The 123,223-nt window shown below is 43.8% G+C and overlaps 1 protein-coding gene across 3 annotated transcripts; it reads left to right on the top strand.

Annotated features, from left to right (window-relative positions):
* The first annotated feature begins 5,440 nt into the window (after positions 1-5,440).
* SLAIN1 (SLAIN motif family member 1) lies at positions 5,441-85,493 on the top strand. Of its 3 annotated transcripts, XM_065422545.1 has the most exons (8): positions 5,441-5,934; positions 9,843-9,982; positions 52,988-53,137; positions 54,950-55,099; positions 56,839-57,177; positions 76,842-76,997; positions 79,206-79,488; positions 85,418-85,493. In XM_065422545.1, the coding sequence occupies exons 1-8, from the start codon at positions 5,441-5,443 to the stop codon at positions 85,491-85,493; spliced, it is 1,788 nt and encodes a 595-aa protein (XP_065278617.1). The 3 variants fall into 3 exon arrangements, with proteins under 3 accessions (XP_065278617.1, XP_065278625.1, XP_065278634.1); XM_065422553.1 differs by lacking the exon at positions 52,988-53,137; XM_065422562.1 differs by lacking the exons at positions 5,441-5,934; positions 9,843-9,982; positions 52,988-53,137; positions 56,839-57,177 and having other exon boundaries at positions 55,039-55,099.
* Positions 85,494-123,223: the final 37,730 nt, after the last annotated feature.

Here is a 123,223-nt window from a genome sequence, read left to right as displayed (position 1 = left end):
CCTGACCCTGAGTTGTATGTAGTGATATTTTACATCATGATGAAGCAGGGAGCATGTCTTTTCGTTAAGCAGAGGCTGTGGTGTAGGGTTAAGTCAGGCTGAAATCTGGTTTAAAGGCAAAATGCATGGGCTTTAAATATCTCTCTTTAAGTCTGTCTCTCCAGAGGTAGGCTGTATGGGTTGGTTCATTGTCATGACAGATCATGCATGATCTTAAATATGGATACTCTAACAGTATCAACTCATTAATGATAAGCTGTAACCCCATCTAGCCCCAAAAGGCACACCCAGAGGAGTATGCATTCTTTACTTTTCATGCATCTGTGATACAGGCTATGTCGGTCAAATAATGCCCTCAGTTACAGGTGTACATTAAGAAAATGCAGCTGCACAAGTGCCTCTGAGAGCATAATTTGGTTTTATTATTAATATTATTGGTGATGATGATGCATAAGAAGGAAACAACCCTCTGTGAATGTTAGAACTGAGGTTGGGTTTTCAGTTGTAGCATTTAGGGGCAGGTGGGAGGTTAAAGAAATTATTTTAAAATTTGATATGGAATTGATGAGACAAACTAGAAACCCTCCCCTCCCCCCATAATCCATTATTGCAATCACTTTTCACAGTGGAACTGTACTTTAAGAATATCAGCAGACCTTGGCCTTACCTTCTATGTTCTGACTTTAATGCAACACATCCCTTTGTGTAATTAAGACTGGATTACTGCAGGGCATTCTATCTTGGGTTGCCTAAGAAGCAGCTTCAGGCTGCAGCTATTACAGAAGAGAGCAACATGCTTATTATCAGGGATGGGCAGATGGGATTCAGTCTCCTTGCTGCTTTGTTCTCTGCGGTGGGTGTCTATTGGCATGTGTTTTAATGTAAAGATTTGTACTATACTACATGAAGACCGAAGTAGTTTAACTCTACCAATGTTTTGACATCCTTTGGGCTATCTTACTCTTTCAGGACTGGGAGTAGCAGGTGGTAGGCACACGTTACAATATTATAAGTTTGAATCAGACAAATTGATCAATAAATAAAAAGGGAGGAAATATGAAATGACAAGGACTTCATTGTGGTATGGAACTAGCTGGTAAAGTTTTTTCTGTTGTCCAACCTTGTTGGCAAATATTGGGTCCCTGACCAAAGCTGTTGATCCCTTTTGAGACATTAGTCGCGTGAATGCTGGAAAAATGTGCCAGGGTAGAAAATGTGTTAACTGCACTATTTAAAAAATATGATGGTAAATATGATTTTTGTCATGAGTGTAGACAAGGACATGTGTAGACAAGCACTGAAGCCCCCATAACCGCTGCTCTAGCACAGGTATTTATTTCTGTTTATAAAAATGTGCCCATCCACAGCTCTGAGTGCATGCACAATATTATTAAAAATAAACACACATTAAAGAGAATGGTCAGAAAAGAGCAGAACCTCTTCCTTTCTCAATGCATCCCTTTAAGGAATGCCTGGGAAAATAAATAGGCTGGCTCTGTAATATTCCTTAATGGTCAACAAATTCAAGCTCTGCCCAAGAAAGGGGAAAAGGTAGGACAATGAATTCCAAACTTGAGGACCCTTCCTGGAAAAGAACCTGCCACAACACTCCTTCTGTTTAAACTTGGGGGCTTTTAGCTCCATTGCCTCTCGCTGTGGTGTCACATGAGATGGCATCTCCAAGGCTGTTTCTGCAATGGTGACAGCATTAGTCCAGTCTAAGGGGGACCATTCGTGTCATGTCCAGACTAGTACCTCTCCTTGTTGCTACCCTGATGGTGCTGAACTAGTGGTAACAATGGTTGGAAAATTTAGAAAATGTCTAGTGCAGAAAAGAGCTAAGGTAGTCAGATATTCAATAATCTATTCTCACTAGTTGACTAAATTGCTTTGGTTGTCTGGTTCAAGGAGAAAAGTTCATTTTCTATTTCAGCATGTCTATCCACACACACACACCTTCCTGTTTCAGAGCGGTAGCCGTGTTAGTCTGTATCAGCAAAAACAACGAGGAGTCCTTGTGGCACTTTAGAGACTAACAAATGTATTTGGGTATAAGCTTTTGTGGGCTAAAACCCACTTCATCAGATGCATGCAGTGGAAAATACAGTAGAGAGATATAAATACACAACATATGAAAAGATGGGAGTTGCCTTACCGACCCCCCACTTGGTAAGGCAACTCCCATCTTTTCATATGCTGTGTATTTATATCTCTCTACTGTATTTTCCACTGCATGCATCTGATGAAGTGGGTTTTAGCCCACAAAAGCTTATACCCAAATACATTTGTTAGTAACTAAGGTGCCACAAGGACTCCTCATTGTTTTTACTCCTTCCCGTGTGTGCACTGCTGATGTTAACACTGATGTTTAGTCTTTGCCATTGACTCACATACACTTCTGGTTGTCTTGTGATAATTTTAAAATTCTACTGGGTTAATACATGCATACTTCTGAATGTTGGTGCTTACTGTTTTTGTTAGTGGTTAAATACCTAATGGCAATTGATGCATTCCTTTGTCCTTGAATATATTTCCATTTCTGCTTCTCATAGAAGTGCATGCGTAACTGAACAATTTTAATGTTACTTTTTGAGTTAGTGTAGAACAAAGAATAATAGCAAGTATTATAAACAAAGAGGTGCTCACTTTTGTTCTCATACTAAAAATGGCTAGTTAACACTTTTAGCAAATTTTGATAATTTCTTAGTAATTCAGTAAATTACTTTGACATTCTTCAAGTCATTTGACCTTAGTAATATTAACACCTGCGTTTCCAGATAGGATTGTGTTTTCACTGATGTTGATTTTATGATTTGGACCCTAAAATGCTGCTGAGATTTTATTAAAGCAATTCAGTCTTTGAAGAATTGTTTTAATCTCCCTATCTCCCCAACCTCAAGCTTTAAGATGATGAAATTTGTTAACTGTCAGACCAGTTCAAAAGTATCTAAAAGTGAGGAGCAAATTTCATGACAGTATAAAGTGGATGAGAAAGAAAGACCGTCATATGAGAGATTTAGAAACAGTATACAATTTGCCTTTTTAAATTAGATAGCAACTGCTGGATAGATTACTTGAAGATAAATGAGAAAATTCTATTAATATTTTGAAATGTCCTTTACGTAAGGGGCAGAGAGTACAAAAAACAAACAAACCACTTTTAAGTTGCTTGTTTTAAAGGGTATCTTGGTACTGTCCCCTACATTGGGCATTATATTCATCCTACAATGATAAAACTTACAGTATCTGGAAGTCAAAAACGTTCAGAACCTGTCATATCTTCCCTTCCAACCAATTACAGTTACTGTTGTTGTTATTGTTATTTGCATCACAATAGTGCCTAGGAGCCCAAAGCAAGATCTGGGGCCAATTGTGCTAGGCGCTGTACAGGCATAAATTAAGACAGGCTGGCTCCAAAGAATCTAAATAGACAAGACAAAATGGTGCTGGACTGAATGAGTCCAATGTCTACTTGGGTTCTGGACAGGGAAATTAGGGTCAATCCTCTCTTCAGATCAAATCCCAGGTAGGAAGTTGGCACTGTTAACATGCAGATTAAAATAAAAATATCATTGTGATTGCAGGGTACCCATCAGTGATAATCTGGCCAAAAAAGAGGTGATGAATGAATGGGTAGCTGCCACTTAATTATTTTTAATAATGTGCTAGCACTTGGATGTATGCTGCCTTCAGCAAATCTTGGGTTTGTACTCCGTGTTCATACCTTAGGAAACATCTAGCTGTTCATATAGTAATATATCTGGTGTAAACTGGTATACATACAGCATGGTTTGGACATATTTGGCTCTATAAGTAACTCCTTAAGTGGCCTTGGGCGTATAACATCACTACTGTTGCTTTCTCATTGTATAAAATGGGGATAGTCGTCCTAATTTACCTAAGAGGGATGTTATGCTGATTAATTAGTTTAATGTTTGTTCAGTGATTTGAATAGGTCAAGTGCCATTTAAGTGCAAAGTATTATTCATTTAACTATTGCTTAACAGTACTGGTGCATAGCCAATTATCTTCACTGTTAAGAGAGAATGAGTTGGAGTTAGTTTGTATCTGTGTGGTTTAAAGCAACAATAGTGTGGTTTAAACACTGAACAAATTCCGCTCTATGAAAATTATCATTAATCATCCCATTATTAAAACAAGACTCAAAATGTTGTATAAGATAATCGAAATGTTTTGAGCAAAGAAAGGAAATCTATCTCACGGGGAGGGGAGGAAAGTTAAAATCAGTGACTCTGAAATGTATAAATAGTTGTTTGATTATTTAATATTTCACTCAGACCCAATTAAATTTCTTTCCAGCTTCATCTATGGCTACTATTTTTTCTCGACCACATACTTGCACATTCCTTATGACCAACTCAAAGACCCTAACTCACTACAGGCACACAAATACATGTACTCTCCCACTCACCCCCATACATATACGTGGCTATAGTGTGACAAATGAACATCTGGTTAACGCATTTATTTCAAAATAAAGGCTTCTATGTGTGATTTTTTTCATTCCTACCAAGCTAAATCTGCATAATTATAACCCCCACGCTACCAGACTCTAATTATATAGTTTGATAAAAAAGGAAATGCCAGCATAGGAGCCACCCAATTCAGAATCAGAGTCGGGGAGTAGCTATCACAGCTGGGTAGATAGGCTATTTTTTGAAAGACTTGGATTTTAATACTTCCCTATGGCCGCGGGGATGAACCGTTTAATTCTATTTTAAACTACCAGGTAGTTTGGCCCGAGTGAAGGCTGCAGGCTCAGCGTGTTTAAAAAAAAATAACAATAAAAAAAGCGGTGTCCTTCCTAGCAGGTCCATTGAGGGTGGAAGTTTCAGGGGCTAGATACAAGGGCGTGGCGGGGCACAGAGTGTAAATCGAGGCAGAAGCTGGGTCAGAGACAGATCTCCCCCACGATATTGTTTTGTGCCCATGATTCAACAGCTGATGTCAGTGTCTGGTGTGTGTGTGTGTCTGTCTAGGGAGGGGGTAGGGATAGAGGAGCCCCCACCTACCCCGGCAGTGGCTGCAACCACATCAAAGCCTAGGTGGGTGCCTTGGGGGCGAGGATGCTGCCGGGCGTGGCTCCCGCTCCCCTGCCTCTCTCTAGCCCCGCTCCTCCTCAGGCGCTCGCTTTTTATCCCCCCGCGGCTAATGGCTCTGGAGCCGGGCCGCTCTTTGTTCCCATTGTGCGGGTGCCTCTCCCGTGCCAGAGTGGGAGGGGAGCCCCCGGGCTGTGTTGTCGCTGCTGACAGGAGGCGCAAGAGAAGCTGAGGCGGCTGCCGCCGACCAGGCTGAACGCGAGCTGCAAAGGGGAGAAGCCAAAGCCGCCGCCAGTAGCGGGACCAGGGAAGGAGGCGAGCGGCCGAGGGAGCCCGGCAGCCTTGCGGCGAGCAGGTGCCCGCGGGGCGGGGCGGGGCGGATGGAGGCTGCCTGGCTGCAGCCGCCGGCGATGGCGGAGGTGCAGGCGGCCGGGCCCGGGGCGGGCTCGGTGGTGAGCGCCGAGCTGGAGGTGAAGAAGCTGCAGGAGCTGGTGCGGAAGCTGGAGAAGCAGAACGAGCAGCTGCGGAGCCGCGCGGCGGCCGCCACCCCCCCGGCCCCGGCCAGCCCGCACCTGCTGTTGCTCCCGCCGCCAGTCCCCGCCATAGGCTCCCCCGCAGCGGCCGGGCTGGCCTCGAGCGGCAGCCCCGGGGCCCTGTGCATGCCGAGCCCGGCGCCCACTCTCCTGTGTACCGCTAGCCTGGGCCCGCCGGAGCCCTTCGTCTATTTCAAGCCCGCCCTGGCTGGCCTGGCCGCGGCAGGAGGAGGCGGGCAGGAGGCCGGGAGCATCCCCGCGGCGAGGGAAGCCACGGTGCTGGACGAGGTGGAGGTGCTGGACCTGGAGGACGGTGACTGCAGCCAGGACGAGGACACATGGTACACGACCCCCCTCCCCCGATATTGTCTGAGCGCCCCAGTCCCGGGACTGGCCGTTCCTGTGCCCCAGGGCAAATCCCCCTCGCCGGGAGCACCAGGGGCCTTGGGAGGGACGGGACAGCAACGGGATCCCGCCCCCGTTAAGCATGGAGAGCCCGCCTGTAATAATGCAGCCTGGCTAAGTGCCCCCCTCCCCAGTCTTCCCTAATTCTTACACAGCTGGTGCTTTCAAGTCGCTGATTAGCATTAACCCTAAAATCCACTTGATCTTATTTTGCTGAATCTTAAATCTGCTTTTTTTAAACGTGTCATCTGGTTGGTGTGATTAATTCTCTCAATGAAAAGGGGCCGTTTCTGAGACCTCTGTTGTCTCCTGCTTCTCAAGTCGAGAGTTTATCTCCTAATAGCCCCTTTATGCTCCATCTCCTCTGCATGCCTAATTTCAAGCCTATCTATATCCCTTGGGAAGAGCAGGACTACAGGCTGTCTCTGCTACTGTAACCTACTCAGTAATGATCCAAAAACCAGGGAGCAATATTTTGCACTGAATTTTATTGTTCCTACTAAGCACATTTATCTTCTTTGCTCACCTCTCACATTTGACTGCGCTTCTAAGATTTGGTGATCTCCCTAGCCATTCATTCAGGACATTAAATTAACACTGTCATAAATGTGGCAATTATGAAGTGGTAGATGTCAGGAAGGAAGAATTAAGGTGAAAAATCTGGTTTAGGTTAAAACCTAACTGGGTAAAAAATAATGAAAAGATTTTACTGAAGAGCAACATGACTGGTAAGTATATTGGTTTTTAGTCTTGATACTAAGGCTTTTGTTGCTTCCTTTAAAATGGATTTACTACAGTCATTTTAGAAAGGACTAAGAAAGAGATTACAGCCTTCTTTAAAAAATAAGGAATGCTTTCAGTTTTCCTTATACTGGCTATTCTCTCCTTAAAATGCTACCCTCTCTCAAGTTGAATTTCAGTCCTCAGCAATATAGGAGGGCTTTGGACTTTTGGGCATTGTTGTTGTGCAGTTATATTGTTCAAATATGTACATAGTTCCAGAATAATGTATGAACATGTGTCAATAAACTGGAAGAAGCAGAAAATAAAATCGAACTAGGGGAATATTTGTGGCTGGTTCTTTATGCCCAGGAAGGGAAAAGGATAGACAAAGATATGCAGTGTTGTTGTAGCTCTGTTGGTCCCAGTATATTGGAGAGACAGAGTGTGGGTGAGACAATATCAAAGAAGAGCCCCGTGTAAGCTCCAAAGATGCTTCCTCTCTCTCTCTCACCAACATAAATTGGTCCGGAAAAAGATATTACCTCACCCACTTTGTCAGACCAAACATACTCAGAATTGTCTAGTGTCTTGTAACTTGTATATCTTAACAGCTTGTATAGTAATCCTCAAGAGTGCTAATAAATATTACGGAAAATGACCTGAAAGGCCGGATCTGCACTACAGAACTAACCACATTTAAACGTGGTTGTAGCTCAACTGTATTAAAATATGTCAGTGAGAAAAAGAATGTTATAATTATGCTAAAGAGCCATATAATAGCCTGGATGTCTATCCAGGTGATGATGTTTCCTTAACATGTTCTAATATAGTTTTTAAATCCATGCAGATAAGAGCATATCATGATATAATGCAGTTGAGCCAGAACCATGTTTAAACATAGTTATTGTGGTAGTATAGGTAGGGTCTTAAGACTCATCAAAATGTGATTATCTCTATAAAGATTTTTAGATAACAGGCCTAATTTCTGACGCTCTTCTCTTGGGAATCACCAACAATTGTAGATAGTTAGTTTATTAGTGATTATCGTACTTGACTTATCAATACCAGTTGATTCTGCAGATGATTAGATTGTGCTGGACAGTTTTGGGAACATGACTGGGATGAATCAGTTTTATAATTTCAAACTTCATTGCTCATGACAGATAATGTGGTAGGGTGTTGTTTCTCTGGTCTCATTTAGTTGATTTGGGGGTGACCACTTTGCTTGGTTAGTTGCATTTAATAATGTTTTGTACATGCTTACATTTTAAGGCTGTATTGGATCGGTATTATTGCAAGTCTTGCAGTGCAAATGTCAATTGTGATTATTTATCAGGTTTGGTTTGCTCTTTGGAAAGAATCTTGCTATTTGGGGGCAAATTCTACCTATCTATGGTATCACTGGGGACTGAATGTATGTATTGAGGTGCAGAATTTGGCCCTTGGTAACTCTGAAGGACAGTTACTTGTTTAAATTAATAAAACTAAGGCGCATTACATATTTCCTTCAGGGATGACTCTCTAATGACCTGCATTGCTGGTTAGTGGTAGTTTGTCAGTTAGCTGCTGTGGGGTTATTGTTAATCTTTTGATGATTTGTTAAATCTTTTTTTAAATAATGTGTCAAATCTAGAAAGCCAAAGGCCAGTGCAATCCTAATTGTTGACTTTTTAATATTGGGCCCTAACTGCTTTTGTAATATTGTTCTAAAAAATTGCAGTTCAAAAAAAAAAATACTGTTACAAAAAAGTAAAAACTTTTTTCCTTGGTTGTCATCTTTCTGCATAAACATCAAATTATTTAGAACTCGTCAGTCACATGTTTTACTTTAAAAATACTGCTGAAAGTTAACAATGGAGCTGAGATGTTATTTTCAGTACATATGCGGCTCATCGTGGTTTTTAATTCTGAGGATTAATTGTGTAGACAACCATTGTATTAAGTGAGAGGAAGTCAGCCCTATTGTCCGACCAATTCAGGCCTGGAACTCTGCTGGGATTGCAAACAAGGGTACCAGTTGTGATGAGGACACTTGTCCATTAGGAGCCGGATCGCAATTTATCTCCCAAACAGTAGGCTACTAAGCAGGCATTACATAGCAATAGCTCACTACTGAGCTGAGCAGGTTTTGCACCAATAACCTAAATGTGAAGGGCTCTGTCGCTTATTAGTAATCATCTGAGACTTAGTCCCTTTGTCTTGACTTTAGCCTTTTTATATTTGCTATTCACATTCCACTTCCTGGCCGGTTGTGCCTTTTTGCCCTACTTCTGATATTCTATTTAAGAGTTTGTATAACCACACTGTGCTTTAGAAACAAACAGGGTATGATGTCCAGTGAGGAAGCTGAGAGCTGTCTTCAGTAGCTAATGATAGTTCATCCAGGAAGATGTGTGCTTTCCCAGGTGAACCTATGTCTACATGCATGTCAAAATCCGTGAGGACTCCAGTAACAGTGGACACCAGCTTAGAGAATTTAGCTGTGAAAACCATCAAGCCCCCTACCGTGAGGTGGTTTAAACACCAGTAGAAACGTAAACTCTACCCCAGGGGCCCAGGAGATGACCAGATACTCAAATATTCTTGTCTCTGTGGTTAGCTGCCTATTGTATTCCAAGCCCAGACAAAATTAGAACAGCTTCTCCTACACTTCTTTTTCTGCACATTGGTTCATCTGGCTGGAACCAGGAGTGTAAAAATCATCATCATCATCATCCAGCAAACTTTTTTAATTTCCCAAATCTGTATGTAATGTACAGTATAATATATAAAGTCTTTGTATCATGTGGGAGAGATACTGCCTGTGAAAACTGTAATATTATATCAATTCTGACAAGATTGGGTAAATCACTGAAGGAAAGAATGTAAAAGATGTTACTATGAAGTTCTTAAATACAAAATTAAGCACTGCAATGATTTAATCTACAGTGAGTATTAAATATTCACAGAAAATATTATAAAATCTGTCTCTTTGGGGTATGTGTACTGTTTATGAAAACTGTATTATTACATCACTTTAGTGTTAGAAACATAAATTCTTAATACACAGTCAATCAAGTATACAAAAATATAAAGCTTATGTACTGTGTACATGCTAATATTTCTGCATATTTTAATTGAGGTTGTATGTCTCGCCTACTAAGACCCTCACACCACAAGACAAATCATTGAGTCCTCTGCAATGGTGTAGACATATTCTGGATCATCCAACTCCTGAGATAGAAGCTGCAAAACGTTCCCTATGCTTTAGACTGGAACAAGGTAATCCTATGATCTTTTTACTTGTTATATTTCTTTGAATTTCATAACTAATCAGTTAGCATTTGTGCTTGGCATGCAAGTTTGAAGTTCTATACGCTGATCGGTTTCAGCAGCTTTCTGTGTTTAGCAAATGGTAGATGCATAGTTTTGTAATATAAGTACACCATTACCTCGATATACCGCGACCCGATATAACATGAATTCGGATATAACACGGTAAAGCAGTGCTCCGGGGGGGCGGGGCTGCGCACTCCGGTGGATCAAAGCAAGTTCAATATAACGCGGTTTCACCTATAACGCGGTAAGATTTTTTTGGCTCCCGAGGACAGCGTTATATCGAGGTAGAGGTGTATATACAACTCCCTCTGTTACATGAGTGGCAGCTATATTTTTAGTTTTTGCTTAGTGTGCATTTTTAAGCAGTCTCCTTTTTCTTCTCTTCTTTTTCCTCCACTCTCCAAACCCTAATTTTTAACTATCTTATTAATTTTCAGATGTCCCCATTTCCTCTAAATAAGGGCCCATAGACTTTAATGGGAGAAATCTTGGGCTCTAACTTAAAGTATCAATCCTGCAATGAGATGTGCACAAAGCACCTCTGTACTTGCACAGAGCCTCATACATTGCAGTGGGACTCTACACAGGGAATGGGGTCTAACTGCACACATCTCATTGTAGGTTCAGGGATTTATTATTTATAGGAAATGCAACAAGAAATCTAACTTGATCACGGATAATACTGTGTAGGACTTTCTATTGCTCGAATATTGGGGGGCCATGTTCATTGCTGGCATAAGGTTGCTCAGTTCCAATTAACTTTGTATGGAGTTATGTCTACCAGTGGTGAGTCTAGCTCCCTGGATATATTACAGTTCTAAATAGAAATCAGCTACATTATTATTTTATTCATTTGTTGTATCACCCCCAGACCCCAGTTAGGATTTCAGTGTGTTAGATGCTGTACAGTTGTTTGGTTCCTGCCCCAAAGAGTTGATGATCCAGTTTCAAGCAAAACTTTACATTGGAGTTCAGAAAACAATTTGGGGGAAGCAGGGAGGAGAGGAGAAGTAAGACAAGGTTAATGTTAATATAGCCATATAGTTATATAAACTAGCTATGGCCATGCACCTGAAAAGCACTTAAGCACATGCTTAAGATTATGCATGTACTTGTGTGCTCTGCTGAACTGGAGCCTGTGAGTCCGATCCTGTACCACTGACGTCCATGGAGTTTTATTATTCACTTCAGTGGGAACAGGATAGGGACCCATATTTACAACTTTGTGTTTTCCGATTTGTTTGAAAATATATACGTTTTAAAATTAAATATTGGATATTCCTGACTATCCTTCAACCTAGCCATACTTAGTTGCTGACTGAATGTGTGTGTGCACACGTGTGTACCAAAGCAGTAATAAGTCTTGGGGAAGTATTTGAAATAGGAGATGGTAGTGTTCTAATAGATTAGTTTAGGAAGTTTGTACCCTGTCCAACAGTTTACTTAACAATTCTACTGATGATGCACGAGCTGGAAAGGAATCCTATTTAGACTCCAGTTTTGGAAAAAAGCATCACAGAGCAGATTTTAGTTAGTAGTAGTTTTACATTTTTAAAAAAAATTAAAAATACAGATGCAATACAAACTGTCTTCTGCTGCCATTCTCAATTTTAAATAATAATGCGCAACAGAGGCAGCACTCAAAGGTAAGACTGCAAATTCATAAAAAAGTCATTCACTAAATTGTGTGTTAAAATCTGTCAGAGATGGGTAATGTATTTTTTTTTCTCCAAGGCATTGTTTACATTTACTAGGAAAGCAATTTGCTTTCACATTTTCCTGTATATTTAAAATTTAAGTGAATTGCTATCTCTCTGATTTTAGTTTGTACATTTTTCAACATCTGAGAGATCATAGCAAATTTTAATGTATAATGTAATATTTTATTCAAAGCTACCTGTGACAGAGTAATTTTACTACATATTCTAATTATGGTTATTGCTCCATGAAGTTCCATTATTTTAAAAATAATTTGAGGATTTATATTCTCTTCAAAGGCCATGTGTAAATCTCATCTTGGGAGCTATGTGTTCAAGGAGAGAATTGTCTCATAAATGTTTTTATTGCAACGGTTTTATAATAAAATTGTTTTGTTGTTACTAATTAACTACCTTTGCCCAGATATGAATTTTTTTAATTGGGTCATTTCCCTATAAGTAATAGTTAATCAACGAATGTCAGGTATTAAATATTAACATTCATTTCTAATTGTAATAAGGTAGGATTCGGTTTTATAGGAGTCTTTCCCCCTGTTTTGGAGCAGGATGAGACAATTGGAACAATTTAATAAATCTGTTTTATAAAGTAAAACTAACTTTCTGTAATGTCTTTTCTCATTTTATTCCTCATTTTGTATCCCTGTCTATTGATGATCCCTTTTATTTATATATTACAATTTGATTCTTCCTTAAAAAGTGACTGTGAAAATGGCATTATGGATTTCCACAATAGTTGTATTTCAAGTGATAACATATACAGTTTACTCAGTTTAAAGGTAAAAAGTCTTTCCCCCTTAGCTACCAGCCCTTCAAATTCACTGTGGTATCAGAAAATCAGGTTGTGCTCTTTCTAGCTTGCACGTCACCACCAGTAACCCTGATTCAGCTGATGAATATTATTGTGTAGTCAATGTGCAGTAACAATGTACAAATCTGTACTCTGAGATAAAGTTTGCTGCTGGAGTTTACTTAATAATTTTGTTGTTGATCCATGAGCTAGAAAGGAATCCAGTGTAGCCACTCATAGCTATCTTAGCATTATAGTGGTAATAGGAATGAAAAGCAGCAAAAACTTATTTTTGCCTTGGCTCAGTTGTTCCTTCTTCTCTTCATACAGGCCCTAGTACAGCAAGTTACTTAAGGACATGCCCAATTTTAAGTGCATGAGTAGTTCCCTTGAAGCAAAAACTACTCAGACTTGGTGAATACAGTGATCAAGATCCAACTGCAGCTCCTGGCTTCTCTTCCTGAGTTTGCACATCACTCAGGCTTGGTAGCAGTCTCTCTTCTATTCTGGGTGTAATGGTTGCAGCTCCTCCTTATAACTTTATACTGGGGGGGAAATAGTGCTCATGACTTTTTAGAGGCACTTGAGCCTGAATGCACAAAAGGAGTTAAGACTGGTGATGCTGAGTGTCCTAATGCCTAACTTTTAGGCACCTAGAAAATCACTGTGATTCACAAAGCCTGAGTTAGGTGTCTAGGCTCCTATACAATGAATGAGGAGATTGTGATTCACAAAAACCAGCATGCTAGGAAGGGAGCTGCCTACACTAGCCAATGGGAGATGCCAATGAGATGGATGCATGCTAAACCCTCTTGCCCGCAACAGGTGCCTAAGTCTGGGCTGCAGGAAGACGCTTATCTCTTCCTGGGATTCTCAGCTGCAAACCCTCTCTTGGCGGTAAGCACCTATGCTGTTAGCAAGAAGCTAGGGGAGAGGAAAGGCGAGGAGGAAGACTCCTAAGAAGTCATTTGGGTGTGAGAGTGAGAGAGACTGACTGACTCTAAAATCTGGTGGTTAGAGTGCTCACGTGGGAGATGGAAGACCAGGTCCATTTTCCCTTTGTCAGTGACTCTCTAATTTTTTATCCAGAATGCATCAGCTTCAACAGGGGAGATTGAGGGAGCAGCATATCAGAATAGCATATAGTCCAGTGGTTAGAGCACTCTCTGGAGAGGTGGCAGATCCCTGTTCAAATCCATTCTTCCCCTGAGGGTGACTTGAACCCATATTCCATGTGAATAACGTATAGCACAGTGGTTAGGGTAAAAGGAAAGTCCTCTTCCCCACTCCAGCTATTTTGTGTGAAGTTACCTTCGGGGCCTAATCTGTTTGATGCCCTCTGAGCATGCCTAGCGGATTGGATCCTAAATGTGATTTAGATGGAAGAATGTCTATATTCCCCTGGTTTGTGAATCGCTCTGGGGCTTCCGAGAGGGTAGGTGGTTGGGCGCCTACAGTGAGACAGCAGTTTGCATGCCCAGAGACGAAAGTTAGGCAGCTAGGGAACTTTTACTGCAGAGATTTAGGCTCTGAGTGAGTTTAGACAGCTCCAGGGATCAGTGGGAGTTTTGTGCATCACAGTGGTCCCAAAACTGAGACTTGGGTGCCTAAAACAGAGACTTGGGCACCCCTAACTCCTTTTGTGCTTTCAGGCCTTGCTACCTTTTTACACTTCATAAATTTCTCCATGTCTTAAGTTAACTTGTTCCACATGTTGATTTGTCAGTCAGAAAATTGTACCACGTGGGTGGAGTGGGTCGAACAGTACCTTTCCAGGCGAGATTTGCCACTGCAATGCTGTAGCCAAAGTACAACTAAAAAACAAATGCCCCAATTCTGTAGTGTATAAGACTGAGGGAGATGTATGGTTCTGAAGACACTAAGGCCAGTAGTGCAGTCATGACATAGGACATATTCTAGAGTATTTGCTAATGTTTCATATCTTCCCTGATTGTGCAGTTTGATGGCTAAAAAAATCAATCATTTGGAGGCCTAAACTTAAGAATTGGCAGAAGATCAAAGATCATTTTCAGGCTATGCAGATAAGACTGCTGAGCCTCACTCATGTCATCAAACGTTTATGCTCTATTTGTCTGAGATATGCTTAGCAATGGAAGACTTCCAACTGAAGACTGTTAGAGTTTGGGGCCAGATTTCTAGTGGAAGTTTACATGTGGGAGTGGAGCAGAATTATAAGAATCCTGTATTTTCTCATTCACCTTGCTTTTTCTATTTTGTGTGTGTTTGTTTCCCAATTGGGAGATTCCTGCAGAATCCTTTCTAACCTAGATAGTGGCATACAACACATACAGTGCAATGCACAGAAAGAGCAATAGCACGAAACAAATTAGGATTGAACAATTCTAGTGAATTCCATGGTGCTGTGGAAGCACTGTATGACTGTCCTTTTGCTGCAGTGGGTGGAAAGGTCAGATGAGCAAGGAAGAGACATTCAGAAAAAATAAGAAAAGGTAGGGTGAGTGTCATATTTTCTCAAGAAAACTATTTCTCTTTGATCCTTTGCTTGTCTGATGGTTTCCTTTGTTTGGTCTGCAGCAATTTGTTACCCACTTCTAAATCTGTACCCCCATTTTTAACACTGCTCTCCACCTTTTTGATTCTGTCAAGTCACCAGGACCACATATTAGCCTTAATAGTGTGATGGAGTCTGTTTTACATGCTGTTAGTAATGATGGGAGGTTTGGGAAACTGCTGTTTAGTACCAAATCCTCTGAGGAGGGAGATGTGATGGGCAAGTTTCCCATTCCCTATGCTGATTTACACCAGCTGAGGATTTGGCATGTAGCTATACTGCAGGAGCATGCCATTGAAGAGCCAAGTAGATAAATTGAGGAACTTAGAGCCATAGCAAGGAGTCACTCTACAGGAGTTCAGTTAGTTTTTTGTGGAGGGCTTGAAACTCAGCCTTCCAGACAGCAGAGCCCATAGGATCTGTGTCATGCCCCAGCTTTTAACAGTCCTTTGGTACAGTGATATGTTTGTGGAAGATTATATTTTGGAGATGCTCCCTCATAAGGGACAGTATTATGAATATAGGAATTTAGAGACGTGCCCTGGAAGCTGAGGTTGAGAAAACAGAGTAGCTGTGCACAGCAATTCACCACAGAAGTGCTCTTAGTTTGTTTTTATTAAAAGTGTTATTCCTTTCTCCTTCACTGGTTTATTGATTAACCCCAGGATCTTTACACTTGCAGGAACCCCTGCAGTGTGCCAGACCTCCAAGGGGGTCTCGCTCTTCCTTAAGGGTAGGCCAGACAGCCTCAGTGCCTCCGAGACTCAGCCTCTGGACTGCAGCACTCCTGTTTCACAACGTAAGCTCTGCCCAGTGAGTCCAACTGAGATAAAGTCTCTGACCAGGAGTCTTATATACTTCAGGGACCAACGCACCTCTGCCGTTATTTGTAGTGACACCAGGAGGCTTTTCAAAATAGAGTAGGTTTTATTAGTGAACTGGATAGGGTTACCATATTTCCACAAGCAAAAAAGAGGACACTGGGGGGGGAGCCCCGCTCTAGCACCGCCCCCGCCCCGCCCCCATCCACTCCCTCCCACTTCCCACCCCCTGATTGCCCCCCTCAGAACCCCCAACCCCCCCCGCTCCTTGTCCCCTGACTGCCCCCTCCTGGGACCCCTGCCACTAACTGCCCCCTAGGATCCCACCCCCTATCTAAGCCGCCCTGCTTCTTGTCCCCTGACTGCCCCCTCCCGAGAACCCCCTACGACCCTACCTGTCCCCTGACTGCCCCGACCCTTATCCACACCCCACCCCATATTCACACCCCCGCCCCCAGACAGACCCCCGGGGACTCCCATGCCCTATCCAACTGCTCCCCGCCCCCTGACAGGACCCCCAGAACTCCTGACCCATCCAACCCCCTCTGCTACCTGCGTGCCTCGACCCCTCTCCACACCCCTGTCCCCTGACAGCCCCCCCAGAACCCCAGACCCATCTAACCCCCCCTGCTCCCTGTCCCTGACTGTCCCAACCCCACTCCACACCCCTGCCCCCCTGACAGCCCCCCCCAAACTCCTGACCCATCCAACCCCCCCCCCCCCGTCCCCTGACCAGGGCCGGCTTTAAAGAGCCCAGGAATCGGGCTGCGCTCCGGCCGGAGCTCCGGCCGGGGTTGCGGGACTTGGGGCCGGGCCGGAGGTGCTGGGGCCCGGGCCGGGCTGGAGGTGCTCGACCGGGCCCGGGGCCACTGCCCTGGGGCCGGCGCTGCTGGGGCCCGGGCTGGGGGTGCTCGGCCGGAACCGGGGCCGCCGCCGCCGCCCTGGGGCCACCGGGCGCCGCTTGGCCCAGGCCGGAGGGAGCCACTCGGCCAGGGCCGCGCCTCCCCGGAGCTCTCCTCCTCGCGCCCCCCCCGCCCCAGCTTACCTGCTGCTGCCTCCCGCTTGCCCCTGCTTCTTTTCAGACTTCCCGCGAAGATCTGATTCGCGGGAAGCAGGGGAGGGGGAGGAGCAGGTGGGCAGAGTGTTCAGGAGAGGGGAGGAGGGGGAAGACAGCTGCGGGGCCGGACAGCGTGGTAAGGCTGCAGGGGATGGGGGGAGCCGGGAAGGGGCTTTGGGTGCCCAGCGGCGCTTGGCCGCTGCTTTTCTGTCTATAAATAGCCGACCGGGGGGAAATCCCGGACATTTTTAGATTTTTAAAAATCCCCCCCGGACGGCTATTTATAGACCGAAAAGCCGGACATGTCCGGGGAAATCCGGACATATGGTAGCCCTAGAACTGGAACACAGCATCAGGAAGTCCTTAGGTTAGCATAGAGAAATAAAGGTTTGGGGCACCTGGCATTGGCCACTGTCGGAAGACAGGATACTGGGTTAGATGGACCTTTGGTCTGATCCAGTATGTCCGTTCTTACATTCTAAAAGGTTAAGACATAGTCCACTGTGGCCAAGCCAGCATTCCACCCAGCCAAGCTGCTGTGGAATCCATTTTTGGCCCTCTTTGTCAGTCCCATGTGAGAGCTAATGTCTTTCCAAAAGCTAGCTGTGTTCCAGCCACTTGACACCTTTCAGTCCGTTGTCAACTCCTGTAGGCCCTGTAGGCTCCAGAGTTCACATTTTCCACCTGCTGAAGTTTCCTTGTTGTTAGGTGTTAATTGTTCAATCCTTGGGACTCCCATTGTCTTTGCCATTTGGATCCTCCATTGATATGGGTCAGTTTCAGCCTGTCCTTTAATGACCCATTCATTCCACCCCAGAGAGTTGTGGCATGACACCTCCTGTCTCCTTCTCTGCTCTAAGGGCAGCTTTTTAACCCACTGCACCCAAAGGAGAACAGTGCAAAGGACAGAGGGAAACTGAGGCACGCAGAGGAATAATAAAATTACAGAAAGCTCCCATTTTGTCACAATATATAATACCGTTTAAAGTACACAGTTCATCCTAGATATGTTCTCTCTTTAAGAAATGTTGCTTCAGCTGTTTAAAAACTATAGGGTCCAATCTTGGTTCTATTGAAGTCAGTTGTGGAAGTTTTGCTATTGCCCACAGTCTTCTTTTATGGTCTCTGTTTTTTGTTTTTGTAAATGATAGAAACAGTACTTGGTGTATTATAATGAATAATGTGCCTCCAAACTAAAAAATACTGCCTTTATGTGATCTTTTTAAGGGAAGGCGTATTATGACACTGAAACAACTATTCAGGAGCTTGTTTCCAATGGCTTATGATCCTGCCAGAACCTCTCAATTAAATTATAGACTTTACCTGCATAAATATAGTAAACACTATGTTGTGTATCAGTTGAGGTTGCCCTGGACATAACATACCTAGCACAAGACTTCAAAAACAAAGAAATGAAAAGCTAAGTCATCTAAGGATATGTATCGTTTACTCCTCCATCCAGCGACACATACACCTTACCACTAGCCCAACCACAATGTACCACAACCATAATTTAGTTGGGATGCTAACCTTTTAGCATCCCATTCATCAAACTTCCTGCCACCACAGAAACAGATTCTGCCCCTCCTCTCACCATTATCCCTTCTTTACAGTTCTGGGAAACCACACTCAGGTAATCACACTGCACTTCATATAATTTTGACTCTTTAAAATACAAGGCAATATTTGTGAGCTATTAAACAGTTTAATGATATGGTAGTTCTTTGACAGCAGAATAGAGCAGAACATATTGGAAGGGAGCGAGAGTTGTATTTTACGTGCTTGAACTGAAGCAATACTGTTTGAATTGCAAACCATTTTGATTTTCATATAGATTTAATTGATGTTCTTTCAGACATCGGAGTGTAAAATTTTATGGAACTCAGGAATTGATTGAGATTTAATGCCATTTTATCATACATATTTTTCATATGAGATGGGGATTGGAATCTTGAGTAAAATGTTTTCAGATTATGAAGAGTAGTGTGCTGAAGCATGCGGTTTTCAATATGGTTGTTTCCATCATAAAGAATACAGAGAATATAATTGTAAAGCTCTAGAAGCAATTGAAGACGCTGCAAGACTGATGCAATTACTTTATTTCTATGCATCTGATACTGAGAGATACTGAGTGCCCTCAACTCCTATCAGTATCAGAACTGGTGCTCAGCGTCTTGCAGAGGCACTCCACATCTTGCAGAATTGGGCCTGTAGTAGTCTCTTGCGTAAATGCAAGGTCTTGTTCTCCAGGCACACAGTATATTTTCAAACATCTGAGTCATCTCTGCTTAGACTTCATTAATTTGGGAGACCCATTTACTGCACATGCATAATTCCAGTCAGTTATTGGAGTTTTCACAAATGCTATATTACTGGATTTTTAAAAGCAACTATTGAAGCTGTTTTGCTTATTTTATTTATATGAAAAAACTCTATCCTTTGATTTCTACAGAGACATATTTTTTCAAGTGTTTAAAATAGAAAATTTCTCTCCAGCAGTAAAACATTTCTGCTTTGCAAACGTGCTGCAAGATAGAAACATTCTATTGCAAAACCTTACAGCAGTGAATGTATGTAAAATGAGAGATACTGACCTTAAATCTTTCTTCTAGGGCTGTGAAATGACTAAAAAAAAAAAGATTTTTTAAAAAAAGAAGTCATGATTAATCACACAGTTAAACAATAATAGAATATCAATTGAAATTTACTATAAATATTTTGGATGTTTTTCTCCCTTTTCAAATATATTGATTTTAATTACAACACAGAATACAAAGTGTACAGTGCTCACTTCATATTATTACAAATATTTGCACTATAAAAAAGATAAAAAGAAAAGAAATAATATTTCATTTCACCTCATACAGGTACTGTAGTACAATCTCTTTATTATGAAAGTGCAACTTACAAATGTAGAATTTTTTTTTCCATAACTGCACTCAAACAAAACAATATAAAACTTTAGAGCCTACAAGTTAAAGCATGAAGGGGCATACGAATTTTTTTTAGCATATCTGGCATGTAAATCCCTTGCAACACTGGCTACAACAATGCCATGCGGGTGCCTGTTCTTATTTACAATGTCACCTGAAAATGAGAAGCAGGCAGCATTATCTCACGTAAATGTAAACAAACTTGTTTGTCTTAGCAACGGGCTCAACAAGAAGTAGGACTTAGTGGATGTGTATGTGGTGAATTGAAAAATACTATTTCTTTTGTTTATCTTTCTTAACATGCAAATATTTGTAATCAAAAGTAATAATATAAAGTGAGCACTGTACACTTTGTATTCTGTGTTGTAACTGAAATCAATATATTTGAAAATGTAGAAAAACATCCACAAATATTTATAATAAATTTAAATTGGTATTCTATTATTGTTTAACAGTGAGATTAAAGCTGCAAGCAATCGCGACAGTTTTTTAATCTAGTTAATTTGTTTTGCATTAATCACATGCATTAACTGCAATTAATTGACAGCCCTACTTTATTCGCAGATACCTTTTCTTCTGATCTTACAATCGTTCTTGAATATCACACCTACTTTTTTCATGACATAACTAATACAATACACAATCAAATGATTTCTTGTTTTGGAGATTGATAGGTAATTTGTATAATTGATAGGTAGGTAATTTGTATGAAAATGTTTTCTTAACCCTCCATTTTCCCAGTTGAATTTGTGTTTAAAGAAGGTGCTGGATTCGCAGACTAAAGTCTTATATTTACTGGGTGGTATGCAAGCAGCATTATAAATTACTTCACACCATGCCCATCCAATCCTTGAGTGAAGGTGTTTATATAGTGTCCACTGCCAACTGAGCTGAGACTACCATCTTACCATGAATAGGTCATAGGACAGCCAGAAATTGAAAAGGTCTTTGGTATTACCATTGGATTATGCAGTCACTTTTTTGTTCACCTCATTTGTTTGAGGATTGTTGCATGCTTTCATGAAAATAAGAATGTATGCATGCAGTGTATTTTCAAAATCTACAGCAGACAATGGAAAGCAATAGTAATAGGATCAAGCCTATCAATTATCCTGTCTAGGAGTATAGGCAAGATATTATTATGCAATGTAGCACAAACTATGACTTTTGTTTCCAAAATCTACAAATAGCTTTTATAGAGAGAGAATACAAATAAAACAGATTTGTATTAGGAGACAGATGCATTTGGTGGCTCGGCCTTTGCAAGGGAAGTCATTCAGATGGTATGGTTTCTTCCAAAACTGAGCTTCATATAGTTTACGTGGGGAACACTACCTTTAATTTTCTTTACCTGTTGACAGTGTTCCTAGCATTTTACCAATCTTCAAATCATCCTTGTAGCTCTTCTCTGAAGTCTTTAATTTTTTTCAGTGTCCTTTTTTGAGATGCATACACCAGAACTGGACATCTCCTTACTCTGACTCTGTATATCCCAATATGTACATCCAAGGATTACATTAGTCATTTTGTTTATAGTATTGCACTGGGAGATCATGTTCAGTTAGTTGTCCACTGCGACCCCTAATTCTTTCTTTTTCAGAGTCACTGCTTTCCAGGATATGGTTCACCATCTTGTGTGACTTACATTTGTTGCTAGATGTATGACGTTGAATTTGGCCATATTAAATCAATGTTGTTTGCTTGCATCCAACTTACCAAGTGATCAAGATCCAGAACATCTGTCATTTTCCTGCTGCCAGAGGGCATGGAAACATTAGTTTCCATAAGGAATTTGGATTAACCTTGGCATCTGTATAGATGTTGTTAAATTGAGCCCTAAAAGCGATGAGATTCTTTCTTTCACAGTTCTAGCAACTTCTTTAAATGTTGTTTTGTGTGAAAGTTTACTGTGCCTGATATTCCAGATGAAACTACTTTTTTTAATACGCCACATGTTTCTCCAATCCTTGATAGAACCTAAGTATTTTGTAATGGGGTGCTAAATAGTGCCACCTTGGGGCTATGATTGAATTATTTGAGTACTATAGAACTTTTAGAGTGTTAACAATAATACTATAGTACTATAGCATAACTCTATGCAGAACAGAGATGCTATTGCAGTTTGGAAACAGTATTAATTGAAATAAAAATATATGATTTAAAGGCCTTGCTATAAAAAGCACAAAAGTATTTCTAGGCAGATTTAGAGGTTGATTGATGGCTGTTTTATCATCTTTTTCATTTAAAAAAAAGTCATGGGCATATAGTTGGCAAAAAGGACACGTGCTGTGATAAGTGAAGAGGCTTGAACATAGTAGTTCCCATACCGCAGTTAGCTTTTGTAAATGCAATCTAACTCAGGATGAATGAGAGATTTTACCATCTCTAGAAGACCCTAGTTTTCCTAGGGTTCATTTGACTAGTCCTTTGTGTAATGGCAGTGTTGATTTCCTGCTTTCTATTAGTCTTGCATGCAGCCTAGGATTTAACTTGTCAGTACACAAAGTTCTGATGTGATGTGTTTCGGCAGTGATCATCCATCCAATGATGTGAAAAAAATTCTAAAATATCAAGTGGTGGATTTAAAAAAAAAAAAATCAGAATCCATGATTCTCATGACAGACTGTGCAACCTCTAAGCCGAAGGGGAGAGACTTCATTTCAAGTTTATTTTGGATTTGATAAAAATAGAATCTCCACACAGGGGAATTTTGTCTTATGTCCTTTCGGACTATGTTGAGTTCTTAGGGACACAGGAGAAGAGAAACCAAAGCAAGGAGTGCCTGCAGCACCACACTAGGTCAGGAGAAGGTGCCAAAGGGCAGCACGCGCTACGACACTAAGCATTTTAAATGGGTTTGACCACTAGAAAATTCTCTTTTGAGATTTTTGTACTATTGATGTGACTTCTTCACCTTGGCACAAGATAGCCTGTGTCACATGGATGATCTAAATGATGCTAAATGACTTTTTTGTTTCAGTTTTCACCAAAAAGTTTAGTAGTAGTAGCAATTGGACATCTAACATAGTGAATGCCAGTGAAAATGAGGTAGGATCAGAGGCTAAAATAAGGGAAGAACAAGTTAAAAATTACTTAGACAAGTTAGATATCTTCAAGTCACCAGGACCTGATGAAATATATCCTAGAATACTCAAGGAGCTGACTGAGGAGATATCTGAGCCATTAGTGTTTATCTTTGAAAAGTCATGGAAGATGGGAGTTATTCCAGAGGACTGGAAAAGGGCAAATAAAGTGCCCACCTATAAAAAGAGAAATAAGGACAACCCAGGGAATTACAGATCAGTCAGCTTAACTTCAATACCCAGAAAGATAATGGAGCAAATAATTAAGCAATCAATTTGCAAACACCTAGAAGATAATATAAGGTGATAAGTAACAGTTAGCATGGGTTTCTCAAGAACAAATCATGTCAAACCAACCCAATAGTTTTCTTTGACAGGGTAACAAGCCTAGTGGATGGGCGGGGAGTGGAGATGTGGTATATCTTGATTTTAGTAAGGCTTTTGATGCTGTGTTGCATCATGCATGACCTTCTTGTAAACAAACTAGGGAAATATAACCTAGATGGAGCTACTGTAAGGTGTGTGTGTGTAACTGGTTGGAAAACTGTTTCCAGAGAGTAGTTATCAGTGGTTCACAGTCAAGCTGGAAGGACATATAACATGGGATCCCACAGGAATTGGTTCTGGGTCCAGTTCTGTTCAATATCTTCCTCAGTGATTTAGATAATGGCACAGAGAGTACACTTATAAAGTTTGTGGATGATGCCAAGCTGGGAGGGGTTGCAAGTCCTTTGGAGGATAGGATTAAAATTCAACATGATCTGGACAAACTGGAGAAATGGTCTAAAGTAAATAGGATGAAATTCAATAAGGACAAATGCAAAGTACTTCACTTAGGAAGGAACAATCAGTTGCACACATACAAAATGGGAAATGACTGGCTAAGAAGGAGTACTGCAGAAAGGGATCTCGGGGGCATAGTGGATCACGAGCTAAATGTGAGTCAACAGTGTAACACTGTTGCAAAGAACACTGTGACGGGGTGCGACTCACCACTCCAGCACCTCCTGCTGGCTGTCCTGGGGATTAGCGCTGTATGCCAGTGCGCCCTCCTCTGGTGGCATCTTGCTGCTGTCACTTCTGCTCCAGGGACCCACGTCACTCCCAGGACCGCGGCTTCCTCTTCGTGACACAGACCTCCGGCAGTGCCACACTCTGTGCTTCCCCCTTCCAGGGGACAGTATTGCAGTCCCTCAGTCCAGCCACTTCCTCAGTGACGAGTGGGGGTGGGGACCCAGACCTGCCCATGCTCCAGGTCCCGGCCCAGGGACCCTGTAGATTGCTGCCACTTGTTGCGTCCCTTCCGACTCCTCTGTAGACCTCCCTGGGCCAGTTCCCCGTGGCCCCCCAGCACCCTCTTTGCCCTTGCCTCAGGGCCTCAGCCTGCAGATTCCTGCAGCCTGCCAGGAGCAGCCTTTAGCTCCTTGGGTCTTTGCCTGCAGCACTGCTATTTCCAGGGTGCTTGCTACCCTCCACCTGCAAGGCAGCCAGTCCTCCTCCTCAAGTTCCAGGGGGTGACTGAAGGTGCTCTGCTCCCCAGCCCTTCTTATATGGGCAAGTCCGGCCCTGATTGGCTGCTCCTTGCAGCCCCTCTCTAATTGGCTGCCTCCTGCGCAATCTCCCTAGGGCTCTATTAACTCCTTATGGGCCAGTGTGGGGCAGACACCCCATCACAAACAGGAATAACATTCAGGGATATATTAGCAGCAGTGTTGTAAGCAAGACATGAGAAAGTAATTCTTCCACTCTACTTAGGGTGACCAGATGTCCCGATTTTATAGGGACAGTCCCAATATTTGGGACTTTCTCTTATATAGGCGCCTATTAGCCCCCACCCCCATCCCGATTTTTCACACTTGCTGTCTGGTCACCGTAGCTCTACTCCACTCTGATTAGGCCTCAGCTGCAGTATTGTGTCCAGTTCTGGATGCCACATTTCAGTAAAGATGTGGACAAATTGGAGCAAGTCCAGAAAAAAGCAACAAAAACGATTAACGGTCTAGAAAACATGACCTATGTTGGAAGATAGGAAAAAATTGGGTTTGTTTAGTTTGGAGAAGAGAAGACTGAGAGAGGATTTTTTTGGTTCTATACTGTAACCTCTCTTGATCAGTGTGTGTTATGGCTGTTGGCAATAAAAATGGTGAGACTGGGTGAGCTGCGGCACCTTCAGTGTGTGGATGGCACCCAGATCTAAATGTCCATTTATCAAAACCAAATAGTGCTGTTGAACAATTTACTCCATGTCTGGCTGGAAGCTCATTGTCCTTGGATGTCGTGTGTGTGTGTGTGTGTTATGCAAATTCACCGGAGTCAGTATGTTTCTCTCTGCTATTGCACGCTCTAGGGTGCCTTCACTTGAGGGAGTTAGAATATTGATGGAAAAACCTGCTGTAATTTCTCTTGTTCCTGTTTAATGCAAATGTGTGTATTATGTTTAATTTTTTAATAAGCATTTGAATTTACAATGAAATGTTGAATGTATATGTCTCTGGAATTTAATTGCACTTACCCTGCATGTAGCTGTTTAATACCTCTTCTATTTGTGAGAGTTTAAGGGAAAGCATTTTAAGAGTTTTTGAAGGGGAATTTGTAATTTGTTCTAATTATTCAGTCCTGGATTTAGTTAAAAGCTCTTAAATTATTAGTACATTGAGATGTGGTTGTCAAGATTTTGTGTACCAGCATTTGACATAAGGCAATGTATGTTAGTTTGTTTTGTTTTGTTTGTTTTTCAGTGTACATAAAGGAAAGATCTGGCTTGCTTACTTAAAACTTTAATATTATATTATTATTTGTCATAGTAGGACCTCAGTTTTGTTGGCCTGTAGGTGCTACCACAATATAAATGTTAAATGTGCCTGAAATAATATAAAATTCCTAAATAAATCTTTGGTGCATGATTGCAACATGAGCTATTATTTAATTTTTAGAAGTATTTGGAATTTGTGTATATATGTGCATATTTGTGAATTTGACGTAAGATAAATCCTACTATTTCCATCAGCCAACTCAGCTTTTTGTGGAAATACTAGTAAATCCTCTCTGCACACACCTATTCTTCACCCCATTACATCCACTTCCCAGCAAAATGATAAAGCTTTCCCTAGTTGGAAATGGACTTACCCTTTTTTTTATCATAGTGGAAAATTAAAAGCACAGCTATTTTCTGTGAAGCAAAAATGTATTCCTATAAAGCACTAAGGGTCAGATCCTGAATCCTCCCAAAAGGTGCTAAGCACCTCGATTCCCAAGACAAGGCAGAATAAAGTGAGGAAAGTACAACAAACATATTTTTTTCATTTCAGAATGCTTTAAACTCTTTTATACAGTATTGCAAATCTTCATGATTTTTATCATGAGTCTCGTGATATTTGGTTTTTATCCTAAAGTGTTCTGCAGACAGTTGATTACCTGAGAATCTAACTTTTTTTTTGGTAATGAAAGCTAAGTTTCTAGCCCTCATGGTTGGAGAGAGAAGCTTGAAATTGTGCCTGACAGCACATGAAAGGCAAATAAAACGAATCCCCAATAAATTATTTTAGAAACTTTGGCTTAAAAAAAATCTAGTGACTCTTGTGTTTTGGAGGGGGGGGGGCTAACATGTGACTCTTGGATGCTTTGGATTGGCAGCACTCCTTTGTATAGTCTCCCAAAAGAACTGCAATTACTTTGAATTAAGCTTGCTGGACTCTGTTTCCCACCAACAGATTCAAAAGCAAGGAAATAAAGAGTTGTGTTACTGAGGATCCTCTCATCTCCACTCATTGGTTCCCCTTCTTAGCCTCAACTAGCTCCTTTCCACAACCCTCGGCCCATATCTCCAACCTCCTTCTCAATAGCTAACACTCATCCCTGTTTTCAATCTTATTTTAGTTATATGTTCATGTATTTTGGTAATTAATACAGGGTTAGCGTGGCTTTCAGAAATTACAGTGCACATAATTCTGTACATGGATTTATACTGAGGTGTGTAAGTGAGGTGTAATGTTGAAAATGGCAGTGGTAAGATGGTTTTCTGTACTATTTAGGAAGTTATGTGAATCGATGATCTGTGGTGTTAATGATCTAAATTGGGTATTCATTTTTATGCAGCAATTGTAGATATGTGTGTTTTGTGATAGCCAGCATTGCTATACATGTGTGTTTTTGTTATAGCCAGCCAGCTATCTATTGGTTGCCCAGGGATGAGGGTTAAGGTATGTGGGTGCTGGATGTCATAAAGGAGGTAGCAGCAGGCTCTAAGTGTAAACTCTAGGGGGGAAAGAACCTCTCCTGCTTCACTAGAAAAGAGGATTTGGAACTATAAGTATTAGTTATAATTAAGCACATAAGATAAAAGGACATGAAAAAAGTAAGGAAGAGAATCTTTTTGAGAGTTTGCTTTGACCTGTTCCTGGATGGCTTGTGTTGTCTCATTTGTCACTTCAGCCCTAGGCTGTTCTAGAGTTTAGCACATCCAACATTAAATCTGGTTCCATAGTTATTTTTATTTCTTTTTCAGCAATGGGCATGATATACTTTATTGTACTTGAAAGTCAGTCTTTAATTTAAATATATATTTTGAAGACCTGCTTTTCTGTTTATAATTGGATAAACATGTCTCCACTGTGTTGGATTTAGTTAAGAAGAGTTTTTTTTTATTTAAGACTTGTGTATGTGAGGAAGTTAGATGGTTGTGTGATAAATCTAAATATCACTTGATACTTCTGAGATTTTTTGTAGAGATGAATTTGAACAAACATCCCATAATGATATAAAATGAACATGGCACACATTAAATGGATTAAAAGATGGCTTATTTGGTAGGTCCCAAAATGTAATTGTAAGTGGGGAATCATCAACCTCAAGAGGGTGTTTTTCTAGTGGTGTCCCACAGGGATCTTTTCTTGGCCCTATGCTATTTAACATTTTTTCAATGACCTGGAAGAAAATATAAAATCATCACTGATAAAAATTACACAAAAATTGGGGGAGTGGTTAACAATGAAGTAGACAGATCACTGATACAGAGCAATCGGGCTTGCTTGATAACCTGGATGCAAGCAAACAATGCGTGTCTTAATACTGCTAAATGCAAATGTTTACATCTAGGAACAAATAATTGTAGGCCATACTTACAGGATGGGGGAATGTGATGGAGTGTCCGCCCCACACTGGCAAGAGCCCTGTGGGGGCTGCACAGAAAGAAGCCAGTAGGTGAGGGGCTGTGAGGAACAGCCTATCGGGGCCCAGCCGTCCATATAAGAGCCGCAGGACAGAGCAGAGTCAGTAGTGGCTTGGAGCGTGAGGAGGAAGAACTGTGTTTGGAGTAGGCTGCAACCCTGTAGCAGCTTGGACAGAGCAGTGCAGGAGAAAACCCGGGGAGAAGAGAAGGAACTCCGGATGGGCTGCTGAGTCTGAGAAGGGTGCTGTGGCTCTGGGGAAATGGCTCAAGGAAATGCAGTGATAGTAGAGGAAGGGAATAAGGTGTAAATTTTTAACAGTGAGAGTAACTAACTATTGCAGTGGTTTTCAACCTGTGGTCGATCGACCCCTGGTGGTCCGCAGACTATGCCTTAGATTTCTATAAGGGTCCACTCCTCTATTAAAATTTTTTGAGGGATCCGCAAGTGAAAAAAGGTTGAAAACTACTGAACTATTGGAACAACTTACTAAGACTCATAGTGGATTCTCCATCATTGGCAACTTTTAAATCAAGATTGAATGTTTTTCTAAAAGATCTGCTCTAGGAATTATTTTGGGGAATTTCTATGGCCTGTGTTATGCAGGAGGTTAGAGTAGATGATCACAATGGTTCCTTCTGGCCTTGGAATCTATGAATCTATAAAGTTTTTAGCTCAGGCCTATCTCTAGTAATATTGGAAATGACTAGAAAGACTGTGGTGATGGTAACTTTTAAAAGGTCTCTACCCCTTAAAATAAACTGCAGAGTGGCTTTTTCTCAGCAAATGTCACTGGAGTAAAAGGATTTAGCAGCAGTGCATTAACTATATTGATATACTTCAGGAGTTGGACAGCAGAAACATTAATATGCAAATGTAACTTTATCAAATGCATGATGCCTACAAAAGAGTTGACAGTGTTCAGCAGCTAGTGTGCTGTGGCCACTGCTTATTGTTATGCTCTAACAGTGTGGTGATTATGCTTTGCTCCCCAGCTATTTGTTCTATCCATCTCTTGTCTGTCCTATGATTAGACTGCATGCTTTTTGGGGCGGGGACTGTCTTTTTGTTATATGTTTTATGCAGTGCCTAGTACGATGGGATGAGAGCTTCTGGGCATTGCTACAATACAAATCATGATAATGCCATATTTCATCCCTCTGATCTACTGTTGTCTTTCTTTCCATAAATGCTAACAGATCCATACTTAAGACTTGAAAATGGCATCAGTGAGAGGTCTGTGTGTGTGTGTGTGTGTGTGTGTGAGAGAGAGAGAGAGACCTGATTATACCCACTGGTATTGCAAATACATTCTCACTAAATTTAGTAGTCATTTTAGCCATCAAGGTTTTTCTTTAGCCTAGACTTTCATGATTTTTTCACTGTTTGATGTTTAGAAGTATGAAAATCAGATTTTACAGACTTTTATTTCTGACATTTCTAGAGTGGATGTGCGTTTTATGCACATTGCCCAGTTTGATTCTTATGAGAAAGTGTTGAGATTTTTTTTAAGTGCTTCACTGTGACACCAGTTATTTTTAGCCTAGGAACACTGAGGGTACCATAGGGCACTGCTGTACATTAACCTGGATTTGAGTTTAACTTCTAAATCTTGCACTTTAGTTCAGCAGAGACATCAAGTGTTGTGTAGAATAACACATTATGTAAGAAACAGGGTTGCAGACTCCAAAACCCTGCATAGAGTATTCAGGGCGCTCTTGCTGTTAGGGACTTGAACCCTGCATAAAGATGCTGAGTAATTACTGTTAAGCCATAAGGGCAACTGGATCTTGTGGTTGGTGTGTGTCTCTTGGAGGTATCTTGGGACTGACCTGCACAGAAGTTCTAGAAAGAGCTATGCTTAGGGAGAAAGCTTATGCTGAGATTTGATACTTTATTATTGGAATTACTAAGAAAGCTAACCCCCCCAGCAAAGGGGTGAGTTTGGATTAGGTGCAGTATGTGAATATATTAAGAGAAGGATGGGAATTCCACCTGCTTACAGTATTATATTGGAGGGGTCATTCTATACTGCAGGAATTTTACCTTGGGCTCCAGATCCTGCACTGTCTCCCATCTCTCTGTTTTTGGGGCAAGCAGGTCTGGCTGCCCATAGCAATAGTAACGGTAACAATGCTATTAGAATTAGCAGAGGAAGTAATGCTATCAGCACTGCTAAAGCTAGTAGTGTTAATGTGACTGTAATGCTAATAGAGATGAGGAGAGCCACCTCTTGGCTGAGATATGCACATGATCACATACATATCTTCACTGTCACCCTTCCTTGTGGCACAGTTCTCTCTGGATGTGCAAGGAGGCTTCAACTGCAGGGGACGGGGTGAGGCTGAGGGCTTGTCTTCACTATGGGGAGATCGATGCTGCTGCAATCGATGCAGCTGGTGTCGATTTAGCAGGTCTACTGAAGACCTGCTAAATCAGTAGTTCTCAAACTTTTGTAGTGGTGACCTCTTTCACATAGCAAGCCTCTGAGTGTGACCCCTCTTATAAATTTTATATATTTAACCCCATTATAAATGCTGGATGCAAACCAGGGTTTGGGGTGGAGGCTGACAGCTCGTGACCCCCCCCCCATGTAATAACCTCGCAACCCCTGAGGGGTCCCACCCCCAGCTTAAGAACCCCTGCACTAAATCAAGGGCAGAGCGCTCTCTGGTCAACCCCGGTATTCCAGCTCCCTGACCAGAGTAAGGTAAGTCGACCGGAGAGAATCTCCCATCGACGCAATGCAGTGAAGACACCGGGGTAAGTCGACCTAAGCTAAGTCGACTCCAGCTACGTGAATAACGTAGCTGGAGTAGCGTAACTTAGGTCACCTTACCCCAGTAGTGAAGACAAGCCCTGAGAGTATAAAACAAAAGAATATTACAACAGCACCAGCACAGCAGGAGGCTTAATTAGTGGTGTTTTACCAGGAGAACAATGATACCTCTTTTAACTTCGATTTGAGTTGGTAGTAGCTTGATCCCTAAAGAGTATAGGACCTGCCTACCTGAAAGACTTCTCCCAGTTCAGATCTTGGGCCTCTCCTGTCTCAAGGTGGAATCATGCAATTCTTTTGCTCTTAGACTGGGACTTGGGTATAGGACCTGGTGTTTACCAGCCTGTTATCCTCCTGCAGGTCCAACTGGGTTTCAGGCACCTGTGTTTCTTCCCTTCAGTAGCCTGTGACTAGTGCTATAGTGAACAGCCTTCTTAAAACAAATAATTTTTTATTTAGCAGTTGAACAAAGTATTAAAGAACAAAGGATTTTAAAACAGCGAACAGACATATTTAGTTTCATCTAAACTTATGCTTCACTACAAACTAAGCTAGATGGGCTGCCCTCTTAAGTTACAGGAAGTGCAGAAGAGAACCAACTTTTATTTGAATGTTATTGTGGCTGTGTTGGTCCCAGGATATGAGAGACAAAAGGTGGGTGAGGTAATATCTTTTATTGATCAACTTCTGTTGATGGAAGATGCAAGCCTTTGAGCTTCGCAGAGCCAAGTTGGTCCAATACAAAATATTACCTCCCCTATCTTGTATCTTACATTATCTTACATTCTTTTAGGAAGCCAAGGAGCTCTTCAGAGCCAGCCTGGTCTCAGTTTAACTTCCAGATACTCTATTCCCAGTCTGTTTCCTCTGAGTCCCCACCCCAGTGTATGTCTGGGCCCAATTACCATGTATCACTCAATGGATTTTGTTACAAGGCCCAGGTTTGATGTCTTCCTTTTGTATCAGACTGTTTTTTCCTAATCAGGCAGGCCAACTGGGAGCTTGCCCCTGTGAGACAGTTAGACTCATTCAGCCTTAGTGGCTTGTGATCAGTGGTCTTGTAACAGTATGTACCTGTTGGGGAGTGTGTTGAAATTGTCTGTTCCCCTCTCAAAGACCAACACACTATCTCAGAAGTTAGATACATGAACCATATTGAGGAACAGATCTGTGTTAATTATCAAGCACTCCCACATTCATCACGGTGAGATTTGTGATTTTTAGATGTGCGTGTCCCCAGAGCATTAGCTGGACACACATTTATAATCCTAAAATCAATACAATAGCCTAACTTTGCCAAAAAAAGGGGGGGGAGGGGAGGAGAGAGAGACATAGAATTAATTCATGTGGTTTTAAACAAAACAAAATCTAGGTGGGGGGTTGGGGGACGGGAAGGGACGGTGTGTACTGAAAATTAAATCCCCAGGCTTTTGCCAATTACAAAATCAAAGATTAAAAAAGAGAAGCGTAATTTTCTCCGGGGGAAAACTGTTGCCAAAATTCCTTGGGAAAGGTATTAGAAAAGGGCTATGATACACATTTCGTTTACAATGTAAAGTGGGGGCTGTTTCTGTCATATGTGAAAATTGTTTGCCTGGAAAAGAGGCTACAGTAGACTAATGCTTTCTGTAGTATACCCAACACTGTGCTCCAGTCTATGTACTCTTGTTATACAACAGACAGTCATAACTTTGAATCTGAACAAGTCTCCTTACAAATTTTCTTTCTGACAAAGGTTTTTGGGATAAAAGCTAACCTGTAGCCTGTATGGGACTGATTTTTTCCATGGCTTAAATGGTTAGAACTTAAGTACCTGGGGGATTTCTAGTACTTAGGGTTGCCAGGTGTCCGGTTTTTGACCGGACTTTCCGGTCAAAAGGGGACCTGTGCAGTGTCCAGTCAGTAACTGCAGTTGGCCTCTGCCACTGGGAGGGTGGGAAGAACTGCTGCTGCTGAAGGAGGAGGGATCCTGACAGCACATGGCATTTGAGGAGCAGGGCTGATGGTCAGGCTCACTGCCCATGACAGCTTGTCCCACCTTCTCAGTCTCCTGGGACCCCGGCTCTCTCCGGCCCCTTACTCCAGAGACTGACCCCTGCTCTGACCTGTTGTGCCCCGATTGGATGGACAGGCAGGCTCCCCATCAGCTCCTCCCATCCCAGTTTTGCAGGCAGCACGTGAGTCCCAGGAGAGCGAACGACTTTGAGGGGAGTGAGCGATGGGGGTGGGTGGAAGTGAGTGACGGGGGGACATGTAGTGTCTGGTTTTGAAAAACTAGAAAGTTGACAACCCTAATAGTACTCCCAGTAACAGACATGTTGAGACTGCTAGTTATGCCACTCCTGACTTCTCCTGCTCTCCATTCAATGTCCATGATTAAAGCTGCTACAAAAAGGACTTCCCCCAAATCAATGATGTTGTGACTACTTGTGATTGCATTACAATGCAAAAGCAATAATATGTACTATATAGAAAATGAATGAGAAAATAAGTACTGGTGGCACTGATAACTCTAGAACTAGCACTCTGGAAAAAATATTAAGACTCTGGGGATCATAAAGCAGCTGTTTCTCAGGGGGTGATAAATAATGTTGCCGAAACTATGGAAAAGGCCATTACAGACAAAGTGCCATCATTGTAGGTCTAAAAACTGTTTCTTTGGCCGACTAAACTAAACCCTTCCAATAAACAGACACAAGAGATTAATGAGGCTTCTGTCGGGAAAAAGCAAATGAACAAAACCCCCTAATATTGATAAGGAAAAGAGGCCACATACTTCACAAACTATGGCTAATGAAATGTGGGACACTTGATTCTTAGATATAGAAAGCAAACTGATGACAAGATGAAGACCTCTCCTGGCTTGAAGACGAAAGCACATAAATAGGCATGCAGAAAACAATCCCTTCATGCTTGCTTGGTTGATCCAGAGGTCATGTGAGTAGCTTAGTGCCCTCAAGTTGAACAGAAGTTGGAGGGTATCCTGCACTTTGCAGACTGGGCCTCGAGTAGCTAAAATTCAAATTGGGTGTCAGACCCTTTTGTCGCCCTTACTGGACCCTGGGCTGGAGCCCAGTGGAGTGGAAGGATCCTGGCTCCCCTACCACAACCACCTCTGCAGGTCAAAGGGCCCATGGGCAAAGACTATCACGACTTGGTGGAGAATGCGGGCAACTTTCCCACCTGCAATGGCAGCCCAATGGACACCTAGCCAGTGGGCCACTTGTTGGCACCGTACCTAATGGGACCAGCCCACTTGCAGCATCTGTCCAAGATTGTGCCTGGTGAAAGCAGCTATATTGGACTACCTCAACATCATGGAGGAGACCACCTGACAGAAGTTCTGAGGGAGAAATACCCCAGGGGAGCCCGGCCTTGCATGGTTGCCTAGAAACTGAGGGACCTGTGCTGGTGGTGGTTGAAGCCAGAGATGCAGACTGGACTCAAGGTGTCCAAGTTCATTCTGGTGAAACAGTTCATCTGTCTGCAGATAGGGGCTGGGTGCTTAAATACCAGCCAGAGTCCCTAGCTGACACGGTATGACTAATGGATAATTACTTAGCAGCAGAGACAGCCCTAACTGCCTTGCCCGAGCAGCTGCCGGAGGCCATGGGATTCCCTTGTCTCAAGGGAGAGTGCAACCTGGGGAACTGGTGAGCAGACAGGGTGGTGCCTGAAGGACCAGCCTCTAAGGAGGCCAGCTGGCCACGAAGCCTGCCACCCATAGGAAACCCCAGCCGCTCTGACCCAAGCCCGGACAAAGGACCCTGCGACCACTGTGGACTCTCCTGCCTGAAGGCCAGGAGGGAGAGCTAGACAAGGCAGCTAGGGAAGGGTGCCCCCAGATATCAGGCCCGTGGCCAGTGGCTCCTTGGCCAAGTGCAGGGGTATGCTTTTCTCATGGGTGCCTGGGTCACCGGTATCACAAATGCTTCTATAGGGAGTGTGACTGTGAACAAGTGTGGATGGCAGAAAGCCATGCCCATAAGCACACCCCAGCAAAAGTAACAGTCCCTGTGCAGATAAATGGATCTGAGGTTATGGGACTTGTGGATTCTAGATGTGGGCATGCCCTAGTCTGCGACAACTTAGTCTCCCCGGGGCCTTCATGATTTGGAACCATCTTCCTGCAATGTATTCATGAGGACGTTAAATCCTATCCCAGTGCATGAATGCAGTTGACTATTGGGAAGAACACGAAGTTCCTTGTAGTGAGGCTGGCCTCAACACTAGCCTACACCATTAGCTTTGGTTGGGATTGGGAGTTTTTCTCTGAAGTATTGACCATCTCCCGAGACCCCAGAGGAAGTAGCCGAGGAGATCTGGGGAGATGGGAGCCCACAGCTGATGACATTGGCCAGTGTAGGTGAGAGCTGGACCCTGAAGAAGGGGGATCCAGCCACAAGGAAACTCTGCCAGAAGGACGTCTTAATTACGAGGTCCTATTGACTCTCCTACAGGAGGGGGACATTCTGACCAGAGAGACGGATGTCATAAAGGATCAGAAGGAGGACAAAACCTTAAGCTGGGCATGTAACCAACTGCTGGTAGCTAATTGGGAAGTGATAGACCCCCCAACGAGTGGCACAGTAACCCAAGTTTGAGTTCCAGAGGAAGTGACTGTACCAACTGTAGAAAGCCCTACTGACCGGGGAAGTTTGGTTGCATCGCCTCGTCCCCCGGATGCATTGGTGCAAAGTCACATGACTGGCACACACTGTCCCCTCTGCGGGTCACCTCAGACACAAGAAAACCCTGGCCTGGATTTTAGATTGCTTTTAGCTGGTAGAGTTAGAACTGAATCGTTCTTTTAAAAACTTTTTCTCAGATATCTCCTAACAAATATTCTTTAGCTTAACTAAAGTTGAAAAGTCATTTAATCAAACATGTTCTACTGTATTTGAAGTTGTATTTGACTGTTCTTGATTATATTAAACTAATGTGGGAAGAGGATTTAACTCTCTTTCTCCCCTCCCCTCCCCCCCCGCACACACACACCCCCATAGCAACCTCTAACTTTACTTGGATAGAAACTTCCCTGGGTACTTAGAATTTTGGAGGTAAATTATGTTGTTGCAAATGAGAGAAACAAATACAGGGATTATTGCATGGTTCCTCAGTAATCAGACCGTCTGAGAGCCTGGGGAATCTCAGTATTTGGATGCCGCAGGGATACGTGCAATATAAAAGTTGGAGAGAGTTTATTCTTAATAGTTTCATTTTTAACAGCTTTCAGTTTGGGGCTTAGGCTACAATAATATAATTTTCATCTGAGTATACAAAAAGTGCTTTGGGATACAATTGTTTTGATGATTACTGCAAAGAATTTAATTTTATGTTTGAAAAAATATTCTGTAATGCTTTGCTTGTCATGTCATTATGACCATTGATGACTATGTATTTGTGTATTCAACTGCAGTACAGTTCTGGAAAAAAACACAACAAAAGCAGGCTTTAAATGTAGGCATACTTAACCTGTTGTGGGAAACAAAACAACTTTTGACTGGGCCTTTTAATATAGAAAGTACTCTTCAGTGTAAGTTGCACTGGCTAAAGTTGTGGCAGTTAAATCTAATGGGAATTACACTGTCTGTTTAAAATAAAAATACAGATGTGTCAAATATTTTCTCACTGTGTTTTACAGGCTGTTTCTTTGACAATATTTATGGTCATGCTGGATTGTTATAGGTGGTATACAATTGTTAGGTGGGTCACTCTTTAAAAAAAATTTTTTTTAAAGGCATAGAAGAGGAAGGATGGTCTAGTAGTTAGAACTACAGGGCCATACAGTCATTTTTGGGGGGCCTGGGACAAAATATGAAACTGAGTTCTCCCCCCCCCCTACTATTGAAGGGAAGGGAGGGGAATGGGTGGGTTGGAGAGTGAGCTCAACCCACAGTGACCTGACAGTGGCAGCTTGGCTTCTGTCGTAATGGGCTGGACCAGCCTCCACACTCTGGGTGTTGTGACCTGGTGTGAAGGGTTGCAGTGACACTCAGGTTTGGCCTGGCTGCTCCTCCATCGTGAACTCCATTGCCCCTGGGTCACGGAGACCGGAAGATGCCCTCCACCGCCTTTAACAACCCCATGAATTTTTGAAATGTCTTTTCCTGATTGCCAAATTTGGCAAGCACACCTAGAAGCTCTCCCTTGTTGTGTGCAGCTGCCCAATCGACCATGCCAGCCACACAGTCCGGATGTGATCATGCCTGGAGTAGACAAGAGATATTGGATTTCCTGAGCTTGTGGAGGAAGGATGCTGTGCAGGCGCTGTTACGAAGCAGCGGTAGAAACGTGGACATCTATGAGCAGATTGCCCAGGAGTTGCAGGCAAAGACATACAACAGGGATCAGCAGCAGTGCTGTGTGAAAGCGAAGGAACTGTGGCAGGCATACCAGAATCCAGTGCCAAGATGCAGACCTGCTGCTTTTACAATGAGCTGCATGCTTTACTTTGTGGAGACTCTGCCAGCACCCCTCGGAGCACTGTGGGTACCTCAGAGGAACCCGAGCCACAACCCCCCTGCTGTGAATAGCAAGGTGGAGGAGGATGGGGTACATGCCAGTGAGGGGGTCCAGCTATGCTGCAAGCCAGGACCTGTTTGGGACCTCAATCCAGTCAGTCCTGGCAGTTTAAAACGGGCAAGCCTGATGCAGGGGAAGGAACCTCGGGTGAGTTTGTGTATGCATTTCCCATTACAATGTTTAAATGTACTGATGAGACACATAGCAGGACATAGTTATTGATTTTTTTTTCCATTAATTTACTTGTACTAGAAGACGTAGTGGTACAACAAAGAAAGGTAGAGCTGTTATCTGCTTTTCATTCCCCTCTAGAGTTAGGCGGGGAGGGGGATACAGAGAAGGTTTATGTATTGTGGCAAGGTACCTTCTCAGGCTAGGTCTACACTACCTGCCTGAATCGGCGGGTAGAAATCGATCTCTCGGGGATCGAATTATCGCGTCTCGTCGGGACGCGACAATCGATCCCTGAATCGACGCTCTTACTCCACCAGCGGAGGTGGGAGTAAGCGCCGTCGACTGGGAGCCGCGGAGGTCGATTTTGCCGCCGTCCTCACAGCGGGGTAAGTCGGCTCCGATACGTCGAATTCAGCTACGCTATTCGCGTAGCTGAATTTGCGTATCTTAAATCGACCCCTCCCTGTAGTGAAGACCTGCCCTCAGTCTCACCAGCCTTAGCTGTTTTTAGCCTTCCTGAGACGGACTTGGGTAAAACAGTCCTTCTAGGATGCACAGGGGCAGTCCATTCTTTCTCTCCGCCAGTCTCTTGGGCTTGTTTTTCTTCCCTTCTGGGAAGGAATGCAACCTCCCCTCCTGGAAAGGCTCGCTGTCTTGCTGCAACTAGCCTACTGGCAACTTGACTCCTTCTCTCTCTCGTCCCCTCCCCCTTCTCCCAACAGGGGAGGGTTTAAAAAGGTCTCAGGCAGCCCTTAGTTGGAATCAGCTGATCCTAATGAACCTCAGGTAACTCCCTCTCAGCTGATCCTAATTGATTCTCTGATAACCCCTTCTCAGCTGAACCTGATTGACCTGTAGTTACCTCTCCTCAGTTGATAGGGAGGAGGGACTTTTAACCTTCTGGGACTGTTTTCTACCCACCCACCCCCCGCAGCTGTCTATCACAGTATACAGGAATGTCCATTGAATCATCCTGAGGGAACTTGGTGAAACTTCCATGGAGGTACTCTGCAGTCCTTTCCTGAAGGTTTCTAGGGATGGAAGTCTTATTTCTTCCTCTGTGATAGGACACTTTTCCACAACACAACATGATAACTTCGGCAGGCACCGTTGCAGCAAACAGGCTAGTGGCATACGGTCCCAAGTGGCTTCAGGACACCAGCAGCAGCTGTGCTCTCTGTGCCTTTCTCGCCCTCTGGAGTGAGATATCTGCTAAAATCATCACTGTCTATGGAAAACAGTGCCAGTATTCAGAACCATTGCCCTATACTTGTATTGTTTCATGCAACTGAAGAATTCTCTCCTCTTTTCTCCTCCACCCCTTTCCCTCTGACAGGCCATACTTATGGCTGGTACTGTGAGTTGTGTGGTATGCAAGCGCTCCATAGCTGAACTGTCAATAAGCAAAGGGCTGTCTTTACCCATATGCAAACTGTGCAGCTGCGTAGGGCACCAGGACATTTGGGGCACCAAATTTCCTGGTGCCCTACTGCTGCTTCAGCGGCCAGCCCGATCCCCCAGCCGGCTGAGCCAGCCAGGAAAGCTGCTCTCACCCCGCGCCCACTCCACCCCTTCCCCTGAGCTACGTCCCGGGGGACTGCAGCAGGGGTTGGGCGTGCCCTGCACTCACCGGACGGCGGGAAGTGAAGCAATCCGGCCCCAACCCGCTCTGCCAGCTTGTGCTGGGGTGGTTTCCTCCTTACCCCCAAGCCTACTCCTGCCCCCTCCCTTTGTGGAGGCCTGGGGATACTCCCCTGCAGAGGCCTGGGGCCAGCGTGGGGCCAGCGTAGGGCACCACAATGTCTAGGGACGGCCCTGACTAAGCATGCCTTTTTTAAAATTTAGGGGATCAAGGGAACAGAATTTTGAATGTTAACTTTTGCTTTCTGTTGTGACTATACTTAAAATGATACCTCTGTTTGTTTTGTCTATAGCTGGTGGTGTTGTGGCCTTGAGTGGTCCCCCCCCCCCCCCCCCCCATACTCGTGGAATGCCTGTGCTAGATTAGGAGGAGAAAGAAGCGGACTCAGGATGACTTGTTCAGTGAGATCCTGCAAGCTAGTGCTGAACAGAAGGCCTGGAGGGTGAATATTTCAGACACTATGGAGAATATTTCAGACACAGGAAAAAGAGAGGGAGATGCCCAGGGCTGGTGCAAGGATATTTTGCGCCCTAGGCAAAACTTCCACCTTGCGCCCCCCCTCCCCCTGGAGCATGTATGTAGGAGGCTATATCCATAGATCTCAAATACTTTACAAAAGCAGGAAAGTTTCATTATACTCGTGTTACAGATGGGGAAACTGAGGCACAGAGCCACCCTGACTTGCCTGAGATGACACAGTAAGTCAGTGGCAGAGCTGGGCACAGAACCCAGGTTCTACTCATTCCCAGGTCTGTACCCTTTCCACTGAATCCTGCTGCCTGCTTCCCTCCTGGGTACAGTGTTGGGAAGAGGGAGGTGATCTGCTACTTTTTCCCTTGGTCTCTCCACTGCAGCGATGGGGCTGTTGCCGGGTTATTTGATGAGCAGACCCTGGCTCTCTCCTCTGCCCCAAATCATTTATAACTGAATTAATCTGGAGACAGGTGCGGTCTGTCCTTCAGGCCTGACCCAAAGGCCAATGGAAGTTTTGGATCCATATCTTGGGGCTGGTCTACACTGGGGGTGGGGTGGGGTGGGGGGGAAATCTAAGATACGCAACTTCAGCTACGCTATTGGCGTAGCTGAAGTCGAAGTATCTTAGTTTGACTTACCTGGCCGTCCTCACAGCGGCAAGTCGACCGCCTCGGCTCCCCCGTCAACTCCGCTTACTCCTCCTGCCGAGGTGGAGTACAGGCGTTGATTCAGGGATCGATTTATCACATCTAGATGAGACGCGATAAATTGATCCCCGATAGATCGATTACTACCCGTCGATCTGGCGGGTAGTGTAGATGTGGCCTTGGTCACTCGGCAAAGCCACAGATGTCCTAACCTCTCCTCACACATCAGCCCCCCCCCCCCTTTCCCCACCGCCCTCAGCCTGTTGGGCTCCCCAGTGCACCGGGACCTGCCCCTGTCCCCGTGACCTGACACCACGTGGACGGCAACGCCTGGCTGGGCCCCGGGCTGATCTGCAGCGGCCCCTCTCTGGCCAGCTGCGCGCTGGCACCCCGAGGCGGGGACCCCGCCGCCCCATGCGGCCCCGGCCCATTGGCGGCTGCAGCCGGGCACCGGCGGATGTGAGCGGCCAGGCCCCCCGCCCAGCTCACTGGCCGCTCCGGGCTCCCCTCCGTAGGCCCCAGGTGGAGCTCGCCCGGCTTGGGCTCAGGTTTGTGGCGCCATGGCCTGCAGGTCGGGCCGGGAGCCTGCACGCGACCGACTCCGACACACCATGTGGCCCTGCGTCCGGGGTGGACTGAACCACCGCAACCTCTAGCAGGGAATACAGGGCTGCACTTCCCGTCTCCCCCGGCTGGAGAGCCCTGCGCTCAGTTGGTTGCTGCTCTTTGGGCACCGCTTTTTGGCGCCCCCAAATCTTGGCCCCCTAGGCAGCCGCCTAGTTCGCCTAGTGGTTACACCGGCCCTGGAGATGCCCCAGGATGTAATGGGGCTTCTTCAGCAGCAAATAGATGCTGTAGACTCTTGTGCATCTATGGGTTCAACAAGCACAGGCTCGATTCCCTTTGCACTCAATGGAGAACTCCATTTTAGCACCTCCTTACACACCACCCCATCCCCATCATTTGATGTGGCATCAGGTACCACATCTCTACCTCTACTACTCCACACCAGTGGACAGAAAGGACAATCACAGTTTCACATAACCTGACCACTGAGAGTGAAGGTTGGTATATGTGTAGCCGAAGTGGACATGAATATTTTTTTGCCTTGTTTAGTTCTGTTCCTTTAATTTATTTCTGAAGTTTTGATTGTATTTGTTTTTTTAATCACACATAATTTCTATGCACTGGTTTTGGTACACAATAAAAAAAAAAATTATATTTCCAAAAATAGATCTTTATTTCACAACATATGATACAGAATACCTAGAGCTACGGAAATAACCCACTACTTGTTATTGTACAGGGCAACAGAACTCATGGGATTAGTGACAAACACAGACTAATAATTCTAAAGGTACAGGAAACACTGCAAAATTAATAGGTAGATTAACAAACAGGGTTATAATCATAAAGGTACCACACAATTCCTAAGAGCCCCCCAAACTTAAGGGTCAGGTGGAGCACAGTCTACCACACCGTATTATTGTGGCTGACTGTTAAAGTGCTCTTTCAAGACTTTCCATAGCTCCACATTGAGCTCTTCTAATAGCCTTTAGTGTCTGGTTTTTCAAACTTGGATGACAGCCGCTCCACCTCTGTCCTCTACCCCAATGGCAACTTTTCCCCCTTTGCCTCACAGCTATTATGTAGGACACAACAAGCAACTATAAACATTGGGATATTTTTCTGAGAGATTCAATTTTGTGAGTAAACACCGCCAGTGTCCCTTCAATCTACCAAATACACGTTTGCACCTGCTGAGCTGGTAGCTGAAACTTTCCTTGGTGCTGTTGACGTGGCTAGTGTACAGCTTCATGAGCCAGGGGAGCAAGGAGTAGGCTGGATCTATTAGGATCACTACTGGCATTGCAACATCTCCGAAAGAAATCCACTGCTTGGGAAAGAATGTCCCTGGTTGCAGCTTTCTGAACAGTCCTGTGTTCTTCAGGATATGAGCATCATGCACCTTTCCTGAGCAGCTAAAACTTTTGTCAGTGAAGCATCCTGGTGATCAACTGATGTTTGCATAACCACAGAAAAGTAGCCCTTTCTGTTGATGTACTCTATGGCAAGGTGGGTTGGTACCAGACTAAGGGCATGGCTACACTTGCAGATGTAGGGCGCTTTGAGTTAAACCTGCCTTTGGAGAGTGCAGTAGGGAAAGCGCTGCAGTCTGTTCACACTGACAGCTGCTTGCGCACTGGCGTGGCCACATTTGCGGCACTTGCAGCGGCATTGGGAGCGGTGCATTATGGGCAGCTATCCCAGCATGCAAGTGACTGCAACGTGGTTTTCAAATGGGGGTGGAGGGGTGGGGTGGAGTGTGACAGGGAGTGATTTGTGTGTATATGGGGGAGAGAGTGGATGTTTGGAGGGCTGAGAGCATGTCAGCATGCTATCTTGTAAATTCAGACAGCAGCAGACCCCCCGTTTTCCCCCCCACCTCTCTCTCATTCACAGCATTCCACACTAATGACTTGCATGCCGGCTGTCAGAAACGGAGCTTTGAAAGGGCATTTCCGCATTCCTACAGGAGTTCAAAACAATGACAAGAGTGGCCACTTGACTTAAGGGGATTATGGGATGTTTCCGGAGGCCGATCAGAGCACAGTAACCCAACACCTCGTTCACACTGACGCCCGTGCGTTGTAGCAAAGGCACAGCAAACGTATTTCCTCTCACCGAGGTGAAGTACCAGCAGCGCTGTAGCCGTGGAGCCTTGCCAGTGTGGAAGGGGAGTGAGCTAGGGCGTCTGGGGCTCCTTTATTGTGCTGTAACTCGCAAGTATAGCCAAGCCCTAAGGATGGTAATCTGCTGTCTATCTGCTGTTAAGTCCCAGGCAGACTGCGAAGAGCTACAAAAGGATCTCTCAAAACTGGGTGACTGGGCAATAAAATGGCAGATGAAATTCAATGTTGATAAATGCAAAGTAATGCATATTAGAAAACATAATCCCAACTATACATATAAAATGATGGGATCTAAATTAGCTGTTACCACTCAAGAAAGAGATCTTGGAGTCATTGTGGATAGTTCTCTGAAAACATCCACTCAATGTGCAGAGTATCAGAGGGGTAGCCGTGTTAGTCTGAATCTGTAAAAAGCAACAGAGGGTCCTGTGGCACCTTTAAGACTAACAGAAGTATTGGAGCATAAGCTTTCGTGGGTGAATGCCCACTTCATCAGACGCAAGGGACCAATGTGCAGAGGCAGTCAAAAAAGCAAAAAGAGAGTTGTGAATCATTAAGAAAGGGATAGATAATAAGACAGAAAATATCATATTGCCTCTATATAAATCCATGGTACAGCCACATCTTGAATACTGCATGCAGCTGTGGTCGCCCCTTCTTAAAAAAGATATATTGGAATTGGAAAAGGTTCAGAAAAGGGCAACAAAAATGATTAGGGGTGTGGAACGGCTGCCATATGAGGAGAGATTAATAAAACTGGGACTTTTCAGCTTGGAAAAGAGACGACTAAGGGCACGTCTTCACTACCTGCCGGATTGGCGGGTAGTGGAGACGACTAAGGGCACGTCTTCACTACCCGCCGGATCGGCGAGTAGCAATCGATCTATCGGGGATCGACTTATTGTGTCTAGTGAAGACGCGATAAAATCGATCCCTGATCGCTCTGCCGTCGACTCCGGAAATCCACCGCAGCAAGAGGCGGAAGCGGCGTTGATGGCGGAGCGGCAGCGGTCGACTCGCCGCCGTCCTCACAGCCAGGTAAGTCGACCTAAAATACGCAACTTCAGCTACGCTATTCACGTAGCTGAAGTTGCGTATCTTAGGTCGCCCCCCCCCGTAGTGTAGACCTAGCCTAAGGGAGGATATGATAGAGGTCTATAAAATCATGACTGGTGTGGAGAAAGTAAATAAGGAAGTGTTATTTACTCCTCATAATACAAGAACTAGAGGTCACCAAATGAAATTAATAGGCAGCAGGTTCAAAACAAACAAAAGGAAGTATTTTTTCACACAATGTACAGTCAACCTGTGGAACTCCTTCCCCAGAGGATGTTGTGAAGGTCAAGACTATAGCAGGGTTCAAAAAAGAACTAGATAAATTCATAGAGGATAGGTCCATCAATGGCTATTAGCCAGGATGGGCAGGAATGGTGTCCCTAGCCTCTGTTTGCCAGAAGCTGGGAGTGGGTGACAGGGAATGGATCACTTGATGATTACCAGTTCTGTTCATTCCCTCTGGAGCACCTGGCATTTGCCAGTGTCGGAAGACAAAATACTGGGCTAGATGGACCTTTGGTCTTACCCAGTATGACTGTTCTTAATGGCCTCACCACAGTTCTGGAACCCCACTGCTGCTAATCCATCGACTATGTCCTGCGCATGGTTGAGAGTCAATGTCCTGCATAGCAGGACATCCTGGACATTTGCATGACAATGGCCCTCGCCTCTAACTAGTAGCAATTTGGTGTTGCAAGCTTCCAGAGTGTGATTGCTACTCGCTTCTCAACGGTCAGTACAGCTCTCATTCTGGTGTCCCTGCGCTGGAGGTCTGGGGTGAGCTTGGCCCATAGATCCAGGAATGTGGCCTTTCACATCCAAAAGTTCTGCAGTTGCTGCTTGTCATCCCAAATGTTCATTACTATGTAATCCCACCAGTCAGTGCTCATTTCTCAGGCCCAAAAGTGGCACTCCACTGTCTGCAGCTGCTCCATTAATGCCACCAACAACCTAGAAGTGGTTTTTGCTGTATCCCACAGTGATCTCTCCTCTGTGAAATTGTCATGTTCCTTGCTGCTGTGGCGGTTCTTGTGGCTCTGCAAATACTGAAGGATCGTGTGTCCTTTGTTTGCAACACTCATGAAAAGATGCAGAGCTTTGTGGGATCCATGCTTCTGTCCAGTATGGCGGACAGCGACAAGTGCTGTGTGGGTTTGTGGGATTTTACAAAGAAGAGCGAAAATTATGGGATAGGGATGGCATTATGAGATGGTTGCATGATGCAAATTTGACTTCTCCCTCCCAGTCACTCCTGCACACTTGTTTCTGCCTCACTATGCATTGCCTGTATTTCCCAAAAGACTGTGTGCTGGATTATGGCGAGTTGCACACTGGGATACCTACCCACAGTGCACCGCACTGGCATTGACACCAGTACTCCTGGCAAGCAGGTGCAATGCTGGTGCAAAGAGGCAAGTATGTATCTGCATGAGCAATATACTGACTGTGGTGGCTTTATGCTGATGTAACTTGCATTGACTGAAGCTTGTAATATAGATATGGCCGCAGATTTAGGTGGCACCGAGATCCACAAAACTCACTGCTTGGCTGTTGCCTAAACTCACTTGGTACCTCAATTTTTGCTTTAAAAGTTCCCGAGGCACCTAAGTTTCTGCCACAGGGGAAATGCACTGCTGCCTCAGGCAGGCACCTGGATGCCTGTCTCACATGTAAGGCCCTGTGTGATCCTTAAATCGGATAAAAATACACATTTCTCTGCCTAGCTCACTGGCAGAGCCTGATTCAGTAGGTGTGCTCAGAGGACACCTAACTCCACAGAAAATGGGTGAAGGAGGCCGCCTCCCTTATAACCTTTAGCCCAGTGGTTAGGACACTCACCTGGTATGTGAAAGACCCCAGTTCACTCCCCCGCTGCCTGATGAGGAGAAGGGATTTGAACAGGCAGTTCCCACTTCTCAAGTGAGTGCCCTAACCACTCAGTCTCTGCTGACCCAATTAATATTCAGTTATTTAATACAGAGCAGAACAGCTTCACCAAGAGAGATGGAGGAAGACCCACATCAGATTATCAGATAGAGCAGCTGAGATTTATGCTGGGGTTATTTTAGTTGTGTTAGCCTTGCACTCAGGAAAAAAAGGCATGTTGCATCTTCTGAACAAAAAAGTGAAAAGACAGGAACAGCAAGGAAGCCGCAAGAGGGTTGTGTGGGGTGGAGAGAGAGTTGGAGACAATGATAGATTCAAAGTGACTGCAAATGTGCATGAAGCAGTTGAAATGTGGCTCGCTGCTGATGGCAAAGTTCCTACCGCTAACTAGATGGCTGAAGAAATTGTTGCTATGGTGATGAAAGTACTGAATAAACTTCTAAAACAAAGCATAGAGGCTACCACATCTGCTGATAGTTGAGATTATTAATCTGGAAACACCCCTGCACTAGCTAGAATGTCAAGATACTGACTATGTGAACATATTGAGCCTGATGAATTTAGTCTACGTAAGTGCCTCTGCCCAACTTCCAATTTTACAGGTACAATTTGGTGTCGGCAAACAGCAACTCTAGTAATTTTTATCATGAGTTTCAGTGTTTTTTTCTTTTCTTTAAAACCCCAGCCCATGGAGGCATTTAATTAGTGAGAATGTAAACTTCCATTTAAAAAAAAAGTTTCTAGCACTCATGGTTGCAGAGAAAAGCTTGAAAACATGGCTTGAGTGTACCGCAAAAATTAACAAAACAACAAACAATCAAAAAAACCAAACAAACAAACCCCAGAAGGTGTTACAGTCCTGGCTGTCCCCCTTGTGGACAATGACCAGATTGCTGTATTGGACCCAACCTTTGGATTCCACGTGATTTCACACTCCCTGGGTCTTACTCCTAGGCACTCTGGCAATACAAATAATAATAATGATGATGATGATGATTACTGCTCCTAGCCCTACGTCTCTCAGGTGTGCTTCCCAGGTGCAGACCCCATGTCTTGACACCTCTTTTGGTTGCAAAACAACATAGCCCAGTTGCCTTGACCCTGGAACTAGTGCTCAGCCCTCCCAAGCTCCTTCCCAGCCCCCAGCCCCCTAATAGTTTATGCATGTTTTTCCAGGGTTCTACCCTCAGTGACCTCTGGTGTGTAGTTTAGCTCTTTGGAGATAAAGTGGCAGAGATACCGTAAGGAACACACATGCTTTGCAGAGGAACTTCTTAAACATTTATACACTTTAGTCAGACAGCACAACATATTTATAGATCTATGAAAAAACAATCACCTGAATACAACACCCTTCCTCTGGACTTCTAACCACTCCTCGAAGTCTTGGGGGATTTGGTTGGTGTCCTTCAGCAGGGACCAGTCCCCCTTGCCTAGAGCTGACTGAAATTAAGAATTTCCTGGGCTGCGTGATTCTCGTGGCAGCTGGCTCATCAGGCTGTAGGAGTCAAGCAGGCCAGGAAAGTAGCTGGCCTGGGAGTCTGGAAGCGCTGAGGAATCTGGCCCTGGGGCAGTTGGGATGGCTGGGCTGCTCAGAGCCACAGACCTTGAAAGCATGGAGTCCCTAGCAGCCCACCAGACAATCTGACCTAAACCAGACGGTTCTGATGGAATCCTGCATGTGGTAGGTCATCGAACCTGGTATGTTTCCACACAATTTTTTTGGTCTGATGAATTGGAATTTTCTGATGAAACTCCTGCCTGTTCTGCTTCTCTTGCTAGAGAGCCTGTCTCTTTTTAAAACTAGTCTGAGACACTTTTTCTCTTTCGGTCCTTCTGCTGGGGTTTTTCCATCCCCACCCCTCTCCACTGTGGGCTGTTGGCATAGAGGGTTGTTAACAGTCAATGGCTCTGCCCCCATTGTCCCACCCGGGCAAGGCTAGTCAATTGTTGATAGCTCTTGGATGACTCTCTCATTCAGGGTCGGTGACAGCTAGGCACCAGCCTCCTCCACCCCCCAACAGAAGAGACATGATGCAATCCAAGAGGATGGTTACACAGTGTACAGTGAAGGACAGAATCAAGGTTGTATCTAAAATGGAGCCTGAAATACAACATGGTTTTCATAGAATCAAATTGGGGACACAGACATAGCCCCCAAACTATCATAGAAGGCAAATATATATATATTTTTAAATCTCATGATTTAAGGTAAACTTATGATTTTGGGGGGCTTGACTCATGACATTTGAATTCTTGGGGCTGCCAATACTGTAAATGTACCTTCAATTGTTGGCTCAAATAACATTGTAAACAAGACGTGGGCAGCGGTTCACTGTTCCAGGCAATGGGGGGTGCGGGCCGAGGGGATGTGCTGGCCGCCACTTCCTGCAGCCCCCATTGGCCTGGAACGGTGAACCGCGGCAAGTGGGAACTGCGATCGGCTGAACCTGCGGACGCTGCAGGTAAACAAACCATCCCAACCCGCCAGCGGATTTCCCTGATGTGCCGTGTGCCAAAGGTTGCCGATCCCTGGTATAGACATAGAATACTACGAGCTGTCCGTTTACTAAATATAGCCCAAGACCAAAACCTCAAATCCAAATAATTTGTAATTCCAATTTGATTTGAACTTTGTTATTTGAGGCCATCTGAGGTTATTATCTAGTTACAGTACTTTAACTCCTTTAATTTCTGTGTGCCATGTGAACAGCTTAATCCGTCAGCACATCTTCTGAACCTTTAGAGTACACTCAGGTCATTTTTTCAAGCTTTTCTTTATAGCCATGAGGGCTGGAAACTTGCTTTCATTTTTTAAAATGGAAGCTGCACTTCTCACATAATTTACTTTACTCTGAGAGCTGGGGCTTTAAGAAAAATACCAAATATAGTGTGAGACTCATGATAAAATAATGAGAGTTGGCAACACTGCATCAATGCAGGATCAGGCCTAAGCATTCTTCATTTCCTTATTTAACATTTTATCTCCTATTCTGGGGTGGAAGACTACCTATTGGAAACAGTTAATGAAGTGCAAATCCTTGCATGCTGTAGTAGTTTTTTATTATGTTAATCAGTGCAGCCTCAGAATCAGTTTAGGGTAAAATCATTACCTATTCCAGGTTTTTGGTGAGTTTATAAATTTTTACATTAATTTCACATTTTCTCACACATACATACCCCCCCTTCCTCCAACTCATCTGTTTATGACTTCAGCTTGATATGTGAGTTCTCTGAACATTGCTCTGTTGTCTTTGTGAGTACTGTGGAAATATTTATTTTGTGTGCTTTGTTTTGATTTTGTTTTTAAATTCAACTGTAATGAAAACTTTTTGTAAATTTGATTCTAAACAGTGGTGCTTACTAAATAAACATAACCCTAGTGAAGTTTAAAGGCTATACAATGATTTTTTAGCATATGATGATTAAACGCTCCAAAACAAGCAACATTAGTTTTTGACCCTTTTCCATCTAAAATATATTTGTTCCCCCTCCCAGCTTTTCCTGAGATCACATACTGAAAGAATAATGTGGAATCCTCTTGTTTGCCATAAATACTAATTGTGTTCTTAATGTGAGTTCTACCCTCAGAGTTGCAGTAACTGTAGCTTTGTCCTTGGTGGGCCTGTTCACAGTAGTTATTGTACAAAGTAATGAATGCTATTTATTTGTGCTGTATTGTTGACCGCATCTGTGGGTGAGAACATGCAGGCAGCAAATTGGCCTGGCAAATGATCAAACTCTTACAAAACAGTATCTTTTGTTAGGCAAGAGAATAGAATCACAAGAATATAGCCCTTTGTTATTGAATGATGACTTTTAACTAGAGGTACTAAATATTAGAGTTAAAAAATTACAGGTACAGCTGCCTTGTGCCTTTTTAAAAAATGTATTGCATATTTTAACTCCTTTTGAGTGAAATTGGTGGGTTTCAGTAACTAATGCTAAGGACTGATAGCACTGGCCTATCTAGAGCTAGGAATGATGTTGCTAGGCATTTTTCAGTGATCTGTGTACGACACTGCCAGTGCACCTATGACCTCAGAGCTTTATTTTTTTTTCTTTTTGAGGGGCGGAGGAAGTGTATAATCTTGCAAAATGGAGAGAGTAGCAATAATTCCTAGGGAAGGGGGGGCAGGATTTTACTTTGTGCTATTATGCCCTGATCATTCTCCAGTCTAGCTTTTGTTCACTGAGGGAGGGACTCTTGGGCATTGCAAATCCTTCATCTCCATGCCAGACTGCTTTGTTCCTCTTCCTGGTAATAATGAGCTGTTTCTTTTTTCTCTCTAGCAATGCTGTCTCTGTTCTGTGCAATAGCAGCCCTAGAGGGAGCGGTTCAGTACTGGCCCCAGTGGGTGGTGCAAAAGGCCCAAAATTCCCTATACGGCCCAATAATACCCTTTGATGGGAGATGGGAAACTGGGGGTTGGGAGGAAGAGGGAGCGGAATAATTTTGGACAGCTGACAAGCCACTTGGACCTGTAGAGTTGAGCAGGGGGACTGAAATTCCCTCAACTTGGTACACTTTCTTCCCACCCCATGAACCACCCACAATGGTTATGCTGAGAAGGGGGATGTGGTGTTTCATCATACTACTTGTCTGCCCTGCAAAATAGTTTCCTGCTGCATGGAACTATCAAGGATAATGGGTGGATGGGCTGAATAGTGTGTAAAGACATTACACGGTGTAGAGCATAGATATATCTCAGACCTTCTGAGTGTCAAAAGGCCCCTTTTCTCAGTGGGTCTGGTAGAGTCACAATAGGCAGAGGCCTGTGAAAACTTAAGGCATACGATCATGGTAGTGCCTCCCGTATCCCTGCCATGCGGCCATGGGAGAAAACTGCAGAGAGGAGCCAGCCAGAGACGCCAGCTGGTAGGAGCAGAAACGGTCAAGGCAGGGACCTCTGGCCATTCCGAGACTATTCTCAGTCCCACTGAGCCCTCCCTTCAGTTTCCAACTAGCCTCTCCCCTCCTAAGTAAACAAACAAACAAAAAATTGTAGACTAATATGCTGTTTGCTGCCATCATTTTATTTAATCTGCTTGTGTGTTAGACCGCTTCCCTCATTCTGTGCCTCTCCTGTTTATTTAGAATAGATTGATAGCTCTTTAGGGGGGGACCATCTCTACTAGTCTTTGTCTGTACAGTGCCTAGCAGAGTAGGGCCCCATTCTTAGTTGGCCCTTAGGCACTAGTGTAATAAACATGAGTAATAATTAAATTAGTTAATTTAAAATCCTGGACCTGCAGGTCCAATTTGGTTACGGCTATCATCCCAAACTCTACAGCAGTGGTTCCCAAACTTGTTCCGCTGCTTGTGCAGGGAAAGCCCCGGGCGGGTTGGGCTGGTTTGTTTACCTGCTGCGTCACAGGTTCGGCTGATCGCGGCTCCCAGTGGCCGCGGTTCGCTGCTTCAGGCCAATGGGAGCTGCTGGAAGCGACGCGGGCCGAGGGACGTACTGGCCGCTGCTTCCAGCAGCTCCCATTGGCCTGGAGCAGCGAACCGCGGCCACTGGGAGCCACGATCGGCCGAACCTGTGGACGTGGCAGGTAAACAAACTGGCCCGGCCCGCCAGGGGCTTTCCCTGCACAAGCGTTAGGAAACCACTGCTCTACAGCATATTTGTGATGTCAACTAACATTTATGATAGTTATGTTATATGATGATTGCAAAAACGTAGCTTTAGAACATACGCTTTTTACTTGCAACTTAAGCCAGTGTCAAAAGCTGGTCTCCAAAGGTGAAGACTAGTGTGTGAAGTCTCAACCTAGCAAAATACTTAGTTTTAAGCATGAAGCAATCCTGATGACCTCAAAGTTAGCCACATGGTTAAGTACTTTGCTGGAGCAGGACCTAACTCCCTGATTCGTTTTTGTCATAAACGCTATAATGTTTCTCAAAACAAAGCAAACTCTAGTATTTTTTTTTAAGTCAAAAGTACAAAAAAGTCAGTATTTTTCATTGTTCACCTTGTGCCACCTTTCTGCTTTTCTCGCTTCTGAATGGTTGATTCTTCATTGCAATTTACATATTTTTCTTTTAAAAAAAATATTTTGTGTCTGTAATGTAACATAAGTGGTTGCAGGATTTACTTTCTTAAGGTCATATAGATAGTTTTTATTTTACTCTTAAAGGACATACCTTTAAAACAAAACAACCACAAAAAACCTCCAAAAAAACCCACCAAACAAAAAACAACCCTGCCCCAAACCAATTTTAATTCAATTTTCCTGAATAAGTTTTTCTTTTCTTTTCTTAATGTACTGAATAAGCTTTGTTGCCTTTGCCTATTGTGGGCTCCCTCTGATGTTGCTGAGCAGACCAGATACAGTACCTTGCAATCTTTGTTGAGAAATCTATAGAAAAATAGGTGGCCTGTTTTGTAATTTGTTTGATCCTCCAAAAAAAAAAAAAAAAAGTCATGCTTATGTAACCAGGAATTTAATACAGTAAACGGAAGGAAAATGTATGACAAGTAGCTTAAAAGCTTGGAAAGGGATTACAGTTGTTTTTAACACTTGATGGATAAGTGTGATTTACTATTCTGTATCTGAACTCTCATAGCTAATAACTTAGTTGCATGACAATTACCAGAAGCAATCTCTTGCAGAAACTCTGCAAATCTCTTTGGTAAATTTCAGTTGCTTTATTAATTGCTGTGGCTTTGATTTTCTCATGATGTTAGTGTGTTGACATACAGTAGGCTAAATATCTACTAAAAATGGTATATTAGAATAATTTAATATGGGATACATTGGTTAAAAAAACTCTTCAAAAGCCACAATCCCATTATTAGATGTTGAAGGCTTTTGCTAATTCTCTGTTTTGCTACTGAACTTCAGACAATTTTTTCCTCGTACCTTAAACCAACAAAATAGGGTGAACAGATAATGGTTTGACGATTTTCTCTCCCTAAAACAATATTCTATTTATAAACTAAAATTGTTCTTTTCTACATCTGTAACAGCTAGCCGATGGCGGAGCCTCTTCTCTACACCTGTTTCCTTGGCCTTTCCCTATAGTCCTGTTGCAAGACTCACCCCATATAGCAATGGCTTTAATACTCCCAGCTTCTCTAAAACCTCCAATAAAGCAATACTAACACCTGAAAGACCAGGTAATCCTTAACTTTTTAGTGATTTATGATGCTTACAAAATTGCTTTACTAAATCTTATCTTGCTGTACTTTAACTGCAATACATTGTACCTGCCTAGGATGTATAAACTATTAGCTTACTGGTGAGATTTCAAGAATTTTAGGCCTATCATTTAATTTAATTATAAAATGATCATGTAGTGGAGTTCATCCTTTATTTTACACAATGAGGTGGCTTTCCTCATCATAAGCAGAGTTTCACTATAACTAGCAAAGATTTACCTGACCAAAAAATTTGTCCCCGCTTGTCGCCCCCTTGAAAGGGGCATGGATAATTGTGGGTGGCTGGGGAAGAGGAGCTTGGGAAGGACATAATTGCCTTTCCAAGTGGCCAAAGGAGCAAGTAGCAAAAATATAGTGTTGTTCCTTTTTCGGTGCAGGGATCAGGAGTTCTTCCTCTGCTAAACTGCAGTGGGGGTGGAGGAGATAATCCCCTTGGAATGAGAAATTTCACGTTACTGGTACGTGGTGACAGCTGCAGTCCAAGGGGATTAGCACCAGAAGGGCATGTTGATCGGCACTGGCTCCTTTTCCCTAATATCCCCCAAATCAGGGTCCAGCTAGTGCAGAGACAAGCTGTGGGGCTTGGTGATTGTCACAAGGAGACTGAGGAGCAGTAGTTCTTTACACTGAATGGAAACATGATGCATTCCAGAGACTGACCTCCTACTCTTGCTCTTCATGACTGGGCACTGGAGAACCACGAATGGGCCCTAGAAAGATAACTGACACCTGTGGTTACACAAAGACAGACAGTAGCCCCTCCTGTTGCTGTGCAGTTGTAGGCAGATGTCCTGTGGGTGGCTAAGGCACCCGTTCATGCAGAGAGAATTGATTCAGGCACCTCCTTTGCTGCTTCAGCTGTAGTAGGCTCCCCTCTGGCCCTACTACCGTCTAATCTGCTACTGTAAGCTCTTTGGGGGTTGGTTTTTTCCTCCTCTGACCTTCATAGTCCATGTAATAGTTTCCTCTGAGGAAACTAGTCAAGAAAATGTGTAAGTTTAAATTCTAATTTTGGGAATCTGGAACAAGCGAAGCTAGTTTGAGGCTGAGAACATAGTGGTGATGGTTGACTATTGTTGTTACACAGTGGCAAATAAACTAGCTTTCCCCCACAAAATTCATTATGACCTGTAAGCTTTAGACCCCCCCTCACAAACTCCAGCCAGACTGCACGTGGAAGCATTGAGTATACCCCAGCCACACCATAGAATCCAGAAGAAATAGAATCCAGCTTCCTTTCCCGTTGTGTGGTGTTTGTGGAAGGGAGTGTTGTCCTATGTATTTTTACAGTGCACTATGGGTCCCCAGTTGTTGTTGTCTTTTGGTGCTACTGTAATTATAAATAATTTAAAAAACAATAAAATTTAAGTACATGAATATGACTTGGAATCCATACAAGGAGCTAATCTGTTGAAGCTGGTGATATATTTACACGGTTACTTTTCAGAGTAGAACTACACTTTAAATAAGAAGGGCTCAAATGTTTGAAATGTTTGGGGATGAAAGCTAGCCCAGTCAATCAAACTGTGTTGGATTAATTGTTTGTTGTCTTGGCTGTACCTAATTTGGGAACAAATGGGGATTTGCACTCCAGGATTGTAGCTTCACCTTTTCAAGAGCACTAAATTAACTAGCAAAATGTTAGTAGAAAGTTTTTTATAGTAAATTTCCATAAGGTTTCAATCTGTACAAAAATATTTGGAATGCAGACCCTTTGTGACATAGATAATGTACATATTTACTGACTAAAGAATCTGTTTTATTGTATAGGCTACATTTCCAGAAGTTCTCCTCTCAGCCCCCAGTCATCAATAGACAGTGAACTGAGCACCTCCGAACTGGAGGATGATTCCATCTCCATGGGATATAAACTACAGGACCTCACTGATGTTCAGATCATGGCTCGACTGCAGGAAGAGAGTATGTGGCTTTTTTCTTAATTTTTTTTTTTTTAATTTCAGTCATAGAACTTTCTCAAGCGAATTTACCATTTGAGTTGAAACTTTTCATGCTTGGTCTCTGCCAAGTGTAAATTTAATAAAAATGTCTTATCTGAATGGCAGGAAGAGAAGTGCTTTTCACCTGTGAGGAAATGGTTTGAATTTGTTGTTGTGCTTGGATAACTGGAAATGAATCTTTTAGAACTTCAAACATGATTTGTATGTGTTGAGTGGAGGCTGTCACCTTTGTCTCATTGGAAGAAACTTGAATGTAGGTGTTTTACAGTCTCTTTTTGTTAATGCAGCACAGTGATGAGGTTTTTATGACGGGGGGAGTTGAGGGAGGACTAAATCATCCCCCCCATGCACAAAATCTGTGGAAAGGGGGAAAATACACTTCGTGGATTTTTGGTTACCTTGTAAGGTTCTGAAATAAATTCTCCCCTGACCCTAATGTTTGAGGTATTCAGGAGCTGAAGTTTTGGGTTGCGTGCACTGTGGGATTTATGCACGAGCCCCAGAGAACAGCATGGTAGTTTTAGGCCACAGGTTGAATTATTGGCAGTTTGGAAAATATGTATCTTTTTAGTCACAAATAATAATAAATTTTACATGAAAATCATTGAGAGATAATAAATATAGCATTGCACCACCCCCTTTTTTGTGTCAGTCAAGCTAGGTAGATGAGAGAAAGGGAGATAGAAACAGTAAAAGGTAATGAGAGAAAAAAGGAGACCATAATATAGGGAAGAGGTGTGTTGAAAGCCAGATGGGAGTAATGGTGAAGAATGGCTAAATGAGAACACATATGTAACGCAGACGACAACACTCAATTAAATCTGGCTGGAGCAATCAGACTAAACAGGCAAGAGCAATCAGAGTGGTGAAAATAGGAGAACACAATCACACCTCTAAAATCAGGCCACAGGTAAATATACTGGAAAAGGGAAGACTATATTTTCCCTCTAATTCAATTTTAATTATCTTAAGTGTTAGTTGTAACAACAGTAGGTACAAATTTTCCAAACAAATATGATTTTTATATTGATGGCTGTTCCTTTAATCATTTGGAAACAGGAGATGCTATGCGCATGCACAAACACACACACTCACTTCGTCACGCTCTCTTTCACATTCATTTACAGAGCTCCCATTTGAGGAAGAATGCTCAAGATGTTATGTTAGCAAAGTCATATGTCAAATCTGAGAGCTCTTCATAAATCTAGGGAAAAGTACTTTTCAAATTCCGAATGATCTAAGGAACATTTACATCCAGTCATTCTCAGAACTTCTTGACTCCCAAAATTGTGTTATGATACGTTCTCTACAGCAGGGGTTCTCAACCTGACACTTTCAGAAGAGTGGCAAGGGCTCACAACCACTTTATCCTACACATAATGTGAAGAGCTTCCTGGCATGAGTCATGGTATGGAAAAGTTCAAGAACCACTTGCTCCAGAGTACTCATTTGGTTACAGATTTAGGAAATATTGTTGTTCTGCCTGTTAACAATGTTGCTATGCTATCTTAACAGCTTAATGATAACTATTTAAAACATTAAGGACCAGCTCTTCAGCTGGTGGAAAGTGGTAGCCCCATTCATTACCTTGAATGAAGCGGTGCCAGTTTACACTAGCTGAGGCTCTGCCCTAAGTATAGTTCAGTTACAAGTATTGATCGTCTAGTTAAAAAACAAATATAATTTTCTTAAAATTTACAGGTCTTAGACAAGATTATGCTTCTACTTCAGCATCTGTATCAAGACACAGCTCAAGTATCTCGCTACATTCAGGAAAGAAAGGGACGTGCAGTGATCAGGAATATGATCGCTATAGTCTTGAGGATGAAGAAGAGTTTGATCACCTGCCACCTCCACAGCCCCGACTTACTCGCTGTTCACCATTCCAAAGAGGAATTCCACACTCTCAAACTTTTTCCAGTATTCGGGAGTGCAGGAGAAGCCCCACTTCGCAGTATTTCCCTCCAAATAATTATCAGCATCAGTATTATTCTCCTCAAGCCCAAACGCCAGAGCAGCAGCCAAATAGGATTAGTGGAGGTAGGTTACATGCCTTTCTGATTAGTGTTTTTTTTTCTTTGTCCCTCTGTGCTTTTACAAAATTGTCAATACTATTTTAAAGGTCAGATTAAATAAACCAGTGAAATGTGTCTGAATTGCAGCAGTGAAATCTGTCAGTGAATTATTGTGATATGATATTTGATCTTTGTGGACAGAAATTTAAATCTTTTAAAATCATTGTGACTTTGAATCATTTTAGGTAGATTATTGTTAAATAACTTGATGTAGAGTCTGGTTCCTGAACAGGTTGTGAAAGTGGTTGTTGTCTAAAACAGTTTTAAAATGCTGCAAGTATAGGCACAAGGGAAGAGGCTGGGAGAGATTTTTATGTTCCCACTTGATTTGATTTCTTTCTCTATTTCTATTACTCACTTTGCTTACCTCCTGACTCTGCCTAAAATGAGAAACACTATTATTGCTGTCATTCAGAATTGAGTAGTGTTATCATAAGACCCCTCTGTTCAGCCCTCTGCTCTTCACTTTGAATTTCAGGCATGCTGGGGAGCATTGATAAAACAGGTAGGTAAGTGGTGCTCATTACTCCCAGACTGCCAGCAGCCATCACTGTTTTTGTACCATGCCTAAGGCTGATGTCCTCCAGAATCTCTGAAAGAGACTTTTCTGGGGCTGCTGCGGTATTAAGTTTTGAAACTCCTTGTTGTTCCTTCTCCCCTTTCTTTCCATCATTATCATGGTGCTGTTGCATCTCCTCCACCCCGCTTCAAGATAATCAGTGTCCAGTTTCCAGTCAGGATCTTATTTGTAACATCCCAGATTATTTCCCTCCCTTGGGTAAGAAAACAGACATTGTGTCCAAAACAGTTAGTTATTTAGAGTGCCACAGGTACACACGTTACTTTACTGACAAATAGTACATGACAGGTCTCTGCCAAAAGCACTTTACGTTTAAGTTGGACATGGCACAGGAAGGAGAACAGGTAAGTGTGGAGAGTGTAAGGGAAGGATGAGGTTACAACACTATTAAATGGTGTGTTTGCTTGTTTGTGCAACATAACACATCATGTTAATTTTAATTTTATTATTTTTGACAATTAAGGGCTTGCAGGAGTAGGAGTCAGCATTGAAAGGCTAACAGAAAAGGGTGACGGAGATGGAGAGGAAGAGTGTATGGAATCAGTGATGAATGTGCATGGGATGTAGTGCTATGCATATTGAATATGTATGCTCACCAGATCCCTTGGCAATGTCTGTTTCATGTTCCATGCCAACGTTAAGGATGTCTCATAAACCACTTACTCTTGAGACACTATGGCAAAGTCTCCTCTATGCCTTCCAGCTAATAAGTGAAAAGTCACTTGGCAGATGCCAGCACTACCACCTGGGTGGCCTTCCTGTCCAAGAGTGTTGATGTGCTGCATGATCTACTAGCTGTCACTCTGTAGATAAGATACAGCTTCAATCAGCTGTATAAGGCTTTACTGTCTCATAGAGCCACAGATCTGTTGCAGCCTGTGTAGTGTGGAATTCTAACTCCTGTTTCAGCTGGTATATCCTTCATCATATGACTCTTGGGCAATTACAGTCCAGATAAATTGAATAAATATCTGTACTGAGAGGCTCTTACCTTTTGGTTGTTTTCTGTTAAGAGGCAAGGGATAATGTTACTTGCCTTCCTTTGTAAATTGATTTGAAATACAGAGCTGAAAAGCAATATATAAGAGTTTAGTAGTGTTATGGCCACAGATTTCTGTCAGCATTTCTCAAAATTCTGGCCATGATTTCATTCTCTTACCAGAACTCCAAGTCTTCAAAATTCAAGTAGTGGGCCAAATAAGTGTTTGTCAGGGTCAAACCAGTGTCAAACACAGTATGTGGCTTGTTGGTGCTGTTACTGGATGCCAGGAACATTGGGGAGAGTGCGATGTAAGTGAGGCAGGAGCTGGTAAACCAGCTACATGTCACTTGGGAATGTGGCAGATCCAGTGCTGCACATAATTTATCAAAACCAAATAAGCAGTGTGCCATGTTGCGGCAGGTCAGCAAAGTTGCCTTCCCTCCCCTTGCCCAAAGCAGATCGGTTGGTGCTCTTGCACATGAAGTCAGTAGATTGGCTACTGGTTTACATGACTAGCAGCTGAGCTGACTAGCAAAGGAACACTGCAGTGCTGCCCACAGAACGTGGAACTGCTTTAAGACTGCATTTCTCGAGAATTACCTGTAATTTGGCACTTTCAGTTTGGGCGTGTACATGCTATTGTGGCTTAGAAGTCCTAGCCTGCTACATAAGGAAGGCAGTAAATCAACCAACAGCATTATATTCAATTTGACATTCAGCAAGAGAACTCTGGGGTGACTGATGGCATTTAGCCTCCAATCCAGTGTTTCACCAGGAGTTGGCTGGGTCTTCAGCATGATTGTGATCTTTAGCATTTGCTAGAGGAGACTGATGGTGATGACAAGCAGAGATGATGCTGCCCTACCTGAAGATCAGATTTTTTGAAAAAGAATATAGCATCCAGACTGAAATACCTGGTCTAACTTTAGATCTTTACTTTTGCAAAAATCAATGAATTAGTGTTGGAATTTTTGCCAACAGCACAAAAAGAAACACAGGAACCTCTGCCTTCACTGCCTGCTGCCCTCTTTACTTGCACAAACATGAGGATGCTCTGTGTGGAAACATAAATCTTTGACTCTGTGGAAGGATTGTACTTCTGGAAAATTGAATTAGAATTCTGCTTTATGTGAGAACCCATCCTCAAGTGTGGCCTTGGTATATCTGATCCAGTGTGGGGGAGGGGAGGTTCAGACAGCTGGGGAGCTAGAGGATCTGTTGTGACTTCTGGAACAAACTTTCAGAGCAAACCCGCATAATATTTGGGGAAAAATGCTTCCCTTTGTGACAAAACATTCCCAGGTAGAAATGTGTATCATGAAACCAAACTAGTTTCTTTCAAATCAGTTAAGTTTAATGTAACTTTCTTGAGACATTTTTGTTTTTCAGTGAAACTGCCCCCTTCCTCTTTATAATTAATACATTTTGATCTGCTAATGTATCATTTAAAGGCCTAGGAATTGGGAGACATGGAGGAGTAAAGGAATACTCCTCAGTGTCTATTTTAATTACTGCCGTCATTGCTGCTAAGCAGATACTTAGGGTATGTCTACACTACGTGATTACTCCGATTTTACAGAATTTGATTTTTGGAAACAGATTGTATAAAGTCGAGTGCATGCGGCCACACTAAGCACATTCATTCAGCAGTGTGCATCCATGTACCGAGGCTAGCGTCGACTTCTGGAGTGTTGCACTGTGGGTAGCTATCCCATAGTTCCCACAGTCTCCCCTGCCCATTGGAATTCTGGGTTGAGATCCCAATGCCTGATGGGGCAAAAAACATTGTTGCGGGTGGTTCTGGGTACATGTCGTAAGGCCCCCTCTCCCTCCCTCCCTCCATGAAAGCAATGGCAGACAACCGTTTCGCACCTTTTTTCCTGGGTGAACTGTGCAGACGCCATACCACGGCAAGCATGGAGCCCGCTCAGCTCAAGACAGCAGTCATGAACATTGTAAACACCTCGCGCATTATTGTGTAGTTTATGCTGAACCAGAACCTGAAAAACCAGGCGAGGAGGAGGCGGCGACGGCAGCGCGGCGACGAGAGTGATGAGGACATGGACACAGAATTCTCTCAAACCGCGGGCCCCGGCGCTTTGGAGATCATGGTGTTACTGGGGCAGGTTCTAGCCATGGAACGCCGATTCTGGGTCCGGGAAACAAGCACAGACTGGTGGGACCACATAGTGTTGCAGGTGTGGGACAATTCCCAGTGGCTGCGAAACTTTCACATGCGTAAGGGCACTTTCATGGAATTTTGTGACTTGCTTTCCCCTGCCCTGAAGCACCAGAATACCAAGATGAGAGCAGCCTTCACAGTTGAGAAGCGAGTGGTGATAGCCCTGTGGAAGCTTGCAATGCCAGACAGCTACCGGTCAGTCGGGAATCAATTTGGAGTGGGCAAATCTACTGTGGGGGCTGCTGTGATGCAGGTAGCCAAAGCAATCACTGAGCTGCTGCTACCAAAGGTAGTGACTCTGGGAAATGTGCAGGTCATAGTAGATGGCTTTGCTGCAATGGGATTCCCTAACTGTGGTAGAACGATAGATGGAACCCATATCCCTATCTTGGCACTGGAGCACCAGGGCAGCCAGTACATAAACCGCAAGGGGTACTTTTCAATAGTGCTGCAAGCACTGGTAGATCACAAGGGACGTTTCACCAACATCATCGTGGGATGGCCGGGAAGGGTTCATGATGCTCGCGTCTTCAGGAACACTAGTCTGTTTAAACGGCTGTAGCAAGGGATTTACTTCCCAGACCAGAAAATAACCGTTGGGGATGTTGACATGCCTATAGTTATCCTTGGGGACCCAGCCTACCCCTTAATGCCATGGCTCATGAAGCCATACACAGGCAGCCTGGACAGTAGTCAGGAGCTGTTCAACTACAGGCTGAGCAAGTGCAGAATGGTGGTAGAATGTGCATTTGGACATTTAAAGGGTCGCTGGCGCACGTTACTGACTCGCTCAGACCTCAGCCAAACCAATATTCCCATTGTTATTTGCTGCTTGCTGTGTGCTCCACAATCTCTGTGAGAGTAAGGGGGAGACCTTTATGGCGGGGTGAGAGGTTGAGGCAAATCGCCTGGCTGCTGATTACGTGCAGCCAGACACCAGGGTGATTAGAAGAGCACACCAGGAAGCGCTGCGCATCAGAGAAGCTTTGAAAACCAGTTTAATGACTGGCCAGGCTACGGTGTGAAAGTTCTGTTTGTTTCTCCTTGATGAAAACCCGCCCCCTTGATTGACTCATTCCCTGTAAGCAACCCACCCTCCCCCCCTTCGATCACAGCTTGCTTTCAAAGGAAATAAAGTCACTATCGTTTAAAAATCATGTATTCTTTATTAATTGATTATAAAAAGAGGGAGAGAACTGACAAGGTAGCCCGGGTGGGGTTTGGGAGGAGGGAAGGAAAAGGCCACTTCAAATTTTCAAAATAATGACAGCCTTTTGCTTGGGCTGTCCACTGGGGTGGAGTGGCAGGGTGCACGGAGCCTCCCCCCCGCGTTCCTGGGCGTCTGGGTGAGGAGGCTATGGAACTTGGGGAGGGGGGAGTGTGGTTATACAGGGGCTGCAGCGGCACTCTGTGATCCTGCTGCCATTCCTGAAGCTCCACCAGACGCCGGAGCATGTCTGTTTGATCACACAGCAGCCCCAGCATTGCACCCTGTCTCCTCTGATCTTCCTGCCGCCACCTCTGATCTTCCTGCCGCCACCTCTCATCTCGAGCGTCCCTCCTGTCTTCACATTCATTGGCAGCTTTCCTGTACTTTGATACCGTGTCCTTCCACTCATGGAGATGAGCTCTTTCATTGCGGGTCGACTGCATGATCTTAGAGAACATTTCGTCTCGCATGTGTTTTTTTTCGCCGCCTTATCTGAGATAGCCTTCGGGACGGAGGAGGGAGGCTTGAAAAATTTGCAGCTGCGGGAGGGAAAAAAGGGAGACAAGTATTAAAAAAGATACATTTTACAGAACAATGCTTGTACTCTTTCACGGTGAACAACACTATTCACATTACATAGCACATGTGATTTCGGTACAAGGTCGTATTTTGCATCTTAATATTGAGTGCCTGCGGCTTTGGTGTTAGAGATCACAGACGCAGGGCCGGGCAACAGAATTCGGCTTGCATGCTGCCATGGTAAGCCATTGTCTTTTGGCTTCTGCAACTTTCATAAAAGCAGCGCCCTCCTTTCCCATACCAAGCAAAGCCTGTTGAGTGCTGCGGTTTTCGTGTTAACGTGCAGCAGCAGCAGAAGCCAAACTAACCCCCCCCATCCAATTATCTGGGATGATCGCTTTACCCCTCCCCCCCCACCGCGTGGCTGGTATCAGGGAAGATTCCTGCTAGCCAAACGTGAAAAGCTCAGTGCCAATGCCCCCCGCCCCCCCACTTGACTAACTGCAGGGAAGGATTTCTTTTCAGCCACAGGCAAACAGCCCAGTAGGAACGGCCACCTCTGTCCCCTTAATTAAATTCCCATATTTCAACCAGGTTACCATTAACGATATCACTCTCCTGAGGATAACACAGCGAGATAAAGAATGGATGTTGCTTGAATGCCAGCAAACACCGGGCCCATACGCTGCCAGGCTTTGTCATGCAATGATACCAGATTACTTGCTACTAGCATGGCGTGGTAAAGTGTCCTACCACGGAGGACGGAATAAGGCTGCCCTGCCCAGAAACCTTCTGCAAAGGCTTTTGGAGTACCTCCAGGAGAGCTTCATGGAGATGTCCCTGGAAGATTTCCGCTCCATCCCCAGACACGTTAACAGACTTTTCCAGTAGCTGTACTGGCCGTGAATGCATCCCAAGTCCTCAGGGCAAATTAATCATTAAAAAACGCTTTTAAACCATGTTTTATATTTACAAAGGTACACTCACCAGAGGTCCCTTCTATGGCTTCATGGTCTGGGATACCGGGTTGGGAGGCTACTTCAGTCAGGCTGAGAAAAAGATCCTGGCTGTTGGGGGAAACGGTGTGCTGTGTGCTCTCCGCAAGCTCGTCATCCTCCTCCTCCTCCTCTTCTCTGTCTGCAAAATCCTCAGGCATGGCTGAGAGTAACCCCTCATCGGAATCCACGGTCAGGGGTGGGGTAGTGGTGGCGGCCCCCCCTAGAATTGCATGCAGCTCAGCGTAGAAGCGGCATGTCTGCGGCTCTGCCCCGGACCTTCTGTTTGCTTCTTTGGTTTTTTGGTACGCTTGTCTGAGCTCCTTAACTTTCACGCGGCACTGATATGAGTCCCTATTGTGGCCTTTCTCCATCATGCCCTTGGAGATTTTTTTCAAATGTTTTGGCATTTCGTCTTTTGGAACGTAGTTCTGCTAGCACGGAATCGTCTCCCCATACAGCGAGCAGATACAGTACCTCCCGTACGGTCCATGCTGGAGCTCTTTTTCGATTCTCAGACTGCATGATTACCTGTGCTGATGAGCTCTGCGTAGTCACCTGTGCTCTCCACGCTGGGCAAACAGGAAATGAAATTCAAAAGTTCCCGGGGCTTTTCCTGTCTATCTGGCCAGTGCATCCGAGTTCAGATTGCTGTCCAGAGCGGTCACAATGGTGCACTGTGGGATAGCTCCCGGAGGCCAATACTGTCGAATTGCGTCCACACTAACCCTAATTTGAACCGGCAATGTCGATTTCAGCGCTACTCCCCTCGTCGGGGAGGAGTACAGAAATCGATTTTAAGAGTCCTTTATGTCAAAGTAAATGGCTTCATTGTGTGGACGGGTGCAGGGTTAATTCAATTTAACGCTGCTAAATTCGACCTAAACTCGTAGTGTAGACCAGGCCTCACTGTGTGTCTTGTATGTAACAAAGCTTTTCACATGTAAGGCAGGTAGTAGACAGAATTTGTGTGTAATCCCCTTGATTTGCAAGTGAACAGCCATTTAATCTGTGTATTTGCTCTAAATCTGCATTTCATGAAGCCTTTTTAAACTGAGCAATGAAAACTGTGAATAAGAGTTGCTAACGTACTCATTAATGACAAGAATGTTTTTAAATTGGTTGATCTTATGTACTGCAATAAGCACTTGAATCATCATGCTTTTAAAGGAATAAACTGGTCCAATACGCAGAAATCACTTTGTTGTGACACAAAGGGTATGTCTACACTACAGGATTAATTCGAATTTATATAATTCGAATTTAGGAAACCGATTTTATAAATTCGAATGTATTCGGCCACACTAGGCACCATTAATTCGGTGGTGTGCGTCCAAGCTACCATAGTAGCATCGATTTCCAGAGCGTTGCATTGTGGGTAGCTTTTACATAGCTATCCCATAGTTCCCGCAGTCTCCACCCCCCTTGGAATTCTGGGTTGAGACCCCAGTGCATGATGGGGCAAAAAACATTGTCGCAGGTAGTTCTGGGTACAGCCTCCCCCTCCCTCCCTGAAAGCAACGGCAGACAACCATTTCGCGCCTTTTTTCCTGAGTGAACTCTGCAGACTCCATTCTGCATCAAGCATGGATCCCGTTGTGCTCCAGAACGCAGTCTTGAACATTATAAACACCTCGCGCTTTCTCGTGGAGTTTATGCTTACACAGGACCAGAAACAAGAGGCGAGGAGGAGGAGGAGGCGGCGATTGCAGCGCAGCGACCAGCGTGATGAGGACATGGACACGGACACAGAATTCTCTGAGACCGCGGGCCCCGGTGCTTTGGAGATTATGATGTTAATGGGCCAGGTTATAGGCTTTGAACGCCGATTCTGGGCCCGGGAAACAAGCACAGACTGGTGGGACCGCATAGTGTTGCAGGTGTGGGACGATTCCCAGTGGCTGAGAAACTTTCGCATGCGTAAGGGCACTTTCATGGAACTTTGTGACTTGCTTTCCCCTGCCCTGAAGCGCCAGAATACCAAGATGAGAGCAGCCCTCACAGTTGAGAAGCGAGTGGCGATAGCCCTGTGGAAGCTTGCAACGCCAGACAGCTACCGGTCAGTCGGGAATCAATTTGGAGTGGGCAAATCTACTGTGGGGGCTGCTGTGATGCAAGTAGCCAAAGCAATCACGGAGGTGCTGCTACGAAAGGTAGTGACTCTGGGAAATGTGCAGGTCATAGTGGATGGCTTTGCTGCAATGGGATTCCCTAACTGTGGTGGGGCAATAGATGGAACCCATATTCCTATCTTGGCACCGGAGCACCAGGGTACCCAGTACATAAACCGCAAGGGGTACTTCTCAATGGTGCTGCAAGCACTTGTGGATCACAAGGGACGTTTCACCAACATCCATGTGGGCTGGCCGGGAAGGGTTCATGACGCTCGCGTCTTCAGGAACACCAATCTGTTTAAACGGCTGCAGCAAGGGACTTACTTTCCGGACCAGAAAATAACCGTGGGGGATGTTGAAATGCCAATTGTTATTCTTGGGGACCCAGCCTACCCCTTAATGCCATGGCTCATGAAGCCATACACAGGCAGCCTGGACAGGAGTCAGGAGTTGTTCAACTACAGGCTGAGCAAGTGCAGAATGGTGGTAGAATGTGCATTTGGCCGTTTAAAAGGTCGCTGGCGATCCTTATTGACTCGCTCAGACCTCAGCCAAACCAATATCCCCATTGTTATTACTGCTTGCTGTGTGCTTCACAATCTCTGTGAGAGCAAGGGGGAGACCTTTATGGCAGGGTGGGAGGCTGAGGCAAATCGCCTGGCTGCTGATTACTCGCAGCCAGACACCAGGGCGATTAGAAGAGCACACGATGAAGCGCTGCGCATTAGGGAAGCTTTGAAAACCAGTTTCATGACTGGCCAGGCTACAGTGTGAAATTTATGTTTGTTTATCCTTCCTGAAAACCCGCCCCCTTTATTGACTCATTCTCTGTAAGGAACCCACCCTCCCCCTTCCCCCAGCTTGCTTTCAAAGGAAATAAAGTCACCATTGTTTAAAAATCATTTATTCTTTATGAATTGATTATAAAAAGAGGGAGAGAACCTGAGTGGGGTTTGGGAGGAGGATCAGCGGGAAGGAAAAGCCCAGTAAAAAAAGGTTAAGAAAATGGCAGCCTTTTGCTTGGGCTGTCCACTGGGGTGGAATGGGAGGGTGTACGGAGCCTCCCCCCCCCCGTGTTCTTACACATCTGGGTGTGGAGGCTATGGAACATGGTGAGGAGGTAGGGGGGTTATACAGGGGCTGTAGCGGCACTCGGTTCTCCAGCAGCCGTTCCTGAAGCTCCACCAGACGCCGGAGCATGTCTGTTTGCTCACGCAGCAGCCCCAGCGTTGCTTCCCGACTCCTCTGATCTTCCTGCCGCCACCTCTCATCTCGAGCGTCTCTCCTCTCCTCACGTTGGTCCCTCCTGTCCTCACGTTGGTCCCTCATGTCCTCACGTTGGTCCCTCCTGTCCTCACGGTCACTGGCTTCTTTCCTATACTTGCAAACCGTCTCCTTCCACTCATTCAGATGAGCTCTTTCATTCCTGGTGGATTGCATGATTTCGGAAAACATCTCTTCTCTCGTTTTTTTTTTACGACGCCTTATCTGGGATAGCCTTCGGGAAGGAGGAGGGAGGCTTGAAACATTTGCACCTGCTGGAGGGAGTGAAAAAAGGAGAGAATTTTTTTAAAAGATACATTTTTCAGAACAATGCTTATACTCTTTCACGGTGTATACTATTCACATTACATAGCACATGTGATTTCTGTGCAAGGTCGCATTTTGCCTCTTAATATTGAGTGCCTGTGGCTTTGCTGCTAGAGATCACAGACGCAGGTCGGGGAAACAGAATTCACCTTGCATGCTGCCATGGTAAGCCACTGTCTTTAGGCTTCTGCGCCCTGCTTTCCCACATACCAAGCAAAGCCCGTTGTGCTGCAGTTTTCCTGTTAGCTTGTTTTCTGCTGCTGAAGGTTAACACCCCCCCCCATCCAATTCTCTGGGATGAGTGCTTTATCCCTCCCCCCACCGCCTGGCTGGTATCAGGGAAGATCCCTGCAGGAACCAAACTAACAAACCCCCCCCACCCGCCATGAATTCTCTGGGATGAGTGCTTTATCCCTCCCCCCACCGCGTGGCTGGTATCAGGGAAGATCCCTGCAGGAACCAAACTAACACCCCCCCCCCACCCGCCATGAATTCTCTGGGATGAGTGCTTTATCCCTCCCCCCACCGCGTGGCTGGTATCAGGGAAGATCCCTGCAGGAACCAAACTAACACCCCCCCCCCCACCCGCCATGAATTCTCTGGGATGAGTGCTTTATCCCTCCCCCCACCGCGTGGCTGGTATCAGGGAAGATCCCTGCAGGAACCAAACTAACACCCCCCCCCCCACCCGCCATGAATTCTCTGGGATGAGTGCTTTATCCCTCCCCCCACCGCGTGGCTGGTATCAGGGAAGATCCCTGCAGGAACCAAACTAACACCCCCCCCCCCACCCGCCATGAATTCTCTGGGATGAGTGCTTTATCCCTCCCCCCACCGCGTGGCTGGTATCAGGGAAGATCCCTGCAGGAACCAAACTAACACCCCCCCCCCACCCGCCATGAATTCTCTGGGATGAGTGCTTTATCCCTCCCCCCACCGCGTGGCTGGTATCAGGGAAGATCCCTGCAGGAACCAAACTAACACCCCCCCCCCCCACCCGCCATGAATTCTCTGGGATGAGTGCTTTATCCCTCCCCCCACCGCCTGGCTGGTATCAGGGAAGATCCCTGCTAGCAAAACGCGAAAAGCTCTGGGCCAATCCTCCCCCCCCCCTTGCACTTGGCTAAATGCAGGGAAGGATTTCTTTTCAGCCACAGGCAAACAGCCCAGTAGGAACGGCCACCTCAGTCCCCTTAATTAAATTCCCTTATTTCAACCAGGTTACCCTAAGCGATATCACTCTCCTGAGGATTACACAGCAAGATAAAGAACGGATGTTGCTTGAATGCCAGCAAACACCGGGACCATACGCTGCCAGGCTCTGTCAGGCAATGATACCAGATTACTTGCTACTAGCATGGCGTGGTCAAGTGTCCTACCATGGAGGACGGAATAAGGCTGCACTGCCCAGAAACCTTGTGGCAAGGCTTTTGGAGTACCTCCAGGAGAGCTTCATGGAGATGTCCCTGGAGGATTTCCGCTCCATCCCCAGACATGTTAACAGACTTTTCCAGTAGCTGTACTGGCTGCGAATGCATCCCAAGTGCTCAGGGCAAATTAATCATTAAAAATGCTTGCTTTTAAACCATGTTTTATATTTTAAAAGGTAAACTCACCTGAGGTCCCTTCCATGGGGTCATGGTCTTGGGTGCTGGCTTGGGAGGCTTGGGAGGGTACTTCAGTCAGGGTGAGAAACAGTTCCTGGCTGTTGGGGAGAACGGAGAGCTGGGTGCTCTCTGCCAGCTCGTCCTCCTCCTCCTCCTCCTCTTCCCCTTCCGCGGAATCATCAGGTGTCCCTGATGAGATTATCCCCAGCTCGGAATCCACAGTCAGAGGTGGGGTAGTGGTGGCGGCCCCCCCTAGAAATGCATTTAGCTCAGCGTAGAAGCGGCATGTCCGCGGCTCTGACCCGGAGCGACCGTTTGCCTCCTTTGCTTTTTGATAGGCTTGTCTGAGCTCCTTGACTTTCACGCGGCACTGATCTGTGTCCCTATTGTGGCCTCTCTCCATCATGCCCTTGGAAATTTTTTCATAAGTTTTGGCATTTCGTCTTTTCGAACGCAGTTCAGCTAGCACTGAATCCTCTCCCCATATAGAGATCAAATCCAGTACCTCCTGTACGGTCCATGCTGGTGCTCTTTTTCGATTATCAGCCTGCATGGTTACCTGTGCTGATGAGCTCTCTGTGGTCACCTGTGCTCTCCACGCTGTGCAAACAGGAAATGAAATTCAAATGTTCCCGGGGCTTTTCCTGTCCACCTGGCCAGTGCATGCGAGTTCAGATTGCTGGCCAGAGCGGTCACAATGGTGCACTGTGGGATAGCTCCTGGAGGCCAATAACATCGAATTGCGGCCACACTAACGCTAATTCGAATTGACAAATTCGATTTTGGCGCTACTCCGCTCGTCGGGGTGGAGTACAGAAATCGAATTAAAGGGCCCTTTAATTCGAATTAAATGGCTTCGTTGTGTGGACGGTTCCAGAGTTAATTCGAATTAAAGCCACTAAATCCGAATTAAAGGTGTAGTGTAGACCAGGCCAAAGGTGGTCTCAATCTCTCCTTAGTTTGGTGTATGTGTGTGGTGTGTGTGCACATGTGTGTTGTTGGGCTGGTGTATTCTTTTTTGAGTGTTTTAATTTTCATGCCCTTCATTACATCTTGTTTTCTTCTGAAACTGGAAATGACAGCATTTCAGTACTGCGAAAAAGATTTATTTCCATGGTATCACCAGGCAGGCAGAACCCAGGAAGTGCAGGAGATTGATCTGAGATTCTGGCCCAGTTTCTAGACCAAAGTTTTAGATAAACTTACAATCAAACATTTGAAATGCATTCATTTATTTTAGAAGAATTTTTAAGATGATCACCATAATAATACCTGGATATTAAAAATAATAATAATAATAATTTTCCCTTTTGAAAAAAAATTCCAACCCAGGAAATTATTATTATTTTCTCTTATCTTTCTATAACAAATTAAGTGCATCCTTCATCCAATAGCAGCTAGTGCAGGGGTGGGCAAACTTTTTGGGCTGAGGGCCACATCTGGGTGGGGAAATTGTATGCAGGGCCGGGGCAGGGGGTTGGGGTGCAGGAGGGCGTGCGGGGTGTGAGAGGGGGTGCAGTGTGCAGGAAGGGGCTCAGGGCAAGGGATTGGGGCAGAGGAGAGGTGCGGGGTGTATGAGGGGACTCAGGGAAGGGGGTTGGGGTGCAGGAAGGGTGCGGAGTGCAGGAGGGGGCTCAGGGCAGGGGTGTGGACTGCAGGAGGGGGCTCAAGGCAGGGGGTTCAGGTGCAGGAGGGGTGCAGGGTGCGGCAGGGAGCTCAGGGCAGGGGGTTGGGGTGCAGGGTGTACAAGGGGACTCAGGGCAGGGAGTTGAGGTGCAGGAGGGGTGCGAGGTGCAGGCAGGGGGGCTAGGGCAGGGAGTTGGGGGGCAGGTGCAGGAGAGGTTCGAGCTCCAGCCCCTGGGGGAACGCTGCGGCCCCTGGGGGAGAGGGGGAAGAGGGTTCTGCGTGCGCTGACCTTGCTGTGCCTCCAGGCACTGCCCCCCCCCCCCTGCAGCTCCCATTGGCCGGGAATGGGGAACCCTGGCCAATGGGAGCTTCGGGGGAGGTACCTGGAGGTGTGGCAAGGGCAACGCATGTGGAGCCCTCTGCTCCCCCGCCCGAGGGCCGCTTCTGAGAGCGGTGCGGCGCCACAGGGGGCAATCCCGCGGGCCGGATCCAAACCCCTGAGGGGCCGGATCTGGCCCACGGGCCATAATTTGCCCACCCCTGAGCTAGCGCATTTTGGTTATTTTTTAATATGTATTTCCCCTCAGTTTTTTAGATGCTTCTAAACCCTCGCTTAGTTGCCACCTTCATAAGCATGCCACACATATTCCAGGTTCCTTTAAAAGCTGTATTTTCCCTTTTGAAAAAATAAATCAGGAGCAGCTTTAATGTTCTCATAAAAAAATTGGTGAGGGCATGGCAGCAGCCTTGACTTATTTGAAATTATTTATTTTTCTTTGAATTATGACCCCTGGCTGCATACACTCAACAGCATATTGCATACATTTGGTCTCCCTCCAGACATCAGTTCAGTATAAAGAGAGTGTAGACTTTATAAATTGTTCTAGACTCCATGAAAGAAAAGAAAAGGAAATGTATCCCAGTTGCCTCTAAAATGCTGTTAAGAATGGTGGTTCATGGGGAGAGGGCATGGAAGGATGTGACCATAAGAACCTGTCAATGCCAACTGGTAAATATTACAAGAATATTTTGATCCTAGTATGTACATTCTGATCCATCAGAGTACCATGTAAGATCTTAAATGAAAGCAAGGATTATTGTGAAATGCATGTACAGATACTGTGTAAAAAGTGTGTGTGTGTGTGTGTGTGTGTGTGTATATACATACATATATTGGAAATATGTTCTTATAGTTTGAATCAAGGTGTTAGTCACCAGCAGAGGTGAAAAACTGGTTTCTTGCCTGACCAGAGGTGTTCATCCATCTGTCTGTTGAAATGCAAATTGGGTATTGTCTCCTTCACAATCTCCAGTCTGAGCCAAATGCAGATGAAGGATTATGAGATTTAACAGGAAGAGAAGAACAGCTGGGGGGGAAGAGCCTTGTCTGAGGGTGCACTTCAAAGGCTTACTGGACTATAACAACGGAATAAGGAAAGCACCCTGTTATCCTGCATCTAGGAAGTAATAGAGGCCCTCTAGCTACATTCTTGAAAACACTGCAAAGGTCATTTGGGATGAGCCGAACTTATTTAGATTGCAGGTTAGCCTGTTAAATTTAGTCTCTAGAACGCTCTAGTAACCTGCTGTTTCCATTATCCTTACTCTTCGTCTCTCAAATCATGATCTTTATTATCAAACTTGGTGCTGTGGTGTTAACAAGGAGCCGATCCTGAGTTGAATGTGTGTGCACTGTTCCCTTGGGGACAGCAGAGCTGTTATTTCTGTGAGTGGAGAAGGGTCTGGACACTACAGGGGAATACTTTGAAGGAACTTGGGGCCTGGAGTACACCTGTTGTTAACCTGCAAGGCAAAGTAAGGACTGGCATAGCCCAGAGGAGATTGTTTGGGTGGCTGACAGGCTGGAGATGTCAGGAAGCTGATACCCAGTTAAGCACAAGCAAATCTCTATCTTGCTGGAGGCAGGGGTGTAACAGTGTGACTCACAGTCACAAGCACCCCGAGAACCATCACAAGGGGTAATGGAAGATTCTTTTGTGTGTGCAACTATTCTTACCTAACAGTGGAGGCAGTTTTCAGCCTGTAATTCAATGATACTTCTAAATAAAATGAGGTATTTAAAAAAAATTAACAGAACGCAAGTGTAGATATTAAAAAAAAAAAAAAGACAAATAAATGCTTCTTAAAGGTGAATTGAAAGAATTCTTTCTAACTACTAGGATCTGAGTTGAGAACCTTGTACTTTTTGTCTCTCTCTTGTATCAGTTGATGACACCACAGACCCATAAACCATACACTGAGATATTAAGAATGTCATAACTGTACCTAGTGCAGTGAGGAAATCTGAACACAGGTCTTGGCAGATAAATAAGAGGAACTAATTTTCAACTCATCTTTACACCGCATTAGTAAATCTATTTGAGATAAATACTGATGGATTGAGTGAGTGTAAAAACTTAGGTTATGTCTTCCCTGCAGAGTTAACCCAGGCTCTTATTTGGGTGTTGTTGCTAACACGGTTTCCATCCACACAAAATACCTCTGACCTGAGTTTGGTAGTGCTCTGTCAGCCCAGGCTAGCTGGACTGTTTGGGGCTATAGTCTGAGTGCTGCTTACACTCAGGCTGGTAAACTGCCTTCTTTGCAGTGTGGATTCAGGGTAATCAACTTGGGTGTTGCTAGTTCTCCAATGCCTTCCAACAGTTATCCCAGGGTTGTAGTATTGTGCCATGTATCTACTCCCTTCTTCTGCACTGGAAGTCAGATACCAGCTTGTATACCCCATTTGACATTGAAATCCACATTATATACCACCTGCTGTGCTGGCTCATTTTTTACTGCACTCTCACAGCACTTGAACAAGGGATGGCATTCAGGAAATCAGACTCCCAGTGTACTGCCATCTGGCCAGAGGCTGACAACAAGGTTGTGGTGGGCTTGTGCTATGAGGTCAGTAAAAGCTATAATTTGGTGAGCTGTACCTGAAACATACACTTCTATGAGGCCATCTCCAAGAAGCTGGTAAAGTAGGGAATTCAACAGACAGAACCTCAGTGCAGGGAGAAAATCAAATCCTTCAAGAGCGGGTACTGGAAGACTGGAGATCAGACCCCAGTCTGGCAACTCACCAAGAATGTGCCTAGGAGGTCACTGATGGTCAGAACCTCTGTGGGATAAGAAAATGGACCAGGGATGACCGGCTGAAGGTGATGCAGCAGGATTTTTCCAGCCGGATGGACCAGCTCTTGCAAGTGTAAAGGGAAATGCTGGAGTGAGGCCAGCAGAACGAGGCTGCAGCACAGGCCATGTTGGAGATGGAGCAAAAGATGGCAGTGGATTTCATTGAACATGACTGAGTGATAAGGGAGTAGGACCACCAGCAATAGAGGAAATTGTTTGATTGGCTGCTGGGTGTGATGGCCTGCAGGCAGCAGAACATACCAGCTCAGACCTTGCCCTGGTCCAAGTCCAGCCTGCTGTAATGGCCTCCCTCCTCGCTATCATATGATACAACCACTGGACAATTCTGGGGAATGAGCCAGTTAATGCAGTCCATGAATGGAAGTGCACAAGGGCAGATGTACCCAAAGCACTGCATCCTTGGTATCCACAGGGGACAAAGAACAAGTACACTGACGATACGGAATTCCGTTACATGGAATGTTGCACTTCTTGGCTTTATTTTTATTTGTTTTGTATTTATTGCACTTTGGGTTTGTTTGCACTTTCTTATTTCACTTTCTTTGGTTTGTGGCAGCTGAACTGCCTGTGTTGTTGACTTTTAACAAACTGTTTTGCTGTTCAGTCCCTCAGTATGTGAGTATTTGGGAAACAATAAAGAAATCTCAGATCAGTAGTGTCACCGAAATATCGGGTCCACCTAGCTGAGAGCCAATAACAGCCAGACAGGGATAAGGAAGAGTTGCTTTATTCTGCAGAAGAAAGGAGAGCTTTGCACCTTGGTACAAAAACTCTGTCTTACACACATTTTACTGGTCCTTTATACACATTCAGACAAAGGCCCTTGCCGTGTTAACACTTGATTGGTGGTTGTCAGACCCGTGCTTTTGCTATCTGGTCAGTGAAAACCGGCTTGGGACCAGCTCCAACTACCTTAAGACCTTGAAAGGGAAGACAGTTGAAAAGTTCAGGCTACTGTGTACTTGAGGTGTCTGCTTCCCCCTAATGGCCGCTGGCTGACATAACGGCTGCTAGCTGTTAAGGGGGGTCACCAGTAACTTTCACAGTAGTACATAAAGTTGATGCTCTCACGAGTAAATTGATAGAGCACACTGATTTTGTCCTCACATTTCCCCTTTCCTCATTTCCCCCTCCAAAACCAAGCTCTGGGCATACAAGGCATATCTTATTTCCATTGTTCTGGACCCAGCCCCACTTACCAGAGATGCACTTTCTGGCTGCCTGTACTGTGCCTGTGAACCAGTTGGGTATCAAACCATGCCTCGCTGTATCCTCACATATATTGTGCAGTGCATAGCACGCCCCAGTAACATGAATAGCATAATACCCACTGGCATCCAAATGGTTTTGTAGGCAGCACCATCTTGCCTTCAGTCAGCTAAATGCACATTCCACCACCATCCTGCAACCTCTCAGTCTGTAAGTTAAACCTTCCTCTGCCAAGTGCTCTCACATCTGGGTAGGGCTTAATAAGCCTGTACAGCAGAGGATAGGCTGGGTCTCCCAGAATAACAGTGGGCACAGACTTATCCATATTATTGGGCACAGATTGATCCATGGTGATATCCATTTTAATGTGTGGGAATAAAGGTCCTGTTTGAAAATGCCAGATCTCTGGCGTATCGTGGTAGTATGCATCCTGCCGATGCATTCCATGTTGGTGTCCATGGACCTCCCTCTGTTGTTGACCAAGGCCCGCATAATGAGCAACTAGTATCATTTCAGGTTTACATATTCATGTGCACCATTTGGGGGTAGGGGATGGACTATGGGCACATGTGTGCCATCGATGGCCCTAGAACGGTTTGGGAAGCCCATATGCTCAAGCCCTGCTATTATTTTGGGACCGTTAACCATCTTCACCACCCGTGGATGAATCAGAGCAATAATTGTCTTGAAAACATCCATCACCATAGCACTGACAGTTACCTTGCCAATGCCAGCCTGGTTAGCCACTGACCTATAGCAAACTGGTGTGGCCAGCTTCCAGACAGGTGATCAGCTGGATTAACTCTGCAGTGAAAACATACGCTTTGAGGTAGTTCTTCTAGGTCAGGATTGAGATCCACTTGCAAGGGATTGTGGAAAAACTTTACCATGCCTTTAATATGGCTAAATAGTGGTCTTCAATTTTCAGGGCTCTCAAACAGTACCTTCAATTGCATTAAATTCTTTCCTATCCAGCCTCTTATTTAAGTTTTGCTTTCTAAATGATAAAAAATGATAGCATTATACTTCAGTAAGATTACTGAATTCATAGTGATAGTTAATGCTAAGCTATTGCCTAGACAAACATTGCTTTTCTGTGTGAAGTAAGATGTGTGGAGACCTCAGAACAACTTTGATAACCTGAGTAGCCTATTTTGGTGGGGAAATGTTTTTCAGTGGTATCCTCAACTTATCCTTTCAAGGTGGGAAAGGACAGCCAGGGGCCAGTAGATAGCAGTGGGGCCAAGAGACACATTAAACAAATTGGGCCTTTGAAAGCACGGGGTTTGATGTGACTCCACCCAGGGCCCTGTTTTTGAAGTTGTTATAATTGGTAAATTAATAGTTGATACTATAGCACCTGTTATAGTTCTGTGTACTGTAGTTATAAAGGCAATAATATTACAGTTACTGTTAGTAACTATTAATAAAGTGGTTAGACAGAACTCCATTGTCACTGTTTGTCTCCAGTTAGCAGCTTCAAGGATTAGTAGTGCTCATGCTTGAGCTAAATTGGATCTGTATTTAAGTGAAGTGATCAGTGGAGACTGAATTATGACAAACTAACTCAATTCACTGTGACTGTGTTATGGGCTTGACTGTAAATCCTGAAATTCTTTATCCATGAGTCTCTTTAAGCTGATTTGGAATGATATGTGAATGGTTTGCTATGTTAATATATTAGTCAGAAGGGTTCAAGCAGTAAACAAACAATATTTAATTTTTATCTTCTCCCATGGAGACAACAATTACTGTTGAAATAATTTTGCTAATTTAACTGTCTTCAGAAGTCAGTCAGATGTTTGTGATGGAAATCTTGACATGACTATGGAAATGGTTTGCTTTTGCTTCAGATAAACTCAGAAGAAGCATGCCTAACCTAGCTCGGATGCCAAGTACTCCTACCATTAATAACAATGCTAGCTCGCCAGTCTGTGTGAGGAACAGTCAAAGCTTTGATTCCAGTTTACATGGAGCCGGTAATGGGATTTCAAGAATACAGTCTTGTAGTAAGTATACATCTTTTACTGCTCGTCGTTGTGCTGAAACTCACTGCTTTGTGTAATTGTGGAATATTTTACCCAAAGCTGTGTAGGTGGTGCTTTGATGTTACATCCTCAGGCTTCAGACTATGAGCTGCAGATATAAAAATTTTATTAAAGCTAATGTTAAAAAATTATATAGTACACAGGTTAAGAAGAGAGTGTATGTACATCTGGGTACAGTGCTTAGATTATCCAAAAATACAAAGTTTGTTTTAAAAGTAATAAGATGCATGTAATACATAATCAGCCATAACCCAAATTTAGGTGAATAAATTTAACAATACAGTTTAGATATAAGCATCCAAGTATTCAGGTACTTCGCTCATGAAAAGTTATACAGAGAGTTGGTTGTGGAAAGTGGATATCCCAATGAGTGAAGATTGTCCCTCAGTAATTGAGACTTTAGGGTAGTTTGTCCGTTAGAAAATAATGTTTAGTGCCCTAGCAGGAGCCCTATTAGCATATGTTTGTGGACCCAGGCTGGGAGGCTTGTACCCAGATGAAGTATAGACATACCTTAGATCAGTGGCTCTCCACCTTTCCAGACTACTGTACTACTTTCAGGAATCTGATTTGTCTTGCATACCCCAAGTTTCACCCCACTTAAAAACTTCTTGCTTACAAAATCAGACATAAAAATATAAAAAAAGTGTCACAGCACTCCGTTACTGACAAATAGCTTTTTCTTATTTTTACCATATAATTATAAAATAAATCAATTGGAATATAAAAATTGTACTTATTTTTCAGTGTATAATATATAGAGCAGCATAAATGTCATTGTATGCAATTATAGTTTGTACTGACTTCGCTAGTGCTTTTTATGTAGTCTGTTGTAAAACTAGGCAAATACCTAGATGAGTTGATGTACCCCCTAGAAGACCTCTGCATACCCCCAAGGGTACGCGTACCCCCTGGTTGAGAACCACTGCCTTAAATGTTTTAAATACATGAGGTCCTTTGGGTGTTTAGTTTCTATCTTGTGGATCATAAAATGTATGCCGTTGATGCACACCAGAGGGCAGAGTTGTGTAGAGAATCTCTCTCTAAAGCAGGGGTCGGCAACCTTTCAGAAGTGGTGTGCTGAGTCTTCATTTATTCACTCTAATTTAAGGTTTCACATGCCAGTAATACATTTTAACGTTTTTAGAAGATCTCTTTCTATAAGTCTATAATATATAACTAAACTATTGTTGTATGTAAAGTAAATAAGGCTTTTAAAATGTTTAAGAAGTTTCATTTAAAATTAAATTAAAATGCAGAGCCCCCCAAGACTGGTGGCCAGGACCCGGGCAGTATGAGTGCCACTGAAAATCAGCTCGCGTGCCGCCTTCGGCACCCATGCCATATGTTGCCTACCCCTGCTCTAAAGCTTTTGGATGTTCCAGCACTCATTTGAAATGATAGTTTGTGTAACAGTGTATGTGGAATGGACTGTTATATTCAGGAGGCTTTTTATAACTTTTGTCTGTTGTTATACATAAAGCGTATATCTGTACGACCTTTTTTTGTAATGCCAAAATAATTGTCTTATTACGGAAAAAGTAGCATGTGGTTTATAACAACTGACTTTTTAGTGATCTGGGAAAAAGAATAAATTATAATTTCAGCAAGTCTGTCATGTTAAAGGGATTTGGCTTCTAGTTACCTAGAATAAATATTAACAAAGAGTCCTGTGGCACCTTATAGACTAACAGATGTATTTGGAGCATAAGCTTTCGTGGGTGAATACATGCGTCTGACGAAGTGGGTATTCACCCACGAAAGCTTATGCTCCAATACATCTGTTAGTCTATAAAGTGCCACAGGACTCTTTGTTGCTTTTTACAGATCCAGACTAACACGGCTACCCCTCTGATAGAATAAATATTGAATCATTGCAGAGCAAAAGAGGAGTGAAGTAGGAGTGGGATTTTTGTCTGATGATCTTATTTTTGTTTGGTAGTGGTGTTTTAAAATGTTTACTTAAATTGGACTAACAGATGCAGTATGTATTTGTATTGGATCTAAATATTTAACCTGTTTTACAGCTGGTTTGATTGAAACGAAAGGTCACCTCCTCTAATGACAAGTGCATTCAGCACTGTACAGACTTATTTAGAAATAAGTGCTAATACCTGGTACTATGTGTTGTGTGCTGACATTGTATACTATTGTTACCATCCTTTACAGTTCCATCTCCAGGACAACTTCAGCACAGAGTTCATAGTGTGGGACATTTTCCTGTGTCTGTCAGACAGCCTCTCAAAGCCACAGCGTATGTAAGCCCAACTGTACAAGGCAGCAGTAGTATTCCCTTATCCAGCACCTTACAATTATATTCTAACAGTGGAATCCCCATGCCAAACAAGACTGCAAATCCTGGGACTGTAGGACGCAGTGCTCTTCCAAGACCATCATTGGCCCTAAGTGGGAGTAGTATACCCAGGAGTAAAATTGCACAGCCAGTTCGAAGGTAAGAAAATGTTCTTATTAATGAAAAGAGCTAAATGCACCTCCTTTACACATAGATAGCCTTGGCTTTGAGAACTCTTTTCTTTTTTTCTTTTTTAAAGAAATCTGAATTCAGGCTTTTGAACAGAAACACTTTGACAGGCTACTGATGCTGGGCTGAATTCTGTCCTCTCTATACATGTCTTTCTCTCTAAGCAATGAAAACTGCCCATTCATAAACCCCAGTGAACCTTAACGATTAATGATAACTACCCAGCAATGTTAAATAATCACATACGGATAACAAAATGTAATTCAGTGAGCCAACAGTAAATTAAAACAACTCCCATTTTACCTCCCCTCTCCAAGAACAATCTCAACCTTCCCCCCCAAACCCTATCAAATAATAGTTTGTGCAATGTGCCCCAAAGGTAATCCAGTTCCAGTTATTTTGAATAAATGGTGTGAGCAAATTCAAATGTCCCAGAGTCCCCACAGAGAATGGCTTGCTGAGAGCCCCCTCCTTTTTAAAACAAGAGGGTGGCACCTCTGACTGCAGCTGTGGCAGAATGGCCCAGTGAGAGAGGCAGTGTGTCAGGTAGGCAGCTCCCACACCATGTAGGATTGTGTACGTCATGACCAATACCTTTTAAATGCCATCTGGAGTCCAATAAGCAACTAGTGCAGATCCAGAGCCCTAATGTCATCTGTTCCCAGAGAAATGTTCGGTATAGCAAGTGAGCTGCTACATTCTGCACCAACTTTAGTTTCCAAATGGTTTAAAGGTATAGCCCATGTAGAGCAAGCTTGAGGTGATAAAGTCTGTGATGTGATGATCTATAACAGCAGCTGGGGGTCTAAAATAAACCTTTAGTTATGAACTCTTATGACTGATGGGAGATGGATTCCCTCAAAAATATTTTTGCCATCTCTTCCAGCTGCTTTCTGCAACCCACTGTATATCACCTTGGTCTTGTCTGGGTTGAGCTTTGCCCACCTAACTGATCCAGGCCCGAATCTCAACGAGGTATTGGCTAGATCCAGAAAAACACTTTTGCTTCACAGTTTTGCTTCAGTGGAGTTACTCTGGTTTTACACGTGTGTAAATTAAAACAGTTTGGCCCCGTGTGTTGATACAAAGGGGACTTCGAAAAACAACTGATAGTTTCCTCTTTCGTGAAGTGTGTACCCTTAGATTTCCAATGTAACCATTTATTTTTGTTGTTTCCTGATGGAGCTCTCTCTTTCTCTCTCTCTTTTCTGGAATAGGAACTGTTTATTGTAGAGGTCTGTCACAGGGCAAGTATACCCTGTCACCTTGGGGGAGGGGGGGAGGGGCAAGGGCATGGTAGCCCCATGGTTAAGTCAATATGGCTGCTCTCAGCCTCAGGGGGCTGTTATGTGGCCCAGTGGCTGTAGTCAATAGGACTACCCCTGGCTGCAGGGAAGTGCGGCCTCATGGCCAGAGTCAATAGGAGGAGGTCTGGTGGGCTGCCCCCCAAAGGGGGCAGCCAGGGTAGTGGGACCCAGATCCACTAGGTCCCAGCCCAGGGCCCTGGTAATGGCAAGTGGGTTTGCCACTAAGTCGATGGGGAATTTGCACATAACACACAGACTGCTGCAGGGACACTGGCTGGTCCCTCCCTGGGCTAATTCTTATTGTGACTTCTACAGTTGAAGTCAGGGTGTCTTTGGAGTCTCCAGGCTCGTCAGATAGTGACTGCAATCTCCCTGGGGCGTTGCAGTTACCTGAGCGCTTGTCTGGGCCTTGGCGTCTCCTGCTCTCGCGGTCCGGGATCCCAGCTGCTCCTCAGCTGAAGTCGGCGAGATGCATCCTTCCTCCTCAGTGGTCAGCACAGACTGAGCTAGGCTGCTCCCTTTTATACTGCAGCAGGAGTTGGAGCATGCCCATCAGGGATGAGGGGGTGTGGCTTCTGCCACCAAGAGGTGCTGTGTTAACCCTTTTGTCCCCAGTGTGGGGCAAGTACAACCTGTCACAAGGTCTCGGTCTCCTTTCTAGAACAGTTAGTCATAAATTCTGGGGGGAGGGATAGCTCAGTGGTTTGAGCATTGGCCTGCTAAACCCAGGGTTGTGAGTTCAATCCTTGAGGGGGCCACTTAGGGATCTGGGGCAAAATCAGTACTTGGTCCTGCTAGTGAAGGCAGGGGGCTGGACTCGATGACCTTCAAGGTCCCTTCCAGTTCTAGGAGATAGCATATCTCCATTAATTTAATATTTATTTAATATTTAATACTTTCCTTCCATGTCTCTTGAGAAATATTCAAACAACTTATTATAGAGAAAAGTAAGACAAGCCACATGTGAGCTATTCCAGAAAGCTTCACAAGTGTGAGTGCCTACCTCAGGCCAGACGGTCCAGAAGGAGGACATAAAGCCCAAATTAGTTGTGAGTTCTATACTTTAGATTTCACCAACCAAGTAACAAGTGTGAATACTTCAAGCACTATAGCAGCCTAACCATGGAGTCACTGACAGTCCCCTTGGGTGCTCCGGTCTATCTTGCCACCCAGACAAACTTGCCTTTGTGATAGATGGTCCCTTACACCCCAAAATCACAACAATATTCAGGTTACTCTCAGTCCCAAGGAACTTAAACCTTAGACCTCACACCAGAGACAACGCTTGTAGCCAATCCGATAATAAACCAACTAAAGATTTATTAACTAAGAAAAAAAATGAGTTATTTACAAGGTTAAAGCATGTAAACATACTCACACAAATGAGTTAATCTTAGGTTCCAAAAGTAATAGAAACTACTGCAATATGCAAGCTGTCTATGTCCTCTAGAGCTAACCCAATCCAAGCAGCTTTGGGATCCCTTGCTTATGCTAAGAAATATTGCCCTCTCCAAATTCCAAACAGCAGAGTGATACAGTTTCTTCTAGTCACAAATTCGTATGCCCTTCCCCCTGAATTTAAACTGATGGGAGAAGTGTTTGTGCCCCTGTTGTCTTCATGGGCGGGGCGGGGGGAGGAGGCAATCAACAAAGTCTTTGTCCTTTGTTTCACAATGGCTCATTTGGTTTCAGTGGGCCTTGTTGTGTGCAGGACCTGTACTTTACATTAATTAATGCTTCTTTCCTATTTGGTGAATTACACAGTTACAGAGGTTTACAGTGCAAACACTCAATATAACTTTTATGGCCTGGGGTACAGATGTTATAAGCGAGATCAATACATGCAGCATCCTACAAGCATTTCATCAAGTCTAAACACATTCTTATAAACTTAACATCTATTTTAACAATGCTAACACAGATGAGCCAGACTGGTTTCCAGCTATGCATTTGTCAGTGAGGCCCAGGGGCCTTCGTATGAACTGGCACCTGGTCTGCCAGCATCACACCACATGTTATTGATTTTAATAGTAACCTTTAGAGAGACTCCACTGGGGTAGAATTGTGTGAAACCAACTGGGTTAGGTTTGCCCAAATTTCACCAGATCTTTCTGGTGGGTTCAGTTGTCTGCACTCCCCTGGTTCATCTGAAACATAAAAGTGAACCAGATGAAACTCGCCAAACCCAGCAAGCTTCCGTACCCATCCCTGCTAAGCAGATAACCTGCCCCATGTACCCTGAATCTTCCCTTTATTGGGCCCCAAAGGGCTGGCCTGGTAGCCTTCTAGCTCCTTCCTGCTGGCATCTCTTTTGGGGGAGTGAGCAATTGGCTGAACTGCTCTCCCTTTCAGCCCCTCTGGGAGAAGACGCTGGCTAGCTTGCTTTCCCTCTCACAGCGAGTACGTTTTATGTAAACAATCATCATTTTTGAGAAAATGAAAGCAGCTCTTTTCTGCTTACAAAAAATGCAAATGCTTTGAGAGCTGCTAGCAGGCTGTTAGTTATGGCAGTAATTTTTCCTTTGAGAGAATTCTGATTAAGTGATTAGTTTCATTACACAAAGTGCCATTTAATAGTTCTGCATCCTTTCTAATAGTGCTGATAGGTTAAGTAATGTGGTGTTGCTAAACTGTACATGTCGGTAGTTAAAGGTTGAGTCCCACCAAATAAATTATTTCTCTTTCTTCTCCCTAACCCCAATGCTTAATTAAAAAAGAATAGTTCACATAATTCACTCTAAATTCCATACCCTCTTTGCTGCCTTATTGCAACTGGGCTGGGAATTATGGTGCTGGAAATGCTTAAACTGCCAGGAAGAGTCACAGGTGACATTGCTTGTGTGTAAGGGACATATCTTCTGCCTGGTGCCCTAAAGCTCTAGCGTGGGAACGAGGAGGGAGCATGGAATCCTAGGGGGTTGGACACTGAGAGGGAGAAGAGTGTGTGAAGGGAGCCAAACGGGTTGTGAAAGAAAAGGAAACTGATGGAAGTCCTGTTCCACCTCCTAGTAACGGTATAGGGAGAGCTCCTGCTGCTGTTTCAATCTACTTTTAACCACTAGAGCCATTCAGAGAAATGCAAGAATCAGCACTGGTGGCTGCTGTTTACTTACTGGTTCCATCTTCCTTGCAGCAGGCTGCCCCCTCCTCCAGCCCAGGATTCCTGACGGGAGAGGAGCCAGCAGAATCAGCAGTAGTTGTGGCTAGAGGGGGAGCAGGGAAGGGAGAGAGCCAGGACCTGACAGGATGAAAACTGGCTTTACAAGAAGCAGTAGCAGGGAACTGGAGCTGGCTATGGCTCCACCTAGTGCCTGTTGATGGCTGCTGGTGGCTCTCTTGGCAGATTTCATATCACCCTATCCACTAGCATTTCCAGCCTGACCCCAGCCCCTCCATTTAATTTCAGCAAAGTGATGTAATCAAACTATGGTGGGTATAAAATGTATGTAGCCCTCCTGAAATTGTTAAAGAAGCAGATGGAGCAGAGTTGGATACTGTGTCAAACTAATTGTCCCAGGCAGGTTTTCTTTAAATGTCATTTGAAACAGCTATCCTCAGTAGTGTTTGGAGGTTTGGGAAATAGTTAATTGCTAAGGAATTTATAATAAAAATTAAGGTGGCTGTTATATTATGGTGCTAATGTTTCCCAGCTTTTGTTTTCTGATAATATGTTTTTAAAACTTGGAATAGGTCAATTTCAGGAAGGCTTTCTCTCCCCAGGACAATACTTATGCTGCCGTTGGCAGGAAAAAGACAGGTGCTATTTTTAGAACGCACAGATTTGTTTTTTTCAAATGCAAGTTGGGTGCAACAGTTCATGTGGGGGAATGCCCCTCCCCTTTTAAACTGAAATTATTTTCTGCAGCCTGTTTGTATTGGGACATAGCTACTGTTTTAGTGACAAATGTATTTGCACTGCTTTTTAATCCCATTAATTTTGCAGAGCCAAAACAGTTAAGGGAGAGGGAGGGGGTTCTGTTTGATCTTGTGCATCATCAACAGAATTGTTACTAAATCCCTTGCCTGTCCCCCCTGTGTGAACCTATTGAAAGAGGTGAGATTTCACAGGTATCACAGAGGGCCTCCTTTGCAGGACTTTTATTACTGGTATTATGTGAGAAGGAAATAGTTTTTATGGGCTGGGGGGAGAACAGTGGGGAGAGCGGAAAAGCAAGAAGTGAGCTTTTTTTCTTCGTGTGGGGAAGAATGGGATGAGCAGGGCAAAACATTGGAGTGAAGAGAGGAGTTGGTGGGGGTAGGGAGGAAAAGAAGGATTGGCAGTTTGACATTTTGTGTAAGGCCACATTGTTCCTGCATCAGGTCAGAACCACCTCCTACAGTTTAGAATTGAAATCCTGGTCTCATTGAAGTCAATAGCAAAACTCTCATTGACTTCAGTATGGTCAGGATTTCACCCCAAGTCTTAGTTATGCCATTTTATAATATATTAGCATAGAGCTGGAAATATGCCATGGAAGAGTGTACATGCATGTGTATATGGGAACACCTACAAGGCCAGCTTCATTACATATGTGACTGATGCATGTCTTACTGTTCTCTTACCTGAAATGTGGCTTATTTTTTTAAAACAGTTTTCTTCAGCCTCCAAAGCCTCTTTCTTCTCTTAGTACTCTACGAGATGGAAATTGGAGAGACGGCTGCTATTGATGTCGGATGCCCCTGAACAATGGAAAAGAAATAATGTGGTTTCTACTACCCAGCTGGCTGGGTAACTATGTTACAGGAAGGGAAGGTCCCACAACACTATTTTCATTGAGTTTTAATATGTAAGAATATCCGTTATACCCTGTCATTTTTTTAAAAAATGAACATTATTAAAGACTAAATATTGCACTTAGTCATTTACCTGGAAAACTGCAGTGTTATCAAACTAACAGTTGCGATACTGTCATTTAGAACTTAAGAAATTTTTATATATGTGCAAAATATCGGACGTACTTCCTTTGAGAGAGTTAAGAAATGCCACTATTTCAAACAGCTTTGCCATATAGTATGATAATTTATTCAGTGTACTCTGTAAAGATGATATGCATTTCGTTGCAACTTTGGGGCCTATGATATAAGCTTGGCATTTTTTTTTAGTGTTTCCAAGAATTTTATTTTTTGACTTAATTTCTTTCACACTTGCTTGAACCACAGAGAGAGGATTTAATTTTTGTGTGTGCCATAAATAATGTTTTTGTGGTAATGTACTATTTTTTAGCACTAGGAACATATCCTTCAAAAACAAACTATGGGCAATATGAAAACAGTAATTTTTATGTTCCAAAGCACAAAAGAGTAACATTCACTGGAAACTGCCATACAGCTGGGTCAACATAATTTTGTCTTTCATCCATTTGTTCACATGTTAATTTATTATCATAGTGTTTTGTATTTATAATGGCAGCATAAACCACATTTCACTTAAAAGGTGCAATGGTCACTAAACTACAGTTCGTTTTTCAATACTTTATTACAAAAAATAAAATTGTAATGTTTTAATAATGGTTGCTTATGGGAAATGAATGAGTTTTAATGCAAATAAATCTTTTTGATAGACCTTTTACAAAATCCAATTGCACTAATCAATGCTTTCTTATAATGGCATATGATTGAATATTTGATTACAACTGTGTATACTGCTGTTTTGGAATGTTTCAGAAATAAAGAATCTATTTCAGCAATATCATGCTGTGCTTTAGTGTGCAATGCAAACATTGTGTTTGTATCTGGTTTTTTCCCCTATCCATGGCATAACTTTTTATTACAACACTTAGCTACTGAAGATTTTATTATTCAGCCTTTAGAACTCATTGAATTTTTTGCAAGAATATGCAAATCTCCAAGGACAATAAACATTGAATCTCTTGTAGCCAAATGTTGCTTAGAAGACATACAAATTTCTTATTGCCTTAAAATTACTTTTGGAAAATATAAAATCTCTTGAACCAAAGCAAGGTCTGCAAGTACACTATTATAGTTGTCCTAATAAGAGTCAGAGCCCTATGTAGTGTGATTCTGCTACTATGGAACTTGTCTCAGAAACGTGCATCAGAATATCTGGCTTCCTTAATTTGCTTTTAAAAGGTAGAAATTTATACTTATGAGTAAAATATACCAAATGTGAAGTGAATATATAAAACTGATGGCGTCATGTCTTCATACAGCCAAATACAATAGCTCAGAGGTGCAAAATGAATTTTAACTATTACAAATCCCAAATGGAGGAGCGTAGAATTTTTACTCACTCACTCATTGAGTTTCACTCAATTTTTTTAAAGTCATCCTACAGAAGATAAGATCGCGAATGGAAAATTTGGGCTCCAAAGGTACATGTTTTGGAAAACTGAATATGTGGAAATCATTTTGTAAGACATTAGTGAGTTTATTTCAAAGTATTGGATGACAAATAAAATATCTGTTTGTTTGTTTTTTTAAATGTGTAGTAGAAATTGCCTTACAAATGGTAATACTTCTGTTGTACACAAGGGGACAGTATGCACTCTGAAAATACTTTACTTTTATTAGGTAAACCTTGTGTGTTCCCCAGACTCTTGGTTTAAACTTTATGCCTTTTTGCCAGTGCTGTTATATATGATATCAAATTACCCAGCTGTTTATCATTTGGATTTTTAAAAAATCACATTAGCATATGTGTAGAGAACTGGAGAAACAAGCATCACCACTATTATGAAACTTATTAACACTTACGGTATGTCTACACTACAGGATTAATCCGAATTTATATAATTCGAATTTAGGAAACCGATTTTATAAATTCGAATGTATTCGGCCACACTAGGCACCATTAATTCGGTGGTGTGCGTCCAAGCTACCATAGTAGCATCGATTTCCAGAGCGTTGCATTGTGGGTAGCCAATAACATCTAATTGCCAATAACATCGAATTGCGGCCACACTAACCTTAATTCGGATTAACAATACCGATTTTGACGCTACTCCTCTCGTCGAGGAGGAGTACAGAAATCGAATTAAATCGAATTAAATGGCTTCGTTGTGTGGACGGGTCAAGCGTTAATTCGAATTAAAGCAGCTAAATCCGAATTAAAGTCGTAGTGTAGACCAGGCCTTAGAGAAAATGGAATAGGGCACTGTTTTTCAATTCTTTCTTGAACTGCTCAAGGTTTATTTAACACCCGCAGTTTAACAATGCATCCCTTGCTCATGTAAGTGTTCTCTAACCTTATAAAACTATTGCCTCCTAGTCAGAAAAGACATTGAAGGACTAACTCTGATACTGCCAAATAATACTCACCAAGAAATCCAGGTTACAAAGAATTGGATCTGTTCTAATCTGCACCCTGTTCCAGTCCACAGAAGCCAGCATTACTGTTCTCTCCCTGTAGCTGGCATCTCCAGTGAAACTAGTAATGACTAACCAGGTATTGAAGAGTGCACACGTGTGATAGATACTTCACCATAGCAACCACCTGGAAGCTAAATGCATGAGATCTGCAACACAAAACCACCTCTGTCGCTCTTAATTTTGCATGAGTCAGAATCTCCCCCAGGCAATGCTGAATGCTAACAGCTTGACCCTATAGTGCTTGCTATCTTAAAAAGTCAACATTTACCAGTTATTGCCTGTTCCAGGGAAAGGAAAATAGTTTGGCATCTTTGTATGGTAAATATTGATGAATGTTACATTTTTAATATGAATAGATGTGTATGTACAATTATGTGGTATATGTGTTAATTGCCCATTTCATTTCAAGTGGTTTCTTGCAACATGTGTTAACCCCTTCTGCTTAACAATCTGTCCCACTTTCTATTTAGCTGTCACAGTCTGGTTACCTTTCCCAGACCTGAAGAAGAGCTCTGTGAAGCTCTAAAGCTTGTCTCTTTCACTGATGGACATTGGTCCAATAACAGATATCACCTCCCCACTTGCCTCCATGTACAATTAGGTAATTTAGGGTAGTGCACACTCTCTTTTTTTTTAAAAAAATTATCTTTGTTATATTTAATCGCAGGGCAGGAAATATATCCGTATTAGTGGGAAATTCTTGGTAAGAAAGGAGTGCCCTTAGTGCCACAGCCAATGGGACTTACTGCAGCTCCCTCAAAACTTAAGCAGTTAGAGCTGTACTGAATTAATTAGTGCAGAACTAAAGTTAAAAGTGAACTTGAAAATATTTTTACATACTAAGCTCTCTGTTCATGATAACCTCACCTGGAACACACTTGTGTTCCGTGATATAACCAGACTTGCAATTGCTTCTGGGCGCAATTCAAGGTATTGGGTTTGACCTATCAAGCCCTAAATGTGTCTCTTGGCTACCTGAGAGATTGGTCTCTCCCTGTGTGCTACAGCAGCCTTTGACAGAGCAGCCCAAAGGAGGAACGAAGCCAGTGGCTGGAGATGTTCGCTCTCCTTTGGTCTGAAAAAGCCTGAGTCAACTGTCCTTTGTGGCAGGCTGCCAGGCCTCATTGTTCTCCCAGGCTTGGAAGAAGGAGCTGGGCTAAGGAGGGTGGTGAGTGTGAATCCTGTCAGATTGGATAGGTGAAAAGAACAAAATCTGCTATTGGTTTATTTTTCTAAGATTTGTAAATACAAGTAGCATAAAATGTGAACTTAGATCTTGACAGGTAAATAAAAAACAACTAGATTTCAGTTTATTTGGTTTTACATATAAGTAACTTTCTTAGTTTACACACTACCTGGATTAGAGTATAAAATGAGAGTTAAGGCCAGTTTGGAGGAGTTGGCATCTTAGGCTACGTCTACATTTCAAACTGGAGGAGGGAAGGGTACGATTCCCAGCTCGAGTCGATGTATTCACACTAGTTCTCGTCGACCTAGAGTGCTCAAAATAAAATACTGCAGTTGCAGGATAGGTGAGCTTCCCCCACTGCATGCGCATCCGAGACTCTGGGCATGCACTCAGAGTCGCTAGCCTGTCCTGCCACTCACTCTGTCATGGCTATGCTGAGAGCTAGCAGGAGTAAGTCTCCTCAAGCTGGAATCACATCTTGAGCTCCAAGTGTAGAGAGTAGTTCTATTTTAATATACTCCCAAGTGGGAGTAGGAGCAGATGCAGATCTGTAAAAATGACACTTTTTCTCAGGAGTAGGCTGGGCTGCATAGACCATTGCAAGCTGGTTGGGCAGTGAATTGGAGGAAAATGGTGTCTTAATGGAAAATGTCCTTAAGATGTGGAGGATATGAGGGGTCCATCCCTGCTGATGATAACCCGTCCAGCAGTTTAAGGATTGAAAGGAGCTTGTGTCTCTACAAAGCCAACTTGAAGCAAATACCCACAAAACCTTAATTAAAAAAAAAAATCCATGGAACTAACAATATGTGTACACATTCTCACTCTGGGTAATCTACAAAGGAAAAAAAGACCCCTGCGGCAGTGAGGATCAGACCGAGGTCATGGCACTGGGTTTGCAGGGCTCACGCGGTGGGACAAAAAATAGCAGTGTAGATGTTCAGGCTTGGGCTGGAGCCGAGGCTCTGAAACCCAGCTCTGGGAACCCAGGCTCCAGACTGAGTCCAAATATCGACACTGCTATTTTTAGCCCCGCAGTGCAAGCCCCAGTAAGTAGCCCCAGGCACTGAGACTTGCTGTTGCAGGGTTGGTTTATTTTAATGTGTAGATGTACCCTTACATTTCCTTTGCTTTTATGCTATATTCCATTCCCACACTCTTCATGTGTTTTTGTCTTTTTAAATTGTAAGTTCTTCAGGGTCGATACTGTGTCTTCCTCTGCCTTTGGCAAGTACTTGGTGTGTTTTGGGTCTTAGCACCATCTAAGTGATGATAATGGTCCTGATCCAGCAGTTACTTGGATACACTAGCTCAGACCCTGTTCTGTGGAGAGCTCCACTGAAGTCAGTTAAGCTCCACATTTGTGTAGTGTCTCTCTAGTGGATCCAATTGCAGGAGCAGACCCAATAATGATGTAAAAACTCAAGTGAAAATTAGGAAAGGGTTAATTACTGGGCCAGAGAGAGCAAGTTCCTAAATACAGATAACTCAAGCATATTGTTTTTCTTCCATGGTCATAGCCAAAGGATAACATTCTGCAGTGTCAATCACATGTTCTTTCCACTTCATAGAGATCTCGCTCCATGTTTACATATTTAAAAGGTTTTTTTCTCCTGTTCATATGGTCTTGATTTTTAAAAAATATTTAATAATGTTCCTGTTTTTTTACTTTCCCCACCCACTTCATCATTAGATTTTCTTGTTGGCATATGTAAATAAAGTGATATTGTTTCACCTCATAACCTGGCCTGTTGGATTTATTTTAGAGTTGGACCTGAAGCAAAATCCCAGAGTGGAACTCTGGATCCACCTCCAAGTGTCAGTCAGCGGCTGCAGAAATATTCCCAAGCTTGGGGGTGTGAGATCTGGACACATAGTGAACTTCCCAAAATAGCAAAGCATTAGCATTATTCAGTCTGTGATGTAGAGAAGAGATTCAAGTGGCAAAGACAGATCTGAACCTGGATCTGTGCTGTGGTGTCTCCACCATAGGAATGTTTGAAAGCGTTTTTCTGCAATAGTTGAGGTTGTAGTATAGACAGTGCAGTGGTGTTTTCACCACTGCTTTGTCTAGCCCTGCTTAGAGGATGTTATAATGCCTTTGTTTTCAAATACATTTGGCAATTTATTCCTGAGATGTACTTATTCCTACTTGAACTTTCATATTTCTGGGCTAACAAAAATGCTTGAAATTCCGTTTTAGGAAATCATTTGTGAATACTAATCTCTATATAAGGCTTTGTTGATTTTAAAATTGAGGTACTTCAATCCCAAACGTATTAAAACAAAGAATTTCCCTTAATATAATGCTGCTAATGTTACGTTAGGGAAAACTCAAGTTTCTTTGAAATGTAAAATAATTAGAATTGTTAGGCAGTTGTATTATATCAGTATGAAAAGTTAGTTTGGGAGAGAGGCATTTTTCCAAGCAAAAAGGACAGTATATATTTTAAATAAATACATAATACTCTCTACAGTCATTTATACTGCATTATACAAATCAATATTACAAATAATACATTATATGTATTCATATTATTTGTGAGGATATGTGTGTGTGTGTGTGTGTATATATATATATATATACAGTGACGCCAGCCCCATGCAGGGAGGGTGTCTCGAATGAGCGGCCCGGGCCAGCCCCACTTGGGGAGAAGGTTCGGGCTAGCCCCACTTGGTGTCTCATTTTCCCCTTTGGGAAATACGGTCACCCTAGCCATATATAGGGTACAGGAGGTAATTGTCCGGCTCTTTTGGGCAATGGTAAGGCCTCAGCTAGAGTATTGTGTCCAGTTTTGGGTGCCACATTTTAAGAAAGATATGGACAAATTGGAAAGAGTCCAGAGGAGAGCAACAGCAATAATAAAAAATTTACAAAACATATGAGGAAAGGTTAAAAAAGTAGTATGTTTAGTCTTGAGAAAAGAAGATTGAGGAGGAATCTGATAAGTCCTCAACTACGTTAAGAGCTGTCATAAGGAGACTGATGATCAATTATTCTCCATGTTCACTCAGGTAGGATAAGAAGTAATTAACTTTACCTGCAGCAAGGGAGGTTTAGTTTAGATATTACTATAAGGTTGTTAATAGAATAGGCTAAAGGAGAGTATGGAATCTCTGTCACTAGAGGCTTTTAAGAACAGGCTGGACAAATGTGTGTCAGTGATGGTCTAGGTGTAGTTGGTCCTGCCTCAGCATAGGGGGCTGGACTAGAAGACCTCTTGACATTTACTTTCTTCAAATATAGATATAAAATCCACCTAATCTGTTCATTGTTCCGACCATCATGGGCCTTTTCGATTAAAAATTCTTTGGGCTCAGGAGTCTGTCATTGATTTCACCCATCGTATCTATCTCATTGTGCCATGTGCTTAGCAGCTAGCCGACAGGAGAGGTGCTGTAACAATGTAGATGCAGAGAAGGAGGGCAACTGTGCGTACATTAATTGGAAGAAAATATGAAAAAAGGAGATTTTTGTTTGCTATGGACAAGAAAAACGTGTGTTATCAATCCATTTAAAGCTATAATGGCTTGGAGGCTGAGGTACACCTGAATGAGCAATGCTTGGCATACCTCGGTGTGGGGTATAGCTGGCTTTTCTCCACCTTTCCATTTCTCTCCCTCAGTCCTAGAAGGCGGCTTGGTGCCTGACATGAATTAGAGCCCTAGAGCAGCTCTAACTTGTTTCATCTGAAGCGGTTCCCATGAGGCTTTTCTGCCAGTCCAGGATTGCCAGAGCACAGCATGCTTTGGCCACACAGCCCCACCACCTCCTCTTAGTTACCCTGGCGCATCCTGGAATATCTACTAAAGTGAAGGATGGGGACAGGGGCAGGAGTGGGTTGTATAGAGCCACTTATGCTGTCTTTAAATCACTCAGGGCTACCTGTGTTTAAGCTAGCTTCCCGGCAGTCTAAAGGGGTGGGACCAGGGCTGAGGATCTGTCTAGTAGTCTTGATTTTATTGTTCTATTACATTTTGAAATTACAAGTAAAATGAAACAAATTATTGCTTCCTCTTCCCAAGCCCCTGCTTCTGGGGTATGTAATTAACAGGTTTATGCCTCCCCCATAGAGGCTCCCACTGCTCAGGGGACCTAGATCGGGCAAATGGTGACTTTTCCTCTTTGTCACATACGGAGCTGTTCAAAACTTGCCAGCTAGGAACAAAGTTGTTGTGGACTTCAGAAAACCATCTCTCCCAGTTCTCCTCAGTGATACGCATGGCATTGTTTTTAGGCTCTTAATCCACAGAGATAAAGGCATGGGTGGTGGTCTAGGGAAAGTGTGGCTTCAAACAGTTTCCTGTGAGAGGATTTTAAACCAGCAGGGAGAACCAAAATTGTTGGAAGAAATGACAGATCAGTACCTGCTGTGCAAACTTCTGTTCAGTTTCAAATGAGTACCATTCCATTTATGTTTCTCATACTCTTCCATTCCTGCTGCCCCCACCTTCCTCTTCTGTGTGGCTTATTTTATTCCATGACACAGATATTAGTTTACCTAGTGTACTGGTCTACTAGAAAAAGAATAAAACTTGTGAAGTTCGACGTATTTCCTTGTGGATACCTCACCTTGCAAAAAAGATTACCCCCCTGCATAGTCATAGAACATGCGACCTAAGAGGTTTTGTTTTGAGGACACTAATCATTATAGGAGCCCATCCTCCCTTCCTTTCATACAAGAAAGTTCTTTAGAATTATATTTAATTACTTAATGACACTTCAATGATTACAACTATTTGCAAGCATAAAAAAAAGATTATTTGTATAACAGTAGCACCATGATCATACTGGTAGGTGCTGTACAAACACATGGTAAGCTCTTCAGAGCAAGAACTGTTTAAATGAACAAGATAGATGAAAAAGAAAAGTGAAGTGAGCAGATAAGTGGTTGAGCGAAGAATAAAACCCAGGGCTTCTGAGTCCCAGTCTAGTGCCCTGACTCTAGTGGACTCTACTCACCCAGGAGGCAGGAGCTCTTTGGAGTTCATTGTCAGTTGGAACAGCTATTGGCATGACAAGGTACACTCATTTGGCCAAAGTTGTTGTACTTAATTTAGGTAATGTACTCTCCTATACTGTAAGCTCTTTGGGGACAGGGACTGTTGCGTTATGTTTGTACAGCATCTAGCACTATAGGATTCGACCCGGTTGTAATATAAGCATTAACTAAGTGGGTGTATATAAGATGATGGGTGTTCACTGTGCTAGTGGGGTTGTATACAATGCATTCATTTTTATTACTTTCTGTCTGTGATGCTGGAACGCACCATGAAGCTGTTTCTAGGGCCTCTTTTTCTCTCACAGTTAATGAAAAATTGTTACTTCACAGCAAACAGACCTTCTTTGTGGAATGCAGTGTAGTTGTAGCCATGTTAGTCCCAGGATATTGGAGAGACTAGGTGGGTGAGGTAGTAGCTTTTATTGGAACAACTCTGCTAGACATGAAAAGCCATGGATTGAACAGAGTTACTGGATTTATCGTTTATTACAACAATCTTTAATCCACTAATCCCTTCTTTTTGTCCCATGACTATAGAGGAGTTAACGGGACACTTCACCTTGAATGGCCCCTTACAATCTGTACTAACTACTTATGCTAAACAATCTGTTCCATTATGCTGTGACATGGGAGTACTTTTCCCAGACCTGGAGAAGAGCTCTGTGTAGCCCGAAAGCTTGTCTCTCTCACCAAAATAAATTGGTCCAATAAAATGTATTACCTCATCCACCTCGTCTCTTCATTGTAGAAATGATGAGAAATTTCAAAATTCAGGCTGAAATTTGCACTGTTTATTGCTTCAGAAAGGATTAAGGGGGATATAGATGAGATATGCTATGCATGTCTCCTTGAAGGAGTTGGTCTGTTTTTATGTAAATCGCCTTTTACCTTGCTATGCATTGCTCGCAGTGAGGATATACAGTAGACAGGATATCAACTGATGCTATATACTGAAGCAGAAGGAAATGTAACCTTTTTTAGCATAACATCTTATTTGTTTTTATACACTGTTGAAACTACTCTGGTTTTCCACATTTTAATTTGTTTTTTGGAAGTGTACTAGTGTTTATATAAACCTGACAAACTATTATTTATATTTTGAATCCTGCCTTGAGCAAAATTCTTGTGCAAAATGTTGGTTTAGTCTATAAGGAGTCTGTAAGCTTACTCTAAGGAACACTGCTTAGACATAGTGTGACTGAGTCCTTGTTTATCACCAGTGTCAGTGTCTCTGGGGTGTAATATGTGTTATATAGTTAACAGAGACTTTTATGAATATTTGCACTGACACTCAATTCTGTTTTGACCAGTTGGGTGTTGGGGGAACCTGTCATACTAGCTGTCTTGAAATGGCTTGTCAAAGAGTCAAGAATTCGTCTTAACATTCATGGAAAAGATGTCACTGAAAATATAAACCAAATGTGAAAGAATAGCTGCATTGGAATATTTACTCCACTATATTTTGAATTCCAGAGAAAGTCTGGTTCAGGAAAGAATATCCTTATCCATATGGTGAATGCTGTTCCTAATGATTTCACACAGAGGCCTTGGCTACACTTGGGACTTCACAGCGCTGCCGCGGCAGCGCTGTGAAGCGCGAGTGTAGTCGCGCTGCCAGTGCTGCAAGAGAGCTCTCGCAGCGCTGTATGTACTCCACCTCTCCGAGGGGAGTAGCTTGCAGCGCTGCAGGCTCTGATTACACTGGCGCTTTACAGCGCTGTACTCGCTGCGCTCGGGGGGGGGGGGCGTTTTCACACCCCTGAGCGCAGCAAGTTGCAGCGCTGTACAGCGCCAGTGTAGCCAAGGCCAAAGTTCTGACAGAACATTATGTTGAGCTCTTACTATACACTTCTGGTAACAGAATGCATGAAAAGAAAATGTAGTTAGGCTCCAGTTTTTAGAGGCGCTGAGCTGAATGCAATGGGAGCTCCAAGTGCTCAGCACCTCTGAAAATTGGGCCTTTATCTTCTCAAGGCCCATGACGGGCCATCATTAAATTTGATTCTCTTCATTGTGCAAATGCACTAAAACTGTTTACTATGCACATAGGAGCTAGCCTGTGTGTCGAACTCTTATTGAAATCAATGTAGTCTCCACACATGAAGCAGCTCTAGGATAATCTGCCAAAATCGTAACTGGGGATCATCTAGAGAGACTGTGTAGTAATTATTTAGCTGTTGTTTACACTCTAGCAATTGTAATAATCTCTGGGGATCTTGAAAATACACCAATGCATATGCTGATTTTAGTTACGCAGGTGTAAATCTGGCATAATTCCACTGACTTCAGCTGATTTATTTCAGATTTATACCTGCGTAAATGAGATTAGGGAATGTGTGACAGGATGAAACAGCCAGGAAAGGATTAGGAGCTGCCTGCCTGCCATATGACACAGCAGGGGATTGAAGAGGGACTGTCCTCTTTCCAGGTCTGAGAGGCAAGGTGGAAAGTCGCTGGGGAATGCAGCCTGCTTTGGTCAAGGGAATTGCTTTGTTTTGTGTCACGTTGTGATTTTTCTGTGTTTGAATAAATTGTGCCTGAGGCAAGGGCCAGCAATGGATTCGGGTGTAGCAGTGGTTCTTGCCGGGGATTGTGAGAGAGTCCACAAGCTTACAGCATGGCTGCTCATTTTTGCTGCCTACTTTGTCTGTCCCAATCCTCCACATCCTCAACTGTGGGCTCCTACTCTATGCTGAGTCCCATGAGGTAAATTTTGGTCTGGAGCACCGTGACCTTGTAAGTACAATAATCAATAAAAACAATGTATGTAGCAACTGTCACCATCAGCACTTTATAAAACACAGGCCTCACTGGAAGTTTTGGGTACTCAAACAGGGCAGGATCAAGGTAGAAGACATCATTTCATCAACCACCGTACTACAGGCTTTGTAATGAAACACTACATCTGTTTAATAGTGCTGAAAGAGTCCTCGGGTATGTCTACACAGCAATTTAAGCCTAGGTTTGAGCCTGGGCTCAGGGCATCACCCCCTTTCATCCACACTGCAATTGTGCTAACCTAGGGCTCAGACCCAGAGTCCCAGGACCCTTCAGGCCTGGAGGGTGCGAACCCATGTTAAGTTAACACCTAGAGTCCAGTCCTGTTGGTTTTCTGTGTACATGTGGCCCCAGGTTGACTCTGGTCCTGGGAGTCCTCCAAGCGAATCCCACAATTCCTGGCGGCAGAGAAGTGGGCTGGAAGTGCCATTACTGCCTGGCTGAGCGTACTCTCCCTTCCAGCTACTCCCGTGGTGATGGCAGCAGCTCTGGCTCCTCCTCACTGCCGCACGGAGCTTGCCAAAGTTGCAAAACACGAGACAATTCCTGACTGCTGGGATGCTGGGGCGTCATCCCTCCAAGGGTCGGGTTGAGCTAAGAGCTTTGCTGCTCCCACTTCCTGCAGGGCAGCGTTTGGTCCCTGCTCCAATCTCTGGCCCTTGCTCCCAAGCTTCCCCTGCCCTCCCTGGATCTGCGTTTGCATCCACTGTCAGGGCAGTGAGTGGGAGCCAGCCCAAGAACTTCCCCCACAGCCTCCTGGGGTCAGGGCTGGCTCTAGGTTTTTTGCCACCCCAGGCAAAAAAATGTTTGGCTGCCCCCCACCCCAGCCCTGGTCTACCCCCCGCAGCCCTCTGCTGCCCCAGCTCTGGGCCTCCCCCCACCCACACCCCCTGCTGCCCCAACTCTGGGCTCACCCTTTCCCCTACCACCAGTGCCCCCCCCCCCCACACACACACCCTGCCGCCCCAGCCCTGGGCTGTCCCCCGCCAATTGCACCCTCCTTCCGCCACAGCCCTGGGTCACTGGTAACTCACTCCCAGGGTGGGTCATTCAGCAGGAATTTTAGATGTGCACAGAACACAGACAGGATTGGTTCCCATATGGTTACAGAACTCTAGTAAAGTGGAACAATTTTCAGCTTGTGTGATTGAAGGATATCTGGATGCCTATTATAAGACTGTCCTCCATAAATGAGGAAAAGTTGAGGTGCCTTTATTATTCTTTTGTTCCACTCTTTCTTTCTATGGGGAATTTGCCAATGCAATATCATTGTCTTCCTTTTAAACAAATAAAACTAAAAAAAAAAAAAAAAAAAAGACAATGGCTGTTGAAAATAGCAATTCCAGTCCTAATAACCACTGGGAAGCATTTCTTGCTCAATTTTATCCTACTTTTTCTACAGAAAGTTACAGTGGATCAGTATATTTTATTTGGGAGAAATGAAGTAACAGCTGCCCAAATTGAGCTTGAGCACTCCTGAATTTTGAGGTGTTCAAATCTGGAAGGCAGGTGCTAGATTCCCTTTCTGAATATTAGCTAAATCTGGAAAGAAAAAGTCAATTTCTGCTTCCATGGCTCAGAAGTGGAAATCCTCCTACGTGCCTGGTACGGTATCTAAAGCTGCCCAGGTCCAGAGCCTCCTCTTCCTTACTTTTCATTTTAAATTCTAGTGGGATCCACGTACCTCCCTTGCTAGGCTTCAGATAGAGAGGGGCACTGTCCATTTAGTCCACCCAATTCTTTCTTTGGGGGCTGCAAGGTGAGGTCACACCAGTATCCCTAATCCAGGCTGGGGATGTCTTCTGAAGGGGATATCTGGGGCAAAGCCTTCTACTCCTTGGTCATACTTGTTCCCCATTCACAGTGCCACCCCATTCTAGCAGTGAGCTCTCCATTCACAGCAAGCTGCAGCATGAGGTTTCGGCTACCATAGTCCCTCCCCCTCCCTTTCCTGTTGATAGCAGCCAAGGGAATGCTGGGAAATGTAGTTCTTTCCCTGCTCCAGGGCTGGCTCTATAGGCAGGGAGCTAACCAAGGAACTACAGCTCCCAGGGCCCCCTGTTGGTTCTCAGCTCTCATGCTGGCTCCCTGCCAGCTGCTGCCCCTGCAAATGGGCTGCCCCAAGCACCTGCTTGCTTTGCTGGTGCCTAGAGCCGCCCCTGCCTGGGGTGCAGCAGAGGCAGGGCTAAGGGATCCCTGGCGGGTGCTGGAGCACCCTGTACCCCAAGCCCTGAGGATGCATTTCACCACTCTGTAGTCGGCAGCAGCCAGGCTGGGATGTGTGTGTGTTTTTTCCTCTGATACCTTAATTTTATGTCAAACTTCAAAACAAACAGATAAAACCAAACACACCTTCATTGAACAGCCCATTTGAAAAATTAAGAATTGCAAAGTTTCATTTTAGTAGTTTGATAGCCCTGGAGACTGATGTCTTAAGTATCCTCAGAACAGATGCACATGGGCATTTTCCTGCCAGTGTGACTCAGCCTCAAGGTGGAGAGCCTAACTCTCAGATTAGATGGTAATTCAGTATAAAGCCATCTCAAATTGTACTCATTCTACTGAGACAGCCACCAAAGGAGCTAACTATGCAGTTTGTGTACTCATGTGCTCCTTATGGCACCTGAGTCCCATCAATAGCACCGCTATAGTTAGGAAACAGGTGGGCTGTAGAGTTTTCCCACAGTGCACCACATTCCTAGAACTAGAGTGTCAACATTTAGGGTGGGGGAGGCACTAGACAATGTGGGATAGGGTTACTTTGACTCAGGTCGGTGCACTGCAGTGTGGATGCCAGAACCCTAAGTTTGAGCACAGGTCAGAAAATGCTTAACCTCGGGTTAAAATGCAGTTTAGACACTCAAGCCCAGACATGGGTCAGCTGACTCAAGTCCCACTAGCCCTAGGCTTACATTGCTGTTTAGACACAGCCCAAGATACCATTTGACCCTTTTCTCTGTTTAAGGATAGAGCTGATTGGGCTCAGTTGAGAGTTCCTGTTCAGTGATTACTAGAGCTGAAGTCACTGATGAGCAGGTGTAGTGGGCTAAGCCTTGGAGCTGGTGTGGAGACAGTAGTGCAGTGAAAAACAACAGAGGGACAGCAGCCCAGAGGTGCCCTTCTACCCAGCGAAATTACTAAAAGCTGAAATCACTAAGTATTGGGCTAAGAAGGGGAACCTCAGAATGCAACATCACAGAAGGGACAGTGAGTGGCAAGCAGTCGCAGAGCTAATGGTGGCAGTGAGCTGCAAATGTAACAGTGGCAGTAAAAAATGAACAGCAGCAGAAATAACAACGGCAGCAGCACTGAGCCAGTTGCGGAGGTGGTGGCTGGCAGCAGCAGAGGCATTGCTCAATGCCCCCCAGCTTTCTGGGTGGGGAGGTGGACCCATGTGAATGCATCTCTGAACCCTGGGTCTTTACTGATTAAGGACAACCAACTGTGACTGAGGTGCAGCGGAGGGAAAGGGAAATGGTATGTTAAAGGGATATTCCTTCATTGGACTATCATGCAGGAAGGTGGGAAACTGAGGCAAAGGACACTGCCCAATGTACTGTGGGGTGGGTGTTTGTTTATGGCTACATGTTTTTGAATCATGGTTGTGATGTTTTCCCAAATTAATGCTAGGTTCCCTTTCCCTTTTAATAAAAGCGTTTTTTTCCTTTTGTTATACACAGACTCAGTGCTTGCAGGAGTGGAAGCATTACCTCCTAGAGGCTCCCAGGGGAGATGTTTAATTTTCCCCCAGATTTCTAGGTGGGGGCGTGAGCTGGTTTGGTTTTGTATTGTTAAGAGGAGCCCCTGGATATTGACCCCAGCCCTTGTTGCTGCCAGCTCCACCTGACAGAAGGGTTACAGAGATGTTAATAACTAGCACCAGGAGACAGACTCTGTGGCTTCTGTCCAGGCTCTTGTCCTGAACATGGCTTATCCTTTTACAGGAATGGTAATTATTCTTCCAACATGTGATTGAGGGGAGGAGGGATAGGGCTTAAAAGGGAAAATGAACAGTCTTAAACAACAGCATTAATGGTCTGATTTTGCTATATTTAAATGCCAAATGGCTGAATTGCTTTCTACTGTATAATAAACAATTGAAATGCTATAGAAAAATGCAAATACAATCATCTGCAAACCTTGCCTTTTCACAAAAGTATTTTAAAAAGACTTGTGCTCAATCATAAGTTGCCTCCAGTATTCACAGAGCACAGCTCAGGTTAGGAGCAGCAAAGAAGCCATTTTCAGCTTCCTGATTCTGGGGTGAGTGAAGGGGCAATTAAACACCTGGTTAAACTATGGCCTGGTAGCCTGGGTGCCCCAGGTTCTATCAGTCAGCCAAGGTTTGCTAGAACATAGCAGTACTCCAGCCACAACCCTTCTCTTGGAGTCCCCTTTACAAGCTCCTGAAAACATGGGGTGATCTAATTGCCAATTCTATGAAGCCAGCCGGGGACTACCTCGTGCCAGGGGAATCCCAGCTGTGGAGATCCACTATCTCTAGTAATTGAATGACAGTGGAACATTAATTGTTGTTTGCAGTGTTGTTGTAGCAGTGTTGGTCACAGGATATTAGAGGGACAAGGTGGGTGAGGTAATATCTTTTACTGGACCAACTTCTGAAAGAGAGGAGCTTTTGAGCAATTGGGGAGCTCAAAAGCTTGTCTCTTTCCCCAACAGAAGTTGGTCCAGTAAAAGATATTACCTCACCCACCTTTTCTCTCTCAATGGAACATTGTATATTCTAAATAGTCAGCATCCTTTATTTAGGTTTCTCTTTAGCTTTCATGATCCAATCTTACTTGTCACATTATCATATTTTACTAACCTCCTCCCCTTTTTTGAAGTCTCTGCCACCAGCTATCCTTATTTTCTCCTTTTAGGGCTCTTTCTTCTACTTTTCTCTTCCTTCTAAGGGCTGGTCTATACTGGGTGGTGGGGGGGGGAGATCGATCTAAGATACGCAACTTCAGCTACGTGAATAATGTAGCTGAAGTCGAAGTATCTTAGATCGACTTACCTGGGGTCCACATGGCGCAGGATTGACAGCCGCGGCTCCCCTGTCGACTCCGCTACCGCCGCTCGCTCCGGTGGAGTTCCAGAGTCGACGGGGAGCGCATTCGGGGATTGATATATCGCGTCTTAACGAGACGTGATATATCGATCCCCGATAAATCGATCGCTACCCGCCAATACGGCGGGTAGTGAAGATGTCCCCTTAGACACTAATGCCTTCTATCCTCAACAGCGTATCTACATATCACTACCACTGCTCAATGGGCCTTTAAAAATAGCACAAAGGAATCCTGACAACTGCCTGTCTTCAGACTTCAGCACTAATTATGGTGGGGACAAATGTTCTCAGTTGAAAACTCACAGTGGCTATTATGGTACTGAACTGCAATTTAGTTGAGTAAATTGTCAGGTAATATTTGGCTAAATCAGATAGGCAACTGTCAATTTACATGCTAAATTCTGATTTTCAGCTCACAGCAAGAATTAATGGTGGCTGCTGTAATATAATGAGTCCTAATGTAATTGTCCTGTCTCTGAGCCAGAGGCAACATGTGGGAGGGCATGCGGGGTCATGTGTTTTCCCACCTCGCCCCCCCCTCCCCCCAATTTGCTGCTTGGCTTGTACTGAGCATGCTCACATGGACTGAAGCCATAAAACTGCTGAAACTGGCTGCCCTCACTCTGTCCTACCAATATTGGCAGGTATGGGTCATCTCTGAGCATTCAGAACTCACCTAGCCTAGCCCAAATTCTCATTTTCTTTGCTACGTCTGTGTCTCTGCCTAGATTTTGATGTTTCAACTTCCTGAACCTTAACTGAACTCCACAAAGTCATCTATCAATTCTGGATGGTACCATTATCACTGCTGCACAACCCTGTCATGACTCTAGAGATAGGATGATCCAAGTGGAAACAGTGCTAAAGAACATACCTCTGCATCAACAAAATATGTTTCTACTGCTCCATGGGAATGAATTTTTGAGACTTAAAATATTGTTTATGGTTCTCCATTCTTGAATTTGGTGAATTCTACTCAGTATTTACAGAGCATTTACCCACATAGGTAACAATCCTGAGAGCCACTGGGTCTGATGGTTGTTCTGTGGACTCTGTGAACTGATGTAATGGGCTCAGTCTAATTCCCCATGGGCAGTTGTCCAAATTACAAAAAATAACAGCACAACTGGCGCTATTATTATTGAGAAGGTTGTGGCAAAGCAACTCTGGCAATAAGTGGAGTCCTCAAATTTTCTTGACACCTTTCAATCTGGTTTTGGGCCTACTTAGGGCACAGATGATATTACGCTAGTTTTGTTGGGTGAAAGTTGAACATTGTGCTGATGCTAATTGTTTTAGACCATTCTTATTATCATTATTGTGTTGTTGTTTTTTTAATTATTTTCTCTGGAGTCTGAACTGTGACACTACCTTGACCAAGAAATTTGGACCATGACAAAAAATAATTGACTACCCCTGGCCTAGATAATACGTAGTCCTGCTTCAGTACAGGGGACTAGACTAGGTGACCTATCGAGGTCCCTTCTAGTTCTACATTTCTATGATACTTGATTGATGAGGTTTTTCTATCACAAAGAAAGAGCAACTACCAATGCCATTGGAGGACCTCACAATGCTTTACGAGCATTAATGAATTAAGGTGTACAACAGTCACTTGAGTGACAGAGATGGGTATTATTACCATTTTACGATAGGGGACAGAGGTGCAGAGGTGGTTTGTCCAGCATCATTCTGTGAATCAGTGACCGGGAGGAACAGAATGTTGGTCTCATGACTCCCAGCTCTGTGCTGAGCACTCTGCGTCCTGCAAAAGCTGTATTCATACCATATGTTGTGATCAAATGCATGCATAATATCTACCTGTTATCCTGTTCGTGAATCAAAGCAAGGTTCTCAGGAAATGTTAACGTGTCTCTGGCACAAATATGATGTTGATGGAGCTAAATAGTTTCTTCTCCTCTGAGAAAAGTTGTAGCAAAGCTATTAAAAAGTTGCCTCAAATCTTCTTTCAGGAATAGTTTGCTGATGAAAGTGTTGGCTTAATTTTTATCTGAGAAGAGAATAAACATTTGAGTTGAACTGTAGTACAAATGTCCAATTTTTTTTTACTACAATGAAGGAAAGGATGCTTTGGACAACTCTTTTGACTTGTGTGTTTGAGTCCATTATGTACTAGTTAATTAGATATTGTTGATGAGATTGGTAAACTGATAGCAGTAATGATGAGTGTATTTTAGGCAATCATGCATGAAATAACCAGAATTGGCCATTTGGACAACCGTCTCCCTAAACTGTTTGAAAATCTACTCCCCAAGAAATTGATGATAAACCGATAACGATAATAAACTTTAAAACCATGAGTCTTGAAGTAGAAATACAAGCCCGTCCTTTGTTTGAACATATGATGCATTATAGCAACTATGTCTTTTGAAAATTTCCACACAAAACAGATGATGGAATAAAATGGACAGAAAAGCAACCACTTAATTCACGTGCATGTAACTTAATCAAATGGCTCCATGTTTGTATGAACCATCTACAATAACATTGCCCATTGTCATGGGACACTTCTTTAAAAGAATCTTATATTATTCCTTAGTGAATTCTGCACCAAAAAAATAAAAATTCTGCACACAATATTTTAAAATTCTACATATTTTATTTGTCAAAATAACACTATATAATCATGCCAGTTTCAATTATTTTGATAATTTATTCCAAAATACCTGTCAGCAACTATGTCTGTAACAATACAGACACACACACAAATTCCCCTAAGAGTAGAGAGTTAATGACAATGACAACCCTGTTCCTGTTTCTCTGTCCCATCCCCCCCCCGAGCCTAGCTCGGGGGGGGGGGGGGTGTGTGTGTCAGACACTCACACCCCCTCCCTCCCAGAGACCAGCCACAAGGGCACCCCAGCCCGGACAGCCGCACCCTCCCCCAGAGCCCAGCTGTGGGGCCCCCTCCCATCCCAGACACTCACACCCCTCGCCCCCAGAGCCCAGGGATCTAGAGGGAGAAAGAGCCTGATGCTGGGTCTCAGGCTTGTGTGGAGTTTCCTATGCACTGCCACCTCCTTCCTTCAGGATGTGCCAGGAACTGCAGCTGCCAGGAATTCTCCAGCTCCCTTCCCCATAGCAGTGTCTTCTACAGCAGTGCTTCTCGAAGTCAGGCCACCGCTTGTTCAAGGAAAGCCCCTGGCGGGCCGGGCCGGTTTGTTTAGCTGCCACTTCCGCAGGTTCAGCCGATCGCGGCTCCCACTGGCCTCAGTTCGCTGCTCCAGGCCAGTGGGGGCTAGGGGAGGGGCGGCCCGCCGGCCAGCACATCCCTTGGCCTGCGCCGCTTCCCGCAGCCCCCATTGGCCTGGGATGGCAAACCGCGGCCAGTGGGAGCCGCAATCGGCCGAACCTGCGGATGCGGCAGGTAAACAAACCGGCCTGGGCTGCCAGGGGCTTTCCCTGAACAAGCGGCGGACCGGCTTTGAGAAGCACTGTTCTACAGTATATGTGAGCTGGGCTCTGCCAGGTCCAGCGAGCTCTGCAGCCCATATATCGGGTGTGGGGGGGAGAAATTTGGCACTGAACATTTAATTCTGCACAAATTCTGCATTGCACAGTGGCCCAGATTTTCCCCAGGAGTAATTTTATATACTTAAAAAATCTTACACAACTTTTTTATTGGTATAAATATATTTTTGAAAAACGTCAGAGTTGGGGTATTTAGTAAGTTACCACCAATGGTTTAAAGTGCATTTTCAGAGAGAACAAGACTGCAAGTTATCTTTTCATAGGGCAAGAGGAACCTCCCTTCCTTTCACACCAGTTACTCTTGAAGACTAAATTGTCTTTCTGCTTCCTCCCTTTTAGATTTCATTTTTAAAGCTGCCGAAAGTTAAGATAAACAGGAGCTGTCACACTAAAATATGACCCATTGATATTGCAGTGCTTCATTTTCTACTCTTGGGCCTATTTGTGCTGCCAAGGTTTGTTGATGTCTTAAAATATAAACAGCTGGGTATTGCTTCTTAATTAGAATTGATTTGCTCTAAACAGAGTTGCTTCCCAGGCTTACACTTTAGCCATGGTTGTCATTTTTTATACCACCAGAGAATTTATGCAGGACTTCCAAATCTCTTCATCCTCATTATGTTTTTTACATTTATATAGTGACTTTCATCCTAAAGGATCCCAAAGCTGATGTATACAATGCTGCAGAGCAGTAAGGGGAGAGTTTTGGCTAAGTCAAGGATAAAAGAACAAAGCTCTACTTTTGTGAAATGTGTCACAGGATCTTTAATGTCCGCTTGGAATAGACAAGACCTTGTTTTTAATGGCTTATGTACAAGACACCTCGCACACTCTCTCAAACATACTATAAACTACATAGAACTCAATGTATCTATCTCAGAAAGATGAAGGGCCAAGTTAGCACTGCCAGGATCTTAACCTATAGTTCCAAAAAGCCAGCATATTTCAAACTGTATGCTTAAACTATAAATCCCCTCCCCTCCTTTGTTTTAGTGAAACTCATAATGTCAAATAAAAGTTCTTTTCTAGACATAAAGGACATAAATTCAAATCTGGTGTCATTCCATTGTCTTTAATAGGCATGCAGCAGGGTTAAATTTGGCCCAATGTGAGCTGTGTGTTTTCATATCCACTTATTGAAATCAATCAATCTTAAAGGAGGGGAATATCTTTTCAGACAAATCCTTTTCAAACCCTGTCTGAGTTTGGGGCTATGATTAGGGTAAAATGGCTGAAAATCAATCCAGATAAGTCTGGAGTTATGCTTGTTGGCTGGGGAAAACAACCTGATGAAACATTAAAGGTTATATCCATTGCCTTTGCCTAGGAAATTTGATACCCTTTTGTTTTATTTGGGTTTGTAGTGTGAGAGTTTTATTGAATCTCAGCTGCTTCTGGAGGACTGCAAAGCAGTGATAGTCAAGAGTGCTTTTTATCTTTTCTATGCCTGTGGCATGATTTAAAGCCCACTGAAATTAACGGAAAGATTTCCATTGACTTTGGTAAATCTTGTGACCTGAAGCCCTCCTAGCGAATAGCGATTTCTGCTCACTACTGACACCTGTTGGTGAAATGGGAGACGTGTGACCCAGAGTTGCTTGAGAATTCCCTTGGGCAGGGATTCTATAGTGGAAGGGGCTGGTGAGCAATGGGAAATGACTGAATGGGCCAGGCTTCATTCGCATTTCAGTTATGTGAGATTTTGGGATATTTTGGTTAAATTATAGTTAAGTTGTGAGTTTGGGTGCAATAAAATGCTGTTGTCCCTGTTGGGAAATGAAAGAACAAGATAACTGCACCAAATATGCCCAACACGAGGTGTCATCCTGAGACTGTGGTTGGGCACAGTTGGGTAGCCATGCCTGGACAAAGCATGAGTGAAGAGAGAGAAAGGAAAGGAGCATGGGGTTCTGATTTTTTGTTGGGAGTGCCTCTCTGGTGACCCTTTAGACAGCAGGGAAGCAAGTGCAGACATATTTATGTGAGAAGTAGACAAGTGGGCATTCAAGGCTGACATCATTGGTGGCAAAGGAGGCAGCACAATAATGCTGTGAGTGCCTCTGGACAGACATCATCCTTCTTAAGTGTTTGGAATGTGCCTAGCAAATACTGGACAGTGTTCTGTTCTATATAGATCCTTATACTGTGCTCATCAGAGTATCTGAGTGCCTTCTGGTAGTGCATTAAGCAACGTGACTACATACCTCTCATGGATTGTTTGTTCTTTCATCTTCTCCCTGGGGGCAGAAGTGTGTGCAGTGGAGTGTCTTGTTTTGGTAGGGTTTTTGTTTGTTTAAGTATACCTGTTGCTATGTGTTTGTTAGAGAAGAAAGGTCAAAGAAATGCACTTTGCGCTTGGAGTAGAAAGTGGTGAGATTAGTAATGGGCCTTAGTTCTTGCGGGGGAGTTCATTCTACAGTTAGTGACAGCCGCTCCCAAAGAAAGTTCTGTCTCCTGCCCAGGTGAGTTTAACTCTTATTGTTGAAAGTTCCATTGTGCCAGAGGAGGGGAGTTGTGGATCACAGTCTTCATCCTGTAGTTTTAGACTGTCTTTTAGGTATCCTGGGCGCAGGCCATGGTGTGTTTTGAAGATAAGGACTGAGTCCTTGAACTTGATTTGAAATTCTATGGGAAGCCAGTGTGGAGAGCAGCTAAATAAATAAATAAATAAATAGTATTAATGATAAGAGATAAGAGAAGGGGAATAGATGGGGCAGAGTTGTGGAAGACCTTCAAGGTGGGGAGAAGCTTGTGCTTGATACTGTGAAAAATAGAACCAAGTGGATTAATCAATAGGGGCTTGGGACAAACTCAGAGTGACAGGCCAGGAATATGGTCTTAGTAGCTGCATGTTACTTATCTGAAAAACATTGATGCCTGATTTCAAGAGATTAATTTCAACCTTGAATAACCATCAGTCCATGTTGCTAGAGATCCCACATCAATCAGCTCTAACAGACACTGGGAGTTTACTGTCAGATCCTAACTGAATAACAAAGGGTTAATTTATCTACTTAAACCAAAGAATTTTTCATTTTACATTCAACTCTTTCAACTGCTGTCTTTTGGAATTACTCCCAATAATATTAACAACATTCCCTCAGCTCATTCATCATTTAAACATATAAACTAATTACACATTAATTTTGCCTAGATTTTGAACTGCATTTCTCTGTATCTTTATATGTAGTCAGGCAAATAAATAGTTGAAAGTCAACAAATACATCTTTTATGTTAATATATGCAGTGTTTAATATATCCAAACACTGACAGAAATGAAATATTGCAACCATTTCCCCCACTAGATTGTGAACAATGTAATTTGCAAATGTAATTTGAGGTTTAATTAGCTATTTCATTTCAGGTTGCGGGAATGATACAAAGAAGACAGTCATTTTTGTATTGTTCCCCAAAGTAACTTTGTCAAATTAACAGACATGAAAATAAAATGAGCTCACTTCCCTATGTGAGAAATGTAAACTACAATGAAAAGATGGAATCCTGCTATCTTTAAGCCTTTAAAGTATCCATTGCTGTAGTATCTAGATTACCATGTAGTAATATAATTAGTTTTTCCTTGATTCTTTTCTGCATGCTGTGATAGAATTGCATCTTGTCAAAGAACTCTTCCAGACAGAGAACTGTCTGTGAGGGACATTGCGGACAATAGCATCTTGTGTTTACATGTGCCCCTCTTGTAGTAAACGCCACACTTTGAGGAAAGGGAGAGAGATTTTTTTCCTGAATATGGGGCAGGGTTTGTGTGTGGTTCTTGCTTTCTTTCTGAAATGCTATTGTCTGAGTTATCCCACAATTTTCCTTGCCTTTAATATGAGACTAGAAATGACAGATGTCTGGAAGTCTCCTGAAATGACGTTGCTAAATAAACCATATGTTTACAAATATATTTCCACACTGTATTTTTTGGTAGCATCACATGGTTTATATTCTCCCTTCTCACACATTTGTTGCAATCTAGAAAAAAAAGCAGAGATTTGATGTGTGTCCTGCTGACACATGTGAACTGCACTCTTGGGCTGCTCCTGGATGGCGATGAGGAGGTAAATATCTTTTATGTCAATCTGTTTACCTGTGATGGAGCTGTCCTATTACAGACAGCTGGGTTACCTATGTATCTTCTTAGCAACCAGGTTTAGATATAATCCTTTTCTGATAACGTACATCTTTGCCAATATATGACTTACTTTCTACCATCCTTGCTCTTTTAGGTTGTTTTCTAAAAGCACAAACTGTTAGCATTTCACCATGTTTCCTGTCTAAATGGAAACTTAAAGTAAGGAGCATCCATTAAATTTGTTCAAGCAAGATTAGATCTCTCTCTATGTATATTATCTGATATGTGCCAAATAACCAGCAATGATAAACGGTGGTATTCATCAAAGACTGGATTGCGGTACAAGAAGCTCACTTGGGAAATAGATGCTGGGAAACACAATGATGAAACATAAAAGAGTAATAATAAAACACTATAATGAGAGTTAGAATAGGGAGACAGGTCTATCTGGAAACTTCTGGACACATGAGCCAGTTCAACAATATATGAGTCACCTTTTTGAGAAACCACAAAGGGTTGTCTATTATCATTAATAGTAATATTTTGCATGTATGTAGCCACCTACCCTCACGGGATCTCAAAGTGCATCACAATATTAATGAATTGAGCTCACAACATCTCTGCCATTGTCATAACTATAAAGGGAAGGGTAACAGCTCTCCTGTGTACCGTACTAAAATCCCTCCTGGTCAGAGACTCCAAAATCCTTTTACCTGTAAAGGGTTAAGAAGCTCGGGTAACCTGGCTGACACCTGACCCAAAGGACCAATAAGGGGACAAGATACTTTCAAATCTTGGGGGGGGGAAAGGCTTTTGTGTGTGCTCTTTGTTTTAAGGGGTTGTTCGCTCTTGGGACTGAGAGGGACCAGACATCAATCCAGGTTCTCCCCATCTTTCTAAACAAGTCTCTCTTATTTTCAAAATTGTAAGTAAAAGCCAGGCAAGGCGTCTTAGATTTACTTTGTTTTCTCAACTTGTAAATGTACCTTTTACTAGAGTGTTTATCTTTGTTTGCTATACTTTGAACCTAAGACAGAGGGGGGTCCTTTGAGCTCTTTAAGTTTGATTACCCTGTAAAGTTATTTTCCATACTGATTTTACAGAGATGATTTTTACCTTTTTCTTTAATTAAAAGCCTTCTTTTTAAGAACCTGATTGATTTCGCCTTGTTTTAAGATCCAAGGGGGTTTGGATCTGTATTCACCAGGAGTTGGTGAAAGGAAGGAGGGGGGAAGGGTCAATTTCTCCTTGTTTAAGATCCAAGGAGTTTGGATCTGTATTCACCAGGGAATTGGTGAAAGGTTTTCTAAAAGCTTCCCAGGGTAGGGAATGGTGGCAGCGGACCAGAACTAAGCTGGTAGTTAAGCTTAGAAGTCCTCATGCAGGCCCCTACATTTGTACCCTAAAGTTCAAAGTGGGGATACAGCCTTGACAGCCATGTAGGAGATTGCTATCCTCACTTTAAAGATGGAGAAATTGAGGCATAGAGAAGTTAAACAATTTGTCCATTGTTGTACAAGAAGTCTGTGGTAGAGCCAGGAATAGAACCTACAGAACATTTCCCACTTCCCAGCCCTATGCCTTAACCATAACCATCCTTGAAATGGGCCAACTCTTAAACAGTATGGGCCAGATCCTCAGCCGTTGTAAACTGGCATAGCTCTATTAATTTCAATGAAGCTATGTTGATTTATGTTAACCGAGGATCTGGCCCTATTTTTCCATAGTGATGTACTGCATTCCACCATGTGGATGACCTGACTCTCTCTCTCTCTCTCTCTCACTCCAACATTTGTCTAATGCAACACTACAGACAATTGACTATCTTTTGTTTTACTGAGTAAATATATAATATAAAATGAAATCATTATTTGTAGAAGGAATTGGATTTAGGGAAATAGTAATGGCACATGGTGGCTTTCACCTCTAGGTCACTGGTTAAGCTTGGCCCAGCCTGGTAAGAAATCAAAAAGCATTTTGGTAGACATCTGGTAGACTTTCAGTGACCTATGTGACATGAGATGGTGGTTGGTGCTTGATCAAAAATGGCATTAAAATGCATCCTTCTAAAATAGAATCTGTGTAGATTGGATATACATTGAATGGACACAGGAATGAGTTAACCACCAACCCCTAACCACCAACCCAGCACCCAAAGGTCCTTCCACCTCAGAAATAAGACCCATTAGTGGCATGGGGGACATTGCACTGCCACTGAGCATGCTGTAGCTGTAGCTCTTCTATGGACAGAAGATTTCATTTTTCAATACTTTTCCAGCACTTTTCATAAGCACTAAATCCACTTTAGAAGATCAAAGAATAAACCTTTAAATTCTGCTTTGGGATTTCGGACTCCTGGGTTTTGTCATTTTTTTGGCTAGCTCTGATATGGCTCAGATCAACAAGTTTCTATGCAGGTTTCAGGCACTTTACTCTTGTGACTGTTCCTTTTAACTCCCATTTAATTAGCCTCCTCATTTTTGTGTAGTTCTCCTTTTTGAACTTAAATGCCACTGTGGTGGATTTCTTTGGTATTTTGCCCCCTAGAAAGATGTTAAATTTAATTACATTATGGTCACGATTATCAAGTGGCTCAGCTATATTCACTTCTAGGACTAGATTCTGTGCTCCACTTAGGACTAAATCAAGAATTGCCTCTCCCCCTGTGAGTTCCAGGACCAGCTGTTCCAAGAAGCAGTCATTACTGGTGTCTAGAAATGTTATCTCTGCATTCTGTCCTGAGGTGGCATGTACCTAGTCAATATTGGGAGAGTTGAAATCCCCTGTTATTATAGGGTTTTCTGTTTTTACAGCTTCTCTAATCTCACTGAGCATTTCATAATCACTGTCACCATCCTGCTCAGGTGGTTGGTAGTATGCTCCTATTGCTATACTCTTATTATTCAAGCATGGAATTTCTATCCATAGAGATTCAATGATACGGTTTGATTTATTTGAGATTTTTACTATATATGATTCTGTGCTTTCTTTCAGATATAGTGCCACTCTCCCTCCACCTCCTCTCTCCCCCTCCCCCCAGCATGACCTACTATGTCATTCGTATATATATTTTGTATCCTGGTATTACTGTGTGTGACAGAATGTACCCCTGTATTCACACCCTACACATTATTGTAATAATCTTTATACAAAGTATGTGTTGTGTGGTACGATTTTAAAACTCATAATTTGCTGGTCATTATAAAATGTGTGTGGCAACATTGTGTGTGAAATCAGATTCCGCTGTATGGTGATATTAACACATGTTCCAAACAGAAGTTGGCAAACAGGTCTCTCCTAAACAAAGGAATGTGTGCGCTGCTTAATTTGCATTTAAGCAGTAAACAGAGTCCTCAAGCAGGAAGGGAAACAAAGAAAGCACAAACAGGTGAGAAAAAGAAGCAGGGAACATCCTGCCATACAGGCTATGTCTACACTACGGACCTCGCAGCAGCAAAGCTGTACCGCTGCACCTGTGCCACTATAAGGTCTCCTGTATAGCCACTCTCCTGCCAGTATAATTAAATCACCCCAAATGAGTGGTGGTAGCTATGTTGGTGAGAGAGTGCTGCGTTCAATGGGAATGTCTACAGTGCAGCTGAGAGTGAGTCTCCCGGCCTGGGTAGCCAGACTCATGCTAGCGGGGCTTTAGCTAGCACACTAACAATAGCAGTGTGGACGTTACGGTTCAGGCAACAGCTTGGGCTCTCAAGCTCACCCGACACTCTGTGCCAGAGCCCAGGCAGCTAGCCCAAGTCTCCTTAGGAGCCACATGAACGTTGACTGCATGTTAATTGTAACCATTAGTAACAATACAATATTGCTGAAATTAGATGACTCTACAACAATTTCCAAGATTATGGAAAATTACATTTTATTTTATTCAATATAAATATGTAACTTGACCTGTGTGTACTTTCCAACATAGAAAGTATTGTTAATACAGAACAACTTTCTGAACACAAACAATCTGCTTCTTATGAGACTTTCACTTTGGTCAGCTAGTCAAGAAACCACATTTGTGAGTTTTCCAGAAACTGAGTTGTACTGCTGAGATGCTGGCATTGTGCTGTGGAAAAGTTATTGGACTGGGCATATGTGAGAAAGGGAATCACAGGCCTCATCTACACAGCAGCTTTTAGCCATGGTATAGCCAAGTTAGAGCATAGTTGCAGACAAACATAATTTGCATCTGTGACATCATGGTTCTGCTATGGTTACAGTCCATGCATTAAAATAATATTTTAACTCTGATCTGTACAATAGTTTTTGTGCTACTATTGTACTCTGTTACTCCTATGTACATGGGAATGCAACACCATTTCTGGGTAAAACAGCTAGACGGTCTTTCTAATTGCCTTCGCTCTCTGGGAGAGGTCTCCCCATAGCACTGTGAAATGCTTCTTATGGAGAGTGCTTGATAAACAAGCCCCCTCCCAGCACTCCATCCCCTGTGTCAGCCATGCCACAGGGAGTTCTGCCTGTATAAACAAATAGGACTCTGCCAATTTATATTTTCTATTCCTTGTTGCAGCTAGAGCTATCTGCTATGGGTGTGCATAGACTGCACGCTAAGCCCTGGCTCTGACTCAGATTTGAGCCCAAGCGTCCCTTCTCTCCACACACAAATCAGTCTGACTTGGGTCAGCAAGCACTCAGGACCTGGGTTGTAGTAGGACCCCACTAAGGGGGTGGTCAGTGCTCGAGTACTGATGTGTCTCGGGTCCAAGCCCTGTTGTTTTACAATGTAGATGCAGCTCAAGCTGCAAACCTGAGTCAGAACATCTGTGCAGTGCAGTATAGATGCGTAAATGTGGCTGAGAAACCCAGGTCCAGCAATTGTAAGCCCAGGTTTACAAGGCAATGTGGACGCTCAAGCATGGTCTTGGAAACACTGAGTCCACAAGCCTGGGTCCCACCTGGGGTTAGAATGCAGTGTAGACATACCCATTATGTGCTTCACTGCCAACAGCCACTTCTGGCTGAACTGTGGTGTTAATAATAGTTGTTCTCACTCATGATACATTTTGTGAACATGTCTATGATCCAGTCCATGCTGGTGTGAGGCCTCTCATTGCTGTCTGGGGTGAAAAGATCATCCAGGCTGATAAAATGTTTCTACAAGGACTGTATCTGCAAGGAGAGAAATTCACTGGTGGGTTGCTATTATTCGGCATAGGACAATGACCAAAACCATGGTAATTAATGAACCATCTCTTCATTTTATAATGAACTGGATGCTACTATTGGCACTGCTGATCCAGCCTATCCTTTGTATTAAAAAGCTGTGCACTCTCCACTTTTTGGTCTTGTCTAAACGAGGAAAAATATGAGTTAGCTACCATATTTTAATTAAGTAGTGTTTAAAAATGTGTTAGCACCTACTGTCAAGGCTGTATCCCTACTTTGAACTTTAGGGTACAAATGTAGGGGCCTGCATGAAAACTGCTAAGCTTATCTACCAGCTTAGCTCTGGTCCCGCTGCCACCATTCTCGATGGATTCCCTCCCTGGGAAGCCTTGAGAAACCTTTCACCAATTCCCTGGTGAATACAGATCCAAACTGCTTGGATCTTAAACAAGGAGAGATTGACCCTTCCCCCCTCCTTCCTTTCACCAACTCCTGGTGAATACAGATCCAAACCCCCTTTGGATCTTAAAACAAGGAGAGATCAATCAGGTTCTTAAAAAGAAGGCTTTTAATTAAAGAAAAAGGTAAAAATCATCTCTGTAAAATCAGTATGGAAAATAACTTTACAGGGTAATCAAACTTAAAGAGCTCAGAGGACCCCCCTCTTCTGTCTTAGGTTCAAAGTACAGCAAACAAAAATAAACACTCTGGTAAAAGGTACATTTACAAGTTGAGAAAACAAAGTAAATCTAAAACGCCTTGCCTGGCTTTTACTTACAATTTTGAAATAAGAGAGACTTGTTTAGAAAGATGGGGAGAACCTGGATTGATGTCTGGTCCCTCTCAGTCCCAAGAGCGAACAACCCCTTAAACAAAGGACACACACAAAAGCCTTTCCCCCCCCAAGATTTGAAAGTATCTTGTCCCCTTATTGGTCCTCTGGGTCAGGTGTCAGCCAGGTTACCCGAGCTTCTTAACCCTTTACAGGTAAAAGGATTTTAGAGTCTCTGACCAGGAGGGACTTTAGTACTGTACACAGTATGGCTGTCACCCTTCCCTTTATAGTTATGACACGCCCCCCAAATCACAGATAGTGTTGGACGTTTGGTTCCACACTGGCTGTGATTTCTTTCCTGGAGCTCTAGGAGAAAACAGAGTTAATAAGACACATGTACCTTTAGACATACTACTGATTATATAAAAACTAACAATATGTTTCATTCCAAAAACAATTGTTAACCAGTTAACTCTGGGAAACTTTCCCGGGAGAGTGCATCAGCCACTTTGTTAGAAGCTCCCGAAATGTGTTGTATTTCAAAATCAAAATCTTGGAGAGCTAAACTCCACCGAAGAAGTTTTTTGTTATTTCCCTTGGCGGTATGAAGCCACTGTAGCGCAGCATGGTCTGTTTGTAGTTGGAAACGCCGTCCCCAAACATATGGGCGTAGCTTTTCTAGCGCGTACACAATGGCGTAGCATTCCTTTTCGCTGATTGACCAGTGGCTTTCCCTCTCAGACAGTTTTTTGCTGAGAAACACGACAGGATGGAATTCTTGATCTGGTCCTTCCTGCATTAAAACTGCTCCCACGCCTCGCTCGGACGCATCTGTGGTTACTAGGAACGGTTCGTCAAAGTCTGGGGCCCTTAGCACAGGGTCAGACATGAGTGTTGCCTTAAGCTGGTTAAAGGCCTTTTGACACTTATCAGTCCACTGAACTGCATTTGGCTGTTTCTTTCTGGTTAGGTCTGTCAGCGGGGCGGCGATTTGGCTGTAGTGTGGTACAAATCGCCTATAATATCCGGCCAAGCCTAAGAAGGATTGGACCTGTTTCTTTGACTTTGGAACCGGCCATTTTTGGATAGCATCCACTTTGGCCTGTAGGGGATTTATAGTTCCTTGACCCACCTGGTGCCCCAGGTACGTCACTTTGTTTTGGCCTATTTGACACTTTTTAGCCTTAACAGTTAGTCCTGCCTGCCGGATGCGCTCGAAGACTTTTTTCAGGTGCTCCAGGTGTTCTGTCCATGAATCAGAAAAAATGGCCACATCATCGAGGTAGGCAACTGCAGATTCTCCCAATCCTGCTAGGAGACCATCTACAAGTCTTTGGAAGGTGGCGGGTGCATTTCGCAACCCGAAAGGGAGTACATTGAATTCATACACCCCTGCCTGGGTGACGAAGGCTGACCTTTCCTTAGCGGGTTCATCTAGTGGTACTTGCCAGTACCCTTTGGTTAAGTCTAAAGTAGAGATGAATTGGGCATGTCCCAATTTTTCCAATAGCTCATCTGTGCGTGGCATTGGATAGTTGTCAGGACGAGTTACAGCATTTAGCTTACGGTAGTCCACGCAAAAGCGTATTTCCCCATCTGGTTTGGGAACTAGAACCACTGGAGATGCCCATGCACTGGTAGAGGGGCGGATTATACCCATCTGTAGCATGTCCTGGATCTCCCTTTGTATAGCCGCTTGGGCATGAGGTGACTCCCGGTAGGGTGGGGTTCTAATTGGGTGAGCATTACCTGTGTCAATGGAGTGGTATGCCCGTTCGGTCCGTCCTGGAGTGGCTGAGAAAATCGGTGCAAAGCTTGTGCACAGCTCCTTTATCTGCTGTCGCTGCAGACGTCCCAGGGTCGTGGAGAGGTTCACCTCTTCCACGCCACCATTCCTTTTTCCTTCATAGTAGACACCTGCAGGCCACTCCGCGTCATCAGTTTCCTGGGCTGTAAACTGGCAAACGTTTAATTCTCTAGAATAAAAGGGCTTAAGAGAATTAACATGGTATACCTTAGGCTTTATGTTGGAGGTGGGGGAGGCTATGAGATAGTTAACAGCTCCTAGGCGCTCCTGGACCGTGAATGGTCCTTCCCACGACGCTTCCATTTTATGGGCCTGGAGTGCCTTTAAGACCATGACTTGGTCTCCTACTTTGAAGGACCGTTCTCTGGAATGTTTATCATACCAGGCCTTTTGCTCTTCCTGAGCATTCTTTAGGTTTTCTTTAGCAAGGGCTAAAGAGTGTCGGAGGGTGTTTTGTAGGTTGCTTACAAAGTCTAGAATGTTAGTTCCTGGAGAAGGCGTAAACCCCTCCCATTGCTGCTTCACCAACTGTAATGGCCCCTTAACCTCGCGGCCATACACAAGTTCAAATGGTGAAAACCCTAAACTGGGATGTGGTACAGCCCTGTAGGCAAAAAGCAACTGCTGCAACACTAGGTCCCAATCATTGGAGTGTTCATTTACGAATTTACGTATCATGGCCCCCAAAGTTCCATTAAACCTCTCCACCAGACCATTGGTTTGATGGTGATGAGGGGTGGCAACCAAGTGATTCACCCCATGAGCTTTCCACAGGTTTTTCATGTTCCCTGCCAGGAAATTAGTTCCTGAATCTGTAAGTATGTCGGAGGGCCACCCTACCCTGGCAAAAATGTCTGCTAATGCCTGGCACACACTTTTAGTCTTGGTGTTGCTTAAGGGTACAGCTTCCGGCCATCGGGTAGCAAAATCCATGAAAGTCAGTACGTACTGCTTTCCTCTGGGTGTCTTCTTTGGGAAAGGACCCAGAATATCCACAGCTACTCGCTGAAATGGGACCTCAATTATGGGTAGTGGCTGGAGAGGGGCTTTAACCTGGTCTTGGGGCTTTCCCACTCGTTGGCACACCTCACAAGACCGGACATAATTAGCAACGTCCTTGCCCATCCCCTCCCAGTGGAAGGACTTCCCCAACCGCTCTTTGGTTCTGTTCACCCCAGAATGGCCACTGGGATGATCATGGGCTAAGCTCAAGAGCTTTACCCGATACTTAGTGGGAACTACCAACTGTCTTTGAGGATGCCAGTCTTCCTGGTGCCCACCAGAAAGAGTCTCCTTGTATAAAAGTCCTTGTTCTACAACAAACCGGGATCGGTTAGAAGAGCTGAGAGGCGGTGGGGTGCTCCGTGCCGCCGCCCAAGCTTTCTGAAGGCTGTCATCTGCTTCCTGCTCGGCCTGGAACTGTTCCCTTGATGCTGGAGACATCAGTTCCTCCTTGGACTGTGGACTGGGGCTTGGTCCCTCTGGAAGCGATGCAGGTGCTGGGGCTTTTTCCATTGACTGTGAACCGCTGTCCGCTGGTGCACTATGTGGTATTTCAGGCTCTGGCTGAGCCTCTTGGGTAGGGTTATCTGCTGCTTCCGCCAGTTTAGGCTCGCTGGTGCCCTCTGGCATTGGAGTTGTAGACGGGGTTGCAAGCGCTGGACTCAGTGCTGGCAATGGTTCTGGTGCTGGTTGCGTTGCCAGTTCCGGTTCTGGGACTGGCTTTGGCTGGGTCTCTGGGATTGGATCCACTACGGCTGTTGCAGTCGTTGGCAGGGAATCCGGTTCCACCACCTGGTTTTGGGTCTCCGGTAACACAGACGGGGTCCTGGTGGACGGCTCAGGAACAGGGATGGGGGTGAAAGCTTGCTTAGCCTGGCTGCGGGTGACTATTCCCACCCTCTTGGCTAGCTTCACATGGTTAGCCAAGTCTTCCCCCAGTAGCATGGGAATGGGATAATTGTCATAGACTGCAAAAGTCCACATTCCTGACCAGCCCTTGTACTGGACATGCAACTTGGCTGTAGGCAAGGTTACAGACTGTGACACGAAGGGTTGAATTGTCACTGTAGCCTCCGGGTTGATGAGTTTGGGGTCCACTAGGGATTGGTGAATAGTTGACACTTGTGCCCCAGTGTCCCTCCAAGCGATAACCTTCTTTCCGCCCACTCTCAAGGTTTCCCTTCGCTCCGAGGGTATGAGAGAGGCATCTGGGTCTGGGGTTCTTTGGTGTGATTGGGGTGTAATGAACTGTAATCGGTTGGGGTTCTTGGGGCAGTGAGCCTTTATATGCCCCAGTTCATTACATTTAAAACATCGCCCTGCTAAGGTATCACCGGGGCGATGTTGGTTGCTGGAGACTGGTGTGGTGGGGTGAGAAGGCGTCTGGGGTTTCCCTTGGGATGTGGGTGGGGCCTTGGGTTGTCCCCGGTGATAAGGTTTTGTTTCGGCTTGCCCCTTCTGATATTCGCTCCAACTGCTACTAGCTTTTTTCTTTTCTGTCACCTCCACCCATTTGGCTCCAATCTCCCCCGCCTCGGTTACAGTTTTGGGCTTCCCATCTAGGATGTACCTTTCTATTTCCTCAGGAACACCCTCTAAAAACTGCTCCATTTTTACTAGGGAAAGCAGATCTTCCAGAGATTTAACATTTGCTCCTGATACCCAGGCATCACAATTTTTGTCAATGTGGTAGGCATGCCGGGTAAATGACACATCTGGTTTCCACCTTAGGGCTCTGAACCGCCGACGGGCATGCTCGGGTGTTAGCCCCATTCTGAGTCTGGCCTTGTTTTTAAAAAGTTCATAACTGTTCATGTGTTCCTTAGGCATTTCAGCCGCCACTTCTGCTAAGGGTCCACTGAGCTGCGGCCTCAGCTCTACCATGTACTGGGTTGGAGGGATGTCGTATCCAAGGCAGGCCCTTTCAAAATTTTCTAAGAAGGCCTCAGTATCATCGCCTGCCTTGTAGGTGGGGAATTTCCTGGGATGGGAAGTGGTACTTGGAGAGGAATTGTTAGGATGGTCTGATGCATCCTGCTTAGCACTTGCTGCTTCCAGTTCATGCGTCCTTTCTTTTTCTCTCGCCTCCTCTTTGGCTTTTTCCAGCTCCATCTCTCTCTTGTGGGCCTCCTCTTTGGCTTTTTCTTCTCTTTCATGGGCCTCCTGTTTGGCTTTTTCCAGCTCCATCTCTCTCTTGTGTGCCTCCTGTTTGGCTTTTTCTTCTCTGTCTCTCAGCTCCATCTCTCTCTTGTGGGCCCCCTCTTTGGCTTTCTCCAGCTCCATCTCTCTCTTGTGGGCCCCCTCTTTGGCTTTCTCTTCTCTGTCTCTCAGCTCTATCTCTTTTTCTTTCAGCTCCATAGCTCTCTTGTGGGCCTCCTCTTTAGCTTTTTCTTCTTTGGTAGTCATTTTCCTGGTTTTCTTGTGCTGGGTCTCACCCTCTGCAGTTGACTGAAACTGGGATGTATTTAGCTCAGGCTCCTGCTGAGTGCTGCTGAGTTAACAGAGAGTTTCTAACTAGCTACTTCCGAGGATGTAAAAAAGAAAAAAAAAACACAATTCACCTTGTAAATTATCTTTACCAGTTGTTTGCTCATTAATTGAACCCTTCTCTTAACAAAGGACCTTGTTAAAAAAAACTTAACACCTCTGCCTTTAGGCAAGGAGAGATAAGATATGCATCTACCTTCAGCTCTGCTCTCCAAGCAGCTAGAAGGAAAAAAAAATCTCTTACTGGCTTTTGGGTTTAAAACGATCCCACCGCTGTGCCACCATGTCAAGGCTGTATCCCTACTTTGAACTTTAGGGTACAAATGTAGGGGCCTGCATGAAAACTGCTAAGCTTATCTACCAGCTTAGCTCTGGTCCCGCTGCCACCATTCTCGATGGATTCCCTCCCTGGGAAGCCTTGAGAAACCTTTCACCAATTCCCTGGTGAATACAGATCCAAACTGCTTGGATCTTAAACAAGGAGAGATTGACCCTTCCCCCCTCCTTCCTTTCACCAACTCCTGGTGAATACAGATCCAAACCCCCTTTGGATCTTAAAACAAGGAGAGATCAATCAGGTTCTTAAAAAGAAGGCTTTTAATTAAAGAAAAAGGTAAAAATCATCTCTGTAAAATCAGTATGGAAAATAACTTTACAGGGTAATCAAACTTAAAGAGCTCAGAGGACCCCCCTCTTCTGTCTTAGGTTCAAAGTACAGCAAACAAAAATAAACACTCTGGTAAAAGGTACATTTACAAGTTGAGAAAACAAAGTAAATCTAAAACGCCTTGCCTGGCTTTTACTTACAATTTTGAAATAAGAGAGACTTGTTTAGAAAGATGGGGAGAACCTGGATTGATGTCTGGTCCCTCTCAGTCCCAAGAACGAACAACCCCTTAAACAAAGGACACACACAAAAGCCTTTCCCCCCCCAAGATTTGAAAGTATCTTGTCCCCTTATTGGTCCTCTGGGTCAGGTGTCAGCCAGGTTACCCGAGCTTCTTAACCCTTTACAGGTAAAAGGATTTTAGAGTCTCTGACCAGGAGGGACTTTAGTACTGTACACAGTATGGCTGTCACCCTTCCCTTTATAGTTATGACACCTACTATAAGAAAGGATTTATCACTTTTGCAAACATATTAGCTGGTCATGGTTATTGCTAGGATTGTTAACTTACAAAGCAATTAAACAATATGTTCAAGAAGTCTCTGGGAAGTTTTGCACACTAGCATGAATTGCTACATTGGCCTCCATGTTGAAATTCCCTTCCATGCTTATCACTTGACAGATTCTGAGATGAGAATTAATTTCCCCAGAATGTTAAGTGACACACACAAAACATCCACAATCCCCTGCCCCAAATATGAACAACAGAGACACTGCTCAATAGCTACCCAGAATTCATATATGTGGGATACAGGTACCACACTGTTATGCCAGAAATAGTGTTGGTGAGACAGATCCTCAGCTAGTGTAAATCAGCCTCACTGATATCAATAGACTTATGACAATTTATGCCAGCTGAGGGTCTGGCCTAATGGCTAGATGTACTAAACTGAATTAATTAAAATTAAAATCAACAATTGCAAAGCACCGTTAAACCTAATTGTAAGTGGCTGAGTAGATGCGGCCAAGGATAGAGCTGAAGAAATACAGTAGGAAGAATATCACTGCTCAGGCTTGCAGTGGGGGAAAAACAGTGATTACATGAAACCTCTTCATCAATTGGCTAAAATAATAACAGAATCAAACTATCAGGATAAAAATGTATGATGAGGAGTATCTCTGGGGTTTGTTTTTAGTCATTTAACAGCACTTTGGTTTATCAAAATGTTGTTCAATGAATATCCACAATAGGTTTACTGTAGTGGAGATGTATTGGTTCTGAGTGTATTATCTGTTTCATAGGGAAGCAATATTTGCATCTTGATTAATCCATCTTCTGGTTGGACATGATAAAGATCTGAATTAACTGACAAAAGACAAATTGCAGTAGGCATGTAACAGCCACTCCTATCTCTATTAAACCTTTGTTAATGTGTGAAAGAGTAAAAACAAAGAGCTACTGTGCTCATTTTAAAGCATCCTTAAGGGCAGATGCAGCTTGTAAGAAACCATTCTTTTGCTAATGGAGGCTGAATTACTGAGAAAGCCCAGTGTTGTTAGTCTACTACAAGGATCTAGTGACTTTCTAATGACTGTCAAACGTTTGCAGCCATCAAACAAACAGAAGCTTTGTAATGACAAGACACAAAA

Source organism: Emys orbicularis, chromosome 1, assembly GCF_028017835.1.
Source record: "Emys orbicularis isolate rEmyOrb1 chromosome 1, rEmyOrb1.hap1, whole genome shotgun sequence".
Taxonomy (NCBI): Eukaryota; Metazoa; Chordata; order Testudines; family Emydidae; genus Emys; species Emys orbicularis.
Note: the sequence above shows the minus strand (reverse complement) of the source record. Positions and strands in the feature narration are given on the sequence as shown.

Bases quoted from the DNA above. Each gene is read 5' to 3' on its own strand.
- SLAIN1 (XM_065422545.1), top strand. From the start codon at position 5,441: ATGGAGGCTGCCTGGCTGCAGCCGCCGGCGATGGCGGAGGTGCAGGCG. The intron at 55,100-56,838 runs GTATGTGGCTTT...TAAAATTTACAG, and splicing joins GGCTCGACTGCAGGAAGAGA to GTCTTAGACAAGATTATGCT. The intron at 79,489-85,417 runs GTAAGAAAATGT...TTTTTAAAACAG, and splicing joins ATTGCACAGCCAGTTCGAAG to TTTTCTTCAGCCTCCAAAGC.